Source organism: Eleginops maclovinus, chromosome 16, assembly GCF_036324505.1.
Source record: "Eleginops maclovinus isolate JMC-PN-2008 ecotype Puerto Natales chromosome 16, JC_Emac_rtc_rv5, whole genome shotgun sequence".
Taxonomy (NCBI): Eukaryota; Metazoa; Chordata; class Actinopteri; order Perciformes; family Eleginopidae; genus Eleginops; species Eleginops maclovinus.
In genome coordinates this window covers 10,040,765-10,152,982 of record NC_086364.1, presented here as the reverse complement: position 1 = coordinate 10,152,982, position 112,218 = coordinate 10,040,765, and the positions used below count along the sequence as shown (strand labels likewise).

The 112,218-nt window shown below is 41.3% G+C and overlaps 5 protein-coding genes across 19 annotated transcripts; 2 read left to right on the top strand and 3 right to left on the bottom strand.

The window, feature by feature from the left end:
• Positions 1–428: 428 nt before the first annotated feature.
• Positions 429–8,108, bottom strand: LOC134877976 (glycylpeptide N-tetradecanoyltransferase 1-like). Its single transcript, XM_063903710.1, has 12 exons — positions 7,952–8,108; positions 5,593–5,698; positions 5,106–5,250; positions 4,883–5,001; positions 4,615–4,706; positions 4,297–4,413; positions 3,745–3,915; positions 3,552–3,660; positions 3,286–3,456; positions 2,656–2,820; positions 2,428–2,565; positions 429–1,992 (listed from the first exon to the last, which is right to left on the bottom strand). The coding sequence occupies exons 1-12, from the start codon at positions 8,053–8,055 to the stop codon at positions 1,972–1,974; spliced, it is 1,458 nt and encodes a 485-aa protein (XP_063759780.1). The 5' UTR covers positions 8,056–8,108; the 3' UTR covers positions 429–1,971.
• An 818-nt stretch (positions 8,109–8,926) lies between these two features.
• LOC134877975 (1-phosphatidylinositol 4,5-bisphosphate phosphodiesterase delta-3-A-like) lies at positions 8,927–27,696 on the bottom strand. Its single transcript, XM_063903709.1, has 15 exons — positions 27,429–27,696; positions 20,578–20,745; positions 17,650–17,878; positions 16,578–16,707; positions 15,864–16,089; positions 14,873–15,074; positions 12,902–13,046; positions 12,514–12,666; positions 12,288–12,428; positions 12,034–12,184; positions 11,777–11,893; positions 11,338–11,516; positions 10,735–10,870; positions 10,294–10,443; positions 8,927–10,198 (listed from the first exon to the last, which is right to left on the bottom strand). Exons 1-15 carry the CDS (start codon positions 27,517–27,519, stop codon positions 10,056–10,058), a joined length of 2,361 nt encoding a protein of 786 aa, XP_063759779.1. The 5' UTR covers positions 27,520–27,696; the 3' UTR covers positions 8,927–10,055.
• Positions 27,697–31,110: 3,414 nt separating this feature from the next.
• hexim1 (HEXIM P-TEFb complex subunit 1) lies at positions 31,111–33,000 on the top strand. Its single transcript, XM_063904604.1, has one exon. The coding sequence runs from the start codon at positions 31,436–31,438 to the stop codon at positions 32,534–32,536; it is 1,101 nt and encodes a 366-aa protein (XP_063760674.1). The 5' UTR covers positions 31,111–31,435; the 3' UTR covers positions 32,537–33,000.
• Positions 33,001–33,634: 634 nt separating this feature from the next.
• On the bottom strand, positions 33,635–82,635 carry arhgap23a (Rho GTPase activating protein 23a). Of its 12 annotated transcripts, none has more exons than XM_063904598.1 (24): positions 82,353–82,635; positions 57,515–57,715; positions 54,789–54,813; positions 54,325–54,417; positions 53,346–53,424; positions 52,761–52,821; positions 49,330–50,944; positions 45,010–45,165; positions 43,988–44,099; positions 43,827–43,866; positions 43,576–43,713; positions 43,191–43,499; positions 43,049–43,110; positions 42,810–42,964; positions 42,081–42,199; positions 41,842–41,994; positions 41,591–41,669; positions 41,410–41,483; positions 41,176–41,265; positions 40,907–41,032; positions 40,700–40,741; positions 39,953–40,046; positions 37,678–37,709; positions 33,635–37,429 (listed from the first exon to the last, which is right to left on the bottom strand). In XM_063904598.1, exons 1-24 carry the CDS (start codon positions 82,404–82,406, stop codon positions 35,990–35,992), a joined length of 5,349 nt encoding a protein of 1,782 aa, XP_063760668.1. In that variant the 5' UTR covers positions 82,407–82,635; the 3' UTR covers positions 33,635–35,989. The 12 variants fall into 12 exon arrangements, with proteins under 12 accessions (XP_063760668.1, XP_063760669.1, XP_063760661.1 ...); XM_063904599.1 differs by lacking the exon at positions 82,353–82,635 and adding an exon at positions 66,334–66,411; XM_063904591.1 differs by lacking the exon at positions 82,353–82,635 and adding an exon at positions 64,798–66,148.
• Positions 82,636–85,236: 2,601 nt separating this feature from the next.
• On the top strand, positions 85,237–105,423 carry LOC134877966 (alpha-2,8-sialyltransferase 8F-like). Of its 4 annotated transcripts, XM_063903687.1 has the most exons (8): positions 85,254–85,496; positions 90,217–90,237; positions 95,783–95,857; positions 98,726–98,800; positions 99,340–99,484; positions 100,824–100,936; positions 101,068–101,160; positions 101,237–105,423. In XM_063903687.1, the coding sequence occupies exons 1-8, from the start codon at positions 85,396–85,398 to the stop codon at positions 101,709–101,711; spliced, it is 1,098 nt and encodes a 365-aa protein (XP_063759757.1). In that variant the 5' UTR covers positions 85,254–85,395; the 3' UTR covers positions 101,712–105,423. The 4 variants fall into 4 exon arrangements, with proteins under 4 accessions (XP_063759758.1, XP_063759760.1, XP_063759759.1 ...); XM_063903688.1 differs by lacking the exon at positions 90,217–90,237 and having other exon boundaries at positions 85,237–85,496; XM_063903689.1 differs by lacking the exon at positions 98,726–98,800 and having other exon boundaries at positions 85,253–85,496.
• Positions 105,424–112,218: the final 6,795 nt, after the last annotated feature.

Sequence of the window (112,218 nt, the reverse complement as noted above, 5' to 3'; positions counted from 1 at the left end):
TAGTGCTGTAAAGGTACATTTTTGCATTATATAATAGTATAAATAGCAATACTGTTAATATAGCACAGGAAACCAGCAATACTTATTTGATGTGGCAAATATAGGTTTTTAACCCATTGAATCCTGAATCTGATTAAGAATCCCCCATGTGGCACACCTGTTAAATACCTTGTAAAATGTATGATTAAGTTAAGAATTACAGTTATCAGTTGAATAAAAAGTAGAAATAAGTAAAGCACTAAATATCACTTGCCTCACTCCATTGGAAAACATATTGTCTGCATTAAAGTCAATCGTAACCCGACATTCACTTGAAGCTTGAAAAAGGACCCTGAGGTAAGTCTTTTTTTCCCCAATACTTTAATGTAACTTGACATGAGTTCAGTTTGATGTGTAAACTTGTAAACTGAACTTTGACAAAAAGCAAATTTAAGCAATTTCTTGATTTTATTTTTTTGCTCAAAAAAAAGAAATCATCTGCATCTTCACATTCTTTTTCTGCATCATAACAACATGAGAGCCATTATTCTTTTACATCGGTTTCCAAGTTCTACCAACATTTTACATAAGAAACACTTTAAAGAGGGGCATTTCCCCAGCAATCATCATCACCCACTCAACACAATGTCCTGGAAGTCCACACTGCCTTTCGCAGGAACAGTTTCAACATGCACTCTGAATCGTCACAGGTGGTACAGTATTTTATGAGAAACACACCTTTTTATTTGATTTGATGTCATCTGCATGATTGGTGTAGAGCTCCAGATACTGTTTTGAGGTGAAATGCTACCTGCAGTGCTCAGATTTCTTCTTGTGTCGATTGATATTGTTTTTTCTTTTACTGAATTAAGCTTAGGAGCATAATATTAGTGACTTTATGTCTTCAATGACACAAAATCAAACCAAGATTATTTCCCTATGCACGCAAGACACACACACAGTTAGTGCTTTGTGTATTAAAATATGTTGCCACATCTTTCAGTTTTCTTGTGGGTATGTTGTTGTATTTTATTATATTAATATTTATAAGACTTTGTATGCTTCCCGTGGGAAAACTACATAATGAGCTCAAAGTCCTGCAAAACACTTAAGAACTCCATTTTGACCGTAGCTCTTTATGACCTTTGTAAGTATCCTTACAAATCTGATCCCTGTTGATAATTGTGTTGTGTAACCCCGCCCCACTCAGGATGCCGTTAAACTCATCTCCTTTCAACTGAGGTGGTCCACGTTATCAAGCTGTGTTTCAGGCCTTGTGTTAGTGCAGTAAGCTGGGGAGGAGGGTCAATTTATTCAAACAGATGATAAAAACTCCAAAAGGCATACACATCTTCTCCATAATGACTGGTAGGACAAAAGGTTTGATATGAAAAATCCAAAAAGACACGTGTCAAGCATGAGAAGAGAAATCTTAAAAGAAGCCAGCACCGGGTTTCCACTTTTGGTATTTATTACCTCATCCTTTTGACCCTTTTTCTCTTTAAAATACTTTATCATTTGATTTTTCTTTATCTCTAAAACTTAAGAATGACAGATTTGTTTTAATTGCAAAAAGCACTTTCAACATTAAGGAATAAAACAAAACCAGTATGTTCTAGTCTGCATGTGTTAGGGCATAATCTGCAGTAATGTTTGGTATTATTTACCTGTAATGTAGGTATGCCATACATCGTGCAAACTGTTCCTGTGTGTTTGGTACAAGACAGCTCTCAGATGAAATACAGTTGTTTGGGATGGTAACAATGGCTTAAGGTCTATGTGATCGAGGGAGGAGGAAGAGCATGAAACTCTCCCAGCCTTCCTGCCTGGCAGCGGTAGTGCAGGTCATAGTTCAAAAGGTCAAAAAGTAAAAATGGGCGGTGGGGTTTCCTTTCCTGAAGCAGGAAGTCATCAGTCCATCCGTCAGGTGGTTAGTGCGATGGTGCTGTCTCCTGGCCTGTTGGTGACACTTGTGTACGGTGTAAAGGGATGTCACTGCAGTACCAACCCAACCTGAGAGAAAAAACGTACAACCATTAGGAGAGCAGTTAAATACGTTTGGTTTTTTAAGCTGCAGAAAGAAGATGAATGGTTTATGCCAAATCAGACCCTTTCCCATTATGACATAATGGACTTCCTAACGGCTTTAGCTGACAGTACTGACAGTGCTTGCTACAGGTCTGATGATGCCCAGAGAAAATCTAGGGGGAAAAAGGACTGAAAAGCCTCCTTCGAACAAAATCCACTGCCTCAACAATCTTGTTTAACATTTCCCAACAGTGCAAAGTGATTAAAACTTTTCATTAAGCAAATTAAATTGAAAAATGCTATTCTTTCTTAGCCTTTCTTTGAGAAAAACAAATTAAAATGAGTTTACGGACTTTAAGACCCTCAGATACCAGGTTTATAATATGCCACTATAAAATGAAGTCGACCTGGGACATTTACCTTTTCTGAGCCCATGCTGGGACACTTCCAATTGTACAGATAATACTGTAGATTTCCATCACCGATGCCGAACTTAAGCTTCTCCAAGAAAGTCTTGTTTTCCATTAGATCCAGTGCATTGAAGACGTCAAACCCTTTCTGTAAAAGAGATAAGAAGCAATTAAAACCCAAATGTTTGTTGATAGAGAAACATTTCAGAAAACACACATTGGTTCAAGAGGAACACACCGATTTGGCCAGGATGAGGGCATCAGACATCAGGTCGAGCATGGGGGTGGTGGTGTGCACGTTGTAGAAGGAGTATGCTGCTTTTAGACTGCGGTGCACAGGGTGGTTCATAATGGTAGAGGGCAGTGTGTAGAAACTTAGGAAATCCGTTACTTTGCCATCATTCTGTGAAGGGAAAAATATATTTTTAATAACGTTTTTAAGTGTAAACACTACACTAGAGGATGTTTTCATGAAGAATACTTCCCAAACAAAATGTCCATTTGTAAATGTTAAAAGCAAAACACACATAACTGGTGCAGTATAACCCAACTCGTTTATCTAGTCATATGCTCACAAGTTCCGAAAGACATTATTTTTTCCCTAAAACTTTACCATTTACAACACTTTGCATAAAGAGTTGCACGCTGCATTGGTGCCAGTTTAAAGATTTATCGAAAAAGCACGCGTTGTTAAATCCTTCCCCATTTGCATGAATTCTTCAAGGAATTTTTGGTTTTCTTGAACCTTCCTAATACAACAAAACCAGCATTTTTTTCCAAGATTCGATGTAACAATGGATCATGGGTGAACTATTCCTTTAAAACTGAATAATTTAAGTGTTCAAAATATTTGGAATTTTCTTCTTACCTCCACCAGGTAGGTGTCGATAATATTCTCCCTGGGCAGCAGCCAGTGTTCTACCTCTTCCTGGTTCATGGCAGGTACCAGGTTGAACTGGCTCAGGTACTCACGGAGAAGGCGATGCACCAACGGCACATCCTTCTTGGTCATCACCCGCAGACCAGCAGTCTTAGGAGCCTGAAGGACAGAAGACAAGGGAAACAAAGAATAAAGGTGTGGCAAGGCAATGTGGTGTATTTGTGTTTCCCAAATATGCGTGTTTGTTCACAAACCTCCGGCAGACGGTACAACTTCATGGTGCGCTGCATAGTCATGTTCCTGCTTAAGTGGGAGAACTTCACCTCGATTAGTTTGCGTGGGTTCAAAGAGCGATGCCAGTACCTGTGAGAAGATATTTGACTTGTAAGTACTCAGACACAGCAATAGCAGAATTAGAAGAGTATGAGGGTTTTCTGTCAGGCCCACCTGCATGTGCCCACAGGTTTTGGCAGTACCACTCCAGCAGTGTAAACAGCCTGGAAGATTCCCTGCAGGTTGACCCGTCTGGTGATTTCTCTTATCAGAACTGGAGCAACTCGTTTGGAGCGGAGCTTCTTGTGGACACAGAGGAAGTTGATCTCAACCATTTTCTTTTCTCTAAAGATAAAGAAAAATAATTAATTATTTCGGAAACGCATTTTTAAAAAAAAGGGTATTTATATGATAGAATTACATATTTTTTACATTAGAATCAGATAAAACAGGATATGACAAAAGCTTCTAAATATACAAATGAAAACAACTAACCACAAATCTGAAAATATGACTCAAATAACACCCAAGACAGTTTCACAAATGGAGAATGATAGGCATTATAACAGTTGAATGGGCAGAACAGGTGGATTGGAGTGCAGTAGATTGCACACGTTTACCTCATACTCCGGTTATTAAGAGTATGTATTTGGAGGCGAGTGAGATAGTTAAACAGAACAGAACTATTACCTGTAGCAATTAATGCATTTCATTAAATCCACTTACATGTCATAGATACAGATGGAAGCAGGAATGGCACTGATGAAGCCTACCAGCTTCTGGTTAGAGTTAACCCTGACCCCACAATGCCACTGGGGCAACCAGCCGGGGGGCCGCAGGGCCCTGAGAAAGAGAGAAGACATTATTACACACACATAACCGTAATAGAATTAATACAATTCCTTTTGTAGAAATAATATAGTGCCTTATGCATAGATTTATCATGGATGTATCACCAGGTAAAGCATCGTATTGGTAAGTCCTAATCTTTACACATACTTGCAAGGTGCAAATAAGAAGAAAAAACACTTTAAAGAAAAATACCAGAGCAGGAACTCGGGGGAGTAGTCGAATCGGAACATGTTGTCATCATCTTCAACATAATTCTCGTTAAGGAGGGTGTAAAGCTCCTTGAGCTGGAGTGACAAAAGAAGACATTACGTCAGACCCAGGAGAGTTATGTAGAGAAAAACAGATTTGATTGGAACAATAAAATACTTGAAAGATACAAAAAGGCAAGCAAACCTTTACCATATAATAACCAGTACCAATCAAAAAGGTAAGTGAAGTGTGTGTTAATACACTCTCTTACCACGCCGGCGTCTCCCAGGTCGAGGGTGTCCCAGCTGAAGCCCTGTGGGAGGCTGTAGGGCTCCTCACGAATGTGGTCCTTGTCAGGTTCAATGGAGCCATGTGATGTCACAGTCTCTCCTGAATGAAAACAAAACACATTCTGACATTAAGGCCGGTGACCCATGATACTGTGGGTATGGGTTTTAAGTCCAAGGGCAGAACTGACAGCTATGACATCATACCTAGCTTGGGCACAGGCTGCGTGTCCCAGAACTGGTAACTCCTCCGAGTTGCCTCCTCCATGGTTTTGGCAGGACCTTGGCCTACGGAGAACAGTTCAATGGCCTTTTGGATCTCCTGTAGCTTATCAGCTGGCAAGGAATTCACCTGTTTAGAAATGGAACAGTGTTAAAGTTAATTCACACAAATGAGTCATTCATTTCTATTTCATTTGGTGCGATACGCAAGGGCCAAGATAATTAAGGCATTTGCTCATGTGGATGAAAGCATGCAACTCAAGAGTGCCGCATTGTGAACTATGAGTTTACAAACTTCTAAGTAGCACATTCTGTAACAGGAAACTATATAATAATTTCAGGGTGCTTTAACCGTCCTTGCAGAAGAAAAGGAACTCCAAACTTTGGGTAATGTCATCTAAAGTTTCAATTTTTGTTTCCCTTTTATTTAAATACATGTTATTTCATAGAAATAGAAATTAGAGATTCATGCCTTGGCAAGGGGGTCCTGAGCTGCTTCTGTGGCACCAGATTTCTTCTTCTTTTTCTGCTTCCTTTTCTTCTTCTTAGCCCCAGTGTCGTCACCCAGACCTCTGTCACTGAAAGATAGAAATAGAACATATAAATATAATTATTGAGAGAAAAGTCGGGTTTTCATAATTTATGATTTATTTTTAAACCACGAAAGGTGAAGTGGAGAACATTCAGTTGCCAAAGTGTTCATATTGTGGGCTGAATCCTGAAGCATCGGATTTTACAAGCCATTCAGTTTTGTCTACCCTTCCTATATTTCACATGCAGGCTCACTGGACTATGCCGCACCCCACCTTGAGAACTACCTTTGCAATTTTTTCTCACAAGCCAATCAGAGCAGACAGGGATTTACAGGAGGGAGGCTTAAAAAGACATAGCATTCTAGACTGTGAATACAGGTATTTGAAACACATTAAAATTATTATTATAAATAAAGCATGCCAATCATGTTATTTAAGGAACCAAAAATACAAAAATAAACCAAAATAATTAGCACAATATGTCACGTTTAAGTGACCCAAGCGTACATGTAGGGCTGCATCGCCTCCTTTTTTTTAAGCTATATGTATATGAATCCTAGACGATGAAGTCCAAAAGCAGGAAACATATTTTCACTGCTACTTCTTCTTAACATCATATCTCAGTAGTGAAACAAAGTCCCCATTAGTTAATCACCTGTTTCAGCAAGAACAAACCCTGATCTAAAAGCTACAACAACAAAAAAACAGTCAAACATATAAAAAGCAAGAGGGGAAGAAATACCTGGTCCCTCTCCATCACCTGTATCAATGGTTTTGTGTTGAAACCAAAGATTTAAAGCTTTTGACAGTACAAACCCCCTCCCACAGCCTGTGTGACATAAACCTGTGGAGACACACACCCCCACCTAGCTATCCCAACTTCTGCCCTAAGAGAGACCGCATACTTACAGAGGATAATCTCATTAGTGTCCAAGAGAGGAAAGAGGCCAAGCATTGGCCTGTATTTGTAACACCAGCACAGAGGGTGAATCACATGACCTCTGGGAGAAGAGTGTATGGTATATGTGCTTGTGTACATATGCATGTACAAGAGGTCAGTGCATGACTGTGACAATGGACAACAAAACATTCAATAGTTTGTTCCACAGGCTTCCATTTGAACAGAGAAGACAAGCCAACAGCCAGAACAATTCTTTGTTTCTGTGGGTGTTGAGAGTGCAGCATGCGCTGCTTAAACAGAGCAACTGTGAAGCTTACATTAGCTTCTCTTCAATTAATAAATAGGGTCCTCACTTGACCCTTAAACAAGCGGTAGGTTGGGTAGGAAAATAAATAATGCTGATACACAAAATTGTGTTTCATTCCCATTCATTTGTTTTTGATCTAATGTGAAATATAGGAGGCTTTCAGAATGAGGTTAAACTGCTCACAATAAGGCCATAACGGGTAGTTTTTTTGACGAGGTCACAAGCCTGGGAACTACTGCAAAAGAGCAACACGGTTTTATTATTTGCAGAAAATACATTTAACGTAAATCAGGACACGCCTTAATATTTGCACGCTAATTCTTCAGTCCTTTTAGTTGTGTCACACCGCGTGGTAAACATTAACAGAAGCCAATGCCGAAAACATTTACTTTAATTCAAGCATGTTTTCAACAAGAGAGCTACACTGATTCAGGTTGTTTAATCTTTATGTGATGCAATTGGTGAATTTAAAGTCCTTCATACTCCCCAGTTAACTAACCCAGAACGGAGGGATTATACGACCAAGTAACAAGCGTTACATGCAAGTTTAGCTTGTTTCACTTTTGAATATACCACTCTCTGCACCCTGATCCTTACAAGACAATAGGACGTTTGACAGCTATATTAGCATGCAAGCTAACCCCGCTAATGTCAACTGGGGTTGCCATGAATTGCGCCAGTAAAAGGCAGCCAACAATCAGTCGGTGCGAATAATACATTGCTCTGACCACTTATTAGAACTGATTGGACTATTCTGTAAGTTATACAAGTAAAATATCGTTTACTGTTTATTACATGTTTTGCTTTTAGGCGTACTTTGAGTTTGCTACCCCCATACTACGCCTTGTAAGCGATGCTAACGCCCGCCCACATGAGGGATAGAACGCACACTCGGCCAATCACATTAGAGAACAGGCAAGCAAACGGTGTTTCTACCCAATAGGATACAGGCAAATGGACGGGACAACCTCCATCCATGGCTGTCTATCCCTACAGCTCGCCGAGCCTTTTAAGTTTGCTCTTGCTTTGATAAAGTGTTCAGCGACGTGACATATTTTACACCGCTTTGCTGCAGAGCCTGCCTCCTTACCCATCGTCAGACTGGTGCTCTTCATTTTCACAGTCGCTACAGTGTCCGTGGTCCTCTACATCTTCTTTCTCCGGCATCGGTGCTGTCTCATTCTCATCCGCCATCTTCGACCAGGAAGTGAGGAGCCACCGCGTGCCCTCGACGGCTTTAAAGCTCCCTTGATGCTATTGGCTGAGGGCGGTGATGGATACGTCTTCACTGTTGTCTTCTAGTGGCTGTTTTTTATAAGAGGTTATAATGAACACATGCAAAGGTCTAGGTCTACCCTTTGGGATGTTTACGTTTTATTATCTTAAGAACAAATACATTAACAAAAAAACATTGTAAATTAATAAAAAGAAAACCTTTAATAATGTAATGAATGATTTATTGATTAATAAACACAATATGTGGTGAAAAAACAACATGCAAACTATTTAGCACTATACAAACCCCACAGTCTTAAAACAAATATTTTTCATAATGAAAATAATTTACCCCTTAACCCCTGGTAAATACTGTTAGTATTGTGTGTTTCAATAAAGAGAAGAAGAACATCTAAGAAGCATGTACTTCTTTTTTCACAACATTCATTCATTCATTTTTATTTTGGTGGATTTAAAGTATTATTCTACTCATACATGCACACCAGCTTGATATGAGCCATGTGATCTGCATTTAGCCTAAAAGGAAATTAAAACACTGAAGCATGCGAGGAGCAGATATGCTTGGTGTATAACCTAGACTGATTTCTGGTATAAAAAATAAGATATTTAGTGGTGAAAGAAGTATTGAGATCATTTACTTAAGATGAAGTAGGCGACTAATACGGAGACTAATGAATAAAATCAGCAAAATGTACTTGAGGAACACGCTGACACACACACACACACACACACACACACACACACACACACACACACACACACACACACACACACACACACACACACACACTTTGTCTATCAACATAAACAAAAGGTTCTCACACAGTAATGTATTATTAGTGCTTTTATGAAAACAGTATTTTCTCTTGCATAAATAACACCAACTCCCATTCATATAACATATGATTTAACACTGCATAATGCAACATTTGTTACATGCTTTTGAAATCCATATAGATCACATGCACTGTAATTACAGTAATCTATATGCAGCACCTCTCATCACTACAACATTGCATCCCAAGGAAGCTCTATGAGTTGTACATGATTTGCAATAGCCCAAAGTAATTGGTATTGTATTTTCTATTTGCAATTCATGTTAAACCATACGTTTTATGTAGCACAACATTTGGCAACAAAAACAGCAAGATTGTTAACAGAACAGAGGCAAATACAACAATTGACATTTTTAAGAAAGTTATTTAAAGTTAATACTGTTTATATTTCAAGTTCAATCGTAAGTTGTGGAAATACTGTATATCGTCATAAAATTAAAAGTGCCTAGAGTTCCTATATTATCAAGTAAGACACATTAATCATTTGAATAACCTTCATGCACAACCTGTGACAATCAAACTAAAAACTTTTTGACATCTGCATTATATCAGTTAGTGTTATAATAATGATTCCAAAATGTTAAAAATGATACATTTTTAAATTACATGCTGGGAGTCCCAGTGACCGAGTTTCTAGACCCCTCATTAAGTTAATTAAGTGTTGTTTCTTGTTAAGTATCTTCATTATATAAGTATTAGGTGTTAAGTGTAAAATTTACAATTAAGTGTAAAAAAAAAATCTAAAATCAAAACTACAAAAATCTTAAGTCCAACACATTTTGGGATGGCCACCTAAAATTAGAGTCAACAACATTAAAACTGATTTTGTAACAAGTCCCATATTTCGTGGACCATCATCCTCAGTGTCCTGAAAAAATACATGATACTCCCACAGTGTATAATGGATCCTTATCCAGCCTGAGGCAATTCATTTGCTAAGAGCTAGAGTGCTTCTTAATCTCTGATAAACGACATCTTTCCTCTTGCAGTTGCTCAGTGTAAATTGGACCACTTGAGGTCTGGACAGGGACACTGACAGCCTCTCTCTTCTCACACTCAGAGCCCCTTTTCAAAGCCCTTTGTTGTCAGAAAATGCAGCTTTCCATCTAGTTCAGATGCACGTCATGCCTTGCCTTTCGCAATGGCCATACGCTCGGACACAGTTTTGATTGGTACTCCTTTGCGGGTGACTTTGACATGGATGAAGAGTGTGCTGGGCGACAGACTGGAACCATCTGCCTTCAATAAATGAACATGTCGATAACCTGAAAAAAAAAAAAAGAGTATATTACACACATTACAAACAACATGCCACAGTAATGACTGATTTATAATTTGCATAGGGGGTCTTTATGAGCACCTGTTCGTAGGCTGATGAATGGAACAGTGAATTGCCCCACAAAGTCATTTTTGGCAGTGTGGTCATGGTCCTCCACTACAAACCGCACCAGGGCCAGTTCAGGGACCTGCAGCTGGAAACTCAGAGTGCAGTCCCATCGTGGGTTGAAACCTGTAGAGGGCGCACAAGAGCTGTAAATATATCGTCAGACAATCTACCTTTCAAACAAACCAATCTCGGGTTTGGACAGGAAAGGCTCTCACAACAATATGTCTGAGCTGAATTTTCATCATAACAAAATAAAAACAATAATGAAAACCTACATTACATCATTTCACAGCAAAAACATGTTTGCATAAACAAACAGAATTAGGTACATGCTTAAAACAATATTCTGTCCATAAAATAGATGAAACTTGAATGTTTCATCGTATTTAGTAAATAAGGACGTCTGAGTATTACCATTGTTGTCAATGCGTTGGGTTTTCTTTCTTGATTTATCAATTGACACCCCGTGAATCTCCACCCATACTTGTGGGTCCACAATGGCGCTAACCTTCTCTGTGTCAATTTTTGGAAGTTGCTGCGCAGATATGATCTGAAAATCAAAGGTGAAAATGGTTAGTTTTCATATCCATTTTAAATGGGAGAAACAATTTTCAGTTCAATTCATTTATACAGCCCAACAATCATAAGGCCTCACAATCTTCGTAGCATACATGTCTCTATATTAAAGTCATAATTTAAGCAAAATAGAAAGACATTTCAGTAGTAGTAGTAGCAGCAGAGGAGTGATCCATCTAAACAGATATTCAAAGAATTTCATATGTACGTAGTAGTAACAATAATAGGAAACAGACAACATGTAGAAACACTGAAGACTAGGTAAATAAAATGCAGACATACCTGTATAAAGAGTACTGATTTATATAAACAATTTCAAAATGGCAATGCTGTATATCAAAAATCTAATTATGAATGATGAAAGATGAATTTGAGACAACCAATCAAAATGACTGTGGCTCAATAGGTCACCACCTTAATGTACGTATTGTTTCCACTCACTCGTATTGTCAGCTGGGTGGGGGTGTGACCAGGGCCTCCTCCTGTGTTCTCTGGGTTAAAGTCGGAAGTGGGGCTACACAGAAAAGCCGGTTTAAGAACGTATCCACAGCGACCATTAGGCATGAAGCGGCCCAGGTTCAGGTCCATCTGCTCCCCGGGCGTTTGGAAGTTAAGAGCCACTGGTGAGAACAAGAGAAAGTCAGTAACACAGCAAGCTTGATCACATACAAGCCAAGGAAAAACATTTCAGCATCTGTGAATGCTCTTAATCAGTCAAAGCCAGTAACATCTATGTGTTTTGATGAAGCAGCATTTTGCAGAAATGAGTCAGTGTAACATTACTTTGGCACTTAATGTACAACATAATGTTTTCAGAATGAATTGCCTAAATGTGCTGCCATCAGAGAAGCAACAAAGCTTCTAGTCTGGAATTACTAACCCATCTGGCAGCCTCCGTTCCACATTTCCTGAGGATCATAGTTGGATGATCCGAGGCGCTGGCCAGAGGGGTAGATCCGGCTCAGCTGCCTGCTGTTGTGTCTCACAAAAAGCTTTCCTGCAAATGAAAAGAATAAAGTAGCATGCCATGATACACTGGAGGCTGATTATATTTTGTGTTGGAATCAGCTGCAGGAAACAATGTCACAAAATCTTTTTGACTTTTCATGTTCAATTTTTTTATTTGCACAGTTGTACCCGAGTCTTTGATGAGCTTGAGGGCATCACTTTCAGAGAAGGAAGACATTTCATTTGAAGGTTTTTCAGGTGCATTTTCAAAGCCACGAAAGGGGACACTTCTGCAGTACACCACCAGCTCTGATAGCTCTGGGCTCAGTTTAGAACAGACCTTGGAAGAGCAAAATTCAAACATTAATGCAAACTGCGAGAAAAATGTAAGAAGTTCCCTTTAAGAGCGTCTCAGGCTCAATGATAAATCTTCCTGAACTGACCTTTGCAGGATCCTTCTTATTGCTGCTTGCTACTTCATCTTCAGAACTCGAGGAGAAGCTGGCACAGCTGCCATTCTTACCCAGCTGACCCAGGTGAGGGATCAGCTTCTTCGCTTTTACCAGAATCCGCCCCCTCAGCTCCTGCAATGGTCGTCATTTGAACAAATGTTTCATTAGGAAACCAGACAGGTAAAGGTCTTTGTTGATCCTGCTGTGTGTTTTGTACCTCAGGAGAAGGCAAATCTTTCGGCGGGTCGGCACTGAGGGGCTTTGTGAGCAGTTTGCTGCCCAGGATTTTACGGAGGTGTTTGGCCATGACCGCCTGCTGCTCCACAGAACAGTGATTCTCCAAAGACAGGATTAGAGGATATGGGGAGGCCTGCCAGTAGAAATAGAGGGGAAAAATGTATGCCATTAAAATGTATCACATGATAGCAATCCAGGACTCAACACTGTATGCTATAGTATGTCAGAACCAAAATACCGCCTCAGGGCCAAGTATGTGACCACTCAAAGCCTGTCTGACCACTTACTTGTTTCATTAGCAGTAACGTGGAGCAGCAGGCATACCGACAAAGCTGAGGATTTACACCATTAAGTCATGATGCTCTTACCTTGAAGGCGTACTGGGCGATGGTTTCAATTACTTCACTGAATGGGACTTTGGAAGTGAGAGTGTGGCCATGGTAGATGACAGGTTCACCTTTATCTCCATCCCAGCAGTCCAGCTCAACACAGCGACAGCCCTGATTCAGAGCCCTGTCAGTAAAAGACACATTTCCTAATCTACCACCAAAGGAGCATCCAAGAATGGGCTTTTGCCCAAGGACCCAAGAGGTTGTGGGGAAATTCAATTTGAAGTCACTGTTAAGATTTTCTTGTCAAATAATGACCACAAAGACACACAAAGTAACAAAAAAAAGCCACACAAAACAACCATAAATAGAGACATTAAGACCATAAAGTACCATAAAAACAGGTACAAAATTACCACAATGAGAAACATCATGACCAAAAAGAGACATGAAATGACGACTTAAGAGATGAAGAATGGTAACAGAGTAATAGAAAACGACTAAAGACACACAAAACGAAAACAAAGAGACACACAATTATCACAAAGAAACACAAAAAAACCAAACGAGACATGAAATGATATTGAAGAGGTAAAACATGATCAGAAACAGACACATCACAAAGCATAGATGCAAAACATCCTGACATACACTGCCCGGCCAAAAAAAAGGTCACCACCTGGATTTAACTAAGCAAATAGGTAAGAGCCTCTCATTGGATAATTAGTGCATGGGTGATTATGTTTCAGCTGGCAACAAGTTATTTAACCCTAACTGATGCAGTGAGTAGCTTCTTATTTGTTAAACAGTCATGTCGAAAGACATATCCTGTGGTCGTGGAAAAGAGGCTAATCTGTTTCAGAAGGGTCAAATTATTGGCATGCATCAAGCAGAGAAAACATCTAAGGAGATTGCTGAAACTAATAAAATCGGGTTAAGAACTGTCCAACGCATTATTAAAAACTGGAAGGACAGTGGGGGAAACATCATGTTCGAGGAAGGAATGTGGTCGGAAAAAAAATCTTGAATGATCGTGATCGGCGATCACTTAAACGTTTGGTGAAATCAAATCGTAGAAAAACAGCTGAAGAACTCACGGCTATGTTTAATAGTGAAAGTAAGAGCATTTCCACATGCACAGTGCGAAGGGAACTCAAGGGATTGGGACTAAACAGCTGTTTAGCCGTAAGAAAACCACTTGTCAGTGAGGCTAATCGGAAAAAAACGCTTCAATTTGCTAGGGAGCGTAAAGATTGGACTCTGGAGCAATGGAAGAAGGTCATGTGGTCTGATGAGTCCAGATTTACCCTGTTCCAGAGTGATGGGCGCATCAGGGTAAGAAGAGAGGCGGCTGAAGTGATGCACCCATCATGTCTAGTGCCTACTGTACAAGCCTGTGGGGGCAGTGCTATGATCTGGGGTTGCTGCAGTTGGTCTGGTCTAGGTTCAGCAACGTTATGTGCCCAAAGAATGAGGTCAGCTGACTACCTGACTACTGAATGACCAGGTTATTCCATCAATGGATGTTTTCTTCCCTGATGGCACGGGCATGTTCCAAGATGACAATGCCAGGATCCAACGGGCTCAAATTGTGAAAGAGTAGATCAGGGAGCATGAGACATCATTTTCACACATGGATTGGCCACCACAGAGTCCACACATGAACCCGATTGAGAATCTTTGGGATGTGAAGGAGAAAACTTTGCACAGTGGTCCGAATCTCCCGTCATCAATACAAGATCTTGGGGAAAAATGAATGCAAGACAGAAATAAATGTTGTGACATTGCAGAAGCTTGTGGAAACAATGCCACAGCGAATGTGTGCCGCAATCAAAGCTAAAGGCGGTCCAATGAATAGGCTGTGACCTTTTTTTTGGCCAAGCAGTGTATGTCTATATATATATATGTGGCACACTTACTTTGTCTGAGGATCATACATGGTAAGAATATCTAAATATGTTTATATCATGCTAAAATATGTGCTGTTTGTAGATCTATTCGCCTGAATACCTGATGTACGGCTCAGTGCTGCTGGTGCTGGTGACCTGGTCCTTGGTAAGGTAAGTGTTGTGGGACGAGGAGATGAAGTAGTGGGCCAAAGGGTGGCTCATATCCTGATACACTCTGGCATGGTCTGGGTTTACAACGTCATTCTCTCGGGAGAGCATGTACATGGTGAAACCATTCTGGGTCATGAGGCGGTTCTTCTGAGCTACAACACAAAGCAAATTACTTAGTATCTTTTACCAAATCGACATTAACTTAAACCATTTAAAGCATTACCATTTGGGTACATGGCAGACAAGCCAGGTCAAAAAAGGGTAACACTAAATCACATCCTCCATCTTACATTGGGATGTGTCTGTTCTATTGGCACTGTTTCAGTGTTAAAATCATTGCCCCCAATCAACTCCTTCTTTTATTACTTATTTATAAACATCATAATAATTATAATTATTCATAAAATAATTTGACACACATCATTTAGTTGTTGGTTTTATACTTAAAGGAGCTTTTAATATATACTGTCTCATATTATTTTACTTTAAAATAAAACATTTTTACCGAGAATCATACATTTGTGAACAATGTTGTATGTATATGCAACATTTGTCTCCAGTGGAAATTTCTTTTTTTATGTATATTGGTTGGATTTTAGTTTGGAAAAAACTGACATTTTAATTTGAAACCTTTTTCCTTTGACATTCTGTTAAAGTACATAGTAAAGTTTTGTGGGTGTCTATTTGTTATCTTTTATTTCAGTAAATGTGGGTATAATAGCTTTATAATGTAGCTTTAGTGTTAATTCTTAGTTCTTCCCTGAAACAAACATCCCTCTTTACTGGAAAAATGACGTGCATCAGATTATTGTGCAGCAAAGCCTCATTTTTACAGACGCTTAATCAGTGTTTTGACATCAAAACGGGATTTCCACAGTGCTGATATGAAAATGTTGTGGGTTATTTCCATAAATCTTTAAATTACTGTTTTAAGGACCTACCCCAGTCATTTAGCTCATAGGTGAGTATAAGGCTCTGAGCATGATTCAACGAGGCGTCTTCTCCTTGGTCTCCCAGGAAGTCGCGCAGCTCAGCAGTGGCGAGCACACAACCATTACTTGAATAGTGTCTGAACACGGCATCCAGCTCGGGCCGTCGCAGCAGCTCCCTGCAGAACTCCTCAATCTCCACGTGATCCAGACGGCCATCACCTGATCGGTCACTCCTCTGGGATACAAGGGAGAGGGAAGAGTTAAACAAACAAACTCACAGAAACACATAACCATCACAGCATGGTTTTATTCTTGGAGTGATTCAAAGGCCCTGTAAGCAAAGCATCTCCATAAAAATTCAACCCAGACATGTATACTTGCATTAAATGTACTGCTCTCTGAGGAGGGTCAGTAGAGGAAATCGCATCAGAAGGTAGTATAAAAACCAACAATTCAGCTGTAATAGAGAGCTGAGGGACACAACAGGCAGTAATGCCAAACAAAAAAGTAATAACTGGCTTGTGATTTGTTGTCGGGAAGACAGGATGGCGGGGATAAAGATGTGGAGGGTAGACACTATAATTGAACACAGACACTAGACTCCAGGGTGTCACAGTAAACTTCATCCTCTCTTACATGTAATGCTTTTTCAGTATTCAGCTCACATAAATAACCTTTATAGTGCTAAAAAAACTCACATAATCTACACATGATGAGCCTGACCTTGAATAAAGAGTGGGCATACTGCTCACTCAGGTCAATGTTGATCATCTGGAGCAGACGTTTGACTTCATCGTAGCTCATCTTGCCGTCCTGGTTCTGATCCGCTCGCCTCAGGTAGCCTCGGATCCAAGTTTAGAGGGTTAAGGAATAAAAGCAGACTAAAATCTAAAGACTATAATATATAAATTAAGGCTGCCTTTGGAATCATATGTGCAGATACATACACTTAAATCTCTGTTGCATTATAACACCATTAAATTTGCCATCACTACAAACTAAATTCAAGAAGAAATATCATCATCAGTTGAATTAGCACACTTATGAACTTAATAAATTTAGATCTGATTGCAGAACTGTTGCATCAAACAGCTTTCATTTTACCTAGGGAAACCTACCAAATGGTACCTGAGTATATACTGAAAGACATAAAACGTTTGTTATTGCCTCACAATCACTCATATATAAACTATATTGTAAACACCTGTGGAGAGGCTCTTGTTAAAGAGTTTCTCGTTAGGAGAGATGCACCTGCTCTTACATTTTTGATTAAATCTAGCATTAGCATTTATTTCCAAATGATCAATCAATGTAATCTAATGTACGTGCATAAAATAATCAGTAGCAACAAGAAACTAATTGTAGTTTGTTGTCACCTGCATTTGGAGTTGTGGAAAATTGGCGCAGACCCCACATATGCTGCTGAAAGTCAACAGCATGAAATATAATAATACATTAGATAAATGAGATAACAAGATAGCATAAACAAGATAATTGCCTTGAGGATTTATATGTAAACAAAACTAAATATATATCGACAGAGAAGCCGAAAAATGTTGATGTTTTAAAGTACCTGATACCTACAGTCATATTATCCTCTGGCAGTGAAGGATTGTGACTAACAGTGAGTGTCAAACTATATTTAGACAAGCCTTTTTTATCTAGTCATTACTGCTCACCTTGGCTATGCTGTGGACGTGGGATGGCACATGTGACAGCTGAATCAGTCGCCATAGCAATGCTGCCTCAGCTACACTATATTTATTTTAGCATATTGGAAATTTGGGCAGGATATTGGTCCAGTTTTTGCTTCTGACTCATGTTGGCCACATGCTCCTTCAAAGTGCGGAGCCCTCGCACCCAGCGCCGAGCTGCATCCTCACAGGGGCACAACAGGTCCAGGCTTTTCCGGGCACCTCTGAAGACCACTGTGAAGCACTGGCTCTCTGGCACCGACCCGGACAGTCGCCTCAGCGCCTCAGACTTGCAGCCTTCACGCACACACTCCACTTCAGTCACTGCGACTGGAAAAGGAGAGGAAAATAAAAAGTTATTGCGTTATTGAGTTCACAACAATGCAAGGAGCGAAGCAGCTTAAGGTCAGGCGTCATGTGCTCTTCAGGGAGGAATAAATAACATTACAATGCCATAGCAACAGGATTGTAAAATATAATATGCACATTACATACTTCTCGATGTGATAATTTTAACCTGCACCTTATGACCCTAGAGCACACGCACTGACTCGCAGACACACTCTCTACTGACAGTCAAAGAGCAGAGTGTTCTAATGGGTTTAGAGCTGTTTTATTTGATAATGGTGGGGAGTTTACTTTTTGGATATAAACAAAAACAAGACAAAATGTGTAAGCCACGTGGGAGGCCTTGTTAACTTAATGGTAATATTTCCATGATAACATGATCATAATGACAACGCGAAGGTAAGCTAATAAGCGCTGAAGTACAGCTAAGGCTGATTGGAGTATCTTTAGATGTTCAGGTATTTAGTCAGAATCAAAAGTAAGGTTATGCAACTAGTAGACAATTGAAAGAAATTGAACTGTATGAACAACATTGTCATCCCAAAAACTTTTTTTTTATCTGTGTATGATTTTGTCAAAAGAGTCATAATCCAATAAGGTGGAGATTTACAACTTTATTTCAACAGTTTATCTATTTGCAAAGATCTGGTGGGTTTGGGAAAACACAAAAAAAAGAGCCAAACACACACTACCTACCAGCTAATCCTAACACATCAACTTAATTTAGTACAGGAGTTGTGTATTTCTGCACTTGAGGGCCTGCTGTGTGGTGAACAATGCACAGTTGAGTAATAAGCAGTGTTTGTCCTGACAATAGCCTCATTCTCTCGCTGGAGGCCATAAAGCCTCTGCCGTCCACCTCTTCAAAATTACTCAACATTCCTACTTTGCGGTTATCCCAGAGACATGGTAAAAGTGACATGAATGTGTATGTGCATGAGTGTGTGGTTTAGAAAGGACAAGCAGATGTGTAAGGCTTTGTATTTTCTGCCAAATGCTTTTGAGCATTAGATGCTGCACTGAACTGCATGTCCAGATCACACAGGAACTTGACACCTGGGTCTTTGGAAAAGAGGAACCAAGCCAGTATTTCATCCTGGATTCACACAAACACACACTTAAACAAATAGCATCCTGCCAGCGTGACATTATCAGTATCTGTCCATACTAAATAGCCCATCCTGTCCTCACACTGCTTGTTGTCATCATTGTAAGGAGTGTTACATGCTGCAACTTGAGCACTCTGTGTGTATTTTTGGAGCTGCTGCAGCACAATCAAGACAGCCTTCACCACCTCCTGACCCACAAACCCGCCAACCCCCATCCTGTAAGGCCAGGGGGGGTGAGCATCAAACTGCATTCCAACATCAGCAAGGAGAACACAAACAGAGAAGAGGTGGGAGCGCTAAAGGTTTACAAGGAGGAAAACAATGGAGAGATACTCCAAGCAACGAGAGAAATTGTAGCTTAAAAAAAAATAGAAATGTAAAGAAAATACTTTGGGAAATGTTGTGAAGTCGTTGCTTATCCACACTCTATTACAACACAGGGAAAGGGAAAAAGAGACTTAGCTATGTCAGAGGCTATGTGCTCATACTTTTAAGGTATATACTTTATACGATTCATTCAATTCCCAAAATCCATAATAGCCAACCATGGATTTGCCTTCACAGCACCTTTTAGTTTAAATAAACGCTCTGCACTTTGGTATTTTCTAATCTCTTTTGTTTGAATACTTTTTTAGTGTCAATATGAGAAAGGTTAAATGCTTCTGTGGACGTTAAACGACCTAATGTTGCTCTCTAAAATGAAACATCTTCTTATCATTTAAGTATTTTTTATGATTGCCACCACAATTATTGAAATAACTTTTATGTTCTTGTAAATCTGGTCTCTGGTGTAGATTGGAGACAGTATGCTGTAACAGCTATTACACAAAGGGTAATCAAATAATTGTATTTGAAAATAGTTACTTGTTGTACCTTTGTCCTGCTTTGATGTACTTGTTTTAGCTTTGTTTACATTGAAAGCAACCAAAAAATAAAATCAAAAGTGAAACAATTTTTATATAGTTTAAAGGTTCAATGCAAATCCAAAACAATATTAATATAAAACAAAATCAATATGCATCAAGAAACGATAAGATGTTTTTATTAGAAGTGTATTGTAATGGGGCAGTATTTCATTTTTTATTTTGCCATAATAACATTGTAATTGTAAGTATGACGGACTGTTTAGTCAGAATGTATTTATGATAAGAAAATATTATTTCTTTTATACTGACTTACCATTGAAACAAACAGCCCTTTTAACAAGAAAAAGTACAATATAGGGCATGAAATGGAGACAAGATAAACAGCTAGGCTGGTTTAATGAGCACACTGACTCACTCTGCAGTTTGTTTTGGGCTGGTGGAGGTCTAGCTGATTGGACTCAATATGTTCCCTCTGTAGATACGTTTCCTTCCTGGCAAAGCCCTTTGCAATCTAATCTGATATTGCTATAATTTCCTTTCTTTTCAAAGCCAATTTCTATTCATGAGTACTCTTACTTTCAGAGCTCCTTTCCCCCTTAACCATGCTTACTTCTTATAAATTACTTTTAGTCTGTTGCCCCTTCACACACTGTGGGCTCTCTTCCCACTCTGCCTGATCATAGAGCCAAGTTCCAGCAATACTTACATGTCTGCTGGGCTTTGGCTTTGCGGGAACTCTTTGTGGATTCACACCACACGGTGAGTCCGTCATCCATCAGTCGCATGTTTCGACTCTTCTGCCACCTCGAAGAGCGAACCTTCACCATGCTGCAGCCCTGCATCATCACACGAACATCCTCGTTGTCCAGCAGCCCTGGAAAACAAAAAAAGGAGGTTTTAATGTAAATAATAAATTGTGATTCTATTTGACATTGTGTCATCAGCAAGTAGAGTTTGTATTAGTTTTGTGCCCCTTTGTTGTGACGACATACAGGCCTAGCATATAATATGTTTTTTTGTTTTTTTCAAAGAACCTTAAGATAGGCTAATAATTTTCCATAGAAATGCTGTAGTTTAATCATGATTAATCTGTTGCAATTTGTAAGGATAACAAGACTTAGCATCTACAGCCATGCTAACAACTCTGTGACTGTCATTAGCTGCAGCAGTAATTTGAGCTAAATGCTAACATGCTCACAATGTCTATGCTAACATGCTGATGTTTAGCATGTACAATGTCTACATGTTTATCTTCTTAATTAAGTGTGTTAGAATGCTAGCAATTGCTATTTAGCACTCAAGGGAAAGTAGCGCTGATGCTAATGTCATTAGTTTTGCAGGTATCAAAGTTCCTATTCGTCAGGTCAAAACAGGGTCAGGAAGGGGAGGCAGTTCCATTTCACCACCCTTGATCATTATTTTTAAGCTTTTTTAGGAGTTTGGCAGTGGATATTGCCTCTAAATTGACAAACTCCTATACAACAGCTATATTTCCTGAAATATAAGACCTTGTTGACTGTATTTCTAAAGCCAGCCTCTCATTATTATATACAGTCGACACATTATTGCTTTACCCTAAACCCAAGGCTGTGTTTCATATACAAACCTTGCCGTTAATGACCAGTGCTCAGGGTTTTCAGTGTGTCGTTGTGTGTAGCTGTCATGGACTGTCCTAAAAAGCAACTTAATGTTTTAACCACATAATGTTTCCCTGTGATTTTTCTACCAGTCTGGACTAAATGAATACAAACAACCTTCTTAAAGAATAAAACTGATAGAAATGGAAAGCTGAGCTGTGAATGCAGCATGATACAACTTAACAAGATTTGTGTCTTCCTTTGGGCAGTAGCAGGCCAAAAGACAGTATTTACCTTTTTGTGTTGTTCATAATAGTTCTCCTCCTCATATACAGTATACAGTATAATGTGTGTTTAGCCCTGAATGGATCAGGGCATGTTATGAAGAACAATAAAAGATGAAAGCAGGAAACCTGGGGGATCTATTGAAAAGTTGAACATGCAATACAGGTTTAAAGGTAGAGCTGACAGTAAGTGAAAAGCCAGTTGTGTGGTACCACTGAAACAAAGAGTATTGTAAGTACTCTTGTTTGGTTTACATGAGCTTGTTTTGATAAGCACATAATTAAAAATGGGACCAAATCAAAGCTGACCAAACAAATCAAGCCATCTATTTATTATTGTATATTATTCTATACTGAATATATTGAGGGTCTGGACAGTTTTTTGAACAAAACAAACAATTGAAGATGTTGCAAAGACAAAATAATTGAAAATAGATCAAAGCTACAGCTGTAGCCTAATTTTGTGGACTGAAGGGATTTTTTGTCTGAATGGATGAAGTCGAAAGGACATTCAAGGAGTGTTTACATAATAATCCAAACATGATAGACCCAAAGACAATTCAGGGTGTAATTCAAAGTAAATTATTTAACATTTACTCAACCTTTTGTAGCTATTTCTTACTTGGTTCATTGTTTTTCAAATGTTTAATCAGCACTAATTAAGCAAACTGATTCATCTTGGTCTAGTTTTTTGGTTTTTTTTGCAATACTGGTGTAGAATTTGTCCCACACTTTTGGTGCATAAATCTATTCAAACACCAGTTTGAATGGTGTAGTTAAGCAATAGTTATTCCAGACTACTTTGTAACTTATAACAAAATCATGCAGCTACAGCTTTACAGTACAACTGTTAATAGAGCACATTCAGCCATGCCTCATTGCTTCTTTTGCAGGGATGAATGGGTCCTCTCAAAGAGAATTCTTCTCTTTCAGGACTTTTCAAAGGAAAGGTCTAAACAAACTCTCACTCTTGTCAAATATTTCTTTAGGATTGGACTCATCTGCTCACAGAAAATGTTGGCATGCTTTCTTTAACGTTCCCTTAAATCCTAGTCCGTAGGATTTCCGTGCTAAATGGCTGAGAAAGTTCCTCAGAGAGAGGGCCCCCAAAGCAACAGCACAACAGAAACTGAGCTCTCCGCTCCCTCCCCCTGACTAGAAACAAGCTGGGTGCAGTGGAGGATCTCTCCCCACTAGGATTGAGGACAAAGAAACCCCCCTACCAGCCCTCCATCCATAACAACCCTGTTTTCCAAGCTGTTACCACATGCGAGGTACTCTCACAAGCAGAGCACATGGGCCTGATTAACTGCAGGTCATTGACCACTCTAAGCTGCCTAAACAGCCTTGACTGCCTATTTCTCAACACACTGCTTTACCTTTTTTTATTGCCTCTCCAACTTCAACCACATTCTTTCTGTCCTAACTGCATCATTTTAGTATCCAACCAAAACTGAACAAGTGTGCACAAGCCTGAAAGTGTTGGCAAATCCCACTGTTTTAATCCACAGAGCATTTTAACAGGAGCACATTCATGTGATACACTCCATAGATGGAGGGATGGGCATGATTCCTCATGCTAGCTGAATCATGTTTTCTTTTCATTGTCCCCTGCAGAAAATCTGGTTGACACCCACTACATCACATGCTCAAAGACCTGCATTCCAACTGGCTAACAACCCTGCTAACCAGTTGGCATGAAGCACATCAATGCTGCACAATAATTAGAAAAGCAGCAGAATTAGCATGGTGGAAAGGAAAGAAAGTTAAAGGAGTCTACGACCATGCTAGCTGCTAACCAAGCACAGCAGCGCGTTGAGCTTTGCTAGCAAAAGCACCTTAGCATTTGTAATGTTTGTTACGTTTACCATCTGTGTTTAGCTCATGAGTGCATGGTTACATTAGCTTATTTGCCATAAACACAGTACAGCTGAACCTGATGAGTTTGCCGTAAGTTTTGCAATCATTTGATCATACACAAAAGTATTACAGATACATTTTTCACTCTATGATGACACTAAATAGCAGAGGTGGGAGAAGTACTCAGACCTTGTACGTAGTAAAAGCAGAAGTACCATAATGTAAGAAAAGGTACCATTACAAGTGAAAGTCCTGCATTCAAAAGGTTACGTACAGTAAAAGTACAAAAGTATTAGCATCAAACTATACTTAAAGTACCAAATTAAAAAGTAAGTGCAAGTCATCGTTTGGAGGACATGTTTGCTCCAAATTTCATCTACTAAGGTGTTTAGTATCTAACCTAAAAGCAGCGTAGTCATAATAAGGAAGATAATGAGATGTTATCATGATAGGTGATACGGTTGACCTGCTGAAAGAGTCAAGGAGTAATAATTATTACCGCTAAAAGGGCCTTGAATGTCAGTACAAAATGTCATGGCAATCTATCCAATAGTTAAAATGCTACACTCTGGACCAAAGTGGTGGACCAGCCAATCCACAGACCTACAGAGAGATTTTAAACAGTTGGATAGCTGACAGCTCTGTGAGAAAGGAATTGGCTAAAAGAAGAAAGAAACACTGCTGGATCAGCTGTGAGAAAACAACAAACATTCAAAAGAATCCCATAACGATTATTTTTCTTAGGTTGTATCTGTCCTGCGAGCAGCAGGAGTGCCTTGAAACTGAGAGGAGGATCAGAAAGAAAATAACCATATCAGCTGGTCAGTAATAGATTGTGTCTGCATGCGTCCTCTTCGTTCAGGCGCACATACCAGCTCCTGCCGGGACACAGTTCACGTTTCTCTCAGCATTACCACTGACACGAGAGACAGCTAAGGATTCTACACTTGCATCGAGATGGAGGGTTGGAGTGTTGTAGATATGATATGGGTGACAGGCCAATTAAATGTTCTTAATTCTGTCCCACAGCTGTTTCCACAAGATGGATTAGGCAGCAAATATGGCACCTCGTAGAACAAGATGCAAACTTTAATGAAAATGAGGGTATTTAGAGTTATGATCCAGGAAGAGCTTGACCGTACTCTGGAGCTATGACTGTCAGCGGCTGATCTGAAAACAGTTCACTCAAAATGTGTAGAAACAAATTGAGTTTTATTTTAAAATGCAGAATTACGTTCCAAAGGATCTTGTCTGGACTGCATGCAGTTGAACATTAAAGCAAAGTAGCCTTTTTTAATTTAGCTGGTAATATATATTTATTTAGCTGGTAATATATGTCTATATGTTTTGTTTATTAATGTTTCTGTACTGTTGTTAACTTTGCTCATGAACTCTGTTTTAATAGCAAAAGCCTAACCAGGGACAGGGGTTGCAAATTAGCTTCAGCTAGAAACTTGTATGCATGACACCTGTTTTGTATTTCATATAAAATAATGTTTAATGCATTTGTCCCTGATCAATAAACATCTAAATTAAATTAATAATAAACAGCACTCACTTTTTCTTCAACTTTCATATAAATTCACAGGAATAGTTAAAGGAAGTAACGGTTATGTAGATAACAGATCAAATGAAATCAGCTATCACCAATTGAATATCTAGATTGTGTTTTTACTTTCTTTAAAATGGTATTTTAGCCAAACATGAATTAGAAAGATATACTTTACAAAGGAATAATCCTGAATCTCAAGTTGGGTCTCGCTTCCCTTTAAGATCTTAGATTGTTGGGATTCCTCTGCTGGCTAGTGAAGTTGGCAGATTAGTTCATATTACCAGATGGTGTGAGAAAAAGAAAGTGTGTTCTATATTTTTGGGGGGATTTTTCACAATACAATGATTTTAAAATGCTGGTATCGTTTCAATGGGAACTTTCTGGTAACCCCAGATGTCAGACCAAAACTAAAGTGTTTAGCTGTGATTAAGAGTTATTGTGGGGGGGTTACTTTATTAGTTTTATCTAGGTTTATAAATCTATGACACGTGTGAAAATCCCTGATTCCATTAAACAGTCTCTGACAGCAGATTCCTGAAACATCATATGGGTTCAGAATGATGTTAAAAGCATTTTAAATCAAATTAAGAAAAACATTTTTGGGTTGAGTTGAGTTACTTTTCAATACTTTGGAGTCTTTGTAGTTTTGTTTGAAAATGTAAATGCGGGCCTCATAATCTGGTTTTAAGATCTGGAAGTGATAATATTTATGGTTTTTGTTTGTGTAAATCTTGTTTGTTCTCTCAATTAACTCATTCCTGTGTTTCACAATCACAGCACCCCAAAGCACCAGAGTGCACAACACTGCTGACAGCCTCGGTGTCTTTCTGAAACCAAATACAAGACCGCCTGAGGAAATGTCAGTGACATCAAAAAATATATTTATCCATGTGTGGACTTGTCGGATTCAAATATAGATTTTCTCAAAACTGACAAACTTCCAGTTCACAAGAAACTTTATCTGAGAACAAGATTAAAAGTAAATGAGAAATATTTTAACAAACAAGGAAAACGTGTCATGTGACACCACATGACACAAAGATCTGATCCCCTTAGTTCCACTTTTTTAACTACGAAACTACAGTGTGTGTGTTTTAGTAAGTAAGATGAAAAAGCTGCTAAGGCATGGTGTGTTGAAGGTAACCTGACTGATTTATGTTGACATATGGCTGTAAGGGGTCAGGGTGTTGTGGGGGTGGGTGAGCTCACTGGCTTTATTATTTGGTATAAGCAAGACACTCAGTTCTAGATCAATGCACATACATTGCTGCAAAAAAAGCAGGGGTATATGTTTAGGGTAGGAGTTGAGCTAACTGAATTAGAAAATGTTTGGATTTTAGATGATTATCCAACTAATTAAGTTGTAGGTTGAAAAAGGAAAATTCATAATTTCGATAAATTATCAATTATAAACATAATTGATATAATAAAAATATATAAACAGGTAACCAGCTATTTTAAAGTTATTTTTAAAGTCAACTTGAAAAATGATTAGGCCTACCTGAAGAAATAACAGTGTCGACCCCTGCAAACAAACTGCTGTGTAAACAAAGCAAAACTAAAATCAGGGGTTCAATGTTCGGAGATGAAACCTTCAGAGCAGATTTCTGTGTGGGTTTCTAGACATCCAGTGTCTTGCAGAGATTCTGACAGGTGCTCAATAGGTGTCTTTATTGGGGCATGTTTAGAGTGTAAGCATGCAGCCTAATGGTGTTGGACTGAGAGCCAGGCTGGGATGTAAATAGTGAGGAGTCTGAATCATTAGTGAGTGACTTCAGCTCTTCATTAACACATGATCACTTTATCTGCAACCCCCCCCCCCCCCCCCCACCCCCCCCCCCACACACACACACACACACACACACACACACACACACACACACACACACACACACACACACACACACACTGTTCATTACATTTCTGGTTGATGTGTCATTATCTGTTGATTAACAGTCACTTTAGATCAAAGAAAATATATATTACACTGTAATTCTTCCAAATACACAATGATATAATCAACTGTATCATTACCAAAATACAACAGATTCTACTTCTACTTTAATTCCCGCTGAAATGTTATGTGAATAAATGTCTAACTGACTTACTGTACGGATAAATTAATAGAATGTCACGGTGGAACCGATGTGATAGCACAGGAAAAAACACCTTATACTAAAGATATTCACATGAGTTAAGAGTATTCTTATAGTGTTTTATCCCAGCTAGAGCACAGAGACCTTGAAGCAACAGAATGGACCTCAAACATTTTCGATTTTCTTACCGAGCCTCCTGATGGGGTCTATGGGCTTCTCGGCCCCTTTCTTCCTCTGCTCTTTCGGACTGCTGGTAGCTGACTTGCCGCTGCCTAACATTATTACAACTCAAGCGAAAAATAACCGCAGAGTGAAACTTTAATTCTTGTACCTGGCCCGTTAACTCGGGAAATAGAAAGTCTGGGAGTGTGCAGGTGTTTCCAACAAGCGCAGATTTGTGCTGTCCCAGAATGCGTCCAAGCGGTGAGAGAGCCGAGCGCAACAGTTATTCGTTTCCCACATGTTTGAAGTCCCTCCCCGGCGCTGCTGTCCATGCCTGTGCGTAATTTGATTCCAAACAAGGCGCACACTTTACGCACTCCCACCTCCTTATTCTGCCCCAACAAACACCGACCAACTAAATTGCATGAGAATGGGATGATCAAGTCCATGTATCCTTTACTCAAGTACAAGTTTGATTTGTAATACTAAATAAAGTTACAAGTTATTCGGAAGATTCGGATTCATAGTCCAAAAACAGTTTACTGATGCCTTGGGGTAGATTATCAAACTTTCCAGCAGCATATAAAGTATTAAAGTAGGCTATAACCCAATAGCATATTGTGAAGTTAATGTGAAATTGGGTCGCTCTCTGCATCGAGGTTCTGGGAAATATGAGGGTGGTAAAGACGTATTGGAATATTAAAGCATTCAGGGAGAGTGGATCAGAGCAAACAGAAAGTTATTTAATTCCTGCACTCAATCTCTAAGAGTACAGTGCCTACTGCTGGCCATGCAGGAAACTGCAAACATCTCAATAACAAATCAATTACTTCTAAGTCAAATTCCTCTTACGGCTAGCTAAATCTACATGTGTCCAAACTGTGGGGTGCTGAATGAAAAAAAAGAAAAAAAAAAGAAGTCAAACTAAGAAATACCTCTTATTTGTGAGTGGATGGAGATGTGCCCACAGCACCCAAGCAGTGGCTGGAAACGTAATCAAGTATTGTAATGGAGTTATCAGGACGAGCATAAAATGTGTTTTTCTCCCTGATCCACAGCTAACACACATACATAAACAAGCATGTTTGGTGGGAGTATCTTAAAGTGAGATGTTTTTGTAAATAAGTCATTTAATGCAGCTTGTGTATTGTGTCTGTCTTCGTCACATGCACTGGATCAAAAACTAAATATGTCTTCAATTCTAAAAATACAAAGCCCCCTGTGCTCAAATGTATATCAGCCATTGTTTTAATTTACACTTCAAAGCCATCCATAGGCCTAAAACAATGTATATCTTTCATCTTTCAATTGCAGCAACAACCATGTTAGATAGAGATTAAGTCATGCTTGCTAATCCTCACAAGCTGTGGTCTATGCAGGAGCAGCAATGGCTCTAAGGCTGCACAACGCCCCTTGATTTAAAAAAAAAAGGATAACTCTTGGTATGATTTCCTAGTCCTTACAGTCGTTGGGCTTCATATTGAGTGGAACTTAGGCTATCATGTCTTCCTGAAAGGATTCCCAGCTCAGCTTGCCTATTTGCCAGAGCTGAAACCCTGCCTGTTTCTATTAGTAGTAACAGTAGGCCTGCGTTGTTTGTAGCCATTGGATTCTAAGTCATTACAACCTTTGTTAGGAGACCCACCATAAGAGGTCACAGACAAAACAGCAAATTTCTTCCATTTCTAGCCTAAAAGTTAGACTACTGTGTGTGTGTGTGTGTGTGTGTGTGTGTGCGTGTGCAGGATACAGTTAGTGACACATGCACAGTTAAATAGTATGTGACTGTATTGACTAGCAATTGTACAGGGAACAGTTCCACATGTATGCTTATGTGTCTGTAAAGAATGTGCAATAAAAACAAAAACAAAACATATTATAGGCTACATATATCACAAGGTTGTCATAAAATATAAACTCAAAGTTACTCAGTTCAGCTTTTTATTTTACACAAAACAACAAAGGTTATAACGAAAAGTGTTTGAAAATGTAAGATTCAACTGTTAGTTGAGCGTGTCAATTCAGAACTAGAGCTTGCTAAAATGTCAACTAAAGGAAAGCTTCAGGATTGCTTTGCAAGATCTGGGGACCGTCTACTTCCTGAAACTAAACTAGTTAATCGAGGGTACCAGTTCACGGATTAAAAGGAAAACGCTTGTATTTTCTTTTCAGCCTGGAGTATATATTAATCTGACAGACTGGCATAATGCAAATGTTGAAATCAATCGTAATCCTGTAGTAAGGAACCCTCACGGGATACATTACGTTCCAGTAATTACGCTGACCCAGGATAAGCACATTGGCCTAGTTAGCATATAGTTAACGTTAGCTATTTTTATAGCCTGTTGTATTGGTATTTATACACTTTCTTGCGAGCTCGTTAAAGCTTTATCGCAACATGGATGGAAGGAAACATTGCTTTAAAGTTGTCGATCCATTGTGGCTTCTTATTTAGCATTAGCAAGCCTGGCTTTATCTAAATTATGGCGTTTGGGTTAACGTTCTACAGGCCCTGGCTAGAAATAACTTCCGTTGGAATATCGTCGAGCTCCAATAATACCGTTTATTTTTTGTTCTAGCGTTAGTGCGTATGGCTTCACACTTTATGAATTAATGCAGTGTTCAGTTTGGGAACGAAACAACGCAGCTATCATTTGCTAACTAACGTTAACATTCAGCTAACGTTAGCTAGCTAGCTTATCCTTAGCTGTTAACACGACACACAAGTGTAAAACTAACACTGCATATCAGAACATGGGTTGCGCAGAAAAACCCAAAACTGATCTACACAACTCCGTCCACTGGTACCAAGATTATTCAGCAAGAGTTAGATCGCCTGACCCACCCTTTAACAACGAGGGTCTCGGAGATATACTCGGAGCGGAAGCTTGACAATAAATGTCGTTTGTTTACGCTGATTCCAGAGTTCACCGAGACCCTGCCCCACAGCGTATCACTCCGCACAAAACACATACTATTCATACTGAATCATATAATGCTCCTATTGTCATCAAAACGACGCGTTTCGATACATTTAAACATGAGAAATAATTGCATTTTCAACACAAGTTGTTTTTACTTCTTTCCTTGTGTGAACATTTAACACGGACTAGTTTCCCATAGCAGGATTCTTCATTTAGCTTTAAATGCAGGAGGGTTTTTATTTCCTTTCTAATTCGGCGTTGAACTGTGTAGACAGAAAATAAACATAATAAATATCTAGTTCCCTCCGACATATTCTAATAGGACCAACATATTTAAAAATGAAATTTGAACTTGTTTAAATTGCCTTATATATCATTACTTAGTATTCTGACCCCCTTAATGTACAGATAGTACTGTCCTTAAAATGTCCAGGACTGCTTTCTTGGTGTGGAATACGTGCTTATGATTGACCGATGGATTGTCGAATCAAAAAATACTTAAAGCTTAGCAACAGCAAAGTAACCCTCTTATCCAATCAACAAAGAGAAGGGTGGGCTTTACCGTGCTCAAGAATCTACCGTATGATTGGTTAAAAACCTCGTCAGTTATGCTATACTTGTGGAATATGTAGTTTGGTATGGATGCCACCAACAGTGCTATATTGAATTCAAAACAACATATCCCACAATCCAACGCGCGATACAAACAGCTGCATGCGCACGGCAAGAGGCGGAGCTGCTATAAAACCAGGAGCTCCCTCTTCTTGAGCAGCACACTGGACACTGTTGTGACGGTGAAACGTCGTCTCCCGGTGAACGATCTCCCTGACAGCATTGAAACAGTTAATGGTAGTTAGCGACAGTTGCTCTGACAAACCCTCGGAGGAGTACCAAGTGTTTACTGTTGAACAGTTTCCTTTAATCTTGCGAGTTTGTTTTGAAACGTCAAAACGTAAACTTTCTTTAATGATTTTTGGGTAATTCTGGAATACATACCTTTTTGTTTAAATTTAGTTTAACGTCTTTTAACGAACTTTGAAAACCATTTTTGAGGGACAGGACATGATCTAAAATGTGCTAGAGTGGAGCCATCGTAGCCAAACATCAGGATGACAGATCCAGCGGAGCAGACCCGTCACCTGAAAACTTTAGGCAGCCCATCAGGAGGGAGCAGCGGAGACGCTTTGGAGCATCTCCCAGCCAGAAGCCGTGGTGAACCAGAGAACGGCAACAGGGGGCGACAGAGAGACCAAAAGCAGCGGCAGCGGGCGGAGAAGTGTGGGGATATCAACACAGACAAGTTGTGGCAAATGAAAGGCGTACAGAGGGAGGTGTGCCCTGCCTCAGCAGCCGGAAACGAGCTCTCAAAGTGCCCGATTGCAGCCCAGTCTCATCAGAGACCCGATGTTCATGCAGCAGGTGACGGTAATCACATTGTGCAGGGGAAAAACGGCGAAGATAGCCCACTGGGAGAGACTTTAAACCAGGTGCAAGATGATAGTCATATCGACTCCGACACTGGCTTGGATGCGCGTCTGGGCAAGAAGAGGCACAGGCGCAGGACCTCCAGGAAGAAGCGCAACTGGAAGCCGTATTACAAACTCAACTGGGACGAAAGGAAAGTCCTGGAGGAGAAGGAGACAGCCAGGGCTTCCCGGTTGAGAGAGGAGATGTTCGCCAAAGGGCTCCCAGTTGCCCCTTATAACACCACCCAGTTCCTGATGGACGAGCATGACCGAGAGGAGCCCGACCTCAACACCGAGACCGGGGTCAGGCGGGCCTCAGGGATCGGGACCCGCATGGAGGACACGGGCAGTGAGGAGGACTTATTTGACAACGAGGAGGAGGACGATGACGACGGCAGCGGGGGAGGCAGCGACGGCATCGGAAGACCTGGGAACGCAGGTGGAGAGTTTCTCCAGAGAGACTTTTCTGAGACCTATGAGATGTACCACGTCGAGAGCCTGCAGAATATGACCAAGCAGGAGCTGGTCCAGGAGTACCTGGAGCTGGAGAAGTGCATGTCCCGGCTGGAGGAGGAGAACAACCGGCTGAGGCGCGCAGTGGAGCCCGCGGTTCCGGCCGTGGAGAGCTCTCTGGTCAGGCTCGAAGAGCTAGAGAAAGAACTGGAGAGACTAAGGGCCCAAAACACGGAGCTCCTTCTGCAGAGCCAGCCCAGCTATGATAGGGGCCAAGTTGCTACAAAGTAAAGGACACAATTGAAGTGGGGAACCCCCCCCCCCCCCTCCCCTCCTGAAAAAGGTAAAAAATGGGACTGCTGCATTTTTGTTAAATTTGTCAGTTTTCTGTAATCAGTTTGTCATTAAGAAGACGTGTCCTTGCATTGCAATGCAATACTTTATTTTCTGTTTGGTCCTGTTCAAATTTTGTTTACCAAGAATAAATGTAAATATTTCAAAATAAGATTCTTTTTATAAAGGGAATGTATCTGATATTTTGTTTCCTGGGTCAACTCCGTATCTGTCCATTGACATAAACTGTTCCGTTTCTGAAGTAAAAAAAAAACATCCTTTGTTGCATTCTCCTCGTGAATACCAAATTACAGCTTATTGGGTTAGCTCACCGATAATGTTTTGCAAAAGTAAATTCCGGAGTTAATATTTTTCTTTTTAGTGGTGTGTTAACATAAGTTCAAATAAAAATGTGAAATGTCTGTTGTTGTGTTGTAAAGGCTGCTCTAACACAGGAAGTGGTTCAAAGCTGCAGTGTGCAACTTGCCTTTTTGTCAGCAAAACAAATAATCATAAAGCTTTCCTTAAAGGAACCAGAAATGTGCCAGACAGGCATCAGTGGGCCCTGAAGAGAATAATGCATGGACTGTAGCAGAAGGGGAAGGGGGGATGGGATATGATGGAGATGCTCTTTATGAAGGTTAACCCACTCCAGTGAGGATGTTCTGCAAGATGAAATGCTTAAATGGGTTTGTTTGACTCGTTGCAACACAAGAGAAATGTAAAAGCCAAATATGTTTATTTTAGCTTCATATTTAATTATCAAGTGTCGATAGATGCCTAGTATCACATATAATTTGAACAGATTGCATACATGTTAACCAATGAATAAATTAAAATACAAAGCCCCAGTAGTTAGAATGAAGTTCCCTTCATGTGCAGAGGGAATCTGTGCCATTTGGCCTTGAGAGACTCTTTTTAACTGCAGCCTCCAGAGGGCGTCATTCAGCTGCTATTTTAAGTTGCTGCTGCTGCTGCTAAACATGAGCCTCACCTCCATGGGCTAGTATTGCAAAATCCTAAAAAAAGTTTTAAAACAAATCGACATGTGAACACTTCTTTAAACATAATTCTGTTTATTTACATCATATAACTTTGCTTTAAAGCACACAGCCATGAGGGAAATGGTTTCAGGCGGACAACCTTGTTAAGTCCAGTCATTTTCATATTAGTTATACTCAAAAAGCAATTCCAAATGTACACAATACAATATGTTACATATTAAGATAGTATGTACAAAAAAGATTTTTAAAATACAACAATGAGACATTAGATAAAAATCACATTTCAGACAACACACTCTGACTTGTTGAGTTTTCTTGGGCTGTTGGTTTATCTATAAGAAATGTTTAGTTTTAGGGTAGGGCTTGTAAAGTGTACCATATTCACACACTGTGGATCAACTAGGCAGAGAGAGAGAGGACCTCGGTCTTTAAGAAAAGCAGCAGAGTACTATGCATCTTTGCACTTTGCAGCAGTGGTGATAGCTGTTAATGTGTTAAAGGCAAAGAGAGTGCATAGACATGTCCTTGGCTTGAAGTGTGCTTTTTAATTATGTTACATTTTTAAACAACAGCCTCACAAGTAGACCCCTTTTTTTTTTTTAAATGTACACATCTTTGGGTCAGTGCCTTAGTTATACCATCAACCACAGGAGAGGAGGGCGGAGACCCAGAAACGACAAAGGAAATGGGAAGATAAGAACAGACCATGGCACTGCAGAACAAAACCACATTCCACAAATCAGGCACTTTGTAGAAAAAATCTTGAGGTAAGACAAGACTATAACTCATCATTTATTATTATTTCTCACTGTGTTATTTGGTCAGATGAAAGAAACTTGGAAGTTGTGCCTCCCATTAGTTTTTTTGTGATGAGAAATCGAGACGACAGATGAAAACAATAGATTCATTCTGTACTCCTTTTCCTCAAATGTACCGTTTCCCCAGTCACAGAGGATTTATTAGAGCCTGAGCTTAAGGAAAACTCCTCCTCATGTAACCCCAAGGTAATTAACCTGCAGACAGATGAACCATCGGAGGGGATGTGGTGAGAAACACAAAGATCACCATTAACAGAGGTAACACAGCCCGCAGCTTCTCTTTAACAAGAAGGAACGTACTTTGTCTTGAGCTCAGCAAATATGAACAGATCTGTGGAGGCAATGCTCAGATATCCCAGACATACAAAACAGAACAAATGAGGTCAGCCATCAAAGCGCAGCTGCCTGCAAACTGCCCGATAAATTGTAATAATAACCAGATTTGTATTTGCTACATGTAGATAGTTTGTGTACATGTTGATGCAACATTGTTGGAAGTATAGTCACCAGAGAACCTTATTTATAAGACTTGTCTGATGATATAAAGGTTTGCTGCACAGTGCTGAGAATCAGAGAAAGGCCATCTTTGAGGAAATAAGGAACAGGTTTATCTTGATTCCTGTGAACAGATACACCCAAGAGGTGAAATCACAATAAACATACTTTTTAAAACTTTAATACAAAATATATATAATATATATATTGAATATAAAAAAAGAATATATTAAGGGAAACATTTCAAGTAACATCTTGAAAGAAATGACTGTGCACTTTTAAGCACATTTGTAAACCATAAAAAAAGGAACTAAAAAAAGTAAAAACAAATATGATAACATAATATTTATATTTACAAGGTTAACTTAACAAGGCTTTATACAAATGTTACAAAATTGTTCAACACAAACACCTGCACGCTCAGATATGATCACAAACATTGTTGAGCAAACACATTAACATTATTAACAAGCATGTGTGTCCTACTGTGTCTATTGTTTGGAATATAAATGAAAGTCCTACAGTGTCCGTGGTCTGAGGAGAGACAAAATACAAAAACTAATATAAAAACCCTTTGACATCCCTCTTGAAATGCTTTTTAAACAACTAATAACCTTGTTTTGCAATTATAAGTGAGGCTGACTGTCTCTTGGCTCACAAGTAGGTTCAGAGAAGATTTTGTAACGGTTACTGTTAAACCCTACTTTGACCAGAAGCACCATTCTCTCAAGAACCAGTGGTTCGTTGCATTTTCAGCATCCTCTTGGATTTAATGAATGCATTTCTGTGAGCAGTATGCTAGAGAAGAGGGGAAGGATGACCACTCATTACCAGTATTTAAATTCTTGGCTGTAACAGTGATAAAGTGGGGTCTGTTTGTGTCCATTTCATTTCTCTAAAAGCACACACATGGAAAGAAAAGCTTTGGCAACACTGGAATGCCCCTTGCCATGCAAATGGAGCTTATGGAAAATAAAAATGTGGGCTGCTCTTCATTGGTACACTGTGTTGCACCTGGCAACTAACCACGACCCTGTTTACGCTGCTGCCGGCCTACTGACCTGCAGGGAGTCAGCGGCTCGGCCTCGAGGGGCTCACAGGTACTGGTGGAATCTGGAGGTGGGTGCTTGACGTGTAGCCGGTTCTTGATCAAGCCCCTCTGCATCCTGAGGCAGCGCCGGTGATTTCACCTGGTTTTGAGTTATAGGGGACAGTGGGAAGTCGCTGACAGTCAGCGGGGGTCTCTTCTCAGAGATCTCTGTTGGGGAGGCCACCACCGTGTGTCTGCGCCATGCCCGCCTCTTCCTCCTCGTTTCTGGTGAAAGTGGCTTTCGCAGTCCCACGCTGCGCAGGTCATCGGCGGAGCCCAGTAGGCGGGCGCGAACCTGATCTGCTAGAGATCTGCCACCGGGGCCGGTCGGGGTGAAGGAGGAGGCCTCGCTGGGGGGAAGGGAGGGTTTGAGCCGGGCTGGGTGCAGGCTCTCCTGACTGCTGCCAGAGGAAGGGTTAGTTCTGGAGGTCTCCCTTCTCGCTCTGGGTGTACCATCTGACCCAGAACCAGCAGTGTCGCCCTCAGCCACGGCGCCCTGCAGCTCCAGCAGGTCCAAGGAGCGGGCCTTCCCCTTCTCCGACTTCAGCCTCTTCCTGGCCAGAGTGTCGCACTGGATCAGCTTGTGGGAGTTGAAGGAAGGTCGCGAGTGCAGTCTGTGAGTGGTGGAGGAGGAGGAGAAGGAGGAGGACGAGGGTGTGGTGGACCGCGCCCCACCATCACTCCTGTCTGCAGAGTCCGGCGTGTGTGTGAGTGCTGTGGGCGGGGCGAGCAGGTTTGTGGGTGAGAGGACGGGGGCCTTGTAGTGTGTGTAGAGGAAGCTGCGTGGGGCTGCCTGCGTGTTCACGGGTGATGTTGGATGTTTTTCCGGTCTCTCCTGGGTGAGGGAACGTGAGGCAAAGCCGCTCTCGTTGTCCGTCTCGCTCACCAGCTCGCTGTGCTCGTCATCGGCATCATCCCCCCTCCCCTCTGACCCAAGGCTCCGCCCTAAAGTGGAGAGGGTGGAGTAACCGGACACAATAGAACGAGCATCTTCTGGCGCTCTCCATGGTGGCCCCTTCACCTCCGCCCGCACCTCCTCCTCGTGCAGCAATGTGGCTGCCTGCCTTCCTCCTGCCTCCTCCTCCTCCTCTTTACTGCACGTCCGACTGGGATTATCCGCCACCACCTGCTCTTCTACCACCTCTTTCACTCCGCTTTCTACAACTTCCTCATCTTCCTCTTCTTCATCTTCTTCCTCTTCATCATCGTCTTCCTCACCCTCTGCTCGAGGCGCAGTGTCTCCTTCGGGCAAGCCTGCCCCCTCTTCCCCCCCTGCCACTAAATGTCCGGCTTTGATTGGCTCGTGCTCTGAGTCGTCGTCAGTGCTGCTGCCCACACGGCGGGCGTTATGACGTTTCCTCCGTTTGCGGCCCGTAACAGCTGACATGATGGACAGAGTCAGGAAGTCCTTGGGTGTGATGTCTTTCTTTGACCCCCACGACCCCTGCAACAACAAAAAAAGGGAACTGTTACACGTTGATACATGACACTATATATTTTTTTCAGTACTGGTATATCCTTAACTACTATGGAATCATAAGAAAAATCTGTAAACGAATAATAAAAAAAAAAGTGTATACATATTATCAGTTATTATATGTATTTCAACATACAAAAAAATACATATTTTCATGTAGGTTTGATTTTAGCTGGAACTCACTTTTCAAGATAACACAATTTTAAAGACATTACCTTTGATTTAGCTGAGTCACTGTTGGTTGAGTCTGGGGAGAAAATAAAAATAGGTCAGGACCGTTGAAGTTTACCAAAGGCAAAATCATGGAGGAGGGCACAGAGGCAGGTGGTGTAAAGAATAAATCCAACACGAATCAAAGGGAACTGCTACTGCATGATTTAACCGTTGATGTAACAGCGGGTGTTTTCCATCAGCTGTTAATATGAGAGCACCTGCTGTGACATCAGAACATGCTTGAAAGTCTCAGCAGTTTTCCTGATTGCAAAAAATATTAATTAGAAGATAAATTCCTCTGTTAATGTGTCCTCTGTGCCCTCCGATCATGACTGACACAAAGACACACATGTACACGTGTGAAGGAGAAACAATGATTGGGGAAGCGGGGTTTGGTGTTGGAGGCATTAGGAAACCACAGCACACACCGATGACAACACCGAAATCACACTGATGACAATCAATCAGTGAAAGAAGGCAAAGATTTGGAGGCAGAAATCATTTTGTAGCACATTCACTCACAGACACACCAACACAGGATAAAAGCTGTTTTCTTTCACAGTGCATGATTACAAGTATTTGGAGTTTAAGAGGCTCTAGATTGGGTCCTCATGTACTAACATCGCAGTTGACACACACTTATCTTTATTTTGCACCCTCTGGTATTTTGATTTTACACTAGCCTATATTGTGATTTGGATACAATTCTGATAAACTGTTTAGCTTTACTCTGAATCACTGAGGTGTTTACCCCTTGAATACTATTTTTTTTTTTCTTTTGATCTGATCCCTGTTTGTCGGTATGAGAATTACATCTGTTAACCTCATAGATTACCCTCAAATGTAATATTATATATTGTTGCTGCTTTTGGGTTTTATTGCATACAAACCACTTTGTAAACATGTTTTTTTTATAAAGTGTCATACCAAAAATGTCAAATTCAAATAGATATTGGCACATTTTTGCTCAGGATCTTGGGCTATTTAAAAAGAATTCACTTGTTCTTTGCAGACATGTTTGAGTTAGTCATATGTTCATTCGAAACTAAAGCCTTTATTGGAAATTCACAAAACATGAAGGAAGTGGGTAAGGAATGCCTACCGATTACTATAAATAAATCAGATTAAAAGAAATGTATCTGTGATGTCATCCAGGCAATGAATTGGCGCCACCTAGAGTCAGATTGTGTTAGGAGCCTGATGATCGGACTGAATGGTGGTGGAGTGCAGTGCTTGACTACAATATCAATAGTGAGGGGGTAGTCTCTCAGTAACAGACCAGTTTACACTCCAGTGTCAGATACAGCAGCTTTAACAGATGGAGAGCATCCAGTCAGCCGTTAATTCATTAGTCAGACTGAAGTGGCGTGTTCTTACAGAGACGTCAGTCTGACACAGAGAGGTGGTGCTGACTTTAAGGAGGGTAACGGAGACCATGGAGACACAAACCATCACCAACACTAACAGTCTCTCTCACCTACACAAACACACAATGTTTGACTTTCACAATATGATGCATGGATTGATTGCACACACACACACACACACACACACACACACACACACACACACACACACACACACACACACACACACACACACACACACACACACACACACACACACACACACACACACACACACACACACACACACACACACACACACACACACACACACACACACACACACACACACAGAGCCAGGGGAGTTCCCATCCTACCGCAGTGGCTGCTCCACAGGCTCAGCTAAGAGAAGGAAATGCAGAAACGTACAGAGAAAGTGAAAGTTGAGCAATGTGTAAGAAAAAAGAGGTCAGCAGAGAGAAGAGAGAGTAGGCACACTATTAAACACAGAAACACTACGAGTGCTAACAGGTCTAGACTTCTGTTGCGCATGCTGCGTTCAAGTTTTGTCCAAAAGAAGGGAATTCTGGCTTTAAACTTCCAAGCAGGCTCTAGAATTCTCACGTCAGGCCAACATGTCGTCAATAGAGATAACTAATCTCAACATGTTGTTTAAAGAGCTCTTATCTTCTTTGGTTTCAAAGATTATTGAGAATCAAGACTCACTTCAGGATAACGGTTAATAAGATCTGATTTGTTTAGTCTCAGTTCCCTGGAGCCGAAAGGTTGTAATAATGGCACACTACTGGGAAATTCCCTACTTGCAGCTAAATGAAAGCAGCAATAACTGATTATAACTACCCACAATGCTATTGGACGGTTTGTTGAAAGCTAGCCGTGATTGACTAAGAGCAGTTAGCAGCGTGCTCACCTGACGCCTCCCCGAGCAGACCCGTCCTGCCGATGTTAGACAGCAGGTGATCGATGTTGGGAGCGGGCTGCACGTCCTCCGTGTCCACTGGTGTCTGAAAAATAAATTACTTAATGTGAATTTCACAAGCAGATCACTTTTACAATATGCAGGAGAGGGAACTGAAAGATATGATTTGTGTACAGATACAGATGTTGATGTCATCAATATTTTGTATTCTCTCAACCCCAAATTCAAAACCACAATTTCAATTTAAAATCACTTTGGTTACATGTCACTTTGCAACTAATGTTAAATAAATATTTCATTTAACTGTAAATAGTTGAATTATAGTGGTGACCTATGTCAGCTATAACTACTCAGCACAGTAAATAAACTACAACAGTGATTTTATATCAGATTCAATAATTGTTTTTCTTTAAACATGAGGAAAAAATATGTTACTGTGGCAAGCTTTTCTTGTTTCAGGAACTTGTTAATGTCAACATCTTAAAACAAGAGTAAATAATGTGGTTTGCTGCAGTAGAATATGAGGAAAGTTAAGTTGTACGGTGGCAGAGAATAATATTTCATAACTTCAAATAGTTACGTGAGTTTTTTCTAACCAACTAAAAACTTTTCTCAGATAATTGACTGGCACTTAAAACACTGCACATTACCAACAGGTTTTCAGAGCAACTGTACATCCTCAACTGTGCATTAAGACCTTTAATCTGTAAACATAAAAAAACATTATGGGAAGCGTACCTTTTCATCCTCGTCTTGCTCCTCAGCGAAAAACCAGTTGCACTTCAAAAACGACATGGAGAAATAAATATTTAGCACAAAAATTATAATGAGTCGTTTGTTTGTTTGTGTGTGTGTGTGTGTGTGTGTGTGTGTGTGTGTGTGTGTGTGTGTGTGTGTGTGTGTGTGTGTGTGTGTGTGTGTGTGTTGTCATGTTCCAGGTCTCACATGTTGGATGAGCGTCTCTACTATCTTGTAGCGGTCGGGCATGTGTGTGACCATGTCTTTCATGTTATCCTCAGACGTCCGAACCAGAGTCGGCCCGAACACCAGAGCCAGGTTACGGGGCTCCATCTACACCAAGACAAAGTAAGTTAATACCAAGGACATCACAGGAATTCTTAAGGTTTTTCCTCAGAATAATACCCACCCCCAAAGTATTTTAGTGTTTAACCTACAATGGTCCAAAAACACCGTCATTACTTTCTTTCACACACCTTGTTTTTATCTGAACTGTCGGCTACAGTCTTCAGGTGAACCACCAGGAACTTCAGAGTGTCGTAATAGTAATCGGGGAGGTCTCTGATCTGCGAATGACAAACAAGAGGAATGACAATAGTGATTAACCTGTTCAACCTGCCAGACTTCCGCTATGAATACACGAACACACATCGGTAAAGAAGGTCAATTATCCTGTTCAAATTTGTTCATGAACACACACAAATACGTACCAGTTTATTCATGGTTTTTAGTCTCTCTGATGCACTTTCTATCCGATTTGCGTCGATGAAGTCATTGTACTTGTCTGTAAAGTTATTTGAAATATTAAAATACAAGTAATGGTTTGATATGAATGCCTGTGTGTTTCAGGTATGTGTTTGGATGGCTTGTTTAGACATGTTTGTCACTCACCGTTGGTGAAGAGCGGCTCTGGAAGTTTCCTGAAGAAGGATTTGAGTAAACTGCTGACAACATTGAGGTCTTGCCACTTCTGTTGACAGCAAAAGAAACAGAGAGATGGTCAACTATTTTAAGCGTCTGCATCTAATGCTTCAGTTTTGTTGATTCAAATAAATGAAAACTGTCACTATAGCAGTTTATTCCCCAGATATAATTTACTCTCTTAGGTGGCTTTTAGTAAAGGTGTATCTGTATTTCCTCACCTCTTCAGCGGGGTTGATTTCGACGCCCTTGTTGAGCTGATCCTGAAGCATGGACACCATGGCGTTGTTCCCGGGGACTCTATAGATTCCTGTGTACTCCAGACCCATCTCCTCCACCAGCCCACAGCAGATCTCCACAATCAATGGGATGAACTGGGATTGAAACAAACGGGTTTAAAACTTTCAGTAGAAAATCAGTGTTCTTACTTTCAGATATGAAGGATGATATTGAAACTAACCTTGTTATTTACACCTGGCTGACAATCCTCCAACCGCACACCAAAGGCTTTAGGGCCAGACTTCTTTGTCTTCTTCATGATGTTGATGCCCCACGGAGACTTCGGAGGGCCGCTCTCATCTAAAGACAGACCCAACAAAAACTTTAGCTATGTCACACGAGACCTACACATTTGGTTCTTTAAATAAAAAGCCTATGATACAAAAAAGACTTGCTGCTGGTTCTGGGTCAGTCTTATAGCTGCATAAATGTTGCTGAAAAGGAATAAGGGATGACCTCTGATTATAGGTAATACCTACATGCATAAAGATTGTTATATAAAATACATGATTTATATAATAAAAGTGAAGTCATTTCAAATAATACAATTAAAAGGAAAATAGGTTGCAATCCAAAAAGATATATTACATTTTTGATGGGATGTTTATTGATTATTATATATAAAAATCCTAAAAACACACCTTATCAATGCTGAAATTTGGTTGTAAGTCAGATGTTTGTTTCTTGTGTCCACATCTCTTAGCATATTTGTTATTAGTGGAATGGATTGACAATGTATACTTTTTATTTTAGACTTTAATATTACAAATTCCTTTTGAGCCTAAAATAGAATCACCCTGCGCTGTGCCTCTATAATCTACTTTACTGATATTTAACAGTTTTATTTTTGCAAAATGAGTTGTAAGAGCAAGCTGCCGGTATGTTTAATTTGTCTTTTCCTCACACTGACCTTTGCCCTCTGTTTTGGGGGAACGTGGCACACCGGCAGCGTTGTCCGCCTTGCCGAGCATGAAGGGGGTCTTGATGCGATGCATCCGTGGAGAGGAGTCAGGCTTGCTGCCTGTTGGACTGCAGAGGGAGACAGAGAGACGGGTTTCATTCCAGCTGTCAGGCATGACAAAAGATAAGGGCAGTGATAAAAGCAACTTCATTATGTTCAGTTTACAAATCTATTATTAGGAGACTTACCTCTGTTTCCTGTAATCATTCAGTTTTTTGTTGATGAGGGCCTGCCTGGAGAAGCCGAGCTCCTGCAACAAACAAACACACAAGCGTTAGAACTACACACAGCACAGGTTAAAGTCCGACAGGTGAAGGTGTTTCTTCTGACCTCGCTGTCCGTCTTGCTGTTCTCCCTGATGACCTTTATCCAGTCCAGCATGTCCTCCCGGTCCTCCGCCTGCAGTAGGTACTCACAGAAGTCCTGAGTGGTCAGCCGCAGGGCGTGCTTCCGTTTGGTCTCGCTGTACGCAATGTCCACCAGGCAGCCCCGGATGCTGATTGGCTGTTCGTCCTCTGCTGCACCTCCGATGGTGGCCCCGCGGAGCACCGCCTCCCTCTTGTCCTTGTAGAGGAACAGAGAATGGGAGCGGAGCACAGAAAAGACTCGCTTCCACGGACGCATGCCGCTGCCAACCTTCTGTGGAGGAAAGATGAAATGTGAGTGTTTGCTCACTTTGAATGCCTTATGTTGTTATCAGGCCTGGGGTGCCCACCTTGCCCTTCTCTGTGAGGATTTGTTTGAAGTGCAGCCATCCTTCTTGCCGTACGTCGCTGTAAATGATGTTTCCTAACTCTGAGGTGGAGTGGCGTTTAGATCGGACCTCCTCTGCTGTCCCAATGTTGTCCAGAGACTGAAACAAAAACAGGGACATTGTAGGGAAATTTTAATACCAGGAAAAAGCTATTATATATTACTTTCGAAGGATTAGATGTTAAAAATATGAATTAAAGATGAAGAACTCACCCCGTCAGTAAAGAAGCTCTTCACTCTCTTTGGTAGCCTCCTGTGAATCACAACAACACTTAATTAAACTAAGTATTAACTGACCACTTGTCTGCCTTTAAAGAAATATGAAATAGAAAGGCTTGCTTTAATCCAATAACAACCAGTTTGACAGTACTCACGAGAAGACTCGACCTTCCTCTCTGAACGTGTTGAGTCCTTCGTCACATGACTTGGAGCGCTCTGTGGTGATGGCTAAAACATAGGAGGAACGGCGACCGGATTTAATACTGCCTGCTCGATGAGAGGATGAATGAGCAGAGAGAAAGAGAAGGAGAAACAAAGAGAAAGAGACAGACAGAAAGACAGAATGTTGATGTAATGCCAATCACTGGAGGGGACGGTGTTGGATTAGGAGAGGGGATAGTGAGGAAGGAAGCAGGAGGGGATGGTGGTGGGGGTTGGAGTTTGATTGGCATGGTTAGGACGGATGTGGGGAGATGAGCTGGGCTTGTGGGTTACATTAAATGTAATTAGGCTCTGGTCACTTTTCTCCCCACTGGCATGCAAGTGAAGCCTCTGTCAACCCAGACAGACAAGCATTTGTTTCAAGAAACGTATCATTCAAGTCTAATTTTACCCAACAGCCATTTGAATTCTAAACCTTCAGCTTCATGCACAACCAAACAAACCTGAACAGACGGTACGTTTGTCTCTGAGTCCAACATGCAATCTACAAATAGAGCATGCACATACAGTATGTTACAGCACTGCTAAAAACCTCATCTTTCCAAAAAGTTTTGTCGGTTATTGAGCCTTAAAAAGTCTTGATTTGAAATGATATTATTACAACTAATTTAAAAGAAAAACTTCCAAAGATTTAAGATTTGTGTAGGAATTAGACTCAGTACTGTACTAGAATGATGGAAAAACTACACATAATTCAACAATTTCAATATGAAACTGGTAGAAATTGGTAAATATTTCTATTTCATTTTGGGAAAAAAAAACTTTAAAGACTCAGTAAAAGGCAAAAAGACTTAATAAGATACAACAACAAACCAGGAGGGGGTTTAAAATCCCATGCATGATAAATTCCTCTCTTGTATAATGAGGGAGCATCAACCACAATTAAGACACTTTTCAGCTCCATGCAGTGGGGAGGGAGGGTGGGAGGTAGGAAGGGGGAGGAGGGGGCACTCACTGCAGTCGTGTGAGAAGAGCCTAGTGAGGGGAAAGGTGAAGGTGGGGGAGGCGGGGCTGGTAACCACGGCGGGCGCAGAATTCATGCCGCTGGACACCACGGAAGACGCTGGCACGTGGCGGGCGCGTAAATCAGCGCCGGGGCTGGTCGGCTCATCTGTGGGAGGGTCGAGGGAAGGAGCGGGTGAGAAAGGAAGGAGGGGATAGGGTAACGTGTTAGGGAAAAATGTCAGAAGGGAAAGAGAAGGAAATTAAAAGGGTTGGATTAGGATTAAGTGAAGAAGAGGATAGGTTTTTAAGGGAGAGGATTTGACGAGAAACCGCAGGGTTATGTCGGAGATACTTAGAGATCATTATCTTAACACTTCCTATTTTCAAAGTGTTTCAAATGCACAGTCTAGGCATACAACAATCACGATTGAGGCTTTTCTAGATTCCATCAGAAATACACAGAAGAAAGACAACAAAATATGCTAATTTATCAACCCCAACAGAGCTAAATGATTTAAAACCTCTACATCTGTCTCCTTGAAGAAGAAAATACAAATGCAACCAAAATGAGCAACTAGTTTACAGATAATGCAGTACCTGCGTCTCCAGCTGCCATAGGAAGACCTATTCAGTCACTAAGAAGAGCTTGTAACAGAGCTCTGAGATTTACTCGCACCAGGTTTCAGTTCTTTATGAAATCTTTTGTGTGCACATGTGAGCATACACACAAGAGAAAATGTCACAATCCAATAAGGAACAAAACAAAAAATTCTCAAGGTCATATTTTGTGGTAGTTCTTATGCCAAATATGAAGCTTTAATGTTCAAGAGGACAAAAAGCTGTTTTTATGGATCACTCAGACAACACTTATTTATCAGTTACAGTTGATGGAAAGGGATGTGAAACAGCAGCACACACTCTCACATACACTCGCATTTCCTGACTGACTGGCGCATTAGACTGGCCCAATATTTGCATAAAGTGAGGAGAAGCTGGATTTGCTGGTGACATTTTAAACTGAAGAGCTGTGTGGAAACTACAGAGGGCAGCACAGCCTCTGGGATACACCCCCAAAAATATATTTTTGGGGTAAATTGTTGCTAGTGTTTCATCCCTCTCCTGCTCTGATTTCCCCCTTTCTTTCCCCTCTGTCCCTGCAACTCCCTGTAATCACCCTTCACCTCTCTCTCTGTGTCTCTTTCCCTCTGGCTTTCTTCCATTTGCCACCCTCTCTGTTCTATTCTTTACTCCTTTGCATACTACAGTCCGACATCAGGCGGAAAACATTTCCAATCTGGGATGAGGAATCTGCCTGTTTACAGCTCTGCCCAGAAATAGCCGGGCTGTGGGTTTAACAAAGGCCGTCATTAACAGGCAGCCGGGGAGCGAGTTCAGAGCCACAAACAGAGAGGGACCAGCAGAGGGGAGCAGCACGCTGCAGCACACTGCCCGAGTCTACAGGAGGACATTTACAGAGCTCAGCATTCAGGGAAGAGGAAGAGTAAATAATGGTGAATAAGGACAGAGCAGGAGTGTTAAAATACACTGCATCTCTAAAATTGGTTAGTATTACGTTTCTTTAGCTTAAAGAAGTTATTACACGCTGCTTGACTAACATTCCCCGCCTTTTCAATTCCTTTAAAACTCCTTACCAAGCATATAGCATTGTGTTTACCTACTAAAGATGGAGTTAGGGTACCACCCCCAAAAGCATATTTTTTATTAAACACAATAAGCCAAACTTCTATTAAGCTGTACAATAACCTCACCTAAATGATATCACACAAACACAATTGGTAAGTATTTTTTAAATGAGTTAAGTCATACTGAAGAGAACAGGCAGCCTGCACCTTGTAGTTCTATTAACAATTATTGTGTTGATGAATGTCCTCATTAATTCATTCATTCTATAAAATGTACAAAATAATGAAAATGCAAATCACAATTTGTTTGTAGTTTCTGACCATCAACATATCAATATGTATTCAGCTAATTATTTCAGCTATAAACAGCCCTATAAATCTGACCCAGCATGAGATGGCAACTTTTGCTACTTTTTTTAAACTTGGTGCTGCGGTAGCATTGTGGTTTGTATAAAAAATAATGTTAAATTCCAAGAGTGAGTTAAACATAGAGAAGAAATCCAGGAATCTAGAAAACGAGACGGAGAGGGGTCAGGAGGCCTTGTGGGAGCGGGACAGAAGGTCTCAGTCCTCAGTATGTTGTGTCCAACTAGTAAAGATAGTCATAGGCTGAACCTCCTCACACCCACACAAACCCCTTCATCTTCCAGAGCAGCACAATAGCAGCATTGAGGGCGGGAGCTGAGAGTATGGGCCCCTTCTGTTACCCACAAGGACCGCCACAAAAACCTCCTGGTAATTTACAGCTAGGATCCATGTTGTAAGACTCCACAGAGTTAAATATTGCATCTGTGGACATGCCTCTTGCTGTTGTATTCATTTTGCATGAGTTGTAAAGAATAACATAATAATGCTCAATATATATCTATATTAAACTTCATAAGAAGATATTAGCTGTCACACAGGCGGTCCTTGTTGTCTCTACCTCACAGATATCGTGCTTTGCAGACCAAAATGACAACAGCCTATTAAATGTTCCAAAACAGTCCCAGATCATATCAGCATCTCTGTCAGAGAGATAAAGAGATAGAGAAAGGCAGAAAAGAGAAAAACTACGTTCTTGTCTATGGGGAAAAAGCTAGCCTAGTTTCATTTTATGGCCAGCAAACGTGCCCCGGCCTGCAGCTCCGACTGCCTGGTTTCGTTTGTTTCATGCGAGGTACGAGGCAAGAATGTGCTCTGACACACGGACTCAGAGAGAAGCAGGGAGATGCCTGCTGAATCCTCTGGATTTTCTCTTTTTAAATGATCTTTTTCTGGCTGAGCGAGGCTTGGGTAAAATATTTTAAGTTAATCCATGTTGGGTCGAAGCGTCCTTGTCAGCTGATTTGAATCTAATGGGCGGTATGGTAAGTGGCGGCTGTTTTCCTCAGGCTGTGACAGGGTGACTTGGGCATGGCTTGCCTGATTGAATAACTTTGTTTGCGTATGGTTTGACTTAATGGCTGCTGTACATGAGAAGTGATACAAGTCAACATGAAGGCCACAGAACCCCTTCTCTGTGAGTGTTTCAGAGCAGAAAACAAGCCGGGACATGACCAGAATCACCTCCCACTGACAGCAACATATGTACGCCATAACTGTACATATATTCATACAAGCAGCCTCACATGGACACAGGACTGCACATCCTCCATGCACACAAGCTAATACAGAATTTGTTTTTAGGATACTTTACTATGTGTAAGGTTTCCAAGATGCATAATTTAATTTTTCTGTTGTTTAATCATATGCTAATATGAATGTAAATAAGGAGATTTATTCAGCTTAGTCAATAAAGAAGTGGATTATGTCTTTTAAGACATTCTTAGAACTTTTCTTAACCTTGGGTATATTTTAAAGCCAGGATTAAATAAGATTCCAAGTGAACCAAACTGTAACGAAGACGCACAGAAATGGTATTATAAACAGCCCACATTCAAAAAATGTAAGTAAAGTACTTCAGATTAACCAAGGCTACAACACTACAGCTATGCTTGTGAGCCTACTTTGACACAATGGTGCTTTAAGCTAAAGGCTAACGCTAGCATGGCAATATGTTTCACCAGAACAATGTTCACTTAGATAACCATCACAGCATGCTAGCGTGTGCTATAAAATAATGTGTACAGTGACTTCTAGATTAAAAAAAGAAAAAATCATGACAGGGAGAAATTCTACAGAAAGTATATCTGCAGAACTACCATGCTCACACACAAACAAAAACACACATTCAAGAAGTCATGACTCTACCTCCTTTCCTCAGAATGGTGAGGTGACTTTACAGACCAGGGGCAAGCAGCAGGATTTGGGACTTCCCTTAAAAAATGATTCAATCAAACTACTAATACTGTCTGTTAGACTGGGAAGTGCCAGTATTACCCAATGCAAACATTCACAAACATTCACAGACACACACACACACACACACACACACACACACACACACACACACACACACAATGTCTATGAGAGAATGGAAACTGCATCTGAGAAAAGCCTGGAGCCTCAATGAACAGACAAGGATATTAAGGAAACACACATTCCCCAAATCTCATAATTCTGTCTGCATAATAATTAAGCTTTTCACTAACATTCCACAGTTGTTTAAATGAAGTGATACAATCTCAAGGTTAGTTGGAGGTTTTTGAGTAAATTAAGGTGTAAGAGAAGGGACAAGGGATGAAACCTAGATGTTCTTCACTTACCTATGAAGGGGATGGAGGCCAGAGAGTCATCCTCTATAGGGACAGGGGCCAGGTTGCCATTTGGTTTGCGTGGGGCTACATCTCCTGTGGAATCAGGGGCAGGGTCCTGGGCATCAAGAGAAAACAAAGAGGGTTCTAGCCCATCTATGGGCAGGGCGTAGTGAGGGTGACGCATGCCGTGAGCGTTCCTCCGCCCAGTAGGAGGTTTCTGCCTCAGCACCACTTCCTGGGTCTGTGCCTCTGCCTCCACTGACCCTCGTTCCCTCTCGTGGTTTGTCGGCCTGTACGCTCGGTCCTGGGATTCGGGAGTGGAGGAGGCAAGTGGGGACGCAGCAGAAGAGGTGAGGGGTGCCGTTGTGCCCTCTGGGGGGCTCGTTTTAGGCGTTGGATTCCAGTTCATGTGAGGGCCAGAGTACGAAGGGTCCCTGAAAGAGTGGGCTTGCTGCAGGATGCGTCCCGTCTTTCGGTAAAAAGAGGGGCTGTAGCTGCGGTAGCCCACCGGCTGGTCGTCCATGCTCTGCCCAGAGGGGAGCCGCCTGCTCTGGGGAGCAGCCTGCTGTGGCTGAGGCTGGGAGTGGGCCTGGGTGTGAGTCTGGGGGTGGTGTTTAGAATGTGACTGCCGGGGCATTGGAGGAGCTTGAGCTGCACTGTAATGGCTCCCCTGCCTTGTGTAGGCGTCAGTCCTGGGGGGCGGCTGGGGAGCCTGCTGAACCCATGACGGCCTCTCAAACCGAGGCGAGACCAGTCCAGCTGCTGCTCGGTCCAGCATCTCTAACGAGCGGCCATGGCGATCGTACTGGGCCAGCAGGTTTTCAGAGCGGGTTCGGGTATAGTTAGTGGCAGGTTGGCCTGGACCTGGGCCCCCCTCCCAGTCTGCATAGGACCAGTAGGGCTCTCCATGGGGCCCAGGTCCTGACTGCTGCAGCAACATTAGAGTGTCCTGAGAGGCGCTGTGCGGAAAGCCGCCTGTCCGCTGATGCTGCCTCCTGGAATCGCTGAGCCGGTCCTGAGAGTAGCTGCGGTGCCGAGTCTGCATGCTGCGTCCTGAGCGCTCAGGCAGCTGGTTGTAGTACCAGTCAGAGAGCGCCTGCTGGCGGCGCTCTGTGCGGCCATGGCTGACCTGGGGTAGGGGGGGACTCGACCAGGTTGAGCTGGATTTGCGTGGCGGAGCCTGAGAGGAGCTGGCAGCGTGGTGGTTCGGGTAGTGGACTTGCAGCGGGCTGGACAAAGGGCCTCCTGATGAGGAAGAGGAAGAGTAGGAGCGTCCCCTGGTCTGGCCCTGAGGCTGCTGGCTGGTCATACCGTACTGAATCTCCTCTGTGCGGTGGGCCGGGCTGCTGTGACCCACGCCGCCTGGCTCACCTGCTCGCCCTTCCTGCCAGCTGGCGGGGCTGCCCACAGCAGAGCGGTTGTCCAGAGGGGAAGAGGGGCTTGAAGATCCTGGCCAGCGACTCCAGTTATCCAGCTGGTTCTGGCCCATAGAGCCAGACAGAGGACTTCCAGCAGGGGGCGTGGCCTTGGTGTGTGGGTAACAGAGGGGTGGTGGTGGTGGGAGATACTCAGCTCCCCCTGAGTAGGGTTCGTTGCCTGTCAGGTAGGCATCCTGGGAGTAAGCCTGGGAGAGGGAACACAGAAGAGAGTGATTTAACATATGATAGGACAAATGCTTAAAAGGAAAGGTTAGTGTGTGAAGCCGTGGCGACTTAAGTCATGTGCTCTTACGGTAAACAAGCTTGACAACAATACACACCATAGCCTTAACTCTGTAAGACATCTACATGCTGCTGTACATTTCACAACAAGCCTAAAGTGGAACGGCCTCTCAGCTCAACCCCTTTGTCCTAATTTGTCCCCAGGGCCTCAGCCTCAACACAAACACATGCTAGCTAGCAAACTGCATGAACTGCCTTGAGCAGAAGCTACAACATTCACTCAAACAGCAGCCATCTGCAAATGTCCCCGGCAGTGTTGTGTATACATGCATACCGGATATATATCCACACTGCGTAGCTTTCAGACTATCCATTGGAAATAACTACTGGTCGTTTCCTAGATACCCAAAACCTAACCAAAAATACAATGTCATCTTTATCAGCCATGCTTCCAAACTTTGGAGCAGATTTCCAAAAGCTTTAGACAGGAAGGCTCTGTCAAACATTTTTAAATGTCATTGAAAAACATGTATCATAAACCAAGCCGTTTCCAGTTTTTAAATGACCTTTTATGCATTTAAATGAATAACAATAAATGATTTAAAGCACCTTTAGGGCTAATTAAATGTATTTTCTGGCTTGCCTTTTCTGCAAAGCTGATCATTTGTCTTTTTGCAAAATAAATGAAAATCACCTTGAGCTTAATATCTTGAAAGAAAAGAAAGTTTAACATATATTATTTTTAACATGAGAAGAACGAAAACATACTTGCAAACTATTCCTTTTCCAGTCCTGGGGTAAACAAATATTGTAGATCGACAAACTTTAAAAGATTTACCTATACCGGCCAACAGAATCCGGAGTCTTTCCTCAGGTTGCGTGTAAAGCTTGTTGTCACCACAAACAGACAGAAGACTGATCCTTACCAACTTCCTGCTGCGTAAACCTGCTGTTCTTCTCCCAGAGATATTCAATGTTTTAGTTCTTTTTCTATTCCTTTTTTTCGTTAATTTTCTATCTGTTTTTCCTTGTTTTCTACTGTGTCGGATCCTTGCAAACTCCCTCTCTCCTCCCTCTCATTCTCTGCCTTACTCCACCCTGTGGGAGTGTGGAAGGAGGCGCAGCTCTGGTGATGTCATGCTAGGAATGCAGCAGATAGAGGCGTAGCAGCGAGGGGAGAAGTGTGAGGACGTGGGTTTACACTGTTAAGACATGGCAGTTATAAATAAATGGAGAACTGACGTTTGACTCTTTTGGCCAGGTGTTTCTGCAAGTGAGAGAAAGGATCACTAAAATCTGGTGAAATCGGGTTTTGTGTGTTGACATGTTGCTCCAGGTTAAGGGGAGGGGTGATGCATGTCTGATCATGTGAGCGACCTGTGGAGCGACAAAAATGTGTTGTACAGTACATGGGTGTGTGAACGAGCAACGGAGCTGTGTTGTTTTGTTTTTTTCACATGTAAGCTTCGACGGTCAAGATACCAGTGGCTTTTAATGAATGCGTGTTGTAATCTAAACACAGAGCAAGGAGCCTCTGAGTCACTTCGCAGCCATTCTGACAAAATCTCAACATTCTTTTACTATGACTGTGAGAATCCAGGTTGGACTCAAATAAACACCACAGAATATTCCTGAAGTGTCCTGAAATAATCAATAATCTAATAAGTATTGCTAGTTTCCTTTGCAAGCCAGGTAACTAAGTATCTCAATGTGTAATTCATCATACATGTGTGTGGGTTAGTTTGTTTAGAGAAGGTGCGTGAAAAATCCCATACTCACACTTACCAACTGAAGCACATCTTCATCTTTTGGCATAATGGAGAGCTCCAACACACTTTCACTGTAATACATGTACAGGGGACGAAGACGAGGGGAGGGTAGGAAGAATGAAGACAAATGAGAATGATGTGTGAAAAACAGATTCCTATTGAATGGCCTGACTTTGTTCTTGATACAAAGTTAAAGACAAAGAAAAATAAAGAAAATATACTATATTCAAACATATATAAGGATTTATAAAATAGTTTAATCAAATATGTCGTATTGCAATGCCGCTACCTACTGCAATATAATATAATTGAAATAAATTCCCAGAATAAATGTTACTCCTGTTCAAACAGAGTACAATGTCACTTTCATAAGGCCTTAATTTCCCCTCTTGAGCACCACAGCATCTATCTTTGAGACGTGTATATCATTGTGAGAGTGTACACTGCTTCAGGCTACTGTTTTTAAAAAAGGCAGAGAAAACTATTACCAGCAACTACGTGTTTGTCATCTCGATGGTAAGCTTGCAAAAAAAACAATCGATGTTTTTTCTGGATTAACACACCAAAGGCTCAGAGTGCTGACAGGAAGTCTTACCTGTTCTGAATGAGGGCTATGACCTGCGAGTACGTCTTTCCTAGAACACTCTCTCCGTTCACTTTCACCAGCCGGTCCCCTGCAAGACAGAGTATCACATATCATCACATTATATTCAGCACATATTAAGAAGGGACTAAAGCTACCAAAACTCTACATTTTCAATATTCTCTTTTTTTTAAATGATGGCCAAGGTGTGTCTAACTTTAGCAAAACATTAAGCCTTATATTTAGACTATGCATTCGTCGTGTGGGAGATATGACACTGACACATATGCACCATAAAGCATTCTATGAGTCCTGATGAGGTTTTTTGGCAGTCATTTTGGATTAAATAGTACCTCAGCCAAAGCCAATCCAAAATTGGTGTTACAGTTTCCATTATTACAATAAAAAGCAATGCTCATTGTATTATAGGAAGTGTTTTTTAGTGATCTTCTTAACATTTATAAAATTAATTTATCTTTCATCAGTCATCACTAATTTGCCCCCAGATAGGCAGTCAAAAATGTCGGCAGGGCTGTGGTATCTGAAAAATACAGTGCGGGGATGTCAGCACAGCTTAGTGGGTCTTGAACTGAGGCCCTTGAAAAAGACGTTTGATAACTTTGTCTTCAAAGTCGGTGTGCATTCATGTTGACTTTCATGCAAGCTGATACACATACAACAGCTCACGGTGTACGAGTTTGCATGTGACAGCTTTTGTTAAAGCATGCACACTGGAACACTTCAATAGCCCTGTCACATTCAGATGGACTTGAACATTTGAGTTGTCATACTGGTATCTTTATTATATCACCCAAAGAACTAAAAAAAAAACCCCTCTCTAGTCAGGGAATAATAAACCATTGATGAGAAAGGTCAGTTTTTATTCTCCCTCCTTCTCTGAAACTGCAGCATCACATGACCGACGCTCTCCCCAAATGATTTCCAATGCAAATCAGGATGGTCATGTTCCTGCATCATATGTTCCCTTTACCTGTGCACAAGCCCGCCTGGTGGGCCGGTCCTTTTTCTCTCACACTCTTCACAAATATCGTGTCCATCGGCTCCAGTCGACCTTTCTGGTACCCTGTATAACAATACAAATACAAGATACAATTTAGAAGAAGTAAAAAGCTCATAGGTTGTGCTAAAATGTGTGTAAGCTTTTTAGAAATAAAGCCATAGGTTGGTCTTGGTATTTAAAGTTGGGACCTTTTGATCAACATTTGAGTATTTGTGTTCTTGGCCCAGCCCTATAATTGTTCTTATATGAGTATCTAAGTGCTTTGTATTTGGCTGATTTAGATGCAGTGCTGCAAAATGTCCTGTAGGGGGCGCAGATAGGCTGCAGACCGCAGAGGTGACGGGGGAATAAGTGAAATCCTGGTTTATTACATCATCTTTATCCCACTGTACAAGATTATAATTTGTTGCCTGATGAAAGAGGGAAGCACTTACCCTTTCCGTTACCGTTCTCTTCATCCTGCAAAGAACGGAAACAGAGTTAAACAAGTTAAATACAATTTTTTTTTTTTTAAATAAATTTTTTGGGCAACCAGTGCCTTTAATATAGTGCAGTTCAGAAACGGGGAGACAGAGGGGAAGACGCGCGGCAAAGGGACTCAGGCCGGATTCGAACCTGGGTCCACCACATGGGGATCAAACCCCAGTATATGGCCGCCTGCTCTACCCACTGAGCTGAATAGAGTAATTTATAAAATAATAAAATAATTCATAAAAAGTAGAGATGAGAAGTGCTTATGTTCAAGACTTAAGCAGTGAACTTTCTTACCAAGAAAAAGATTGTGATTGTAACATAACCACATTCAGTTTCCCATAATACCAAACTTCTGTGTATCTAGCAGTTTATGCAGTATGTCCAATGGGTGACTTAAAGTAGGGAGAACTTCATATCAACACCTCCATAAACTTAAGGCCTAAAGGAAGTGAGTATTAAATCATCCTTCTCAAATAAGAATGACTTTACGGGTCTCGAGCCAAATCTCCTGAGACAGAAAGACCTGTTTGTTTTTATGAGCTTTTAGTGCTGGAGAGCAGCACACTGAGACTTTCAGGTTAGACCATCTGCAGGTGCTTGTGACGTCATGTGTGACAGACTGAAGCAACAGAGATGCAGAGCTGTCATCGGTGAGGATGCTGGTGGTGAAATCTGATAGCTGCAGTTTGTCTGATCATGTGCGCACACGCACACACACACACACACACACACACACACACACACACACACACACACACACACACACACACACACACACACACACACACACACACACACACACACACACACACACACACACACACACACACACACACACACACACACACACACACACTGAGCTGAGTGGACAGTTTTAGGTTAGTGGACTGACTGGTGCCTGGCTTTAAGCTACGCTGAGTGGGCTCATTCCTGGCTCTGCAGACAATGGTGGGGGGTTTAGAGGCAGAGAAAGGAGAGCTGCCGACCCCAGAATGGAGCTCCGAGCCGGGGACACTCCACAACTGGAGCGGCCCCAGTCTGAATGCCTTCGGGACAGGGGAGGAGATGGGGCGAGGTGGGCACAAGAGTGTGGGCATCTGGGTCAAATACTCTACACTGTCAGTCCACACCTTTACAGTCTGAAGCAGGAAGGGAGTAGTTCCATGTGTAAAACTACCCACGTGGACATTGAACTCTGCAAAAATGATTACGATTTATCTGTTTGATTTGAGGATATGATTTTTTTTTAATGTGCAACAGAAGTTTTGCTCATTAATGACAGAGAAGAATGAAAATAGCTCATTATCTTGTTCTGTCTTGACTCAACAAATGTTGAATATATGCACATTTAGATTTTAGACCTGAACTGTAATCATGACACCATCTCATAGTATTATGCTGTTGTGAGACTGTTTTATAAATGTTTTTCTGTTTAGTTTGTGTCATTCGTCTGTTTGGTGTATTGCCATGGAAGGTTGTGTTTGTTTTCCTGGCTTTAATCAGCTTTGGCTTTATACAGGAGTACACTACATTGACTTACAAATAAACAGATAAATAATAAGTAGAGCATGTTAGATTGGATTATTATGTCAGATGGAGCTCTAGCTGTTTTAAAGACAGAGAGGAACTCTACTGGGACCACACAGGAGGAGATAATATAATTGAGGACTTTCAGGACCTGCAGATACCATGACATTAAATAAAAGCCCAATTAGGTCATGCACCCAGTAGGCCTCCAATAATTAGACACTATAAGGGTAATATGGGAGATTTCCATCGCTGCTCTTTAGATAAGAACGGATGGATCTATGGGTCCGATTGTCCCAAAACGCCATGTGACCCTCGAGGCAGAGGAGACGGGGACAGAACCGGGGCCAAAGGCCGGCAGTGGGCCTATTGTGTGAGGCCGGCCTGGTACGGTCTGACTGCCAGGGAGTGGTACCAGGCTAAGACAACAGATCCCATTCAATCGGTGCTCCTATCTGCAGCTGCTGGTTGGTGGGGTGGTAGAATAATAATAGAGGCCTTGTTTCAGCTGGCTCACCCCACCCCAGCCTCCTTATCCCTCATTTTCACATCTGGAGCCGTTTGCCCCCACACCTCAAAGAGCTAAATAACCACTCACTCACATCAAGGCTCAATACAAAACACCAGAACAATCCTGAATTCACCAAATACTTAAAACAACGCCTGTCAAGTAATACTGAAAAAACAATTGGGAGTTTTCATTGTTTAAATTACACCGGTCTCACCCATTAACAGCCCATGTCTTTATTTTTCCTCCACACCGTGTACCTCCAACCTTTAATATGCTTTTAAGGGGCTTGGTTTGTTCAATATGTTGTCACTAATCAGCCAGTAATCCCCTTTTGTCTAAGAGTTTATTCTGCTTGGCTCAACCTCACTGATCCTTGACTCAAGTTTGATTGGTTTTATCTCCAAGCTCAATTTGGCTCTGTCCTGGCTTCAGCAATTTAAACACAAGGCTTTCCAAAAACCCTTTAAATGCCAGCTAGGATGAAATGGAGACCAAGTGTGCTGTAAAAACAAACAGGTAAGTTAAAAAGAGAACTTCAGGACACTTAAACTAAATTATAAGAAAGGGAAAGACAAGACCGGTCCATAAGACTGTTTATATTTAACATAATTCAAGACCTTGATACTCAAATCTTTCTGCAGGTCTCACCTTGAGGTTGGTGTGCAGGGCGGACTCTGGAGGGTAAACGATGAAGTGGCGTAGGGTGAAGCCAAATCCCTGTGAGTTCTTATGGAGGACCAGCGTCCGGGGACCCTTCCAGCCCATGCCGACCCCCTCCCTTCCCGGCCGGGTCGCCATCGGCGGCCGAGGGTTGTCACCGGCTGAGAGCCCATCCCTCCGTCCCTTACCCTGTGGGCACAGAAAAGGAAGAGAGATTCAGTGAAATCCGGCGGTTTTTCATACATCATGTTTAGATGAAAAGTTGACATTGAGAAAATATGAATTAAAAAAGAAGGAACTCAGACATCGAAGGCCATGCTCAACATTGCAATGTAAAGAATGCGGCCGTGAATATGGCCTGTGATTTAGAAACACTGTGAAATGTAGAGTTCTTTTTTGTACCAGCTTCAGGAAATACGTCCAGTAGATTTTTGCTGCTGACAAACACACAAGCATACTATACCATACCATGATAACAAATCCTCAGAAAGTGTCTTGTGATTTCTTTACTATAAACTACAAAGAACAAATAATCTTACATCAGTTTTTCTTCAAATCAACATGAGAATCTACTGTATAATAATGACCACCAACACTGGAGAAGTATTTCCATTTTCCAGATGCAAAACATTTTATAAGTCCCTGGAGATAAACAAGGCAACTCCAGACAAACAGTGGGTTCACCAGTAGCAGCTTCCTCATGGAGTCCTGCATGTGCTCAGAACAAATGTCCATAAACACACCTGGGGGGTCCGCTCTAAAGGAGGGCTATGTCTAGACAACACAAGGAGGGAAACTCAGTTCTGACCTTGGTCTTATGACAGGGAGAGAAGGTCCAGGGGGAATTTGAACCCGGAGAGGAGAATAAAGACAGACGTTCCACCCGCTCTCTAAATATCTCATTCCTGAGGCCGAGTAAATAAGCCTGGCTCGCTCAGCTGACAGACACACGTGAGAACTATCACCCTCATGCTGCTCTGACGACCCACATCTGTCAGTCAAACACAATCATCCAGCCAAACAGGTGGGAGTGAGGAGGAGGAGCAGGCCTAGTTATGTTTTAGTTCATGTTCACTACCAAAATCTTTGGTCAATAATTCATTTAGGAGGCAGCTCATATTCATCCATGTCTCGTCCCAACCAATCAACCAATCAATCAATCAATCAATCAATCAATCAATCAATCTCTGCGCCATCCTAATGCTCGCTCAGCATGCCCTTATGCTGTAGCTCACTGGAGCGTTTGGCATTTCGTAAAAAGGATGCAACTAAATTCCATACAAGCAACTGGGTGTTAAGAATCTTTAAAGACATTCACACTGCAAAATTGACAAATTCTGAATGTTAAAACTAAAACAAAGAAAGCTCCAGTGTTAAAACTTTAAACAGTATATTATTTTATGCATGTGTTTTTCAATGTCAAGCCAAAAGTCAATTATCTATTGACAGAAAATTAATCCACAACCATTTTTATTATACATTTATCATATAAGCAAAGTGACAGATAATAACCCCTCTTACTCTCATATAGTAAACTAAAAATATTTGGGTTTTGGACTGTTGATAAGTCGGCTTGGGTACATTGGAATGGAACGTTCTTACAATACTTTCTTCCATTTTTTGACTGAATGATTACCAAATTAATCAATATAAAAAATTCAGATTAGTTACTGAATAAAAACATCTTCCCACCAACACAGCCAGCATGTTAAGTATAATTTAAGAATTACCAAACGGTTCCAATGAGCAAAGTGACTGAAACTGCCAGAGATGCACACTGTAGCATCATTTTATGGTATTTTCATAATAAGATTAGTACAGTTCAAGATGCTGCACAGAGGATTGGTAAATAATCCCAATGTGCAATAACAGCTTTATTTGAACTTCCTTTAGTGTCCGTATGTTACACACTTTATATTGTGAGTCTAGGGCCAACACAGCTTTTTATTCTACAAACTAATAGATGCACTCATCTCTGCTCGTACACAGTGCCTTCTGTTTTGGTTTAACTGGCTCACAAAGAAACGGTTTAAAATGAGTCACACTTATTTTACCTATCCTAGAAATACTATGATAATTATGAGTACAATGATGAGTAAAAAGATTGCTATGATCAAAGGCTAAATCTGAATTTATTTAAGCAAAACACCAGCTGGGTCTAAGAGGGACTTGTCAGACAACGCTCTAGGTGCTCCTGAGTTTGCATGTTTTTTAAATTTATTTAAAAGACATTGTGTAATTTAGCTGAAATAAAAAAGAGCGCTGCAGGGTTGTGATTTAAAAAGCAATTTAGGCGCAGGAGATAGGTGTGAACACGCCCAGAGATGATGCAAAAGTATGGTTCATTAATTTCACAAAGAAAGTCACACATTAACTTTTAGTTCTCTAAATTCAGTTTCAAGTGTGAGAATGTGTGTGTTTGTGTGTTTTAATGTTAGTGGGCCAGAGGTGAACATGTCTAGACTACAGGCAGCAACCCCCTCAAAAATGCGCACCCCACGTTTCACTTCCTGTCCCCCTTCCACACACAAACGCACACTGATATATAACAAACACAGACACAAAAACTTGACCTGACAGGCCTGTAATGTGGCCACACAACAACAGGAAGTGGCAGGCTTTAGGCAGGAAGTGTGGTAGCATGCGGGCGGGATAACCAGATGCTCCTATAAATAAAACCGCTCAGAGATCTCCATCATGGAGGCACTTCCACTCCTTCACTCCTCTCCTTCCATGTTTTCTCCAATCAGCTCTCCTCCCTTCCACCTCTTCTTCCTCTCTCACCACATGCTTTCGTGTGATGGAAATCCGGCTGTGCTAACCTTCACCACAATTTCTTTTTCCTCCTCTACTTCAAACTTTCCATCCAGTGAAAAAATAAGTTCTGACTTGGAGATGTCCTCATGACATATGTTTGCATTTAAGAGAAAATATGTTTTATTGTACATATAACCTATTTTCCGTATCATACACTGAAGTATGTATGAAGTAGATATTTAGCAGATACATAAATCCCTTTGACGCTCAAGGCCCGATCTGTAGTCTGGCAGTCTAAACAATGTAAAGTAACCCCTGCTCAACAAGCGAGCATTGAGGCCTTTTATGTGGCATGAGAGCAGCATAAAGAGGTCTGGAAGAAGGAGGAAAGCATGAGGCGCCAAATAAAAATGATACAGAATAAGAAAAGGCGTAAAGTAAATTAAAAAAGAGGAAATAAAAGAGCAAAGGAGGAAGAGACAGAGTGAATTCCTCAGAGGGAGCGGTTTGGCTTGGACAAGTCGGAGCACACACTATAACCGGCAGAGGAGGGGGGAGCGCAGAGAGAGTGAATGAGAGGAGAAGGATGAGGAGGACGAAGAGGAGGAGTATCGGGCCCCTGCGAGGGACAGGCTCCAGCACGCCGGTTTCGACCGCATGGCCCCTCCCGGTGCTGAGAATACCAAACCCTGTGATTACCCAAAACACACAGGGTCTGACTGGGTCTCCGAGCCAGCACTGCTTCCCACTCGGCTGCTCTGGACTGTGGGGGAAGTCTCTGCTAACTTTCTGCCGTATCTACAGTCCATCTTTTCCCCTGAAGCCAGAAAAAATCCTCTCTGTTAACCGTCACTTAGATAAGACTGCTTGTCTTCTACAGGTCTCACCCAAAAATAGTCTAAACTTGCTGAACCGCTCTGGACTCTCCAGACACTCAGTTTAACCAACAAAGGACTAGGAAAAATGTTCCTGTGGTTTTTAAGACTAAACTTCCAGCGCAGGCGAAAAAAAGGGCAACCTTGCTCTTGTTTTTAGCTGAGAAACGAAGACATTTGGGTTTCCTGCTCTCTTACTTAGAATTATCTGTTTAAAAACTATTTTGGCCTGACACGTTCTTGCCTCTTGAAGCCAATTACAATGACAAAACAAACTCTTCAGATAAAACAGAGCCTTGAGGAATCTTATTACCACCTGAATGATGTCATTTAAAACACACACAAAAAGCCGCCCAGAGAGACAATTGCATTTGAATATGCAGAGCAGCTTGTAATGCCACGCGACAGCTTCCTGCATTGAGTGTGTGTAAAGTAGTGTACACACTCGTGCGAGCACACACTACCACACAGAAGCGAGCTCTTCCCTGTGGATATTTCCCCTCCTGCTTTCAATTAGAGAGCATATCATTAAGATGCATGACTAAGTGTCAGGGGAGAGCAAAAGATCTCCTGCTGACAGGATTACAACACTTCTGTTTAGTTATAAATGTAAATCTATAACAACTTGAGCCAACATTTAGTTGTAGAGTTAAATCAGATATGTTTATAGATTAATGTTTAAATCTGGATTTTCAGCATGAAAGAGGCTTTTCTAGGGCATGATGATATAGTCAGTGATAATCATCAGTAACAGTGAACGTGTTGGTTTGTCACTCCTCTCCTCACTCACTTTCCAAAGCAGTACGCAGGAATGCAGTGGCCGCCGGGGAGCAGGGCTCCTGCTAAAACCCCAGCAGAGCAGAACAATAATGCTCTTTTAAACAGCTGAGAGCTGCAACCTGTTTGAAAAGTGGAGCTTTACGCACGTTACAAATGCTGACGAGCCTTTAATCCTGATAGCAGTAGCTGTCTGCGACTATGGCCCCTGAGCCAGGCTGCCAAGAGAGAACAGGACAGGGACGGGGATAATTCCTGGACTCACAGGCCACATGCAGGGTCTGCAGGTCTAAATGCATCCTATGCCTGATTGAGGAAACGCGTGATGAGTCTATGAACATCCCGCTGTGCTGCTTGCACTCCAAGCAAAGAACACAACCTTCTTTATCAACCGAGGATTCAAACTAAATATGTGCAGTACATCCCTCTGAATTTACATAACAAGATTCTTTACGAGTCATGCACGTGAGCCTATGTCAGCATGAATAAAGTCTGTGTGTTCAAAAACAAGTTCAACAAGGCAAACAGGTGATGACGCAATGTCGGTTAAACAGGGTTTGCTACTTCAACCGCAAAACATACTGTACTTCTTTTGTTAACAGACACCTGCCTCACTGCCAGTGATGCCTGTGATGGTTGTTCTTGTTAAACTCTAAACCCAGCAAGAGGAGGAGCTTCAGTTTCAGAATAACTTTTACAGGATGACTTGGTAGCTTTGTGGGCAGATGCATGTGGCATGTAGTAGTTAGGTTTGTGGCGTGACATGGCTTTAAATCTGGCCAGCGACTTTTCCTCATTCCCGCTTATACTGTCTGAAAGACGGGAAAATGTCACAAAAAGAGTTCAATGAAATGATGATGCATTTAACAATATGGAACTTTTGATTCTACACTTAAAAATATCAGGATTGTCTAATATAGAAAAATAAAGTCTCTCGATGATTGATGTTGTAACATCATTGATATGAAATGCGTTTTGGCTCATGGTTTGAACAAGGAAGCCGATCATGTGATCAAGTACATCTCAACTAAATAAAAACAAACAAAAATCACAACTTATGAGGAAGCACTGCGATAAAGAAACTGCATGATCTCCTTAAACACATTGTGTGTACAGTGTGTGTTTGTCCCAGCTGTGTCCGTACAGCCTCTCTTTCCTCCCCGCCCCCCCCCCAACACTCACATTCCTGATTGTGGCATTTCTTAACTGTGAAATCAAGTCATCCAGGATGGGGGTGGGGATGGTATAACCAGGGAAAAGGGTACAAAAAGAAAGACGTAATATTCCAAATAAATGCCGGCACACACTTAAATGAGATCATGTGGGTTTCCTGAATTCTGAGGGCATGGTGGGGGGTGGGGATGCGTAATCGCACAGCTTCCACAACACGTCGCTAAAAGTGGCACTTAGCAGCCCCCCATCATCTGTCTTAGGCCACTAATTAGAAACCCCTCCAAGGAAGAAGAGGGTCAATATGCCACACGGAGAGAGTCCCACAGACCAAAACTCACAGCAGCTGTGGTAAAATAAGAGGGAAGTGCTGCGGAGACATATAGACTGTTATGTAGAGGAGGCTTAATCCACAGTGTATGTACAATGTTTATCAATGCATCATTTATGGCATGTATTTCATTGACAGTGTGTTCAAAATAATGTAGGCTTCATGAGGAAACTACAGACACTAAATGAGGAATAAAGTAATATTTTGCCCTTTATATAAATATATAACTGATTTGTCTTCATACTGGTGGCTGTCAGCCTCGTAATGTGCATTGAGCAATTGTTTACAATTCATGCCAAACTAAAAATAATCAGAATAAATAATATCACACATGCCCACTACCGGTGGAATAACCACTCGTCAGTATGTGACAGCGGACGGAAATATTTAAAGTGACATAAATTTAAGATACATACAGTAATAATCCAATTATGCAAGTCAGTGATGCCACAAAGCTTTCTGGAAAGTATGAAAAATCCCCAGTGAGTGATAGAAAAACAGCCTGAAGGAAACACAAGTTTGTGACACTGAAAGGTTAAGGAACCTGTCAACAGCTGAGTGGTTAACACGCTTCAAACTATGGCTACAGTTACACGGATGTTGACAGGCATGGCTGAAACAATCCCACAGAGCGGTTTCTGGAGAATATTCTGCTGATATCACTGTTTGTGTAATCTTATTTCTGGAGAACCACACAAATCATCGCCAGCAGCCGTTTGCATAATCATCTTAGATGCAAAACGCAGGAGGACTTTTTATCCATGATGATTTGTTGATTAATGTGTTCGTTGAGAGTTTTCTTCCATCTTACACTGCAGAAATCATTTAGAATTAATCTGCCTTATTGGCTTGAATTTTAAAATGCAAAACAATGAATGAGAAAAATAACCAATCATTATCTACTTTGGCAATGCAAACACAGCAAGTCCAACTTAGAATTATCCAATAAAAAGAAAAATAAACTAATTAACTCTTTTTATGTTTGATCATTTAATGTTAAAGTAATTATTTGTGGAAAAATAGCAGAAAATGCCATTTCTATCCACTTACATCTGGTAATTGACAGCATTGGTTTTTGGACTGAAAAAAAGAAATTGAAGACATCACCTTGGATTTGAGAAACTGGGAGGGCTATTTCATAATTTAAAAAAAAATGCCATTGACCAAATGACTAAGCCTGAAATCACCTCGAGTTGAAGTCCTACTTTCAAATTATTGTTACTATTATGGCCTTCAAATAAACATTTTTTATCTAGGACTAACATGAATGAATCCACCGATGAACTGCAGCGATAGACTCATGCTTTAAATCACAGACTCCATGTCCGGCCACTAGAGGAATATGGGTGAACTCTCCTTACCCGTGGCTGATGAGAGCTCTGGATGTGCCCAATGGGCATGGCGGGCGGTGGCACTGAACCCGTGGCACTGCGGAGCACCGCCAGCCAGATGCAACGAGGTTCAGGCGAGCTGCAGTCCACCCCCACCGGGTTCTGGAAGCTCCAGTCAGACCCGGCCGGCACAGAGCACGGGAGCATAGCAGCGGGCATCGAGGAGTGGAGTTTTCTCAGATCCGCATCCCTCCCCGCCCACATGGGCTACACACACACTCTACACAAGCTTGTGGACAACCTCCAGAAAAAGAGACAATCAAGCAAAAGAGACGACGGGTGATTTTTTGTGGAGCTTGCAAATCCTCCTCTGGGATCCTCCAGTCAATCAGGAGTCTGAACGTTTCGTCTCCTGGCTCCAATCCATCTCGGACACTGCCACTCCACAAAGTTTAATTCCAAAAGTTCCACATCTCAGACTCCTCCTGACCTCTGGGAATCAGCTCTCTGAGACTCTCACACACATTCGAACACTCAGAGGAGTCCAGAGGCAGCAGACGGCAGGCTCCTGGGCAGCAGATGGAGGAGTGTGTGTGGCGCAGGGAGCAGAGGTAGGTCTGATTTCACTACACACACACACACACACACACAACAACTGACAGCGTCCCTCCCGGTGGTGTCCGGTGATGTTCTGCATACAAAGCCACTCTGTCCACCCCCAAAACACACACTGCTGTCCCAGAGGGCTGGATCTTCTGTCTCTCCTCCCTCCCACTGTCCTCTCTCTCCTCTTTCTATTTTCTTTCCTCCTTCTCTCAAGTGCCAGACCCCTTCATCTTACTGTCATCTCTACCCAAAACGTTCCTTATCTAAGAAAGCATCAGCTACTTTATCCCTCGCTCTGTCTCATCGCTTCTGTTTTGCTTTCTCTTTCTTCTCCGTTTTTGCCACTCAATCCCTATGCAAACAATCCCTCTCTCCCTCTGAATGAACCGGTCCGACAGTCATCAGCAAACAAACAACTGTAATGTACAGTCTCTGCACTTTAATCCAAGAACACAGGCCATCACTGAGGTGATGGGGGCTCCAGATGGAGATATCTCCGGCAGTCTAAATCCACTGTAGATCTTTGTAGAGGAAGCATAGTGATCGCACGTGTGCAGCATGTGTGTGCCTGAGCGGCACAAACAAAAGTGACAAAGCTCTGATCCTGGCGCTAAACTCCACAAAAGCCGGCCCTGCCTTCGCTGCCTCCCCTCCACCAAGAGGGGAGACAAAAAAAGAGAGCGAAAGAGGCCAATTTCCAGCGCAAAGAGAAAAGAAAACATTTGCCTTGCTGCTGTATTCTCTCTCTCATTCTTTTTTGTCTAAGAGGAAAAAATACAGACGAGGGCAGACGATAATGAGAGAAGAAAATGGAAAAAAAGACGAGAGCTCTCTCAAAATAAAACGGCTGCTACTGGATGTCAACATGACCTATCTATCCAACTCCCCCCCCCCCACACACACACACACACCACTAAATCAGCCAGAAAAGTGACCTCGCCTACGCTGCAGAGTTCTCACCAAACAGCCAGGCGTCCAGTATCCATGCGAGAGCGGCAGACAGGTGACCATGTTGATGAAGACTTTCCCCTCCGACGCTCATTGCTGTTAACACGCCGCACATCCGTTAACAACAAGGTTAGACAGGTTTCACCTGCCGCACAGCGGGGCAAGTTCCAACTCGACTGAAGCAAGCTGTCATCCGGCAGAGACTGTACCCGCTGGATATGCTGCACGGTGTGTACAAAAACACTGCAGAGTGGAATAGTTGATGAAGCAATAAATAAATAAATAAATGTTAGAGCTCAAAACTGCAGGGGTATTTTTATTTAATTAAGCACTCTGATGGAGTGCTCAATTAAATAAAAATAGCCCTGATTTCAGGATGTAATGTTATAAATTGCATTGTTTTATTTTGACCGTGCTTGCTTCAATTAAATATTATTTGAATTGAGTTACAATGAAACTACAAGATAATACAATGTCTTATCATTTGCGTGAAAGGAATATTTCAGCTCTATAATTATGATAATGCAATAAGAACAAGAAACATTGCCTCTAAAAATAAAGAGTTAGAAAAGTATATTGTCCCATCCAAAATTATATTTTTTGCCACTGTCTGCATATATACTGTTTGCATGTAAACTATTCGTTAAAAATGTAAACAGTAGCCTAATCCTAAAAAGCAGTATATCATGATACTCAAGCTCAGTCCCTATCCAAGACCAACTGTGAATCATTTTCAAGATATTCACAAGTCCTTATTTTAGGCGTTTTTGAGCAAAACACAAGCTGGAAAATAAAGTGCAAGGTAAAGAGCAGCCTGTGTACCTCTTGTTGTATTGCTTTGATAAATAAAAAAGTTGGTTTGACAGACAGCTGACATTTTCATCTCAAGTCTGCAAATATCAGCTAAAACCAGCCATTAAAAGCAACTGGTTATACCTGGCCAAGTAGGGCTGTAGTCTAAAAAAAAAAAAAAGGTTGTGAGGAACATCGAAAGCTACAGAGCGTCAATTTAAAGGATATTTTCTTTAATAATCACAAATTAGCTTTAGGTGGATCTAGTTTAACTAGTAGCACACACTTTCACTAATACACACACTAACACATGCACAAGCACCGTTTACTTGTGAACACAAAGGCTGCTTCCTCTGTGCACGTACACACACACACACACACACACACACACACACACACACAAATGCCACATGTCCAACTGAGTCACAGCTGGTTATAAATAAACTTGGCTATGTAATTAGGGTTCCTCATAAAGTCAGGAGGCTGTGGGGGTTTCTCTGCTTTCTCTCTGGTTCAGAGCAGAGCTCGTCTCTCTACCGGGCAAAACCGCCCTGCAGAAGGACGAGCTACAGATCAGCGGCGAGGCCAGGAGGAGGTCTGACTGTCCTCATGCTGGGAGAGACGTCAGATAAGAGGAAACCACAGACGGCTGCAGCAAGGAGTTGGGATTTTATCATTACATTTTTCACACTCACACTTAGTTTTGGCAAGGATGGAGCGGTGCCTAATTTAGAAACAAAGGGTCTGTTTCCATCCCACTCTTTCTCCTCTACATGAACCATGGAGAGATTTACAAAAAGAGGATGGCGAGCATGAAGAGAGGGGTTGACAAACGAGAAATTAACAAGAAGGCTTTGGGTTACAGTTTACATGGAGGACACACAGTCACACATGAGGAGTTGTGACAATAGCATCCCTTCCAACCAGTGACCCACAATGTCTGCTGTTTGGATGAAACATGCCCGAGCAGGCCGCACATCCATCAGCTGCATGGGGGCCTGTTTGATGTACATCACTGCAGCATGCCGTCTTTATTTGCCGATTAGATTGCTGAGTAATTATTATTTTATCATGACCTGGCAGCCTAAAGCTCTTCAAGTCAGGAAATCAAGGGCCAACACGTGCTGCTAATCTCCGAGGAGAGATGCTTCGTTCCCTCCTGTCTCAGCCCCTTCTGCTCTCTGATAACAAACACCTCAGCGGAAAAGTGAAAGGGCTGAGGAAGGAGGGAGGTAAAGCGGGATGTAGGGGAGCACAGTTGTCAGTATAACGGACTGATTAGTTTGGTGATATGTTTTAATCCCCTTACACTCATAACATTACTGCGGACCAACAGATTAGCACAGAGGCCTCCCTGCTCTTTTTTTCCACCGTGGTGCCCCCACAAGACAAAACAAGGTTTCTCTCCTCTCTGCGGCGCCGGCATTAAAACACAGAGGTGTGAGGAGGAGGAAAAAGCTGAGGACTGGCAGGAAGTACACAGGAAAGAGAAGAGGACTGCTGCTCAGTGAGCCTTTAGTTGGCTTGTCACAAACAATGTCAGCTACAGAAACAACGATGGGATGCTTTCTCTACACACAGGCTGCAACAAGTCAAAGAAAGTGCGGAGAGGGTCAGTGAAGTTCAGTTGATGCTCACAATGAAAATCCTAAAAACGGAAATACAAAACCAAGGAAGAGTTGAAAGACTACATTTATACTACTATCTGAAGCTAAAAAAGAGGAGAAGCATTCTCAGCTCAGAGTGGGAATCATGTCCTCTACTGGTGAGAGAAACACAGATCACTCCTGACTCAACATGTGAGGTTTCATGTGTTGATGCAGCAGCCATACAAACGATGTGTCATCACATTGTTGCAAGTGAACCACAAAAATACGGGGCGGTTATAAAACGCTATAAAATAAATGTGGATTCAAACCTCCAAATAGGGTTCACAGGATGAAACAATTATTTTTGATAAAGAGTAATTTGTTAAAAAAAAGGCATTGTTTGATTAAAAAAAAGAAAGGATATTGTCTTAATTAAATAAAATAGGAAGTACAGTTGCAACCATTATTCCAATGACAGACAGAAAATGCACAGGAAATAGAGGAGAAGAACAATACTATTTGATAAACCATTTATTGTTAGTTATTGTTTTTTAATTTTTTATTTAATAATAGACATTTTGCAAAAATAGCTGTTTTTAGCTCCTCAAATATTTCCTGCTTTTCTCTGTTTTATCTCTTATTTATCTATTCATTTGAATATCCTGGAGCTTTAGATTGACAAAACACGAAATCTGAAGACATCACTTAGGGCTTTAACAAACTGTGTTGGCCTTTTTTTAAACCTTTTGACATTTTTAAACATCAAACAGTTGATCTTTTTTTTTTGTTAATAGTAACAGCAGATTAAAGGATAATGAAAATAATCACTAGCCCTAAAGTTTTCAGGTTTAAAATCAAGAAGCATGTCTAAGAAACTGACAAAGCCTTTTATAAAATGACTGATGGAGTCAGTCTCTCCGTCTAGACAGTTATTATCATCTGTAAGAGTCTACAAAAAAAAAGTTTAAAAATGGACACAGGTGTTTTAAGGCAGGTTATTTTAACTGTTATCTCCTGTAAATCCCTCTGCTACAGAACATATGAGTGTCTCTGGCTGCACTCACAGGTTAGTCAGCATCCAGCAGCCACTAGAGGGCAGCTACAACACAGACACTGACAGCAGGGGGGTGGGGACATGGGACACAGCAAAGGGTGGGGTCTCAACATGCGGCCATGAATATCCTAAAGCCCTAGGATATTCAAATGAATATAATATAAAACAGAGAGGCTTATAAAAGAGCTTAGAACAGTCATTTCTATCAAAACCTGCCTTCTCTTTTGTATCTTTCCTGTGCATTTCTGTTTGTTGTGCAGCAGCGGCATAGGAAAGTGTGTGCAGGGTGAGTCGACCTCTGAACAGTTATCTGTGCTCTTTTGTCGGTAACTAATTGATAACATCAGTGGGGGGTGGGAGGCAGCGGCTGCAGATCAGAGAGGTCACACCTGTTGTGGGCTTTGACGTGGAAACAGTCTTGGGAAGTTCAGAAACGAGAGCAGGTGGACTAGGAGACAAAATGTGGTCAGATATCCCATCAACTCACAGCTGAGGGGAGCAGGGTGGTCCGTCCCTCTCTGACTGACCGGGACTGATTCAACAACAACAACAACAACAACAATACACAGCTTACTGCGGCAGACCACAGGATTAACAAGGTTGAAGAAGCCCACCTGACCTTGTACTCCTCCTTGGGAAACTAAAGCATTATGCATGGATTCTTTACATGAGCGTGTTAAAGCCATGACGCCATGTGAGTCCTGTCAGCGTGGAAACCCAAAGTATCTGAAGGGAACTCTTCATTGACCTTTACCTCATGTTTTTAATTTGTGGTGTAAATCATAGTCAACTTTCACAATTTTATTATCAATCTAACAATTATTTCCTTGATTGGTTAGTTTTGGATTCATGAAACGTCAAATGATAGCAGATAGCTGTCAGGTCACCACCTTCCTCAACAAAAAGGTAACATACTCAAAAGCCCCCTCTTGTGTAAAAGCCAAACATTTTCCTCACACAAAGGCAAATATTCACATTTGAAAAGTTGAAAACAGTGTTTTTCCAAATGTGGCAGTCTCCAGCTTCTCAAAAGTGAGGAATTGCTGTTTTACAAACAGAACTACCAATTTCTCCAAGTGTATGTCATCAAATGTCTTGTGTTGTCTGACCAACAGCCCAGATACTCAGCCCAGAATACAGCAATCATCAATTTGGAGAAGCTGAAAGCAGAGATTTTGTCATGCTTTCAATTGATAACATTTTTAGAATAATTTAGAAATACTTGAAGTGTTGGTTAGTTTTAATGTTATAATCAGTTTCAAATGTATTTAAAGTACAAAAATAATCAGCCAAAATTCAGTCATGAACACATATTTTCGGATAAGCAAAACTGCAAGAACAGCCAAAATTCATAACACTAAACCGCTTCCATCATACTAAATATACCCCAAGGGAACGTGGGAAATGCGAGAAAAGCATCTACGTAGGCAAAACAAAGTCAGATAGAGAGGAATGGGAGGGTGGGTTGGTAATAAGTGAACACCGGGGGGGAAAATAAAAATGAGGGCAGAGAGAAAGAAGAACCAAAAGTGTAGAAGTTTGAGGGAGCAGATGGCAAAGACAGAGCAATGACACATATTTACTCAGAGATACTCTAATTACCCCCTCCTCATCGCTGTATCATCAGAGCCCCTTCACTAAAGGCTACACTGTGACTGAGGCTTAAGGACATTAACACACATGTGTACCATGCGTGTCGGTCACATTCAGGGGAATCATGGTATGATGATAAATTATTGAATGCTATTAGACTTGCATTTGTGTATGTGGGTATGTCTATGTTGGGGGAGGAAATGTAGCATAGGAGCCTTTGACCCTGTTTCATAAAGTGTAGCAACATTTCATATTCAAAAGAGACTTATGTTATCAGAACTGTAAGTCTAAGTGTTCAAATAGAGAACGCCAGCTAAATAACACACCCATTATGTTTCCCTTGCAGTAAGTGGAGAGATGGTGCTCCACTTTAACCTAATTAGCAGGGAGTGTCTTGTTCAGTGGAGAGCTACTGTATGTTCAGGTCACATTGACAAGAAAACAACTCAAAAGGACAGAAACCTACTTGGTTTCTTGACCTTATTGCCTGTAGTCATAGCCAAGTTTTGGTTTTAAGCATTGGATTACTAAGATATCTGACCCAAAATATATAAAATGATCATGTAAAAGAAAAAGGATCTTCTGTCCTGTTTGCCTGAAAAAGGACTAAATAAATGGTAAAATAATTGTGGATACTTTTTCAGCCTATCCACTATATATCTAATAGTTTGTTATTTCTGTACTGCTGTACTTTTCAGCTGAAAATGATGCTGTTGCGGTATATCTGTAAAAAGCTATAATGAGTCAAATATACAGTAATAACTCTAATCCAAACCATCTGCATGATAATTATTAAGTGACCTTTATGTTTATAGGGCTATGTGATCATTTTTTTTCAGGAGACAACCCTAACCCTTCTACAAATACGTGTTGTCAGTCTGAACTTTGACACCCGTCCTCAACCAAATCATTGTCACCCATCACCTTCGTAATGACAGTTGCCATGGGAACCGACAAGGTGCCTCTGTTTGAGCATGAGAAAAACTCCTGCAGGGAGACAAGTTTGACAGCAGAGACATTCATGCTCATTAAAGGTTGAAAATCGGCTTTCACAGTTGATTTTTCACAGCGTGAAGGTTCAGAACTTAACCCTCCCACACCTAGACACATATTTTTATTTTTACTACTCAAAATCTGAAAATCGGTAGGTAGCCAGTATAACTTTATGGTGAATTTAGCAAATGAACCAGTGAGCACCACGAAAGTGAACACACTACTGATGGCATTCTTCATCGTGCTGAAGTAGCATGAGAGCTTGCAGAACCAACAAATCTGTTCCAGCTAAAGGTGCGTTTCCCCAGTGCGTTCTCACACTGAAGTTAAAAAACATGGACACAGAGACGGACAAAAGATTTCCGACTGCCACATCCTGCTGTGTCATATGTCAGGCGGCGGCAGCTTTTTTCAGGTAAGCTCGCAGCTGTACTTTCTCTGGAGATGATACATCTGTCTCTTGATATGTGTAAACCACTTATACCATGAGGCCAATGACGACATCTGGCAAAAAGCTAACCCTGCTCCTTTGCACTGTACCCCCCTCCTCTGTACTGACCACAAACGCTGGGAGCAATCAGAGCGTCATGTCTGAGCTCCACTGCAATAGGAGCCCCCCCCCCCCCCCTTCTCATTTTTTCTTTCCTGGTTGATTTCAGGAGCAAGCTTCAGCAGCAGAAAACCACAGGGCTCCAGCAGGCCTCTTGACTCTCTCCACCCCCCTTGTCTGTGTCTGGGGTAAGGACAGAAGGAGCCCCCCCTTTTTATCTTGGCAGCTCCCCATCTACAAGCCCAGATATATTTAGCTCATATCTGCCTCTGTGTAATTAACAGAAAATTATAACTTTGGGGCTGGAGTATGACGTTGTTGTTCTCCTTGGATGAAGATGGGAGCTGCACCAGAAGTGTGTGTCTCGGGCCCAAAACCAGGCAGCGGTCCAACAGTTGGGGCGTGGTGGAGGCGATGCTGAGCCAGGTTGGGAGGCTAACTCAGCGAGGGAGGAGGGGAAAAAAGGAGAGAGCAGGACTGCAGAATGGAGTCTGAGTGTTTATTAGACCAAGCGAGATGGCCTGCCTGCCTCCAACAGCCCTGGAGTTTCCATTTGAGGTCATCTGGTTTTTACATTCCTGCCATGCACCGCCGCTCACACAACATCGAGGAAGTTCTCCATTGGACAGTCCAGCAATTCTCAAAGTGGAGTCCGGGGGTGTAGAGGAGCCATTTAGGGAGCCCTTAGAGCAGTGAGGAGTCATTTAATTTCATCAAAAATACATCCAGTTGAGGGTCCCACGTACAGAATGTGGTCTACTGGGAATCTGTGGTTTTAGTCTGGATACTTGATAGATTATTGATGTGAAAATATCTCAGGATTGCTTGTTTATATACGCTGCTTATACTCAAGCATGGCACACTCTTGACACAGTTGGCCCAATCCAGAATGTAAAAGTTTAAGGATTCACTAAGATCTTCCTCTTAGACCGTCCCAAATTTGAATCTGTTTTCTAACCCTCCTGACTCTCCACAGGCTCATTCTGACCTCTAAGTGCTGAGAAAAAACTGCCAGTGAGCAAAAGATATTCACACAAACATAATCAATTGAAACATGCATTTTTTTAAGGGCCGTCTCTACCGAAAAATCAAATCAAAGCTGATCACGTTTGATGCAAGAGGCCATGGTAAACTTATGAGGCATGATTATTCTGATATTAACATAGGCTTCTTTTCTCAGAGTGGGTGGACAGATAAACCTGGAGATTAAATTTAAAACGTTGATGGCCTTTACATCCCTCCACCTCCTACTCTCGTCATCATTTCCCAGTGGCACAAAGATGGTAACAGATACCGCCTGGCATGTTTTGAATACAGGAGAATCAGCCTATCGTGTCATCTCCCTGGTTCTTCCTGTTGACACACTGCAGACTGAAAAGCCTATCTGCAGAGAAGGACATCTATTGAGGAAAAAGATGAGCTGCTGGTGTCTGTGTTCACTAATATAAAGCGTTATGATGACATCCATATGCTGATTCTTCTGCATCTTTAGCCTCTGTCACTCTGTGTTAGCCGCTTTTTAATGCAGGGTTGGCATCATCTCAGAGTCTAAAACTCACCCTGCAGAAATTAACTGTCCACTGTTGGTATCATGACTTGTTTCACCCCAGAATAAAAGGTTAGACCTTGAGGGAGCTCAGGAGCCTCTCTGTTTTGGCTGCCCAGTGGGAGTACAGCAGAGGACTGGGACTGTTGACATGAGAGTCACACACACACACACATGGTTTCACTCTGTCATTCAGATGAAAGACACTCTTGCACAGCTTAAAACAAAGAGGAATGCTAACAGAAACTTACCGTCCCATTAGTTCACATTCTGTAAACTGAGAAGAAGGCAGTGGATATACAACAATCATACCAAAACAAACCTTTTATGGCACAATCGTACTATATGAAAAACTACCGCTCTCAGAAATCCATGATAAAAACAGGTTCATCAAAATGCCTACGGTGACATAATAAGATACAACTTGAAAGCAACAACTACAATTTTAAACAGGAGTATCCTGAAAGAAGATGACCAAAAAAGGTAACAAAGAGGAGATCAAAGCAGGACAGCAATTGCTCAGAGTCATGGGAAAAGGAGAAAACAAGAAAGCTCTCAATTGGGAAAGGTTAGGGTATAAAAAAGAGATCACCCAGCACCAACCAGTTTGTAAGAGGGGCATACTGCCAAGTTTTAATTAAACAGGGAACCCTTTGATGCTGTGCAATGCAAATGGATCCCAAGCAGACCATAACACGCTGCTGAAAAAGGATTGTAGAACATTTACATGTGTGGAATTTATGGCTGAAACTAGGTATCAAATGTTTATTTTTTGTAAGCTTGATGCCGTATTTACATTCAGAACTCAGCAGGAAAAACCTAGCATTGTGAAGGACACACCGATAACATTATTAATTATTTACAAAAAGACGTCGAACACAAAGCTGTGAAGATTTCAGTGAACCGTCCTGAGAAATGTTACATACAGTTTGCAACTTCCCTGACAGGTTACTTACAAATTCATTTTTTAAACTTTAACTGCGATACTTAAACAAGTCTTTACTTTAAAAATAAAAATCAAGTTATCACTTATGTTACGATAGTTCAAGTTGCTTTTGTTAAGTCATTACTTTAATTATTGTACAAGTGTGGTAAGTTACAACACAGGGGAAAGAGATATTTGCCTAGCAAAGTCCCTGTCCTTCATCAAGAAATCACAACAACAAAAAACTCATTTTATTGCACAACTTGGCAATTGATATTAAACAAGCAGGAGGTAACATTTTGATTAAGCAAATGTAGAAGTGCTTTGGAGAGGGCCCAGATAGCGTTTAATCTCATCACGTGATGGCTTTAGCCTCATATTCAGCATACAGATGTGCACTTATATCTACTGGTTGTCAAAAAACTAAATAAAAGTTATATCTAAAACAACAAACAATCCTTAGAAACTGTAGGCTAACTTGTGTACAATGCTGAGGAGAGACCAGATTTTGAACTGTGGGTACAAACAAAAAGTAATTAAACACAACAGTATTATCCTTTGAGCATGTAAACAGACCAGCAGGAATCAGGAAAGCCTCAGTGCCCTATCTCTTCCCAGCATCCACAGCTCTCATTAGCTTCCCCATAATCTCTATCCCGTGATTATGCCAGACTGTCAAAACAACCTCCCTCTCCTTTCCTCCGAGACTGTGGACAAACTGTTGCCCGGGTTGTTTAGGAAGTACAGACAGAGGTCAGTGTGTCAGCTCACTAACCCCGATGAAACGGCTCTGACGTTAGCTGGCTGACGGCCACTAACAACCCCAGATGAACCTCCCGGAAAGTTACGTACAGTGAGCAAACATCGCCAGAACTCGTCTTCTATTGATTAATGACTTCCTGAGCTGAGCTACACAACAAGAACATGCTGGGATTCTTCTGGAACTAGTGGATTATACACTTTTCTAATTGCATAACTTCAATATCACACTAAAATATGTTAATATTATTTATTATATTATATTTAATATCACAATGGCAGATTTTCTGCAGGACAATTGTTGGTCTTCACTTTCCATTGCTTCATTGTGTTTTGGATGTCAGACTGGCATCATTCTTCCACCCACTGACTCCTCAGGATTCACTACATTTTGTTATCTTGTTCCCTCCGTTCCCCCTCCTTCTCTGTCCCTCTCACATTCCAGTGCAGTCCCTGCTGTTCTTAAAAAGCCTGAAAAGCTGATTGGAGTAAGACACAGTTCAGCATTCAGCTTTCTGCACACATTCTTATCGTCCGGGCCTCCTCGAAAAATGTAAACACGATGAGAACGCTGAGAAAAATGTTCCACATGTGATATCTAGACACGAGAAAGACAAAATAAGATGCAGGATTAAATCATCTGAATGGAGATAAGTTAAACACCGGCCTCTGCTTAACCCTGTAGCCCCTGATGCACACAGTGACGGGGTCCCCTCCTGCCTCTTTAGCCTATTTACTGGGGGCCAAGTGTGTGACAAGGGGGGCCCCTCACCTCTGAACCTTGACCCTGATTCAAACCCCCGGCTGCCTTCAGGCCGATCACACAGACAGATACAGACTCAAGTCTGCATTGCAGAACAAGACCATACCTGTTCATCACTCCTGCTTTGTGCAGAGCATCACATCAACACAAAGCCCCTCACGTATTCTGTATCATATTTTCCTGTACAGGAACAACACACATCGACAGAATCTCTGCAGGCACACATGTACAAAGAGGCACTGACGCAGACCAGACCATCAACAGGCTGAATCTAATTAACCCTCATCTGTTTCTGAGAGAGGCTTTGTTTCACAACAAACCTCCCAGTGCCTGCGAGTCAGACGCCACATGAAACACATCCAGCCGAGATACACACAGGATCAGTGCTGCCTGCACCATGAGAGGGGGACTGTGATCTGACACTTTACTGGACAGGTAGACTTAAAGTCCAACAAATATGTTGAAAGAGGGAAAACAGAGACATAAAAATAATTAAAAAGTATAGGGGAAAGAACTACTCACTGCGCAGTGAATACTAAGGTTTTATGCGAGACAGCTTGTGCACTAATGTGTGTGAAGTTGTAAGCATACGATGTGATTATTGAGACTTGGATTATACTGCACAAGTTGTTTGACCATTTCTAAAAGGACGTGTTGATATAGGTTTGCTGTTGTTAATCTTTGTTCCCATTTACTTCAATTCATCCGGAATGTTCTTGTTTTCTGATTCTTTGTTGAGGCAAGCAAGAACATTGGTAGGTGTTAAGTAATGACTTTAAGATTTTCAAATATTTACATCTGTTCCTATATCATTTTATTTTGGCAATTCTATGACTAACATATAAAGGCTGAAATCATGCCATGAAGGTTTTGTTACAACTCCTCATTTGTTATTGCCACATTAATCTATGGCCTCAATTTATTTTACATAAAATGGTATAAGATCAGTAATGGGCATCAGCAGATATGGTAAGTGAATGTTTCATTAGAGGTTGGATTGGTGCCAATCATTCTCAGATAAAATCACCTGTCTCCTCCTCCATTCTTATAACAGTTCACAGCTAAGAAAGCATGCATTCTTGTTTATTCAACCACATTTTTTTTCCTTTCTAGAAACACAATGCATTTATTCAATTGCACATTCCCAGCCACCTAAACAAAAAGTAATGAACTTCATCAACACACCAGCGGGTCAGTCAAACGCATGCTGTTAATTTAAGAACATCCCCCCTGCTCTCATCTCAATGCATTGGCTCCCAATTCCCAAAAGATCATACTTTATGATTCTCCTGTTAACATATAAAATCTTACATGGACAAGCTCCTCCCTATCTGTCATCATTAATAACCCTGTGCATATACCAGGTTACCACGATCGCATAATGCCGGCCTCCTTTCCATCCCCAGAATTAAGAAAAACATCAGTAGGTGGCAGAGTTTTTTCCTACAGAGCACCACTTCTTTGGAATCGTCTTCCTACTCAGATCAGACAAGCAATTTCAGTTGATTCATTCAAAAGCAGACTAAAAACACACCTCTTCTCATCCGTCTACCTGCTCACGTAGTTTCGATCACCTTGTATCCATCCAATAGCATAACCTCTGTCTGGTTTAGTTAGATAATACATGTTTTATCTAATGTCACTCATGTTGTTGCTCATAATGTTTTTATCATTGTTTTGTGGTATATATATATATATATGATATTTGTATTTTGTTTTTGTCTTTGCATCTGTTTGCTTTGTACAGCCCTTTGAGGCATTTGGTGTGATTTTTTAATAAATGTTGATTTGATTAGCCGAGCTATTCCAAAACAGAACTTCAAGTTTTAGTGAGGATTCTAACGTTTCAAGGGATAACAAATCTGCCACGCTGCATTTTTAGGGAGATAATTCAGAGGGCTTAAACATTTCATCTTATTGAGTCTTACAGAGCCAGAGACCAACTGAAGAGAGATCAATAAAGAGCCATTAGCTACAGAAACATGCCTGCTTTGCTTTGCACAGCTGCATGTAGCAGCCGCTCCCCTCTTGCCACAGTAAACAAGGTCAATGATGACTGATGTCCTTCGCCCACTATACACCCGCTGAAAATGTTTGTACAGCATCAAGGACAACTTCATACACACATAAAGAGAGAAGGACAAATCTGACACTTCATGGAGCTGGTTCTTAGTTAGATCTCCAAAACAGAAAGCATCTTTTTGTTTTTGTATCTCTGACCCGTGAAGTGTGATGTAAACATCCTGGAGTGCCTAAATCTGTGAACACCTGTGCGTGGCCATGCGTGTGATATAAGTGTGTCAACACACACACTCTCCAGGTTAATAATTGTGGATGTGAGGTGTGAGCGGTGGTGCAGCTGTCGTCTTGGGGCCCGGAGTTGAGGAATGCAATAGGGGTGACGGTGTCGAGGTGGGAGAGTGAAGGTGTAACGTGTGAGAGATGTTTTAATTGCATTAATGGACTACTGCAGGGGACTCTGTAACACACACACAAACTTAACTGTTGTGATTTCTGTGTTTGCGGTGGAGCTCCACCCAATGCAGTCAAAAAAAAAGTATGTGCTCCAAATATCTGTCATATTTTGGGTATGCCACACGTTTAGACTTGGGAAATTAAGTGTTTGCTGGCTTTTTCTGGATTGAAATTTGGCAGAAGTGCACCAGCATGAGTACCTTTAGTTGTGACACAACTTCTGCATAATTTCTGTTAAACAACTTGCATACAGCATCGAACGAAGAGTCACATAAATTCCCAGCGTTGCAGTATTGTCTGTGCTACGTGCCAACCAGGTGGGGAAACCATCTGCTAATGATAACAGTAAGGTTCTCCTCTGTCGCATCATACAGCTACTTCCAGTTAATGTTGCTTTGAAAAGGAGCTGATCCTGGACCTGCTGACTTTGAGGGGGTCTCTGGTCTCAGCTTTGAGAACTTTCTGAAGTGTCTGTCCTGGCTATCAGATAGGGCTAAAAGCTGTTCCATGGATAAACTGAAGCCTCTGTCTGAAGCTCTATTTTTTTAAATTAGCTATTAGCAGGTTTAATCTCAGTGAAAGACATTACACAGTGCCTGAGAGAGAACATCTACAACATACCTTTTCATCAAACTCTGTTAATTGATCAAAAATGCAATTTAAGGAGATTTTCTACCTTTTTCTCAGTTTTATGTCATGCTAAAAATGTATATCTGAAGGTTTGGACTGATAAAATAAGAAATATAAAAACATTACCTTTTTTACTATTTATTACATGTTGTTGGCCAAAGGATAAATCCAGAAAACTGACAGATAAGTAATAATGGTAATGGAGCAGTTGTTTGCAGTCAGGGGACGGCAGGATGATTCTGTGTTAGTCTGCATAATATCAGAGGGAAATACTTGCCACACGGACAAAAGAGGAGCTTAAATAACATCGACCGGCTCGCTCAAGATTTTTCAGAAAAGCGCTCTCATGTTTCCATCATCAATATACTCCAGCATCACGTGGCACAATGCAGCATTAGACATAATGCTGGTCCTGCCCTCTGCCCCGCCCTGCCTCTATTGATTTCACCAACCAATCCTGCACTGCTATATTAGTGCAGGCCTGCTAACAACATTGAACTACTCCCACACTCTCAGGCCTTCCTCTCTCTGCTGCTCAGATGCTGAACTAACACCCCAAATGCATTTCATGTCTTATTTACAGTGTCATTTTACATCTTTCGGGCCTTTTCGCTTCTGCAGAAGAATAAAACAGCCATCAAGAAGAAAAACTCCTGTGTGTGGCCAAAGACAAGAGAGACATCCAGAGAGAGGAAGCTACATGAAAGCTGGGTGTTGGCTGAGACATGAGGTCAAAGGTCAGGCATGAAAGAAAGATAAGCGAAGTGGGGTCAGCATAGGACTTTATGTAAAAATAGATACTACCACTAGTAACAGTTTAGAGAGACTCATACTAGCGGATTTGAGACACTTTGAAAAGCTGTTTAATGACTTTTTGTTAATTAAGGCAACAGTTTTGTGGCACAGCAGTTCTTAACTACAAAACTATGTGTAAGTGCAAATGGAAAAGGGAATTTAAGGAGTTTAAAGGAAATGTTACAGCAACATACACACACAAGAGAGGTAAAATTAAAGTGTGACCACAGAAGAGGAAACATTATTCCTTGCTTGAGGGGATATAAACTCAACCACAAAAGATGAAAAGGGAGCAAAGTTAAGTGGAAAGTGGGGAAAGAATCCACAAATTTCTTACAGTCGTTTTATATTGAAGAGTGACAATCGAGGATGATAAGAGCAACACTGAAAGACACAGTGGAGACACTGGCAAGAGTAAAGGACCAAAGGAAATATTTCAGCAACTCCCTGACACAACCACATCATACATGGAGCCTCTGGAGTTAAATCAAAGCACACATACATACACACACACACACACACACACACACACACACACACACACACACACACACACACACACACACACACACACACACACACACACACACACACACACACACACACACACACACACACACACACACACACACACACACACACTACCAGCATACCAAACCTTCAACAAGCAGACCACCACCCAGAGAGACATATCTTACCTCATGACTTCAGTATGGCACATCAATGCTTCGATACACATTCCTGAAGTCAGTCTTGGAGGTATTTAATGTACCTTTTTCTTTAAATAAACTTTTAGTTAATCAGACAATAAACTCACAAAAACCGTCTTTATCCAACTTTACTGAATGTAAGCAGTTGTTAAGATGAGCTAGATAGTTTTGACTTAAATGGACCTAACTATTGTTGTATACAGTTTATGAAGTAGATTATTTATTCTGTTCGCTGTGAAGTCTTGTGATGCTCATTGACTTAAAGGTCAAACTTTTCCATCTTTTCCTCTTCTGTTATATCACAATTTAAGACACCTCCACCCTTCATGTGTAGTACTATTTCATGGCTTGTTTGTGTGAGTATAATAACAGCAAACGTGACAAAGAAGGAGTTGATCTTCACATATAGCGTATTAACTGACTCATTTGACTTGATTACTAGAAATCAACACACAAGACAAACATATCACACAACACATCCCTGTTTGGGACGTCCCGGCTCTATTGACAGGCTGTCCGCCCCCTGGTGCAGCGAGAGAGGGACAAAGAGTGAAGCAGCTCGGGCGTTAAATGTGACTCTGGATCACTTTTGTCAAGAAGTCGCTAAATTCATTCGGTTGCGCACAATTTGCCGTCAACAACAGCGGACAAAAGCTGCAGAAAAACACTGATCAAACACTTGGTTTATGTACAGTAGGCTATGTCACCGAGAGTGTGTGTACACAGTGGCTATGTAAACTAGTGTTAATCCTCTTAGGAAATCACGCTCTCTGACCACTTCAGCCTGTCCAAACACAAAAACGTCCATGCATGGTAACTTCTAATTATAAATATAAAAGCGGTGCCCGTGTACTTACGTTGTTCTCAGAGTAGGGTGGTATTCCAACAAGGCAAAAGGCAACTCCATTCATTGGACAGCCGAGACTGTTTTGCTGCAACAAGGAGAGGCAGAGTTGTTGCTGCAAGAGCGGCAACACGAGCAGCTCTGGTGCTCCAGTAACACACTCCGGTCAAACCCGAATTTATATTTTCAACTATTATCCGGCTTCCTTCCTCCCAAAAAACCCCCCACTCTGTTCCCGTTGTTTTTGGGCCGTTCAAAGCGTTCACCCCCTCCTCATCTTCTTCTTCTTCCGCCAGACCGCATCAGTTGAACATAAGTAAATCCCTCTGTGCTCCGCCTGCCTGGAAACTCACTGCAGCAGCGTCAAAACACATGGCGGACACCGGAAGTCAAGAGACTGTGCCTTCAAAGCAGAGGCGTGTGGGTCTGAATTTCAGGAGAAAAGTGTTTCAAATATCTGTGTTGAAAGGGTGGACCCAATTGTTGTATTAAAGGGACATTTTGATCTCCTTGTGCTTCAATTGTTAAACTCTTTAAAATGTACTATTGTTTATTGGGTTATTCTTTTGAATGAGTATTACTTAAGTTGAAGCTTGAATGCAGGAGCTTTACAAAGTTTTAAAAAATATATAAATTGGCTAATTCACAACAAATGTGCTCCTTATTTTTGCAGATTAAGTCTGAACCTTAAAGATGAGTACCTTTACCGGAAGATCTACATCTGTATTATCGTTAACTTGATACTGAACGGAGTCAAATTAAAAGAGGGTAAATCTGTACACTCTGCCCTGTAAACCCACAGCATGCGGGCTCCCTCTGGCTGTGCTACAAAATGGGTTTAAAGGTTGCGGGAGTGACTGATGCCCTGTGGTAAACCGTTTGAGTATTTATTCCATATCCTTGATATCAGACGGCAGTTGCCTACACTAGTTAGCTCTTTGGCAGCACTTGTTTGTTTTACTAGTTGAACAAAACATTTTACTAGTCATTATTTTTCAGCAACTAGTGGCACTTTTGTCCGACTAGTTCCTACATAAACCTTACAAGTGACGCCAGGAGGTGCACTAGTAGCTCTTAAGTCCCAACGTGTAAGCTTTTTGATGAACTAGTGGCCCTCTGACCGTGCTAGTGACGCTAAAAGTCTTACTAGTTAAGTAGTGTGCTGCAAAAAAAAAAGAAGCAGAAAATTGGCGAACTAGTTCACTAGTTAGCCAATTTTCTGCTCCATCTGATATCAGGGATATGGACAGTGGCGGCTGGTGGAGTTTTCTCCAGGGGGGGCTATAACTCCAAAATGTATTAAAAAAAATAAAGCATGCATACATGTACTAAGGTATCAAACGAGTGTATTTACATAAATGAAAACAACAAAAACAACATTATAGATAGATAGATAGAAGTGCAAAGAGAAACAAGTGCGATTTATAGAGTATGTACAGTATATGCAGTTAAGAGTGATTATGTAAAGATAAGGGCAGTATAAAGAGGTGGGAATAATTGGCATAGTATAAACAGATGTAGTATGAACAAATATACAGATGTGCTATATTACTATACAGATGGCCAATATACATATATAATAAATATCTATCTATCTATCTCTATATCCATCTCTCTATCTATCTCTAGATATATCTCTCTATCTATCTCTAGATATATCTCTATATCTATATATTTAAATAATATATATCATATATAACATGGACAATACAAATACTTTATGACAGAAGGCTGTGACGTCAGCCCCGCCGCCAAATCCAGCTGCATTCAGCTCGGGGCGCAGGAGAGGTGCGCCCCAACATGCGCCCCAGGGCGGAAATACGTCACCAATCAGACAATGTCAACGAACGAAACAACTTTACTCATCATTAACAATGAAATATTTATCTTGCACATCTAAAAAAATATATATACATATATTTCGAAATATTTTTATTTTATTATTTCATTTTTATTTCATTTTTTTTATGTCCTATTCAAGGAAATGTGGTGAGAGCTGAGTGGTGGGGCGGCGCCCTAGCGCCCTCTATTGGCCAGCCGCCACTGGATATGGAATAAATACTCAAACGGCTTGCCATAAAATGCCACCAAGACAGAAAGCAGACCTTTGAGCAGAGGTGGAAGATGACTCAAATATTGTACTCAGGTCCGCCCCTTTATATGCAGAAATGGAAATACTCAAGTACAATGTACTTCAGTAGAGAACTTGAGTAAGTGTAGCTAGGTATATAAATATTGTGGAAACTGAAATTATGAAGTTGTATTTATGTTTTGAAAAGGGAAATACAAGAGCAACTTTAAGCAATTAAATGTCTTATCATACACAAATCTCATATTCCAATAATGTCTAAACAAACATAATGAAGGTTAACTCTCTGAGAAATGTCAGACTTCTCTTCACACCGAGAAAGAACAGACACTTTGGCTGCAGATGAATGCAAATCAATAAATGTGCAGCTAAGTCAGGGGGAACTTACTCAAAAATAGAACTGCAACTTCCAGCTGCTGCCAAGAGGTCACACTATTCATATTCCAGGGTTCAGTCAGTTATGTTTGACATTGTTTCTGTTCATTACATTTTTGAACAATTGATCTGAATCTTCAAAGTAACTAAAAAAGGACAATATGTTTGTCAAGCTCAGGGGTGTCTACATTTTTTTCACTGAGGACCACATACAGAAAAACATACAAAGTGCTGGGCCACTCACTAGAGGTGAGGTACTGTATATTGTATCATAAGTTACAATATATGCCATTATACTTTTAGAATTTGCTGAAGGACAATTAAAAATTGACAACGGGCCACAGAAGGCATGTGCATCCAGTTAAACAAGGAAGATGAAGAAAGGAGGGACATATACAAAGTGGGTGGACCAAAGCGATATGATGATGACTAAAGTATAGGTATATGAAGCAAAAAAAGATATCTGAAAAAGGAGGCAGAAGATAGGCTACACACTGAGGAGAGAGAGGAGAGTCCAACGTTTGACATCTAGATACAAGGTGTGTGTGAACAGGAGGTGAGGGGACGAGTTTGTTTGCAGAAAGAGACAGTTATGAAGAGATACCCTGAGAAGTCCTTCATCTCTTTGACGATCAATCTCCTCTGTTTGGGGATCCTGCTGATCACTGCCGTCTGGATCATTGTCGACAACAGGTAAGTGTGTCATTACTCTTTCTGCAAACACACTCGTCGCACTATTTTAATTACAAACTGTATTTAATTGTACGTCACTGTACAACATTTAATCTTAACTCTTACATTCTGTTATTGTATATTTCATTCTACTACATAGAATCCTGCATATACTTGATCACTTTCATCATGCTAAGCGTAATTTAATGTATTGTGTTATATTCTATTGACTATTCATTTTGCACTACTTAAGTTTTATTTTATTATTTCTATTTCTATGTTATTATTAATTTGGGTTAGGTCATTTTATAATATGTTACACTGTTGAAGGATCTCGGGACCTAAGATTTTGCAGAACTACACTGTAGCGACTGTGCACATGATAATAAAAACCCTGGACCCTTGTACTTGAAAAACACTGTTCTTTTACACTCAGTTCACATACTGTCAATAAAGACAGGAATATTATATTCAAACGACCTTTACATTTACATTCACCTCGCCTCGCCTTGACTTGCCTTGACTCATCTTATTTTGCTTTAGGCCTTAACTGTAAAACATTCTGACATTGTTTTTGTTATATATATTTATTATATGTGATCTTGTCTTGACAATGAAAACATAAAGCATTGCACAACCTTCTGCAAATATCATGTAAAACTGGTTCTGCATTTTTCTTTCCTCGCCTTGACTTGCGACTCATCTTATTTTGCTTTAGGCCTTAACAGTAAAACATTCTGACATTCTTTTTGTTATCAGGCTGCATGACAAAAGACTGGGGTGTGTATATGTGATCTTGTCTTGACAATGAAAAGATAAAGCATTGCACAACCTTCTGCAAATATCATGTAAAACTGGTTCTGCGTCTCTCATTTTCCACTTGAGATATGCAGGTATGAGCAGTGGCGGCGCCAGCAATTTTTCGTTGGGGTTGCTATGCGGTTGCTACATGAATGTGTGGAGTTGCTAGTCAAAACAGCACCCCCGCCGCCGCCCCCCCGAGCGCACAACGCAACATTAATTGACCCATAGTCATGCATTCAGCCTTGCATAGTGTAATGTAGCCTTGCATACTGCAAACTTGGAAGTAATCAGCGGAGCTCACTGCTCACAAACAGACAGATGTCGCACTGTGCAACTGCATAGAATGATGTGTATCAAAAATGGCTCGTTGACGTTCTTGCTGTGGCTAACTTAACAAAACGTAACGTAACAAACAAACACTACCCGTACACGGTATAAAACGGTAAAATAGGCGAGAAGGTTCGTTTACTTCGTTTACTTTTAAACTTTTATTGTTCTTACTCCATGTATTGCTCTTGCTGCTTGTTTTTTTATTGATTTTATGTAAAGCACTTTGAACTGCAACTCTTGTATGAAATGTGCTATATAAATAAAGTCTTACTTACTTCTGACACCATGTAAAAAGTCTACTCTCTGTGTATGATATGAGTCAAGGATCACACGACACAAGGTCACCGTTACTGTAGTTTACTTTGATTTGACTGAGGAACTTAACTGCTCGCGCCAGATACATAACATAACAAGTACGGTGGCCAGTGTTAAACTAACAATGCAATGGAATAATCTACACTTACATACACGTATATCACAGCAGAACAATGCGTCTGTTGTTATGATTCACAGCGAAGGTATCAACGATGGCATCCGCATCAAGGGATCTTGCACGTGCAGCACTGATGGCTAGTAAACCCAGGTCACTGTTTCTTGAATCTCCCGAACGATTTCTCAAATAATTTTTCACTCGTGCCAAACAAGAAAAGCTTCGTTCGCATGCTGCAGATGTTACTGGGACCGTCAGGGATATGCAGAGGAGTTTATGTATGTCACAGAATGAGTCTTTGTATGGCTGGAGAAGGGCCAAAAATTCATGTGTAGTGCCCACAGAGTGTCCTTGCTGCCCTTTAGTTATGAGCAGGCGCTGTATCTGGTGCAATTCAGCAGTCAGGTTGTCATGTGTAACCCCATAATGCTGAGCCATTGGCCACAACATCTCCATGCTGAGGAATGCCTTGTGCTTTGGGTTCAGGGCACATGTGCCCTGTAGAACGCCACAGGTTTCTGCAGAAAAACGCCTTCTCAGCTCATTGATCAGTTCATCAAGGACATTGTAGTAACAGTGTCTCCTGATATCTACTAGTGAGGCAAGTGGTTGCCTTTGCCCTGTCTGTGTGTCAATTATGAACTCTTGGAGATGACCTGGAGGCTGTCTTGAACGTGGCTCCTCTCTGAGCTGGGTGCTGATGCCCGTCTTGGCACACAGGGCCTGTGCTTTGTCAGATATGTCTTTTAACGATGTCTCATTTCGTTTTTCTGACAGGGATGCTGTGACAGACTCGACAAGGTCTAAAGCTGATGAATAATCCAGATTTGGGGACTGTAGTGTATCAGACAGAAATTTAGTGGTGCGAAACACATCCTCAAACAGAGTGAGCTGCAGAACGAACTGTCCATCTAACAGTGCCATTATGGACTTAGCTTTTGTCCTCAATCGAGCCCCCTGCTGCCTTATCAAGGCTTGAAGTGTTGCGTGGATCGCAGGCAGCGTTTTTTTTATTGCCAGAAGTGCAGAGTATTGGCACGCCCACCTCGTCTCAGATAGAGATTTCAATTCCAGCGGTTGTTGATTTGGCTCTAATTCTTTCTGCTTCTGCAGGAACAAATTGTGCACTATAGAACTAGAAAAAAAATTGTGCAGGATTTGCACGCCTTCGAAAAAATCTCCCGCTGCTTGTATTCTGCCTACACAGTCTGTTAACACTAAATTTAACCGGTGCGCATGGCAGTGCACATAGAGAGCCTGGGGGACCTCTCTTCGGAATCTCTCTTGCACACCACTGTTGCCACCGGACATAACTGCGGCGCCGTCGTAGCATTGGGCTATGCACTGTTGATGATTGATGTTACACTTGGATAATGTGTTTTTGATTAGCGCAAGCAATGATTCCGCGTCCAAACCCTCTGCTGGTGTGAAATGAAGGAAGTCCTCACGGACTCCATCCCCTTGCAGGTAGCGGACCACTACTGACACCTGTTCCTTTTTGCTGACATCCTTGCTCTCGTCCACCAGAAGCGCAAACATCCCTGCGTCTCGCACATCACTACTTATTTTATCTCTTAACATGTTGGCCATTAATGCAATTACTTCGTCTTGGATGCTATGGTGTGTATACTTGGCGTTCTGTGCGCAAGTGGCAATTTTCTCAGCTACAGTTTGGTTGAATTTGCTAATTGAATGGAGAAATTCCAAGAAGTTACCTCTGTTTGAGGACTCGTCTCCCTCCCGATGTCCGCGAAGAGCGATCCCTTGGCAAGCAGTGTAACGCAAGGCCTCGACAACAGCCTTCATATACACCCTATTCTCACGCACCGCCTGAGAATGGCCCTCGTCCAGCGCATTGCAAATCCTAGAGCCAGCGACTCTCCTTGTTTTGAATTCAGCCCATGCCGCCATTGCATATTTGTGTACCGCTGACATGTTGTGGGTTTGTAGTGTTTTCTGTGCTTTCACCCATGTGCTAAACCCATTCACTGTGAAAGCGTCCTGGTGGACTCCCATACCCCTCCTTCCGAAGTGCCTGCATGCATAACAATACATTGAATCTCGAATTGTCGAATACTCAACCCACGAATATTGTTGATACCATCCTGGGGTAAAGGCGCGCATCTGTGAACTGGATTTTTTCTTGGGATATGATCCCAGCACAGGACGACGTAGGTCGTCACCCGGAGTCTGGCTTATATCCTCTGGTGGTGCCGGTGCACCTTCACTGGTAGCTGGCCTAGCTAGCACACCCGTTCCAGCTAGCACACCCGTTACAGGCTGCTCCTCTGGTCTCGCACAATCCCCCTCCGAACGACGGTCAAGTCCAACAGAATTCTGGCTAACGAGCCCATCCTCAGTCTCACCATCGCGGGTCGTATTTCTGTGAGCTGGTTCCTCCTGTATGTTTGAACTTGATTGTCTTTTACGAAATAGTAAAAACTTTTCCATTTTTCTGAAGCATGCACCAACGAGCCGACAACGAACATCTCTGACTGACAATCTCTCGCGAGATGTCCGCATATACTTCTGAAATTTTATATATTTTTCGTACGAATATGGTATTAATGAAATTTATTATTTTATGTATAAATTAAATAATCGTTTTTCATTGTATTGGGATAGTTAGTGTAAATTGTGTGTGTTTTTTCTTTTTCAATCTCTAGATATTATTACGTCACTTGAGCAGAATCTGCGCTGGGTGGGGGAGGGTCCCAGGCTGTTAACGGTCGTGTTGAACGAGAGCCCACGGCCCAGAGTTGAAGTTTTTTATGCGCTCCCTCCGTTCCACCGATTCATATGACACAAATGGTAGCTAGGGATGGTGCCGGATATGATTCGGCCAGAGGTTTATTTGGACGTGTTCAATGCCGTTTTACTAAAATGTCAAGCAAAGCGTGGATTATTGTTTTAAATAGGTCGTCGTTTTGACAAAAAGTCTGGGGTTGCTTTAGGGTTGCTGAGTAATTTCGTGGGGTTGCTAGAGCAACTGCAAGCAACCCTGTAGCGCCGCCACTGGGTATGAGCCATTAAGTAGTGTTTCTTGGACTGGCCAAAATCTGGGATGTCAAAATATTTTTGAACTTCAGATGAAACATACAGAGGTCAAAAGCAATGAAATGTACTGTTCAGTCCTTTATAACTGCACCATTGATTCACTTCACACTTTTTCTGTAGTGTGTCCAGATGGAGTGTCAGATATGTATCAAGTCAAATTTGTTTTGCTCAATATGCATCCTCTGGAACTCTACATCAAACAAACAACCCTTGCATTACACTGTATTTAAATACAAGCTTTAGAACAAAAATGAATTTACTTGATGTACTTGATGTTTCTTTTAAGTGTTGGGTAGTTTTATTGGCTGGCATAATTCACTGCCTTCATTTAATTTTATGTATTTTTTCTTTGGGAGGTGTATTTCATTATTAAATGGAATAGGTAAAGCATATTTTAAAGACATCCCAATAAATGTAAAGGTCTTTTGAATATAATATTCCTGTCTTTATTGACAGTATGTGAACTGAGTGTAAAACGACAGCATTTTTCTTTTAGTGATGAGCTATAATCAGAATTTATGTCATAACAGCATTTTTACAGCTTCTTTAACTTATAATCAGGCTAACATGTAATTTAAATCTAACTGATTGCCAACATTTCCAAAATCGAAAGCTTGCCACTCAGACTGAAAACTCTACGTGTAATATATCTTCACACAAAATTCTCTGGGTCAAATCACAACAAAAAACTTAAATTGGAGTTCTACAATATAAAAAAAGTGTTTCACTAGTCACAAGTAAAGCATTAGGGGAGAGTGGGGGCAGTTGCAACGTGTGGCAGTTGCAACATTGCTGATTTCTCCAATCAGGAATGAGCTAGAGTCATGACACGCCTACTGCACATGCTCAGTAGACCCCTCCTTCTTACTGGACATTAACAGCCACATGTCATCATTCCTTCAGGGAGAACTGAATTTCAAGGTATAAAAGTAACTTTTTTTGTGATCAGTTTTTTTTGTCATATTGTCTAAACTTTTTAAGTATACATATTTGTAGTTATGTTAGTTTGAATGTGCAGTTTCTTAGCTCTAAACAGACTTAAGTACCATGTGTTAAAGCTAATGTGTTAGGCTAGCATAGCTTGTTTTAAGATGGCTGCCAGGTGGGGGACAGTTGCAACGTTTTGTTGCAACTGTCCCCACATGGTGTTGCAACTGTCCCTCATGACAACAATAATGCAAATTAGATCAAAGACATATATAGGGCAATTCATCGGTTATATGAATAACATATTACAATAGCCAGGTATCTCCTCTTTGTGTTTCAGACACATTTCTTTTTTAAAAGTCAAACTAGGTTGCAGTGTATCCTACATTTTTGTTTTGTTTTTTTCAGTATGCCACGAGACAGAAAGAGGACAACAGATAGGGGTGTCCCTTTACCTATTATGTCCTTAGCAGCTGCTACAGTGACAAATGAACGCAGGACAGTGAGGTCTGTTGCAAAACAGTATTCCATTTGCCACACAACCCTCTACCGCTTTATGAAAAAAAGAGAAAGGCTAGGTCCAGGAGAAGAGATGAGGACAGGGTACTGGACTCCCAGGAGGGTGTTCTCAGCTGAACAGGAGGATAGTTTGGCAGATTATCTTAGAAGAGCAGCTGACCTTTTCTATGGTCTCAGCACTAAAGAGGTAAGCATGAGGAAGATATTAAAGCAGAGTGTAGGCCTAAAGTGAGGGTTGGTAGGGAGAATTATATAAGAATATGAGGCCGTGAAATAATAAGATAATATAAATTCATAAAACAAATTTAACCTTCTACCTCTATTTTCATTTAACATCCATTTTGCAGGTTCGTCGATTGGCCTTCCAACTGGCTTTCTTCTATAAGTGCTCCTACCCTGATACCTGGAATGAGTGCTCCATGGCTGGCCGGGAGTGGTTTTTCGGGTTCATGAAACGACACCCCTGTCTGTCTATACGGTGCCCTCAAGCTACTAGTCTGTCTCGGAACACAAGTTTTAATCGCCATAATGTGTCCATGTTCTATGATAATCTTGCCATGGTAATTGACAGATATAATTTTGAAGGAACAGACATATGGAATATGGACGAGACTGGGGTCACAACGGTCCAAGAACCAGAAAATGTTGTTGCCGGGCGCGGCGTCAGACAGGTGGGGGCAGTAACCTCCGGAGAAAGAGGAACGCTCGTGACCGTTGCATGTGCGGGCAATGCATTAGGGAACATGATTCCACCCATGTTCATCTTCCCGCGGGTCCATTTTAAGGACCATTTCATCCGGGATGGCCCGCCTGGATGCATTGGTGCCGCAAACAAGTCGGGATGGATGTTGGAAGAGCATTTTCTTCAGTTTTTGCAACATTTTCAACACCACACGAGGGCCTCACTGTATTCAAAGGTCCTCTTGATTCTCGACAACCATTCCTCCCATCTTTCTGTTGCCGGGATTAAGTTTTGCAGAGAAAATGGAATTGTCATGCTGTCTTTCCCACCCCATTGTTCCCACAAACTACAGCCACTCGACCGCACTGTCTATGGCCCCCTAAAACGCCATGTAAACTCCTTCTGCGACTCCTGGATGAGAAGCCACCCAGGCCTTACGATGTCAATTTATGACATTCCGGGGATTGTTAGGTTGGCCCTCCCATTGGCTGGAACACCCGTCAATGTCCAAAATGGCTTCAGATGCACTGGAATTTGGCCTTATCACCGTGACATATTTAACGAAAGTGACTTTGCGCCGTCTTTGGTGACAGACCGGCCGCCACCATTAGTTCTCCCGGAGCAGGCTGGGTCATCCTGCTCCGTTCTTCCAGTTTTTCCACCAGTTCTTCCGGAGCAGGATGTCCCAGCCTGCTGCGTTCCTCCAGTTCTTCCACCATTTCTTCCGGAGCAGGCTGGGACATCCTGCTCCGTTCTTGCAGTTCTTCCACCAGTTCTTCCGGAGCAGGATGTCCCAGCCTGCTCCGTTCTTCCAGTTTTTCCACCAGTTCTTCCGGAGCAGGCTGGGACATCCTGCTCCGTTCTTCCAGTTCTTCCTGCAGTTCCTCCATTGCCATTTTCACCTGAGAATGTTAGACCCCACCCCAGAGCAGGACCACGGAAGGGAACAAAACCAAATGGTCGAAAAAAACGCAAATCAGTCATCTTAACAGACACTCCCGAAAAGGAGGCTTTGGAGAAGGAGAAGGCAGGAGTGAAGAAAAAGCCAACAAAAGTCACAAGAAAACTGACAAACACAGTTGAAACAAAACAAAATGCCAAGGTAGTCTTAAAGAAAACGTTGAAAAAGAAACATATAGAGAAGGATAGTGACTCTGAGACAGAGAAAGATTTCTGTATAGTTTGCTTAGAGAGCTACTCCAGACCGAGAGAGGTGTGGCTGCAATGTTGGCAGTGCAAGGCATGGGCTCATGAAGCTTGCACTGATGGTGGTTCCATTTACATTTGCCACAATTGTGAGTCAGATGAGGAATTAAATTGAATACTATCTTTACTTAAAATAATCAGTGTTGGTGTTATAAAATCATTACTGCTTGTATTACTGCTTGTATATTGTTGTATACTTTTAAATATTTTTTCCTTTTGAATATTGTTAGTAGGCTAAGTCAATGAACTCTGTTTTTGTGTTATGAAATCATTACTGCTTGTATATTGTTGTAAACTCTGTTTTTGCCAACAGTTTGATGGTGTTATGAAATCATTACTGCTTGTATATTGTTGTAAATTTGAATATTTTTAAGTCAATGAACTCTGTTTTTAACTTTAATAATTAGTTCAATGAACTCTGTTCTCAAATAAACTAAAAAAGATTTGAAGAATAATGCCTAAGTATGAGTTTTATTACATCTAATTGACTGTTGCAACTGCCCCTCGGCACTGTTACTACTTCCATAGTATCCTATGTACAAATGTTGCATCAATATAGACAGGTAGGTGACATATATGGCTTTAATATATAATTGTTTTGTCTTTCTAATATATACGGTTGCTGAGAAACTGAAGGAAATGTAAAAAGTGTTGCAACCGCCCCCACTCTCCCCTAATATACAAATTTGTAGCCATCTCAACATTTTACAACTCCCATTGAGCTTACTAGGTTAAGATTCATTAAAATGATTTATATATTATATATGTAATAAAACCACCTATAACGGCCAAAATCCTATAATCTATAAAAAATGTTTTACTTAAAACTAAACTGCCGCTGAGGCACCAGATAGCCAATCTTACGCAGGGAAAATGATCCAAGTCCAGACAAGTCACCGTTTGTGCGTTTATTTGTAGGACCGTTAACAAAGAACACAGTTTCCAATCTTGCTTTTCTAGAGCCTTTCCTATGGCTCTCCTGCTAGCTTGAATCAATCCGACTGGTAAAAAACGATGTGCCTTCTGTTGCTCTGCTTCACTATTCATTTTGCACTAGTTTTTAGTTTTATTTTATTATTTCTATTTCTATGTTATTATTAATTTGGCTTAGGTCCTTTTATAATATGTTGCGCTGTTGAAGGATCTCGGGACCTAAGATTTTGCAGAACTACACTGTAGCGACTGTGCACATGATAATAAAAACCCTTGACCCTTGTACTTGAAAAACACTGTTCTTTTACACTCAGTTCACATACTGTCAATAAAGACAGGAATATTATATTCAAAAGACCTTTACATTTATTGGGATGTCTTTAAAATATGCTTTACCTATTCCGTTTTATAATAAAATACACCTCCCAAAGAATAAAAGGAAAAATACATCAAATAAAATGAATGCAGTGAATTATGCAGCCAATAAAACTACCCAACAATTACGTAAAAGACACATCAAGTAAGTTAATATTTGTAAAGCACTTTGTATTAAACTTTGTTGAAAGGTTTTATATGAATGAACTTGCCTTGCAATAGGCCTTAACTGTAAAACGTTCTGAAGTTGTTGATACCAGGCTGCATAATAAAAGACCTGGGTATGTATATGTGATCTTGTCGTGACAATATAAAATTAAACATTGTACGACCTTCAGCAAATATCAAAATTAACTTAAAACTAAACTGCCACTGAGGCACCAGATAGCCAATCTTACGCAGAGAAAAATGATGTGCCTTCTGGTGCTCTGCTACCACCACCACCACCTGTCTCCAGTACAAGTGCACCAGGTGCCCTAATCAACCAGTGCCCAAACATGTCTTCAAAATAAAAGCATAGAAACAAATTTAACTGACTTAAATAACAAGACTAAATAATGATAATGATAATAGCAATAATAATAATAATAATAATATATTCATTATAAATAAAAACAGCAAGTAAATAAATTATGAAATAATATAAGGCAATGTATAGCTCCATCACCACCTTATGTTTTCATGTTTTCATATAGAATCTGGCCAAAGGCTGGCACTTTTCAAAATGGTCATCTGGCATTCTTTGACGTGAAAAAAAAAAGAAAAATTGTTAAATTATTGCTTTTATGTCGATTCAGGGGGAATGTGTTTTGCTTTGGGTCGAACACAAAAATGAAACAACGATTTTTAATTGCGCCAATTTAAAAGGGTACTTTGATTGAATGATACAATCGTTTCTCCTTTTTAGTGCAGGACAATATTGTTGTTTTAGATAAACCACACCTGCCATTATAGAGTTCATTTGTCTTTTGGTATGCACTATGTATACATTAATTAATTAATTAATTAATGTGCTGTGCTGTTCCTCTCTTGTTTGCTCCACAGCCATATTCTACCAAGTGGACCACCTTCACCCAAGAAAATCCCCCCTTGGCCCTCTGACTTTTGCAGAGGATGCAGGTGAGAGCAAACGCTGTTCATGCTTCTCCTTGAAGGGACCTTTCTCTTAATAGACCAAAATAACAGCACAGCTGTTCATATCAAATCAACCCCTCCCTACTTTAGTTTTATGAGTCAGGCAAGAATGCATAAGAAAGGGGGTGGAGTTTCTATTTTGTTTAACGATTCCCTTCAATGCAAGCAGACATCTTCTGGAACCTTCCTATCTTTTGAATATGTGGCCCTTCAGCTGAAATGCTCCTCTCGAGCTATGTTCCTAAACACCTATAGACCCCCAAAATACTGTGCAAGCTTTTTGGATGACTTTGATGAACTGCTGTCTATAATGTGTATTGACTTTGACCGTCTAGTCATTGTTGGTGATTTTAACACCCATGTTGACAAGCCCGAGGACAGAGGGGCTAAAGAACTGTTCCGTGTTCTTGATAACTATGGACTGACTCAGCATGTAATGGTTCCGACACACAACAAGGGGCACACTCTAGACTTAATCATCTCAAAGGGTCTGAACAGCTCTGAGGTTGGGGTGACTGATGTTGCACTCTCTGATCATTCCTGTGTTTTCTTTGAGAGCTCTATTTCTGTTCACACAAATGTTCAAAAAGGAATTAAAAAAGGAATTACCACAAAAAGGTACTTATCTGAAAACACAAGGGAAATGTTTGTTCAGAACTTTTCTCCCACACTAGCCCTTGCTAACATCTCAGTAAATGAGCTAGTCGATCATTTTAATTCAAAAAATAAAAATGTCATAGATGCCATTGTTCCCACTAAGGTAAAGGAGGTGTGTGGCAAGAAAATATCTCCCTGGAGAAAAGCCATGAGCGTGAGAACAGAAAAAAGAGAGTCTAGAAAAGCTGAACGCAGGTGGAGAAAAATAAATCTCCAGGTTCACTTTGAAATCTATAAAGAAAGACTTGGCTTTTATAATTTGGAATACAAAAATGCACGACAGTCTTTCTTCTCTGACATCATTGCCAAAAACATAAACAACTCACGTGGCTTGTTTGCTACCGTTGAGAGACTAACAAACCCTCCAGTGTCAGTGGCCTCTGAATTTCAATCCACCAGGGCCTGCAATGAATTTGCTTCCTTCTTCACTGACAAAATTCAGAAAATCAGACAGGCAGTCAGTGTTTCTGTATCAGGTACAGCAAATGTGTTGTCCTTGTGTCCACTTAAAATCAATTCAAACACCATGACACAATTCCATCAGATTAATGATAAAGACCTAGAGGACATTATTCGACATCTGAAGTCCTCCTCCTGCTGCCTTGATATTATACCTACAAGCTTTTTCAAAAGTGTTTTTCATAGCATGTCCTCAGATCTATTTCATATAGTAAACAGGTCTCTTCACTCAGCTGTATTTCCACAGGCCCTGAAAACTGCAGTCATTAAACCGCTCTTAAAAAAGACTAATCTGGACGCTTCAGTAGTGAATAATTACAGGCCCATATCCATCCTCCCATTTCTAGGTAAAATCTTTGTACGCTGCACTTGACACTGTTGACCGTAACATATTACTAGACTGACTAGAAAACTAGTTGGGACTTTCGAAAAACAGTTCTAAATTGGTTTGAATCATACAGCTACACATCAGATTTGACAAATATGACATGTGGGGTTCCTCAAGGCTCCATCTTGGGGCCTCTTCTCTTTAACATCTACATGCTACCACTGGCTCAGATAATGAAAAGCAACAAAAAAAGTTTCCTTAGCTATGCAGATGAAACACAAATTTACATTATCATTTCACCAGGAGACTATGCTCCAATTAAAACACTGAGTAAGTGCATTGAACAAATCAATGACTGGATGAGTCAGAACTTTCTCCAATCAAACAAAGACAAAACTGAGGTAATTATTTTTGGAGCGAAGCGGGACCGACAAAAAGTCAGCGCTGAGCTTCAGTCAGCAATGTTCTAAACAACAGCTAATGCCAGAAACCTAGGTGTAGTCATGGACTCGGACCTGAATTTCAACAGTCACATTAAAACAGTTACTAAATCCGCCTACCACCTGAAGAACAGATCTAGGATTAAAGGACTAATGTCACAGCATGATCTAGAAGAACTTGTCCATGCTTTTATCTTCAGTAGACTGGACTACTGTAATGGTGTCTTCACAGGTCTCACTAAGAAATCCATTAGAAAGCTGCAGCTGATTGAGAACGCTGCGGCTCGAGTCCTCACTTACACTAAGAGATGGATCACATCACTCCAGTTCTGAGGTCTTTACACTGGCTTCCTGTCTGTCAGAGAATTGATTTCAAAGTTCTGCTACTGGTTTATAAAGCATTGAATGGTTGAGGCCCAAAATACATTTGTGATTTCCTGCTACATTATGAACCATCTAGAACTCTCAGGTCTTCTGGGACGGGTCAGCTTTCTGTCCCCAGAATTAGAACTAAACAAGGAGAAGCAGCGTTCAGTTATTATGCTCCAAATATCTGGAACAAACTCCCAGAACCCTGCAGGTCCGCTGCTACTCTTACTACTTTTAAATCCAGCCTGAACACATTTCTTTTTGCTGCTGCTTTTAATTGAACTGTTCTTATCTAACATTGCACTGTAACTTTCATTCTGCACTGTAACTTTTATTCATGTATACTATACCTGTTGTGTTTATTTTATTATCATTGCTTTTAAATGACAGTTTTTAAATGCCTTTTCCTAATTTGGTTCTGCTGCAATATTTCTTAATGCTCTTAATGTCTTTCATGGTGGTAAAGTACTTTGAATTGGCTTGTGTTGAAAGGTGCTATATAAATAAACTTGCCTTGCCTTGATACCTTCGTCAGATCTAGTCATGTTATCACAAGGGTGTGTGTGTGTGTGTGTGTGTGTGTGTGTGTGTGTGTGACAGGGCGCTTATTGAAAAAGTAAGAAGACACATCTCAAAAACCTGGAAGAAGCAAGAAGATAATTACAAAAACCTCAGGTAATTTTAGTTGATTTGTTTAAAATGTTGACATTTTGGCCAGAATTGCCAATTAATAGTCCATGCAGGCAACAATTTGCTGTGAACAGATACAGTCAGGAAATATCTAAATGCTTAATCTCGTCACAGTTTGGGAATGTTCAGTGAGTATGTTTAAAAAGTAGCTAAAAGAAGCGTTCAAGGAAGCAATACCCAAGAGGGCCACATCATTCAACAACTGAATCTGTAGCACAAATTTAGAGCACGAGTCAGATGCCTATGCTCCAAATCATAAATCATATATCTGTTGTTTACTACATTTTAACACTTCTGGTCTGAATATAACATGCTTAAGGTTGAGAGTTTGGTAAAACAGAGGGACTTCACCTGAAGATAACTTTAACTCACCTTGGTGATTATGGAATCAAAAGAAAGAATATATCTTTTATAGATAACCTGAACAAATTGCCACTGGCTGTGTTTTACCAATTATAAAAGCTTTTTGTTCAACAACACTCCTGACTTTGATGGCTTTTAACAACATCCTTGTGTTACCCCAGCTCTCAGCTAAGAAGTCAGTGCCAGGGATTCGACAGGGCCATCCTTACCCAGAACAACACTCCAGTGGGATCAACTATTGTGTACGTAATGGAAAAGAAGAGGACCCTCAAGGTGTCTCCGGAGATTTTCAGCACCTTTTTGAAGGTATGTCGTTTTTCATTCATGAATATTATCACAGCATCTTCTGCTTGCTCCTTAAATTGCTCAGAGATAATAGGTGATGTGTTTAGTTACATGGTGACCGGTTGATTCAAACGACCACGGATGATTAGCCTTTCACACACACACACACACACACACTAAACACACACACACACACACACCCACACACACACACACACACACACACACACACACACACACACACACACACACACACACACACACACACACACACACACACACACACACACACACACACAGAATTATGATTTGTTATAAAATAAGAGAAATAGGGGGCCGAAAAACACAGATTTGAATTGAGTACCTCTTGATCTGAAGAATGCTCGAAAACACCTTTCAATCCTATATCAATATACAGCATGACCTCCTTTAAACGATATATCTTCACATTTGTAAACATGTGAAATCATTTTAGTTTTTGTTAAATAAACGTTCGGATTATAAAAAAATTGTACTGACTCGGTTTTGATATTCATTCATCCGCTAATTTAACTCCATAATCAAACCGGCTTCACTTCAGAAAAAAGGGCATCTAGTACCTTTCTAGGACAACGCCACTCTACAATGTTTGCAATCATTTTGATATCAGCTGTCTGATCCATGGTGACAACAACGTTGCCAGAATGGTGCAGAAAAAATCAGTCACAGATTCAGAGTCAGTTTCAGGTTCCAGGAAACAGGATACAGCCCACTGCTCCTGATACTGGGACGGTTTAAATACAGAGGCCACATTTCACTGTGAGAACCGCTGGGATACCAAATCAGGCCAAGAGGCATGAAGCTGGGGGGCCAATGGCAGCTTCCACACTTCCAACCCCTCCACTACCTGCGCCCTTGCTCAAACCGCAGCTTCAACCTCAGTCTTTATTTTTGATTTTAGATACACTACAGTCAGTCATTTTTAAGAATATAAGAATATAAAATAGTTTACAACACCCACCTCACCCACAGAGCACTCAGCATTGTGGGTGACCTGTCCCATCCCTCCAACTGCCTCATCACCCTCCTGCTTTCAGGCAGAAGGTCCTGAGGTCGAGCTCCACCCGACTAAAAACTGCTTTTTTTTTGTCAGGAGGCTGAAATCTCGCTGTACACACAAACTGAAAGATTGGAAATAAAGTCGACTTTGACTTGAAATCAATAACGCCACTCAAGCACCTCAGTTTTACATTAAATAAACACCCACACATGTTATTACATGTTGGTACTAGATCCCAATGGCTCAGGCTCATTCACAAACAATATAATCATGTGCATGTTATTGTTTTGCAATGCATTTTTTGATTGGTTTTATTTCCAGGAACATCCATTTCCAAAGAAAAAGTGGGACACGTGTGCTGTTGTTGGGAACTCAGGCATTCTGACCAACAGCAGCTGTGGAAGGATGATCGATTCGGCTCAGTTTGTTATCAGGTGAGAAAGCTGTCAAGATTAGAGGAATAAAAGGCTGTTGACAATATAAATCAACAGAATTAAACTTGGAGAATTAAAAAGACCACAAAATTCCAAATAATAATTTCTGACTCCTCTGTTGTGCCTTTCAGGTGCAACCTACCTTCTTTGGGAAAAGGCTATGAGAAACATGTAGGCACCAAGACTGACATTGTGACAGCAAATCCAACCATCTTCATTCAAAAGTGAGCAAGAAAATGAGACTCACTGCACCATAACATTTCATTTAGTTTTGTTGCCCAACATGCTTTCTTTTTTCAGGTATGGGTCCTTAAATGGGCCCAGACGTCCATTTGTGGAGAGTCTAAATAGCTACGGCAAGTCCCTGCTGCTTCTACCTGCCTTTTCCTTTGGCTTTTGCACTCCTCTGTGCCTGAGGGCAGTACACAGCATTAGGGACTTTGAAAGTCCCATTCGGCCCACCTACATGAACCCTGATTACCTCCGGAGCCTGGCCCTCTTTTGGCGCTCCAGAGGCCTACACGGAACTGGACTGAGCTCGGGATTTTTGATGCTTAGCCTAGCGCTGGAAAACTGTGCCAACATTGATTTGTACGGGTTCTGGCCCTTCAGTAACCATCCATTTGAACTCCATGCTGTGAATAACCACTACTTCGATGATTTAAAAGGTAAATGGGGACCCCACTCCATGCCTGCTGAGTTTGACCTCTTGTTGCAGCTGCACAGTCAAGGGGTGCTTAGGCTTCACCTGGGGAAGTGTCGACCAGGTGATTAGTTCCCAGATCCAGAGACAGGGCGGACTGGGCATCTGCAGTACCGGGAAATTTCCTGGTGGACTGAGGCTGTGTCTCAGAATTTGTGTCTTAACTATGCCTATTCAATCCAATCCACTCACTCTCCTCCCACATCTGCTCCTAGACCCTCTGAGCAGAGAGCTAAACCGGAACGTGCATTAAAATGTCATGACACTTACACCAATTCATGCATTTGATAAATAATTATGATCTCAACTTTGATAAAAATAGATTAGTATTGTCATTTCTGGCCATTATCATCGAGTCATAATCATCTTTTACTTTTTCCAGCAAGGTTGCAAGGAAATGCTTTATTGACATATAGTGAGATGTTAATTAATTCCAGTTAGATACAAATACCCAGTGGTGGGATAATTAACAGTGTTTGCTGTACGTTGTTGATTTTTCAGTAAACTCTATTCCAGGGGTGGCCAACCAGCCAGAGACGAAGAGCACATGTTTGACTGTGATACTGCAAAGAGCCACATCATACACACATGCTGGATGTATGTCCCCCCCACTTCTCTCTCACACTCTCTCTTTTGCTCTCACCCATTCTGTGTGCTCCAGGGGCATAGATAGGTTTTCAAGTTTGAGTGGGTGGACTTCACATCCTCTAGGGGGGTCATTTTAAAGTGAATTGCATGCATCTGGTGCACTGTGAGAGCAACATGAAGAGGCCACATCTAACAGAACTGTGTGGTCTTGGTAAGGGGAGGGGGCACAACTCTCAGCACTAATACGAGACATAAAACATGTATATTTTTCTTTTCAATTTCAAAATGTTCATTTGGGTGGGCTTTAAACATTTTAGGTGGGCTGAAGTCCACCTCAGATAGGCCTAGCTATGACACTGGTGTGCTCCCTCACTCTCTCCCTCTGTGCCCCTCTCTGTCTCTCACACATAGAAAATGAAAATCGAAAAATGTACAATAATTCACACATTCACACACACACACACACACACACACACACACACACACACACACACACACACACACACACACACACACACACACACACACACACACACACACACACACACTCTCCAATAGACACACAAACTCTGTCACACAGAGGGACACACCTCTGCTCAGCCAGATTTCTTGTAAATGTCACACACCATGACATTGACAGGAATCAGTGTTAAGACCAGAGGCCAGTTTTTTGTCAGCCATTGAGAGTGTGTGCACTCACACACATACTCTCACTTAATCATGTGAAAACTACTTTTATATTACTGCATGTTGCTTCTCTGAACTGAGTTGGGTGATTCTCTGAAATCAGTGCACTTTGTGTCCCACAGATTTACCTCAAAGATTTTCATATAAAGTAAACCACAAAATGCATTTTAAAACAAGAAATGGAAAGATCCATGTGTCTTTGCATTATAACACACAAACATATTTTTAAAATTATGTTTTGAAAAATGTTATGGGTTGCTGAGGCGTAGAGGTCAGCCAAATGAGCATGTCCCTACTGAGCAAAGTTACTTTTTCATTGAATATAAAACAAATAAAAATAGTCAGTAATCACAAGTTTTTTCTGCTAATATAATAATGTTCCTGTCTACTTTAACCTAAATAAAAGAAATGTGAAAAGAATGCATGAATTATTTATAAAATAGCACCATTTAATCACGTCCCCCAGTTTTGTTCAACCCCATAACAGCATACCAATCCCCCCCTTTTTAAAAATAATGGTTCAGTCCAACTTTCTCAGCACCCAGGAAGTGACATCACTCAACATTTCCCTGCTCAAACTGTAAGAGAGTTAAGTGTGAGCATACCTTCTTACCTATATTTCATTGTTTTTATTGTCAGATTGACATCGTAAAGCTCAACCGTTCAACACTGTTACATGCATAAATGATATTTACTACTGTTTGAGAAAAAGCAAACAATTTTCTTGGAAAAATATATTAATTTCTTGTTTTCCTCATGCCATATGGTGCTCCATACCCTAGCTAATGTGGACTTATGGCTACTTTAAGCTAAAATGTTCAACCCTGTAACATTCAACCCTGTAACAAAAAACACTGTTACGGGGTTGAATCATTGTTACAGGGTTGAAGGTTGGACTGTTCTTAAGCCAGCCAGCCCCTTTTCTCTAAATGTTATTTCATGTTCATTATTTTCATATCAGATGGCTAAATCAAATGCAGAGAGGCAAAGAGAGTACAGGGCGAGAAGAAATGCAGATTCACAGAGAAGGGAAGAATACCTCAGGAAAGAGCATGAGCGATGGAAAAGAGATACATCTCTGAGAACCTTTCTTGTAAGTACAGCACTGAAATTCAGTCAGTACACTTTGGATCATCCCACCAACAGGCCACACTTCACACAGGGGTCATCTATGTTGGTGGAACCCAAGAACCAACCTGCTTTACCTCCATCTCACCATCCAAGCACAAGAGTCCAGCTGCTATATGGGAACATCTGAAACCTGCACTGGACTATGTGCAGACCACACACCCAGAGGTGTCTGTACGCAGTACAAGCAAAAAGGAAACTTTTTTCTCTTCAGTACAGAGCTTGAAAAGAGAGGACTGAGAGGGACCTGGAATTTTTTCGAGTCCAGTCATGGCAAAGGAGCACCAGATGGTGTTGGTGCTGCCTTAAAGAGATCAGCAGACAACCCCATCAGCCATGGCCGGGACATCAACAATGCTTATGAGCTCTTCAAGGCCCTCTCTGAGACGGACACTTCGATCAAATTGTTTTTTATCAAGGATGAAGCTGTTGAGCAGGCACTGCAAAGGATGCCGTCCACCATTCCACCAGTTCCAGGAACCATGCACGTCCATCAGGTCATCACTCTTGCTCGAGGGGAGATAACATCGCGAGATGTCAGCTGCATGTGCTCCACCTATGGAAAGCTTGTATGTGAATGCTGGAATACAAAGCATTTCAGCTTTGTCAGGAAAGTCCCAGCTACCGTGTCGCCAGCTACTGTGTAGAAGGGCAGAGAGAAATCAATTGGGATAACCCAGAGGTAATAGGGAAGTGGTGTCTGCTCACTTATGATAAAACATTGTATCCAGGAATAATCCTTGCCACAAATGAAATCGACGTTCAAGTCAAATGCATGCACCATGCTGGAATCACCAAGAACAGGTTCTTTTGGCCTCTACAAGAGGAGGTACTATGGTATCCATTTGATGATGTGCTTGAGCTCATCCCGCCTCCTCAGCCTGTGACAGGACTTGATTCACGTCACATGCAAATTCAGAATGAGATCTGGGACAGACTGTCTAACTAATGGATGAAAGAACCATAAAAGCAGGAACAACAGATCAGATAAGAAAAGAGACCATCCACATTCACTCATCAAACTTATTAGTTCAGTGTTTAGTGAACGCTCAATTTTCCGATTTTAGAAGAGACAGCAATGTACTTTTTTACTGCTGATACTACAGGTGAGAGATGAATTGTATTAAAGCCTGTGAAGAACATATGAAAGGATTTTAATGTTAACGTTTATATTTAGAGTGTAACTGTTGTGATGTCAACTGTTACATTGTTAAACCAATTCCAGTGAGATAGATTTTGTATACAGCATTCAGCCTATGCTGCTGTTCTTCATTTTTCTTCTCATAGGACAGATCCGTTCAATCTAAATGTGATGTTATTTTACATACCTTATGATATGGTTCTTTCCTCATGTTTGTTTTAATAAATGAATTTAAGTCAATTTCAAGTTGATTAAATGTTGTCATTCATTCAACCCTGTTACAGCGTGTTCAACCCTGTTACAGTGTGTTCAACCCTGTTACAGTGTGTTCAACTCTGTTACAGTGTGTTCAACCCTGTTATTTGACACATTTTCATAAATGTTTGATAATAATAACAAATATTAGATACATGTTTGTTGAACTGTATGCAACATTTAGAGGACAAGCAGAAAATATACGAAAGCCTAATGTTTATGTTAAAGTATATTTTCATGATTTATGAAGACCGCTTGTACGTTAAGTTGCCATATCCTACTTGACAGTCAAATTATTATTTAGAATCAAATAAAATATACTTCCAATAAGTTATTTTACACAAGGGACAGGTGATTACCAAGGCACTGGAAGAATTGGTTTGAATATGTTTTAGAATTATAATCATACAGGAATCAAATTGTCCTGTTATGGGGTTGAATTTAAAACAACCTAAGTGACAAAGAAATTCCTAATAATGTTTGGGATTTAATGCCTAAGGTGGGAAAACGTATTTTCTCAGAGGTTCAAATAGTCCTTCATCAGATGCAATGTTCAGAAACACCATTTTTTAAATATATTTTTTATAAACCAGAGAACCCAATGTGCACCGAATTCAGAGAATCACCCAGTTGGCGTTCATTGCCTTGAACAATCCTTTACAGATCTGGCTTACAATATTTAAATGTTGGTATTTAAAACAAACCCATAACTACGGTTGGTTCAAATACTGCTTCATGAAAATAAATTAAGTGTATTTCAGTTAATTAACCTCTCATGATAACTGTCTGAACTTTTACCCTGTGACTGGCAGAAGCTCTGCTGACAGGCACTTTCTCTGTCATTCATTTCGTTAAGGCGATTCAGCAACTCGGGAGTCCTTCTGTGTCGGTGGCCAGCTTTCCATGAGCAGGCCCTCTCACACACATCTACACCTGCAAAGTGTTACCATTTTGATTTGACAACTTTATAATTAGTTATTACGATTTAATCTGAGTTTTACTTTCGCAGTTCAGAGCAGATCCCTCCCTTCATCATCACATCGCGTGTGCAGTAAAGCCCGCCTCCGGTACTGCAGGATCTGCATTCTGCTCAAGAACGGAACGTTTCCAAAACTCTGTGTAACGATTGGCCTGGAAGTTGTGTGTTGTTAACCCTTTGTGAACTTGGATACATATGTGCAAAAAAAAACCCACACAATTAAAATTCGATATGAACTGAGGAGCATGAGACTGGGCAAAGAGCCGCATGCGGCTCGAGAGCCGCGGGTTGGCCACCCCTGCTCTATTCTATACCATCAGGTATACAATTCATAAATAAACAGGTAGGGCTAACAGAGACCAATAATAAGACAGCAGCAAAGTTTCTTGTTTGCATTATTGGGGGAGTTACTTTTGAAAACTTAGCTTTGCAAGCGACCAAGTATTTCCCACTGTTAGTAAGTTTACATAGCAAGCTCTCCTTGACAGAAATCTATTTTAGCTAACAAAGATAAATAGTAAAAACTGTTCAAACTAATGGGGCGAAGCCTGCGAGCTTGTTCAGGCAGTCAACTCGAGCACCAAATGATACAGTCGCACATAACGCCCCTCGCCACTCTGACAACCAAACAAACATAGTCTCCTAAATCTGACGCTCTATTTAGGCTGCCAGATCTACCTGCCTCTGCCTTTCTAATGCTGCTGCTGCTACTGCTGCTTCCACGTTGCCGATGCTCACCTGCCCCACCACCACCCCAGCTTCCAGCTGTAGGCTTGGAGGAGATAGTTATTTGATCATCACTCAATGATGTATATCTGTGGATTGATGAGGCCCGAGCCAAGAATCCAAACTCAAACTATATGCTGCTTCTAATAAACCTATCAAAAAGAAATTGACAAGTCTGAGATCCGTCACGTAAGATGTATTAGATCAAATTCATATTGTGCTAGCTAAACATGTTCATCAACTCGCTCATGTTATAAATTATTGGGGGTGTTATTTCTCTGAAGCCTTAAAAAACAATATTAATGTGAATAAAAACAGCATTGATAATGATTTGTTGCCTTGGGATCTCGCATGGGGCTAGAGCGCTGGTAACGAGTTGGATTCTGGTTTGAATCCAGCATGAGAAGTTTTGAAGATGCATAAGATTCTCTGCCGAAACCAAAATGAATGATGATGTATTGGGACATTCTTAAGTCAAAATGTCTTATGTATAGGCTAGTGATTGCTGGTTATAAGTACAAAAGTGGAATAGCAATTAAATCGGAGCAGATCACAGCTTGCCACAGTTGAAACACATTTCAACGCTGATTTGGAACTGTGAGTAGGCTAAATAACGTGTGCTTCACTAATATGCTGTCTGAATGTGCGGACAGGCATCCACCCTACTAGGCATCCCTTTAAGAATGATGAACAAACAGTAGTTGAGTAGAAGCAAAAAGTAGTAATACTTTTTAAAAAGTTCCTCAAATCCTACTTAATTGAAAGAAGATAAAAAAAATGTGATGCTGGCTTCGGCCGCTGTGATGGCCCACAGCTGGTGGAGGCCCATGTGGCTACTATTACTCCGAGTGAGGGGTGCAAGTATCAGAGAGCCACTTCAAAAGCCTGCCTGACTATGGGGAAACAGACCGGAGTCATAGGGGGGAAAGCAGCTTACCAGACCCTTCCCACGCCAAGAGCTGCAGCTGCCAACTCAGCCTCCACCTCAACACGTCTCCTCTGTCTGCTCCCTCTCTCTCCACAGCCTCCAGCCTGTGCCTCGGGCCTCTCTGAGACATAATGCTCCAGCCAAAGGCTTACAGAGGACACTCTCCGAAAGTCCTACACTTGACCTCAATCATCCCTCATTTGAGATGGATAATTACCATATGTGGATCCCGAATACCCCTCCAGGTTACTGTTATAGTGCTGCCAGAGAAGTTTCTGTGCGAGCACACGGCTGTTTTTATAAATCCACCGTGTCAGAGGGAGAGCCCGAGAGAGGCTTAGCGGCAGTATTCTGGTCTTAAGGTGAGACAGCAGGGCAGATGGTCACCAAGAAAAGGGAGGGTGATGATGCAGGCAGTGGGGGTCCTGGAGCTGTCTTTTTTTTTTTGGGGGGGGGGGGGGGGTGTCAAGGAGCGTGAGGGCTATTACAGCTGGACTTTTTCTACATCTTATCTGACCACCTCAAGTCTTGATATTCTCTCCTTCAGAGCCACAAGTTTTTTATTATATAATAAATCAGTGTGTGGCGTGACACCTTTCTGTGGGAGGAAGGGTCCGATGTTGGTGAACCCCTCCTGTGTGTAGCTTAGTCCACATCTTATCCCAGACTGAATGCAGATACACACTCACACTCTGCATCAATTTGCCTGTCTGGTGAGGAAAATTAGCTTTCTATTATTGACGTCCTGCTGGTCTGCTGAGACTGCGAGGTGCAGAGAGGAGTGTGTGTGTCTCAATGGTGAGCAGGTGGGTAAGCATATTTCAAAATGCTGATTTAGGAAACTGCAGAAAGACCAGTCCACATCTAGCTTATTTTCTGACATAATGAACTTGATGTCTTTCTTTTCCTCGTGCTGTGTGTCTGGGTCAGCCTTAGTCGCTGACACACAGCCTCAGGCATTGCATCCCTCCCTGTGATTGACTGAGGCGGCCTCGATCTGACTGAGGCGACGGGCCCCGATCTCTTTCCCTTGAGGTCCAGCTTGAGACGAGCTGGGAGCATCCAGAGACTTCCTTCATCATTACATAATCACAGACACAGCCCAGCGCTTTGTAGGCCAAACCCATAAACAACCATCAACCCTTTACTCGCTTGACCGCGCCTCCCCCGACTCCCACCTCCCCTCTGCTGGCGTGGCTCAGCAAGCTCCCACTCTGCTGCTGAAGCTGTGGAGGAGGCGAGGGGAGAAAGAAAGGAAGAGATGGAGGGAGAGTCGGGTGGGCATCCCCCATATAATTGTAGGCCACTTCACCGAACATTGATCTGCTACAACTAATTATGGTCACTCCATTTATTCCAACTTGCCCCCATCTAAGATTCTGTCTGTCCTCCCTCATTCTTTCCTATCTCCTCTGTTTCGCTCCGCTTCCCTCAAGTTAGTGAGTCTCTCCATTCAGTAAATGTCCCCCCCCCTGCACACATACTTTCCCTCTGAGGAGTGTAGTGTTGCCGATCTTTTAAACATCATTTACTTCAATCCTCTCTAGAGTGTGGCAACACCGTCCTTCTACTTCAGGGTATATACAAAATTTATTAAGTTGAATTTAATACCTTTTAATACCTTCACAATATTTTTTTATACAAACATGACTTCGAGCTGCAACTGTAGTGGCAACCTTTCAAACTTCAGTGTTTGGGGTAACTAATTATAAAGTAACGGATTACAGTCTTTTGTTACTTAACTTTCTGAGTGAGTAAGTGTAGTAATGCTTACAATTCAAATCAAGTAGCTATTATATACTTTGTTACTTTTCTGCCTGAAAAACACTGACCTATACACAATTATTTGTTATTTAATCCTAACCCAAGACAAAAAGTTATTTCATTGTTATGTGTAGGAAGAGCACACACCACTTCTCCAGCGCTACCCTCTTTCTTTCACTATCATTCTGTCTCAATGAAGACAAAAAGACAAATGAAAATCAGAAAAGGTTTAAAAGTTGAAAAACTGAAAAATTTAATTAAAGGACTTCTGTACAAAGTCAAAAGTAAAGTGACGAGTAGAGTAATGAAATAATAAGTATTTCCTTCCAAAAGGAGTCACACATTTCATCACAATTTAACAATGTAATAACTTAACTTCAAAACTGGACTCAAAAACTGCCCAACACTGAGACAGACAGACAGACCGACAGAAGGACAGACTGAGAGCGAGATAAAGGCTCTGTAGAGTAACGTAGCAGTAAGGAGAGAGAGAGAGAGAGAGAGAGAGAGAGAGAGAGAGAGAGAGAGAGAGAGAGAGAGAGAGAGAGAGTTACAAGTGCCTCAACTGTGCAGCCTTTTCCTCTATTATTTTGTCCCTTTGTAGCAGTTCAGCTTTTTTGTCTTTGAATCTTCTGCAAAGAGTGTTTCACTTTGTGATTAGCTCGGCCATCTTCTTTCCAGCCTTTCCCTCGGCCATATCAGCTAACCTGTCTATTTGGAGTGACTCAGCCACACTGCTGAGGCCCGGTGATGCTTCCGGAGGTCCTCCAGCTCATCCTCCGCTGCTTTCCTCTTGAGTTGTTGTGTGCCACTCTCCTTTTTTCGTTCATTTTCCAGGTATAGCCTGTACTGTGACCTTGCTGAAGCAGCAGAGGCCAGGAGCTCCTTGGTCAGAGGCACTTTTAGAATGCCACCACAGCCACTGACTTCATCACAAATTAATCTCAGTGCTTCAAGAGATTCGTCACGAAGGTTGGATGTTTCCACCTCCTTGTTTACTGAGAAGCCTCTCTCTACCGTGGCTTGTCCATGGGACAGGAGGAGAACACTTTGGCAGAACCTTAGCAGTTCAGGGTGGGACGTGCTGAGTTTGGAGAGCAGAAAGACATCCAGACGCTGCTTCAGTGGTCAAAAGGAAACAAATTCTTCATCTCTGCCCTCAACAGAGAGTAATGATGTGAACTGCTAAATGATGACATCACCTAGAATATTGACAGGAAAATTAAGATATAGTTATTCATGTCATTAATGCATTCCAGTCCACTGCTTCATCATCCATTTGACAAAGTATATATATCACAGCATCACCTAACAGTATCCACATAGAGCTACGAGTGCATATATTTTAATCATGCTTCTCAGGGTGAAAAGGCAGAAATCTCTAGCAAAAGACTTAAAGCAATTTGCATGACCTATCCATGTTCTTCTGTCCCTATACAATATTTTCTTATCAGCTGGAATGCCACCTGCCAACTGCTTTCCCTGGATGAACGTTTGCACTATACTCTTTATTTGTGTGATGCACCACTCAGGATCTCTGTTCCTTCTTCTGGGATCCAAACATGCAACCTGCCTGACCACAGGGAATTTAGGGGACATTTCTCCTGCAGCTTCCTAACCACCTTAACCAGGCACTGCAAACATTTTCGTCTGAAGGTGAGCACCGAAAGTTTACCTATCTTGCATCCTGGTTTGCCCAGAAGTGCCTAACAAGGAACATTTAGGAACATGCACGTCAATGATTTGACAGGAAATGTTTACTTTTTAAATCTAAATCTGAATAAACTTATTATGATGATAATAGTAATACTGTACATACTGAACATACTGTATTTGCTTGCTGATTTGTGCAGGCACCACAATACACATATACACCTCTAAAAAGCCAAACCAAATAACCTACAACAAAATTACCTTGAGGGCAGACTCAGCACCCAGGCCTGTGTCAAGATTTTTAAGGGAGACCCAGTTCTTCTCCTTAGACACCTCGATTTTGGTCAGCTGCAGGGGGGTTTGGTGCTATAGGAGCTCCCATTTCATGAACCTCCGCAGTAAACTCTTATAATGACAACAAGCAGTTAGTAACCAAGTCATTCCTATCAATTAATACAGGTTAATCAAATTCAAATTAATTAATCAAAATCTTAACAGTGATAATTATCATCAAGAGCTCGGTCAAATCTTTTTTACACATTTCCTTGAATAAGACATAAAAAAAATTAAATATTGGCCAATAATAAAATAAAAATATTTCGAAATATATGTATATATTTTTTTAGATGTGCAAGATAAATATTTCATAGTTAATGATGAGTAAAGTTGTTTCGTTCGTTGACATTGTCTGATTGGTGACGTATTTCCGCCCTGACTCTCGTTAAAAGTT

Coding starts and splice junctions, on each gene's coding strand:
- LOC134877976 (XM_063903710.1), bottom strand. CDS start 8,055: ATGGCGGATGAGAATGAGACAGCACCGATGCCGGAGAAAGAAGATGTA. Junction 5,251..5,592: donor CTCAGGACCCCCTTGCCAAG/GCATGAATCTCT, acceptor ATTTCTAAACAG/GTGAATTCCTTGCCAGCTGA. Junction 4,414..4,614: donor TCCCCCGAGTTCCTGCTCTG/GTATTTTTCTTT, acceptor TCTCTTTCTCAG/GGCCCTGCGGCCCCCCGGCT.
- LOC134877975 (XM_063903709.1), bottom strand. CDS start 27,519: ATGTTAGGCAGCGGCAAGTCAGCTACCAGCAGTCCGAAAGAGCAGAGG. Junction 10,871..11,337: donor CCACCCAGCTGACAATACGA/GTGAGTGGAAAC, acceptor TTTGATTTTCAG/ATCATATCTGCGCAGCAACT. Junction 10,199..10,293: donor ATTCATCAGCCTACGAACAG/GTGCTCATAAAG, acceptor TTTTTTTTTCAG/GTTATCGACATGTTCATTTA.
- hexim1 (XM_063904604.1), top strand. CDS start 31,436: ATGACAGATCCAGCGGAGCAGACCCGTCACCTGAAAACTTTAGGCAGC.
- arhgap23a (XM_063904591.1), bottom strand. CDS start 65,031: ATGTGGGCGGGGAGGGATGCGGATCTGAGAAAACTCCACTCCTCGATG. Junction 57,716..64,797: donor AGAGCTCTCATCAGCCACGG/GTAAGGAGAGTT, acceptor CTGTGCCCACAG/GGTAAGGGACGGAGGGATGG. Junction 54,418..54,788: donor AGAGAACGGTAACGGAAAGG/GTAAGTGCTTCC, acceptor ATTGTTATACAG/GGTACCAGAAAGGTCGACTG.
- LOC134877966 (XM_063903687.1), top strand. CDS start 85,396: ATGAAGAGATACCCTGAGAAGTCCTTCATCTCTTTGACGATCAATCTC. Junction 85,497..90,216: donor TGGATCATTGTCGACAACAG/GTAAGTGTGTCA, acceptor CTTTTTCTGTAG/TGTGTCCAGATGGAGTGTCA. Junction 95,858..98,725: donor GACTTTTGCAGAGGATGCAG/GTGAGAGCAAAC, acceptor TGTGTGTGACAG/GGCGCTTATTGAAAAAGTAA.